This window comes from Oncorhynchus tshawytscha, linkage group LG25 (genome assembly GCF_018296145.1).
Source record: "Oncorhynchus tshawytscha isolate Ot180627B linkage group LG25, Otsh_v2.0, whole genome shotgun sequence".
NCBI classification, from domain to species: Eukaryota; Metazoa; Chordata; class Actinopteri; order Salmoniformes; family Salmonidae; genus Oncorhynchus; species Oncorhynchus tshawytscha.
Window position 1 is genome coordinate 9,933,793 of NC_056453.1, and position 144,179 is coordinate 10,077,971.

General features: G+C 42.7%; 8 protein-coding genes and 1 long non-coding RNA gene across 12 annotated transcripts in view; 5 read left to right on the forward strand and 4 right to left on the reverse strand.

Moving 5' to 3' along the window:
- Positions 1–28,719: 28,719 nt before the first annotated feature.
- Positions 28,720–31,184, reverse strand: LOC112224169 (ADP-ribosylation factor-like protein 4D). The gene is made up of 2 exons (XM_024387533.2): positions 30,992–31,184; positions 28,720–29,989 (listed from the first exon to the last, which is right to left on the reverse strand). The coding sequence occupies exon 2, from the start codon at positions 29,878–29,880 to the stop codon at positions 29,275–29,277; it is 606 nt and encodes a 201-aa protein (XP_024243301.1). The 5' UTR covers positions 29,881–29,989; positions 30,992–31,184; the 3' UTR covers positions 28,720–29,274.
- Positions 31,185–39,104: 7,920 nt separating this feature from the next.
- LOC112224171 (transmembrane protein 106B) lies at positions 39,105–54,698 on the reverse strand. The gene is made up of 8 exons (XM_024387534.2): positions 54,574–54,698; positions 50,247–50,452; positions 49,195–49,255; positions 42,594–42,747; positions 40,720–40,860; positions 40,535–40,578; positions 40,256–40,309; positions 39,105–39,633 (listed from the first exon to the last, which is right to left on the reverse strand). The coding sequence occupies exons 2-8, from the start codon at positions 50,431–50,433 to the stop codon at positions 39,507–39,509; spliced, it is 768 nt and encodes a 255-aa protein (XP_024243302.1). The 5' UTR covers positions 50,434–50,452; positions 54,574–54,698; the 3' UTR covers positions 39,105–39,506.
- A 1,675-nt stretch (positions 54,699–56,373) lies between these two features.
- LOC112224172 (next to BRCA1 gene 1 protein) lies at positions 56,374–65,896 on the reverse strand. Of its 3 annotated transcripts, none has more exons than XM_024387536.2 (21): positions 65,658–65,895; positions 65,396–65,458; positions 64,753–64,771; positions 64,615–64,637; positions 64,321–64,488; positions 63,981–64,058; positions 63,612–63,859; positions 63,311–63,430; positions 62,939–63,178; positions 62,474–62,633; positions 61,969–62,217; positions 61,576–61,713; positions 61,366–61,441; positions 61,107–61,217; positions 60,717–60,875; positions 60,234–60,398; positions 59,467–60,052; positions 59,157–59,242; positions 58,751–58,832; positions 57,809–57,908; positions 56,374–57,502 (listed from the first exon to the last, which is right to left on the reverse strand). In XM_024387536.2, exons 1-21 carry the CDS (start codon positions 65,757–65,759, stop codon positions 57,287–57,289), a joined length of 3,189 nt encoding a protein of 1,062 aa, XP_024243304.2. In that variant the 5' UTR covers positions 65,760–65,895; the 3' UTR covers positions 56,374–57,286. The 3 variants fall into 3 exon arrangements, with proteins under 3 accessions (XP_024243304.2, XP_024243303.2, XP_024243305.2); XM_024387535.2 differs by having other exon boundaries at positions 64,300–64,488; XM_024387537.2 differs by lacking the exon at positions 56,374–57,502 and adding an exon at positions 58,137–58,285 and having other exon boundaries at positions 64,300–64,488; positions 65,658–65,896.
- A 36-nt stretch (positions 65,897–65,932) lies between these two features.
- On the forward strand, positions 65,933–73,116 carry psme3 (proteasome activator subunit 3). Its single transcript, XM_024387538.2, has 11 exons — positions 65,933–66,095; positions 66,545–66,577; positions 66,689–66,751; positions 66,853–66,957; positions 67,053–67,101; positions 71,738–71,856; positions 71,967–72,035; positions 72,156–72,223; positions 72,315–72,369; positions 72,547–72,633; positions 72,739–73,116. The coding sequence occupies exons 1-11, from the start codon at positions 66,054–66,056 to the stop codon at positions 72,817–72,819; spliced, it is 771 nt and encodes a 256-aa protein (XP_024243306.1). The 5' UTR covers positions 65,933–66,053; the 3' UTR covers positions 72,820–73,116.
- A 5,400-nt stretch (positions 73,117–78,516) lies between these two features.
- LOC112224174 lies at positions 78,517–80,359 on the forward strand. Its single transcript, XR_002949433.2, has 2 exons — positions 78,517–78,623; positions 79,923–80,359. It is a non-coding gene; the product is annotated as an uncharacterized LOC112224174 (long non-coding RNA).
- A 2,931-nt stretch (positions 80,360–83,290) lies between these two features.
- On the reverse strand, positions 83,291–87,960 carry LOC112224175 (glucose-6-phosphatase catalytic subunit 1-like). 2 transcript variants are annotated; one of them, XM_042305923.1, is made up of 5 exons: positions 87,469–87,960; positions 87,175–87,284; positions 85,420–85,558; positions 85,014–85,129; positions 83,291–84,469 (listed from the first exon to the last, which is right to left on the reverse strand). In XM_042305923.1, exons 1-5 carry the CDS (start codon positions 87,684–87,686, stop codon positions 83,961–83,963), a joined length of 1,092 nt encoding a protein of 363 aa, XP_042161857.1. In that variant the 5' UTR covers positions 87,687–87,960; the 3' UTR covers positions 83,291–83,960. The 2 variants fall into 2 exon arrangements, with proteins under 2 accessions (XP_042161857.1, XP_024243307.1); XM_024387539.2 differs by having other exon boundaries at positions 85,453–85,558; positions 87,469–87,944.
- A 1,468-nt stretch (positions 87,961–89,428) lies between these two features.
- LOC112224176 (glucose-6-phosphatase catalytic subunit 1) lies at positions 89,429–93,425 on the forward strand. Its single transcript, XM_024387540.2, has 5 exons — positions 89,429–89,743; positions 90,005–90,114; positions 91,125–91,236; positions 91,658–91,773; positions 91,888–93,425. Exons 1-5 carry the CDS (start codon positions 89,514–89,516, stop codon positions 92,394–92,396), a joined length of 1,077 nt encoding a protein of 358 aa, XP_024243308.1. The 5' UTR covers positions 89,429–89,513; the 3' UTR covers positions 92,397–93,425.
- Positions 93,426–98,111: 4,686 nt separating this feature from the next.
- Positions 98,112–100,193, forward strand: LOC112223975 (putative protein PTGES3L). Its single transcript, XM_024387271.2, has 7 exons — positions 98,112–98,260; positions 98,365–98,478; positions 98,799–98,865; positions 99,070–99,171; positions 99,496–99,585; positions 99,677–99,739; positions 99,869–100,193. The coding sequence occupies exons 1-7, from the start codon at positions 98,220–98,222 to the stop codon at positions 99,875–99,877; spliced, it is 486 nt and encodes a 161-aa protein (XP_024243039.1). The 5' UTR covers positions 98,112–98,219; the 3' UTR covers positions 99,878–100,193.
- Positions 100,194–102,771: 2,578 nt separating this feature from the next.
- The window catches only part of LOC112224177 (formin-like protein 1), a 60,489-nt gene continuing 19,081 nt past the window's right edge, over positions 102,772–144,179 (forward strand). Inside the window, 13 exon segments of the mRNA XM_042305924.1 lie at positions 102,772–103,571; positions 125,198–125,281; positions 126,575–126,658; positions 126,880–126,953; positions 134,262–134,345; positions 136,646–136,771; positions 138,945–139,053; positions 139,374–139,450; positions 139,874–139,967; positions 141,697–141,771; positions 141,980–142,090; positions 143,721–143,870; positions 144,049–144,150. Of these exon segments, the coding sequence (XP_042161858.1) occupies positions 103,413–103,571; positions 125,198–125,281; positions 126,575–126,658; positions 126,880–126,953; positions 134,262–134,345; positions 136,646–136,771; positions 138,945–139,053; positions 139,374–139,450; positions 139,874–139,967; positions 141,697–141,771; positions 141,980–142,090; positions 143,721–143,870; positions 144,049–144,150 (1,329 nt within the window). The 5' untranslated portion in view covers positions 102,772–103,412.

Genomic DNA, 144,179 nt, shown 5'->3' on the forward strand with positions numbered 1-144,179 from the left:
TAGAGATATTGGTGTGCAAAAGAGCAGAAAAGTAAATAAATAAAAACAGTATGGGGATGAGGTAGGTGAAAATGGGTGGGCTATTTACCAATAGATTATGTACAGCTGCAGCGATCGGTTAGCTGCTCAGATAGCTGATGTTTGAAGTTGGTGAGGGAGATAAAAGTCTCCAACTTCAGCGATTTTTGCAATTCGTTCTGGGCTGTACTCACCACCCTCTAAGATACAAGAGTATCTGTTGTAAGGCATATAGTAAATGTGGTACAGGTGAGTCTAAAACTGTTTTTGTGTACACTCCAAACTAAATTCTCATCACTTCAGGCCCAGACATTTACGAACCAGTAGGGGTCACTCTCCCCTATGCAAAAGAACAAAAACAACAACCCAAACCACAGTACCACTTCATTCTGGAGACCATAGATACTGTCCAATCATCCAGACACTCGGTGCTGTACTCTATCATTATATGCATCCTCTTTATATGTTTATCCGGTTGTCATGCATATAAGTATGGGGTGATTGTTTTGCCTATCCCCCATTCATATCAAAATCAGTGCATCCCAATGAATAAGAAACCATTGCCTTTCCCTTCGTCACAGTGGTCCATCATTTCATCTTGCTTCTCAACAATACCTAATTCCATGATCCATGATTAATATACAACCATCAGCCTGTATAGGCAGCTTGATCACACATGACTATAGAATTAGCTTACTGCTATGAATGCTTTGAAACTATGTAAGGTTATGTATAATAGTACACATTTTGCAAAGCATGTGTAAAATGCATGATGAAAGTACCCCTCCTGTGTGTGTGTGTGTATGCTACTCTGTTTGAAGGGTCTGCTCACCATTTTGTTTTCTGCCCCCTGACCAACAGACCCATTGTGTCTGTCGTCTGTTGGTTAGGTGGCAAAAAACGATTGACCTTTTCTTGTTCAGACACAGGTGTACGTTTTTTTTATTCGGTCAAAGATTGGTTTACTCTTTCATTTTTTTTTATTGTTCAAGACATATCAAAGACTTTTACAGATAGGCCACCAGTCATTTCAAAAGAAAAAGTGGTTCCTTCATTGTAAGCCTTTGTAACGGCTGTCGTCGGTGGAAGAAGGTGAGGACCAAGGTGCAGCGTGGTAAGTGTTCATGGTTTTTAATAATACTCAAACTGAACAACAACAAAAAACGAAACAGTTCTGTCTGGTACAAACACACAAAGACTGAAAACAACCACCCACAAAACACAATTGAAAACAGGCTACCTAAATATGGTTCTCAATCAGGGACAACGATTGACAGCTGCCTCTGATTGAGAACCATACCAGGCCAAACACAGAAATAGAAAATCATAGAAAAACTAACATAGACAACCCGAACTAAGGTCAGAACGTGACAGCCTTATATAACGACCCACAAAAATAGAAAAAGAGGGGGAAAACGGTTGAATCAACACAGCATGTGTATCGTGTAAATAGGATGGGGACGATCAGAGAGTGACGTCACAGCAACGGGAGATGACGGTCTACTATTATTCAGACCATTCAAAATGTTGCATGCAGAAACCTGCTGGGACCTGCTTGTGCCTTTGCCAGTGGTTCATACCAGTTCACCACAAGTGACTCCTAGAATCATAAAGAGTCATCAATGGTGTGTTGTACTACATACGCAGGAAGGATATTGGCCTCCAGTTATTGACTTTCGTTTCTATAAGAGAGGAATTATTCTGGTTGTTAATGTCCACCCACACGACTGAGAGTCGAATGAGGATCATATTGCTCCTAGCCTTATTCCCTGCACTAAAGCTAAATTATTAACATTACAAGTCCAGGCAAAAAATGTTTTTATTTAATACCATCTATATTAGTCAGACATCGCATATTGAGTTAACTGCTTCTCTTTTATAGGGTAGATTTTCATTGTTTTATAATATGGAACACGGTTTTTGTGTCATATATAGGCTAATATCTAGCTAGTGCCTGAAAGGATAAGATGACTCAATTTGGGCATTTGACATTGACATTTGGATAGAGTTTACAGCATTCGCTAGGCAACAAAGTACATAAATGGCATCAGCAAACCGGCTTGTTTGTGGAAAGGGTTTCTAGCATTTTCTGCAATGCGATTTACTACCCCTTTGTCAACGTGGCTGAACAATGGCCCTGTTTTCCACCCCTGACTAGTTCTAATGTTATTTCAACCATCAGGTGATTATCACAGCAGCCCAGTGTTGCCAAGTAGTCTCTGTTTGTGAGTAATCAAATATTGACCCCAGCAAAAGTGAATGTGGGAGTGTGGGTAGTAACAAGGCAAACTCTTTATCTAAGCTGACAATGGGTTGCTGTCAACTCCTAGGATAGGGGAGTGGATTTAAATAATGTCATGCAGGCATACAGTCAAAAGTTTGGACACACATATTCATTCAAGGGTTTTTCTTTATTTTTACTATTTTCTACATTGTAGAATAATAATGAAGACATCAAAACTATGAAATAACACATATGGAATCATGTAGTAACCATAAAAGTGTTAAACAAATCAAAATTTGATTTTAGATTCTTCAAAGTAGCCACCCTTTGCCTTGATGACAACTTTTCACACTCTTGGCAGTCTCTCAACCAGCTTCACCTGGAATGCTTTTCCAACAGTCTTGAAGGAGTTCCCACATATGCTGAGCACTTGTTAGTTGCTTTTACTTCACTCTGCGGTCCAACTCATCCCAAACCATCTCAATTGGGTTGAGGTCGGGTGATTGTGGAGGCCAGGTCATCTGATGCAGCACTCCATCACTCTCCTTCTTGGTCAAATAGCCCTTACACAGCCTGGAGGTGTGTTGGGTCATTGTCCTGTAGAAAAACAAATGATAGTCCCACTAAGCGCAAACCAAATGGGATGGCGTATCACAGCAGAATGCTATGGTAGCCATGCTGGTTAAGTGTGCCTTGAATTCTAAATAAATCACAGACAGTTTCACCAGCAAAGCACCCTCACACATCACACCTCCTCCTCCATGCTTCACGGTGGTAACCACACATGGGGAGATCATCAATTCACCTATTCTGCGTCTTACAAAGACACGATGGTCTCAAATTTGGACTCTGGAATTTGGAATTTGTCCATTCCTTGTGCTTCTTGGCCCAAGCAAGTCTCTTCTTATTATTGGTGTCCTTTAGTAGCGGTTTCTTTTGAGATGTGTCTGTTACTTGAACTCTGTGAAGCATTTATTTGGGCTGTAATCTGAGGTTCAGTTGACTCTAATGAATTTATCCTCAAATGTCCATTGATTGAGAGGGGTTGGGTTAAATATGAAAGACACATTTCAATTGAAGGCATTCAGTTGTACAACTGACTAGGTATCCCCTTTTTCCTTTCCCTTTCCATCAACATTTTTATTTGCTTTTATAAGAGCCTAATGCTTGTTGTTCTATTTGTTGTATGTCTACTTGTGCAACAGAGTGGTGTAAAAGGCATTGCATGGTGTCCCCCTAGCTTTTCTAACTCCCATAGCATTTTATCTTGGACAAAGTGATTGTCACATCCAAAATAATTCATAGGATTTAATGACGTTTTCACTCTTTCCATGTAAGTTCCATTGCGATTGTCAGTCATTCTGAAAATAAGCCGGCCATGTTGCAAAGTTCTATGATCCACTGGACTTACATTTGAACACTGGACCGACTAGGAGCAAAGCTGCAATGCGTTGTTTTGTTTCCCTTTTTCATTCGTGATCTCCATCTGTGACCTCTAGGCATTCATTTCACAGTACCTCTGGTCTATGCAGTAGGATTGGGTGTGTTAAATATAGGCCATCACACCATCGCTGTGACTAAGAATAAGACTGGAGTGGGTCAAAGGGAAAGAGAGACAGCTAGACAGCTAGCTCAGACAAGGGTTCTGAGTGTGTGTGGCTTAATGGTTTTAAAGAAAGATTAGGCTACCTGGCCAAAACACCACACCACCACACACCTCAGAAGCACCCACATCATCAACAGCAGCCCCAGGGCCAGGCAGGCGTCTCAGACCGACTCAAGGAGGTTTACTACCATAGCCCTATTTTGGAATGGTTCAGTGCCAGTTCTATCTATAGCTCAGCAAGTTAATCACAATTAGGATTGGCAAGATGTATCAAAACGGGAGCCTGAACAGAAAGTGGATCACTGAGCCTGGTGTGATTTTCTGCTAATTCCGTCCATAACACTGTTTGATGGGGCTGTTGTGCGAAGTCTGACCATAACTATCAGTAGGTCTATCTGAAGCAGGGCTCTGGTGTGGTGACACATATTCAATGCTAACAGCCGCTCTTGGGCCAGAATCGACATGAATGGGTCACACTTTTGGCGGATTGGCGAAAATATTCATATAAACCCTCTCATCATAGGCAATTGGAAGAAAATACGCAAAAAAATTGGACTGAGGATTTGGTGTCTTGAGATTAAGGCTTAGTTCAGATTCAATTCTGTTTACCAGGGAAAGATCAGGAGACGAAATCTCAGGGCCTGTCATTTCCTGGAGGGTTGTAGCCACTGCATAGTAGTAAAGTACAAAGTAAATTACTACAAGACGTGCAATGTAGCCTATTCTTAGTTGAGAGAAAATAACCAATTAACCAAAGAAGCTGTCCTTCACTGCATAGAACAAATGATGAATGCATACTTCTATACTTAATTATGTAATATTCCTCATAGCCAATATCAGTCAACCATGTACATTCATTATGTGAAGCCTACTCTCAGCCCAGCAGTGGTTCTACACCAGCCATTCAATGAGGGCCCTCGTTCTGTAGAAACTCTGTTCTGTTTGCTCAGGTACCTGCTCCTCTCCCTCTGTGCCTTTGTGCCTCTGTGCCTGTGTGTACATGTGTGTGTGCATGTGTGTGCGTGCATGTATGTGTGTTTGTGTGTGCGTGTGTGCATGTGTGTGTGCGTGTGTGTGTGCATGTGTGTGCGTGCATGTATGTGTGTGTGTGTGTGTGTGTGTGTGTGTGTGTGCATGTGTGTGCGTGTGTGCATACTGTAACCTTGAGAGAACACATGCTCGGAGTGTCCGGGAGCGCATGTGCTATCTTTAGCTTTTGTAGATGGTTTTCTACTGGCCTCTTCCTCCTCTACTCCTCCTGCTCCATCTCTTCTCCCTTTAGCCCACATTACCCACTCACTGCAAACAAGACTGAACTGTTACCGGGCAGATTAGCAGAAAAAAAACACTTATGAGGGAAAACACGTGCCACATGTTTGTTTTTGATGCAGAGTGAAATAAACGTCACTCGCACTCGCACTCGCTGATTCCTGCCAGCCGGCATCTGTCAGGCCTGGGCAGAGGATATACTGTACGCTGAAGTATCCACTGGCTCTGCACATGCTGAATACATTTGTTTCACACGAGCAGTGGTGAGGGTGTGGAATGCAGAATGCTGGGACCTCTATATCTTCTGGCTGATAGTATGCTGTGTGATGCCAAAGGGATTGCCTGCAAGAGCTTTATCCTACAGCCTGAATATATTTGCTGTAACTATACATAGACTAGAATAATGCCTGTGATTTAGCTTACTGGCTCACTGTGGGCGACATGGTTACTTTGCCCTTTTGTGACTATTCCATTGGTTCTTGTATGCAAGACAAGTTGAATCAAGGTCTTTGAAGAACATTTTTGACCCTTGTCTAGTCCATGAATAGCTTGCTCACTCATATTGATCTGTGTAATACGTCTGTGCGGGTGTACCAACGGGGGATTGAGGGTATAACCGGGTCAGGCACTCCAGCCACGTTTTAGAGAGAGGTGTAACAGAGCCAGGGTTACACTGTTAGGTCAGATGCCATGAAGCCTTATCATTGGTAGGCTGCACCTAAGTGGCTTCCTTTCAGGCATCTATTGAGGTCTCTGGGGCACGTGATGCAAGAATAATCTGAGGTGCAGATGTACAATCTTAATTTGATCACTCCTGCACGGCATGAAATCCAAACATGTAGTGTGTTCAAAGTTTTTTTTAAAGCTTCTAAAGTTGGTCATTTTAACTTTAAAATGTCCGTCTTGATTTGCCCTAACTAAAACAAAATGTTCATGAATTAAATCAAATCAAATCAAATCAAATCAAATTTTATTTGTCACATACACATGGTTAGCAGATGTTAATGCGAGTGTAGCGAAATGCTTGTGCTTCTAGTTCCGACAATGCAGTAATAACGAGCAAGTAATCTAACTAACAATTCCAAAAAAAACTACTGTCATACACAGTGTAAGGGGATAAAGAATATGTACATAAGGATATATGAATGAGTGATGGTACAGAGCAGCATAGGCAAGATACAGTAGATGATATCGAGTACAGTATATACATATGAGATAAGTATGTAAACCAAGTGGCATAGTTAAAGTGGCTAGTGATACATGTATTACATAAGGATGCAGTCGATGATATAGAGTACAGTATCAACGTATGCATATGAGATGAACAATGTAGGGTAAGTAACATTATATAAGGTAGCATTGTTTAAAGTGGCTAGTGATATATTTACATCATTTCCCATCAATTCCCATGATTAAAGTGGCTGGAGTAGAGTCAGTGTCATTGACAGTGTGTTGGCAGTAGCCACTCAATGTTAGTGGTGGCTGTTTAACAGTCTGATGGCCTTGAGATAGAAGCTGTTTTTCAGTCTCTCGGTCCCAGCTTTGATGCACCTGTACTGACCTCGCCTTCTGGATGGCAGCGGGGTGAACAGGCAGTGGCTCGGGTGGTTGATGTCCTTGATGATCTTTATGGCCTTCCTGTAGCATCGGGTGGTGTAGGTGTCCTGGAGGGCAGGTAGTTTGCCCCCGGTGATGCGTTGTGCAGACCTCACTACCCTCTGGAGAGCCTTACGGTTGAGGGCGGTGCAGTTGCCATACCAGGCGGTGATACAGCCCGCCAGGATGCTCTCGATTGTGCATCTGTAGAAGTTTGTGAGTGCTTTTGGTGACAAGCCGAATTTCTTCAGCCTCCTGAGGTTGAAGAGGCGCTGCTGCGCCTTCCTCACGATGCTGTCTGTGTGAGTGGACCAATTCAGTTTGTCTGTGATGTGTATGCCGAGGAACTTAAAACTTGCTACCCTCTCCACTACTGTTCCATCGATGTGGATGGGGGGTGTTCCCTCTGCTGTTTCCTGAAGTCCACAATCATCTCCTTAGTTTTGTTGACGTTGAGTGTGAGGTTATTTTCCTGACACCACACTCCGAGGGCCCTCACCTCCTCCCTGTAGGCCGTCTCGTCGTTGTTGGTAATCAAGCCTACCACTGTTGTGTCGTCCGCAAACTTGATGATTGAGTTGGAGGCGTGCATGGCCACGCAGTCGTGGGTGAACAGGGAGTACAGGAGAGGGCTCAGAACGCACCCTTGTGGGGCCCCAGTGTTGAGGATCAGCGGGGAGGAGATGATGTTGCCTACCCTCACCACCTGGGGGCGGCCCGTCAGGAAGTCCAGTACCCAGTTGCACAGGGCGGGGTCGAGACCCAGGGTCTCGAGCTTGATGACGAGCTTGGAGGGTACTATGGTGTTGAATGCCGAGCTGTAGTCGATGAACAGCATTCTCACATAGGTATTCCTCTTGTCCAGATGGGTTAGGGCAGTGTGCAGTGTGGTTGAGATTGCATCGTCTGTGGACCTATTTGGGCGGTAAGCAAATTGGAGTGGGTCAAGGGTGTCAGGTAGGGTGGAGGTGATATGGTCCTTGACTAGTCTCTCAAAGCACTTCATGATGACGGATGTGAGTGCTACGGGCGGTAGTCGTTTAGCTCAGTTACCTTAGCTTTCTTGGGAACAGGAACAATGGTGGCCCTCTTGAAGCATGTGGGAACAGCAGACTGGTATAGGGATTGATTGAATATGTCCGTAAACACACCGGCCAGCTGGTCTGCGCATGCTCTGAGGGCGCGGCTGGGGATGCCGTCTGGGCCTGCAGCCTTGCGAGGGTTAACACGTTTAAATGTCTTACTCACTTCGGCTGCAGTGAAGGAGAGACCGCATGTTTCCGTTGCAGGCCGTGTCAGTGGCACTGTATTGTCCTCAAAGCGGGCAAAAAGTTATTTAGTCTGCCTGGGAGCAAGACATCCTGGTCCGTGACTGGGCTGGGTTTCTTCCTGTAGTCCGTGATTGACTGTAGACCCTGCCACATACCTCTTGTGTCTGAGCCGTTGAATTGAGATTCTACTTTGTCTCTGTACTGGCGCTTAGCTTGTTTGATAGCCTTGCGGAGGGAATAGCTGCACTGTTTGTATTCAGCCATGTTACCAGACACCTTGCCCTGATTAAAAGCAGTGGTTCGTGCCTTCAGTTTCACACGAATGCTGCCATCAATCCACGGTTTCTGGTTAGGGAATGTTTTAATCGTTGCTATGGGAACGACATCTTCAACGCAAGTTCTAATGAACTCGCACACCGTATCAGCGTATTCGTCAATGTTGTTGTCTGACGCAATACGAAACATCTCCCAGTCCACGTGATGGAAGCAGTCTTGGAGTGTGGAGTCAGCTTGGTCGGACCAGCGTTGGACAGACCTCAGCGTGGGAGCTTCTTGTTTTAGTTTCTGTCTGTAGGCAGGGATCAACAAAATGGAGTCGTGGTCAGCGTTTCCGAAAGGGGGCGGGGCAGGGCCTTATATGCGTCGCGGAAGTTAGAGTAACAATGATCCAGGGTCTTTCCACCCCTGGTTGCGCAATCGATATGCTGATAAAATTTAGGGAGTCTTGTTTTCAGATTAGCCTTGTTAAAATCCCCAGCTACAATGAATGCAGCCTCCGGATAAATCGTTTCCAGTTTGCAGAGAGTTAAATAAAGTTCGTTCAGAGCCATCGATGTGTCTGCTTGGGGGGGATATATACGGCTGTGATTATAATCGAAGAGAATTCTCTTGGTAGATAATGCGGTCTACATTTGATTGTGAGGAATTCTAAATCAGGTGAACAGAAGGATTTGAGTTCCTGTATGTTTCTTTCATCACACCATGTCACGTTGGCCATAAGACATACGCCCCCGCCCCTCTTCTTACCAGAAAGATGTTTGTTTCTGTCGGCGCGATGCGTGGAGAAACCCGCTGGCTGCACCGCTTCGGATTGCGTCTCTCCAGTTAGCCATGTTTCCGTGAAGCAGAGAACGTTACAGTCTCTGATGTCCCTCTGGAATGCTACCCTTGCTCGGATTTCATCAACCTTGTTGTCAAGAGACTGGACATTGGCAAGAAGAATGCTAGGGAGTGGTGCACGATGTGCCCGTCTCCGGAGTCTGACCAGAAGACCGCTTCGTTTCCCTCTTTTTCTGAGTCGTTTTTTTTTTTGGTCGCTGCATGTGATCCACTCGGTTACACTGGTTGTAAGGCAGAACACAGGGTCCGCGTCGCGAAAAACATATTCTTGGTCGTACTGATGGTGAGTTGACGCTGATCTTATATTCAGTAGTTCTTGTCGGCTGTATGTAAAGAAACCTAAGATGACCTGGGGTACTAGTGTAAGAAATAACACGTAAAAAAACAAAAAACTGCATAGTTTCCTAGGAACGCGAAGCGAGGCGGCCATCTCTGTCGGCGCCGGAAATCAAAATTATAATCCACATAACAATTCATATTTCCTGTTGCTGCAGGATTATGTTCCTGCTGTAGCAAGCTGGTTCAAATTACGATACAGCATCTGTATATGGGTAAGCTGATTCATTTCCCATGTCCCCCTTTCTCGGTTCAGACCTGACTGTATGATATACAGTAAGTACAGTATTTCAGATGGTTATCAGAATGTGTGTTACGAGAGTTACAAGAGTTTACGAGAGTTTACCCACTGGGCACAGATGTCAGTTCAACATCTATTTTTTATTTACATTGAATTATTTACATGTTGAATTGTAAACTAATGTGAATTCAACATGAAATCAACTAAAACATTCACCATGTCATTGGATTTAGGTTATAAATTTCCCTACGTTGATGACATTTTGCAAATTCAATCAGTTTCCCACGTTGATTCAACGTCATGACATAGATTTTTTTTTTTTTAAATGATGTGGAAGCAACGTTGATTCAACCATTTTTTCCCCAGTGGGTAGCATCACTTTCCCCTGAGCTACATAACTTTTTTTTCATGTAATGTATAGACTTTGACATCCATTTGGATATAACTATTCACAAAGAGCAAAGCACGATATCCATTCTTGATGTGAGAATGACCCAATAACTATTTAGTCCCTTGTTTAAAGGTCCCGCACAGTCACCCTATTTCCTAAGTAAAAATAGCCATTGAATGACCAAAACATCCCTCGTGGTATTTTTACGCTATTAAAATGCTCAGACTTGAAGAAATGTTCCCTTTTCTCTCATCTCTAACTATCAGGAAGCATAAAAGAACAGGCTAAGTGGGCGGGGAGCTTATATTCATGAGCTCGCCTTGACTGACAGCTCTTTGAAACACCTTGTGGTCATTGCCAGGTAACAAGGTAAACAATGGTCATGGACCGTTGGAAGAGCAGCAATACACATTTGATTATCTATTGTTTTGTAACTAATTACAGAATACAGTTCACTGACACACTTCTTCACACTAATTAGTCAAGCCTGAGTTACCTTGGAAGCTTAGACATTTATTTTATTGAACCTTTATTTAACTAGGCAAGTCAGTTAAGAACAAATTCCTATTTACAATGAAGGCCTAACCCGGCCAAACCCTAACCCGGACGTCACTGGGCCAATTGTATGCCGCCCTATGGGACTCCCAATCACAGCCAGTTGTAATACAGCCTGGAATCGAACCAGGGTCTGTAGTGACACCTCTAGCACTGAGATGCAGTGCCTTAGACCCGCTGTGCCACTCGGGAGCCCACAAAATATATATAGCTTCCCCGCATAAGGGAATGTACATGAAAACAGCATGCAATAAGTGTACTGGACAATGTATTGGTGCCTCTGCATTAGCATTGTAAATGACAGTATGATCTGAATTTGATGTATCGATCAACATGAACATTCATGTTAAATAAAGGTGAGAAATAATGGGGAGACATCATTTGACATAATAATTAGATCCATAAGCCTAATCTAGGCCGGACCCACTGATTCGTACAATTTGTAACACTCATCTCCCATCCGAATGCTTGAATAAAACGATACAAAGTAACAAAATGTGATATCATATCACGTAAAAGTGAATTGCTTAGGCTTTAGGAAATGCAACCAACTACAAAGATTGATGGGGAGGGGAGCGAGAGAGGAGCGGGACCCGTGTAACCCGGTTCAATCAAGTAGGCTTCAGTCACCCACTTGGCTTCAGTCATCTCCAAGATTGAAGTGGGAGACAAATCCAGCTATGGCCTCCTCCTTGTCAGGCCTCTCACACCGGGCAGACAGGGGTCCTGGGAAGGACCGCGCACACAGCTTCCCCACATACAGCCGTGGCTCAAGGGGGACCTCGTTGAAGAGGAGATCCAGGACCCTGTCTACGTAGCATGTAATGTTTTTGAAAAAGGAAATGTTTGTTAAAGGGGTAGAACATTTTATTTCATTTGATTTACTGTTCTGAGTTATGATGCTAACAATTCTTAGTGATCTACAATGTGTTTTTCTGGTGTTTCATAAGTACTCAATTTGAAATATGCAATATTTGGTTGTGTACTTGTTTGTATGTGAAACTCCCCAATGTTTGTACTTGACATTTTTGTGTACTTGAAATGCTCACTTGATGCATATTTGAAATGAATAACTATGACTTCATTTTGTATCGCCTCATTCCTGCTGCGGTGGTTGCTTGCCTGCGGTTGGTGTGTCATTGAAACGCATAGATGCTAGGTGTAGCCTAAAATTCTAAGGGTTTGTTTAGGGAAAATTATACTACTGTAGTCACTGCGCATTACAGATTATGAAAAACACGTTTTTGCGACGTAATAAACCTGCACAGCATTCCAAAGCAGGAAAAAAAAAAAACTTTCTTGGGCGTAAACCTAAGAATAAGGCTGTGGAAGCTTTCCAGGGCAGAAGTCTGGTGTACAGGGCTCAGTTTGGCAACATCCTTCAGTAAATGCTTGTTGAGCAGCTGCTTCTCCAGCTTGAACACTGGTTTGGTTGCTAGAATAGAAGTGAGAAGTATTAAATATCTGAAAAAGTCACGCAGAGTTGATGATCATTTCTTATATTACGGTACATACTATATCAGCCATTTGTTGGTGCTTCTGGTGCCTGGAGGCACTCCGGGAAGAGAGGATTGTCACGTGTGTGGACATTCTGCAGGTGACTGAAAAGCGATGTCCACCTGGCCAACCTCTCTTCCTCACTTGCTCCAGGACTCGCCGACCAGTAGAGGTGGTTGGTGATGCTCTGCACCCGTTTTTTCCACCTTCAGACATTCCTTGTCCTTGGCTGCGACCTCCACTTTCCCTGAGCTACCTGATAATGTAGAATTCACAATAAAAATACAAAGGAAGTATTGATTTGATCAAATATAAAATCATGTTTCTTTTATGTTTTTGGGGTAGGCTTGCTTAAGTTCGATGGGTGAGCAGACTTGGCACTTTTGGAATGATTGCCATTGTACCAGTCTAGCTAAATCAATCTTTTATATGACTTCTTACCTTTTGTTGCATACAAGGGATCATAGAAGTGGATGATCCCAGGGTACAATTTCTGGATCTGGGGATACCGATCCATGATCATAGTTGCGATCCTCCCATTGGACAATCTTATTGCTCTTTTTAAAAGGGAAATTCAAGTGAGTGTTTGTGATAAAGAACACCTGGTCAGATAACAAATACCTGTGACAGGGGTGGGCAACTTCACTATATTAGGATGGGTGTTGTCAACGCAAGGCATTTGTTCCAGACCATCAGCCACCAGACAAATTATCAAACCGATCATCAACACATGATATTATGGAATAAAGACTAACTTGTACAAGCTGGACATCCACAATCTTGGAAGTTTCAAGGTCCATCACAGAGTATGACCCAAACTTTGGTTATGTTTTCACAACCACCACCAGACACACCTACTTGTTGAAACATTGCTAGCCACAGTAAATCACCATAAGAAGAAGAGCAATCTTGGGGTTATGCATACCCTACCCGAACGCACTGGGGATTCCGCCCTCATGTCTACTTCAGTGGCAACTCCTCCCTCCCTCTGTGGCATGGACCGAATCAGCTATGCCTGCTCTGTGTGATAAATACAAATGATGGTAGCTGCAAATCATCCTCATGCCCACAGCTGTCAGCATCTGTAAAGACATTATGGTTGAGTACATGGTTTTGAAACGAATTGGCAATTGAACAGCAGAATATATCCCAGTATGTGCCTTTAACTTGCCTTCTTTGTCTGGATAAAAGATGACCCAGTGAGGTATATGGCAGCAGAGAGGTGGAAGTTTCCTGCTGGGATGCTATGACTCAATAAATCTCCCAACACTCAAAAAGTATCCAGACTCAAAATCCATTTCAAATTATGATCATATTTAGGCTACTTTATCCCAGTTATCAATCATTGAAATAATATTCTGTGGATGAATCTACATTCTGACAGTATGAGTTCAGAAAACAGCCCCGCAGAAAAAGGTCATATCAGAAATTATTAGAGTAACTCTCTCCCGTCACTGTGGTCCCTTTTATGGACAACCTCTCCAAGCATGATGGAGGAGAGGATCAAAGGTCTATCCACTTAGATCTTCTCCTCCAAGGAGCAATGATATTGAGATGAGGAGTTGAGGACACATCGATGGGAGTAAGTAAGTATTTTATATCTAGTGAAGTGAGGTGTAGAGACATTCAGAGCAGTGTCACAACCAGTCCCAATTCACTCCCTAACACTTCCACTTAGCCCTTAACAACAAGTTGATAGAAGCTCCACTAGTACTTATAACTATACACACAATTGACATCTGTAAACATTGAAGGGGAGGGATTGGGACTGGCAGTTCACCTTCTAATACCAAGGCCATGGTAGAGTATAATGGAGAAGATCTATAGATCCATAAAGATCTAGAGTAGCTTACAGTTTAATTGGAGATTCATCCAAGCCTGAGACACTTGGATGGTGTGAGGGATCCTCATCTTCAACCTCAGGGCATGTGTTTGCAGTGTCACTTTCATCCAAACAGGACGCCATCCGTGACTGTTTTGCAGGTGCAGGTTGGGATGTTCTGTCTTTGACGGGTGACTCGAACATGGTGGTGCCGACACCAACAGTTTTGGTGGATGTGGTTGCCTGGGAAGCTGTGCAGACAGAGTGTTGAATTTTCAAAAATGTCTATCATTACAGCTTGACGATAGTGGAAAGAAACATCTGAAAAAGTAATACCCCCCCCCCTAATCATGATGATTAACCCCAATGACACAAGCTACATCAACTGTAAGACAACAATCCTCACAATGGAATGGCAAAATGTGATTTTCAGGGGTAAATTACAAATACTGAACACACAGCGACTTGGGGACAACATTACTAGTTGTCAGACTCCTATGGGGAGGATTTGTCTGGCAAGCAACATAATTTGTTGGTAATACTCACTGGTAAGCAACATCATTTGTTGGTAATATTGACTGGTAAGCAACATCATTTGTCTGTAATACTGACTGGTAAGTAGTAACATCATTTGTTGGTAATACTGACTGGCAAGCAACATCATTTGTCTGTAATACTGACTGGTAAGCAACATCATTTGTTGGTAATACTGACTGGTAAGCAACATCATTTGTTGGTAATACAGACTGGTAAGCAACATCATTTGTTGGTAATACTGACTGGTAAGCAACATCATTTGTTGGTAATACAGACTGGTAAGCAACATCATTTGTTGGTAAGACTGACTGGTAAGCAACATCATTTGTCTGTAATACTGACTGGTAAGCAACATCATTTGTTGGTAAGACTGACTGGTAAGCAACATCATTTGTCTGTAATACTGACTGGTAAGCAACATAATTTGTTGGTAAGACTGACTGGCAAGCAACATCATTTGTCTGTAATACTGACTGGTAAGCAACATCATTTGTTGGTAATACTGACTGGTAGGCAACATCATTTGTTGGTAATACTGACTGGTAAGCAACATCATTTGTTGGTAAGACTGACTGGTAAGCAACATCATTTGTTGGTAATACTGACTGGTAAGCAACAACATTTGTTGGTAATCCTGACTGGTAAGCAACATCATTTGTTGGTAATACTGACTGGTAAGCAACAACATTTGTTGTTAAGTCGGACTGGTAAGCAACAACATTTGTTGGTAATACTGACTGGTAAGCAACATCATTTGTTGGTAAGACTGACTGGTAAGCAACATCATTTGTTGGTAATACTGACTGGTAAGCAACAACATTTGTTGGTAATCCTGACTGGTAAGCAACATCATTTGTTGGTAATACTGACTGGTAAGCAACAACATTTGTTGTTAATACTGACTGGTACGCAACATCATTTGTTGGTAAGACTGACTGGTAAGTAACATCATTTGTTGGTAATACTGACTGGTAAGCAACAACATTTGTTAGTAAGACTGACTGGTAAGCAACAAGATTTGTTGGTATTACTGACTGGTAAGCAACATCATTTGTTGGTAATACTGAATGGTAAGCAACAACATTTGTTGGTAATACTGACTGGTAAAAGCAACATCATTTGTTGGTAAGACTGACTGGTAAGCAACATCATTTGTTGGTAAGACTAACTGGTAATCAACAACATTTGTTGGTAAGACTGACTGGTAAGCAACATCATTCATTGGTAAGACTGACTGGTAATCAGCAACATTTGTTGGTAAGACTGACTGGTAAAGCAACATCATTTGTTGGTAAGACTGACTGGTAAATCAACATCATTTGTTGGTAAGACTGACTGGTAAATCAACAACATTTGTTGGTAAGACTGACTGGTAAAGCAACATCATTTGTTGGTAAGACTGACTGGTAAATCAACAACATTTGTTGGTAATACTGACTGGTAAAGCAACATCATTTGTTGGTAATACTGACTGGTAAGCAACAACATTTGTTGGTAATACTGACTGGTAAGCAACAACATTTGTCCGTATTACTGACTGGTAAGCAACATCATTTGTTGGTAATACTGACTGGTAAGCAACATCATTTGTTGGTAATACTGACTGGTAAGTAACATCATTTGTTGATATTACTGACTGGTAAGCAACATCACTTGTTGGTAATACTGACTGGTAAAGCAACATCATTTGTTGATAATACTGACTGGTAAGCAACATCATTTGTTGATAATACTGACTGGTAAGCAACATCACTTGTTGGTAATACTGACTGGTAAGTAACATCATTTGTTGATAATACTGACTGGTAAGTAACATCATTTGTTGGTAATACTGACTGGTAAAGCAACATCACTTGTTGGTAATACTGACTGGTAAGCAACATCATTTGTTGATAATACTGACTGGTAAGCAACATCATTTGTTGATAATACTGACTGGTAAGCAACATCATTTGTTGATAATACTGACTGGTAAGCAACATCACTTGTTGGTAATACTGACTGGTAAGCAACATCATTTGTTGGTAATGGGAGCTTACATTGACACCCAATCTACCTTGTTGGTGTGCTGCCACCCAATGTAGGGGTCTTGGATGGAATATCAAAAACTATATAGTGACTATCAGGTGTGTTACAGAAAATAAACCGTTCACAAGTCAAAGCAGCCACAGTTGCATTATCTAACATTTGCCCCCCTGATCCTCCAAAAAATGTTGGCTACCAAACTTCTGATACTTACATTAAGGTCATCGCTTGCAAGATCCATTGTCAATGTTGGTACAGCATCCATATTGAGGATTAGCATCCTGACAAGAACCTTTGCATGCTCTCCTCAGTTGATAGAGCTACTTTGCTCGAAATGTGATACTGCACATGTGTGACATAATCATTATTTTCGTGCAGCCTGTCCACCCAAAATGAAATGCAGCCACTGCTGTCAAGCTTTTCATTCTACGTAAAATAGTGTACCGTTAAATTTACTTGATGGCATCTCGTCACACCACAATGTGCTTCTGCCGGCATGCTGCTAAGTCGCTTGTTAGCCAACAGTCACACCACAGATGAAAGGTTACCAGTATCTTTGGTCTTATGTTCTGCTTGAGCTAGCTAGTTTACGGTTTATAAACATGTGAGGATAGTTTTAGGCGGTAGATATTTAAATTAGTTCAGCTGATAAGACTACACTAAAGGTAAATCCTTGGTAATGCCTGCTCCCTGAATCCAAGTGTTTCACACAGGGGGAGAGAGGACCAGTAACTTTATGATCAAACTTTATCAATGTACCAGCTACAGTTATTTGTCATAATTGGATCACTCTACATTGAAATGGTTTCATCCAAATATCATCCAATTTGAAGGAAAACATGATTTTCACTGTTGGGACCTTTTAAGTTTCAGTCATGTAGGTGTAGAATTGTCTATCAGAGCTCACAGGAAAGAGTGCGATACAGATGTAGGATCTTCATTTATTGTTGAGAATTCTTCCTGCACTGCATGAATATGCCGCTGAGCATGGTGATTGACATAAATTCACTGAAAACCCACACTGACACATGGTTATATAACAGTGTTGCACTTTTAATGTAGCCTACTTTTGGCCAGCTAATAGCTTAACCACCGATCAAGCGACATGGACAACATTTTCAAATGTTGTCGCTGCAGGGTTATTTTTGTTTTGACGATATAAAGTGAGCCCCAAAAGTATTGGGACAGTGACACATTCTTGTTGTTTTGGCTCTGTAATCCAGCACTTTGGATTTTGAAATGACGCAATGACTATGAGGTTTTAAAGTGCAGACTGTCAGCTTTAATATGAGGGTATTTCTATCAATAGCACTTTTTGTACATAGCCCCCCTCATTTTAAGGGGACCAAAGGTATGGGGACAAATGGTACTTTACAGTGGTGTAAAGTACTTTAGTAAAAATACTTTTAGGTACTACTTAAGTCATTTTTTGAGGTATCTACGTCTCATTCCGACGACAGACGTAACACAAGATCCCACCAAAAACGGACCAAGTAGCGTGGCCAGGAGGAGTGGGCATGGGAGGACATCCTGGATGGAGAAGGACCCTGGACACAAGCCGGAGAGTATCACCGTTCAAGGGAGCAGATGGAGGCAACGAGAGAGGAACTGTGACGATACGAGGAGTTAAGTCAACAAGGCAAGCATGAGAGGCAGCCCAAAAATATATATTTTTGGGGTGGGCACACGGAGTGGGCGGAGGCGAGGGGTGAACCAGAGCCAGTCAGGGAGTCGAGTGAGGAGCTCGACGCAAGATTCCGGAGAGAGGTGCTGGCTTTGAGAGCGCTGCAGAGCAGGCGTGCTGAGGAGCGTGACACCAGTCCGGTGTCATTCACGCATCTGGCCTTCGGTGCGCCTCCCCAGTCCGGTGCGTCCCGTGTCTCCTCCACGCACTCATGGAGTATGTGTCACCGTTCAGGCACCATGTTATGCGGTTCTATGCACCGTGTCTCCAGTGAGCCTTCACAGCCCAGTGCGTCCTGTGCCAGCGCCCCACACTTGCCGGGCTAAAGTGAGCATCCAGCAAGGACGGGTTGTGCCAGCTCTACGCTCCAGGCCTCCAGTGCGCCTCCACAGTCCAGTACGTCCTATTCCTCCTCCCCACACTCGCCCTGAGGTGCATGTCATCATCCCGGTGCCACCTGTACCGGTCTCACGCATCAGGCCTCCAGTGCGCCTCCACAGTCCAGAGCTTCCGGCGACAGTACCCAGTCCAGAGTCTCCAGCAACGGTCTGCAGTCCGGAGTCCCCAGCAACGGTCTGCAGTCCAGAGCCTCCAGCGATGGTCTGCAGTCCAGAGCCTCCGGCGACGGTCGGCAGTCCAGAGCCTCCGGCAACGGTCGGCGGTCCAGAGCCTCTGGCGACAATCCATGGTCCGGAGCCTCTGGCGACGATCCACGTTCCTGTTCCTGCGGTGACGATCCACGGTCCGGTTCCACGGAAGTGCTGTCACGCCCTGACCTTAGAGAGCCTGTTTATTTCTCTATTTGGTTAGGTCAGGGTGTGATTTGGGTGTGCATTCTAGTTTTCTATTTCTTTGTTGGCCGGGTATGGTTCCCAATCAGAGGCAGCTGTCTATTGTTGTCTCTGATTGGGAATCATACTTAGGCAGCCTGTTTTCCACCTGAGTTTGTGGGATCTTGTTTTTGCACAGTAGCTGTATAGCCCTGCAGAACTTTACGTTCGTATATCTTTTGTTGTTTTTTTGGTGTTCATTTTAAATAAAGAAAGATGTACACTTTCCACGCTGCGCTTTGGTCTCATTCCGACGACGGACGTAACAATGGTCCATTTCACGCACTTGTCAAGAGGACATCACTTGTTATCTCTACTGTCTCTGATCTGGAGGACTCACTAAACACACATGCTTCGTATGTAATGATGTCTGAGTGTTGGAGTGTGCCCCTGGCTATCCAGAAATAAATAAAATATATATATAAGAAAATGGTGCTATCTGGTTTGTTTAATATAAGGAATTTGAAATTATGTATACTTTTAATTTCACTTTTGATACTTAAGTATATTTAAATCTTTCACTTTTACTTGAGTCATTTTCTATTAAGGTATCTTTACTTTTACTCAAGTATGAAAATTGGGTACTTTTTCCACCACTAATTAAAGTTTAATATTTGGTCCCATATTCCTAGCACACAATTATTACATCAAGCTTGTGACTCTACACATGTGTTGGATGCATTTGCTGTTTGTTTTAGTTGTGTTTCAGATTATTTTGAAATGAATTGAATGGTAAATAATGTATTGTGTCATTTTGGATTCACTTATTCTAAAAAGGTTTGAATGTGTTTCTAAACACTTCTACGTTAATGTGGATGCTACCATGATTACGGATAGTCCTGAATGAATCGTGGAATAATGATGAGTGAGACAGACGCATAAATCTCATACCCCCCCCCAAAAAAACCTCCCCTGTTATTGTAATGGTAAGAGGTTAGAATGTCCTGGGAGTGTAATATTTGTGCTTCGGAGTACAGAGCCAAAACAACAAACGTGTCACTGTCCCAATACTTTTGGAGCTCACTGTAGGCTACATTAAGATGCTCCAACAGTAGGGGTTCTGTATCAATTCGTTACCTGTGATAGCGTGGTCCACTTCCTCTGCGTTGCAGTGTGGAGTATGGAGCTGTCAAGAGTGCGTAAGTGCCACCGGTATCTGTGGCCTCTGCCTGTCAGCTCTGCCCTAGCCACAGACAGCACATCAGTAATATCATACACTCTGTCCTTTGTCCTTTGACTTCACATTTTGAGCAGTGCTCCCCTGGCACGTACTGAACTGAATTGTGAGCAGTACTGGCCACAGTCGAGAAGAGAAAAGAGAGTCTTGCTTTGTGTTTTGTTGTTCAGCCATCCAGCTGCTGCGTATGACTGTAGTATAGGCAATTTTCGGGTGATTTCAATGTTTTTTGAAGTCATGTTTTTTTCCTCTGTTATCATGGTGAAAGGTACAGTGTAGACCCTATTTAAGCTATAGCCACAGTGCTATTATTCCTGCTACGTTGAATGTAGCGAAAATGTGTTCTTGTCATGGCAAAGCAGGCCATGTATTTCAGAACACTCCACACCAGTGATTTACACAGCTGCGGTCTGCCCTTGACAGTGTGTCTGGGTACTCACTGACTTTCAATGGTTGCGATTGGGGACTATTTGATTTATTTGATATATTCCACCCAGGTCTGTAATGAGCTCCTAATGAGAAAGAGAAGGGAAAAGTTCAGACTGACCTTGTCATTAACGGTGACAGATCATTGGGCCTTTACACGTGAGGTCATTTAGAAGTGTGCAGAAGGACATGTTCGGATCATTTACTCAGAATGTCCAGATGGTTTCTGGTCATTTTTCTTTCCTATCCTGTAATTAGGGAAATGGCTGCAGTAGACAATATTTCTGTATTTCTTCTCAGGAAATTGCATAATTGTAGTGATCTTAACCCGACACCTAGCAACACTGTTGACAATTGCTGGATTGGGCTTCAAGTCCCAGTTGGGTCTACCATTTGAATTCACTACAATATGATTAATGTCTACAAATGGCTGTTCCTGCATCATTCAATACCAACAACAAATACACCCATGAAATTGGATCCCATTTGTCTTGTACTACCGTATCTTTCTGATCTTGGCCAGAGCTTTGGACTGCCTGGCACAGTCTTAGAGAGGTCACAATCCATTGGCGCCCATGTCTGATTCATGATAATTTTTGACCCCTGACTCTCTGCTCTTACATCAGTGATGCCTGGCAACACTCCTCTGTGTAGTATAACAGGGATAAAGGTGGATGAGAGTGCTTTGGACATGTCACACATGGACACAGAGGTCAAATGCCAATCATACTCAGAATGCTTAATGTGTAGTGTAACCATGTAACGACAAGACAAAGGAGACCATAGTAATAGCCTAATGGGAGATTTTTATAATACATTTGGCCCATCATACATTTACAGAGTCCATGTCTCCTTTGGCCTATCTTTATGTGTTTGTATGATACCTTTGGCCTGTGTTCTTGTGGGCTTATATTATATTAGCATTTTAGCCTTACTTATGTTCTTACATGTAGTGGACTACATGGTTAGCAAGCCACAGTCAAAGCACTGTACCAGCAGTGGCTCTGACACGATGTCAAATGGAGTCAACTCAAAATAATTGAAGATGCACACAGTCTACGTTTTCATTATCAAGTGTCCCAGCCAGACGATTAGGTCGTGGGATCTGCCTCCGCTATTTTATTTGTGCCTGGCCGTTCTTCAGAATAATTAGACAATGAGTTTGGTTGATCATCATTTGTGTTATATCCATACTGATGGTGTGGTTTGTTCTGAAGTTCGTGTTCACTGAAGCGGCAGTGTCTAGGAATAGCTGTGCTAAGCTAACTCCGTGGTCTAACCATTGAACTCCATTGGCATGGGTCACAGGCAACAGGAGCCTGAAAAACAGAAGAGTTTGGTCCTTCTCCGGTCTAGGGGTAAAACGTGATGTCCAGTCTCTGAACCGAACCAGCTCGCCTGACAGACCTGGCAGTCTGATCCAAAAGCCAACTATTGATTGAACAATCAAAAAGAGGGACAAAACAGAGTGTAATGGCCTATAAAAGACTTTAACTTAAGTGTGATGAACCAAATAAGCACCGTAGATGTCTCTTCAAGGGCCTAGATAGCAGATCTTCTCCACGTGGATTCCCCTTTACAGTCTGGGCCAGGAACCCTAGCTCTTTCTCCCAAAGTCAAATCCAGTCCTGACACGCTACACTCCCACGATGTAGAGCTACTGTACCTGAACGGTTGGTTCGTCACCTGACTCAAAAACTCAAGAGTTACTCGAGGATGTTGATGAGCAGTGTTGGTGTCAAATGATGAAAAGCTCATTTCAAAGAGGATAAAACAGGACAACATTATTGTTTGCCTATCGGGATGTTTAAAAAAGTGTTAATAATTCTAACATGCTTCTACCAAAAGTTCTGCACCATCTCCTGTTTGCACTTGGATCTATTTGAGTAAATCGCAACATATGCGTAAGGCTAGTATCCCCCATGTCACTGCCCAATGATTTCCCATAGAGCTTGTAACAGCCACTTAGTTTCAGTAAGTGTAAAAACAAAAAAGCAATACGTACCGTAAAACTTTTTGACATATTAAAAATGTATCTCGATATGTAATACCCCTCCCTGTCTGTTAGGTTTATGTACTCTTGTTTGTATATTTCTGTTTTTGTATTTGATTTGTTCATAACAAGAGCAAAAAAATAACACGCCCCCAAGCTCTACAGCTAGTACTGCATTTAGCACAGCTGGAGGAGAGTGAAGGTCAGAAATATATCTTGCCCTGGGCCGTAGGAGGTTTGAGTATGTCTTTACTCTACCCAGGGAAAAGTTGCTGACAGCCAGAGTTGCCCCGCGAGCTCCTCGGCTCACGTGGTCGCTCCTTCACATGTGCGCTCCCTACCTCAACAAGGTTTTCACAGCTGGTGGAGCATGCAGAGGCGGCGTGTGCGCTAGTACTACAGTCTGCATAGCTAGCAAGGCTATAGCACTACTTGGAGGGACAGGCTCCCAGGGGAGGGGAATGGTCACATATTCCTTTAGTCTGGAACGGTAGACACAATACAGTCGGAGGAAGGGAGGGATCTAACACGTGATGCTGTGGTGAGCCTGAACTCTCGTACAGAGAGCAGTGAAATCAAACACCACATGGACAGACACTGGGCAGTCCAAGGCAGGTGCAGTCTGCAGTGGATTACAGTACATTCATTTATCTCGCTGCAATGTCATCATGTGACTGACTTAATTCATCAGTTTAATGCTCATACAGTACACTGAAATAGAATATTACATGAGTATAATATAGTATATGTACAGTATGTATACTACATGTAAACTACATTCTACATTAATATATGATGTGACTCACCTCATTTATAATTTATATCAAATGTTAGGTGTATATCATGCAACTACATACATTATGTAAGATATGACATGGGCTGCATTAAATACATTAAATAATCTGTTTCTCTCATATTCAGCACACTTCCAAACCTTTCCATGCCAACAACACAGCAACAACAACAAGCTAAAAATAGCAACAGATCACATGCATTCCAGAGCAATCAGCTTGTGGATCAGAACCTACAGCTCTTCCAGGCAGGGCAGACGGGCACGCTCCAGATGGGTTTGTGGGTAATACAGCCGTGGGGAGATAAGGAGACCTCTGGTGGGTCTCAGCTGGATATGGATCAAAGCTGAAAAACATCATAAGCCCCCAAAACCTCCCAAAAACCTTAATCTGGGCAGCCTCACCCAGACAAAAATAAGACCCACGTTAACATTGTCTGAGTAAGAAAGCTAAATGAGAAGGGCTCATTATTACAGTGAAGGGGAACGTTCCACCATGATTCAAATCATATACTGTATTTCTAGAATGTAGGATATATATATTTTTACTCCTAAAAAGTCTTGTTAGTGATCTAATGCATTTGCATTGATCACCAAGTCTACCCTGCTTGTTTTAGAGAAGTGAAGTGGAGCCTCGTCTCAGTGGCATGCTGATTGAATCCTTCCACTGGACTCCATTTGGCAGGGTTCTGCATGTAAACATTATTAATTAAATAATGTTAAGTCCCTCTGTAGCTGGGAAAACTTTGGGCATGAATGTTTAAATGTCTGTAAATATGCCAGCAATTATCCCTCAAACCTCCCCTGAGCGATGCATCACACCCAGCCAACAGTCTGCAGAGAAGCACGTTGTATTTATGAATATGAATATCTCTGCTTTGACTCCCAGTAATAATATCAGTTATTCATATGAAAATAATTAGTGTCTGTAGCCTGTGGCCAAGGACATGGAGAAAGAGACAATTTAATCCATATGTTGTGGCTCTGGGTCACCTATTTTCTTCTGCCGCAGGCAAAGGCAATGGTTTGATGCAAACACATCAAATCTCTCGTGAAACATTGAAATTCCAGTCCCGTGTTAAAGCTCCCTTTTCAAGACCAAGAAATATGGGCTTGGTTGCTTTCTCTTGCCTTCCTCTATAGACACTGAGGCAAAACAAGCCACACAGAACGTATAGTGAATACACTCAAAGTGAATTTATGACCCAAGATCCTATTCGCGTTTGTGACTTTATTTTGTTTTATTATCACTCCTTCCAAACTCACAATAGTCTACCGGCTTTAGTCTCTACTCTCATTGAGGCCAGGGTGGCTCTTTTATAGGTATTTGGGGGGGGGGGATAGATGGACTAATCCAGCCTTCTAACGTCACCCATAAGTGAGAGCGTCCCCCTCTCAACCCTGAAAATACCTTCACTACACACAAGCAAGACCCCGTCTTACCACCAGTTCTCGATAGCTTGACCCTGGACACATTGCGAAGTCAGCATGCTTTCTCCAAATCACAACATCAGTGAAATCTGAGGTATTTAGGCCAATGTTATCCCAAGCTGAAGGAGTATGGGTCTAAAGTATTGATTGGAGCTTCTTTGAAATCCTGTTGGCCCCTTGGTAACCACAGCCGAAATTGACAATTTGGACTTCCAACCACAAAAGCAATTTAAACCCCCGCCTCTGCTCTCTCAGGTCACCGATCAATTGGTAAGTACCTCACGGTTGCCGTGGTGATAAATACTTATGTCTGGGCCAGTTGTAGTTTCTTGCCATTCCAAAGAGGGGCTCCTCTGCACTTCAGCAGTCTTTGTCTGATACAACACCCTGGATAATATACTGCATACCATTGAGGTGCTCAAGCTTACGTGATATTGTCTCCAAACACATACTGCTGTCTGGAAACTGCGCTTAGAAGCAGGACTTGTTGCGCTGAGTAATTCTGCATATCCTTGTGCTTGAAAATATATTTGTTTATTCGTTATTTACCCAGGGGAGTCCCATTGAGATACTGATACTTCTACAACCCTGTCCATATGCAGTATCAAAATACAATACAATGACGAGTGAACCTGAGGGGAGACTACAGTAAGGCCGAGGTGGGCGATAAAAGGGGAATACCACGGGCAACCCTCTGGTTATTGAATAAGCTGGTCTTCGAAGCGCGTGACATGATTTCAGGGATGCACCTGTCAGTTTAGGATCCCCCTGCTTAATCTCCCATAATCCCGCAAGCTCCCGCTCTTGTGTTTCTCCTGTCAATGAACCAGCATTGGCCAACGAAGGTAGAAGGATAGAAAACATATTTATATCCAGCGCAGGATCCAGCGCAGGATATGCCATCCCATCTGGTTTGCACTTAATGGTACTATTATTTGTTTTTCAACAGGACAATGACACAACACACCTCCAGGCTGTGTAAGGGCTATTTGATCAAGAAGGAGAGTGATGGAGTGCTGCATCAGATGATCTGGCCTCCACAATCACCCGACCTCAACCCAATTGAGTTGGACCGCAGAGTGAAGGAAAAATCAGCCAACAAGTGTTCAGCATATGTGGTAACACCTTCAAGACTGTTGGAAAAGTATTCCAGGTGAAGCTGGTTGAAAGAATGCCAAGAGTGTGCAAAGCTGTCACCAAGGCAAAGGGTGGCTACTTTGAAGAATCTAACATCTAAAATACATTTTGACTTGTTTAACACTTTTTTGGTTACTACATGATTCCATATGTGTTATTTCATAGTTTTGATATCTTCACTATTATCTACAAATAGTAAAAATAAATAAAAACCCTTGAATGAGTTGATGTGTCCAAACTTTTGACTGGTACTATATATATATATATATATTATTATTATATTATATATATCCTAATTTTTTACAGTCCAAAACCAAATTTATACATACAAACAACAACTTACAGACACATGCAAATAATGACGACATCATCTCATGATGCTACCTTTTTGAAGAGGCATGCATTTCTCCTATTTCTCAATTTCTCCTGTTCATGTCTATGCATTCAACGTTGAAATATTTGCCATTTGAAGTCATTGGAGTTCCCATAGACAAGGAATATACTGTTATGTCAGTTTAGCAACTTCCTTTCCGAGGATAGGCTAATGAATTCCAGTTACCAGCTGCTGTGTCAGGAATCCACAAATGCCTCTCAGAATGTTTCATGAACAGATTGTAGTGAATAACTTGGTGTGTAAGATCATGCCGGTTACAGTTATGGTTTGTGTCAACGTGAAGAGGCCCGGACTGTTTGGCAGCCAAATGGCGTGTCCCTCTGCGTCGCAAAACATGATCAGCTAAGGTTGTTACAAGGTTGTTGTATCCTACTGTATATCAATGGATGGTTCATAATGGAACACCTTATCAGTCATCTCATTAGAGACTAATGTACAGTGTTCTATAGAAGCTGGAACAAGCTGGAACACTGGCGCAATGGGACGCTCTAGTCACTGCATAACTTAGTATCTGGATTTTTTTTTTAAACACAAATGGATTAAAAAAAATAAAATTAAAGTGTAAATTTAGGAGAGGACGGTGATAGAAATGTCCCAAAATAGCAGTGAGGACTGAATAATATGAAATGCTGTAGTTGTTTTTTCATCAAGGACTTATTCCAAAATTGTAGTTGGATTAAAAATAAATTTATTTGGCAGTCAGTATGTATCTGTACCTACTACAATCTCTACTGTATAGTAGGGGAAAGAGTGTTTATGTTTGTTTGCTCTAGGTCTTAGGGACAGTAGTTTCTCTTCTTAATTGGACTTCTCAGACAGGGGTCTTGGGTCTTATCCACTATGAGAAAACATTCAAGTAGCTGGTCAGTTTCATTCTACCTAAATGCCATCCCTGTCTGGACTGCTACAGCAACATGGCTTTGTCTCATATCATCCTTAAAGTCCTCCCAATAATTAATTTTCACTATTCTGTTTATAATTGAGAATACACTAAATCCAAATGTTTCACAATAGTGTACACTTTAGCACTAGTAATATCATTTATATTCCTGGTGCTAAAGTGAACACCTTATGTCTGATCAAATCCTTGAATATTCAATACTTGAAGTATGCAATCTTGCCTACTATGCATATTGGTGAGCCAGATCTATAGAATGACCAATCACATTCATTACTGACTCAAGAGGTGTCCTAAAGCTCTGCCATAGTCACCAAAGCCCACGGCTATCCCATCTTTATTATTCCCTGAAGCTGTTTGTTTCTGCCCACAACCACACTACTAATTGATTGACTTACAATTGCAAGCAAGCTGGCAGCCTAGCTGAGGTGGAAATCAAAGTACATGGATTTGGTGGCTGGGGGCCGAGGCTGCTCTCCATAGCCAATGTGCTGACTCAGCCATGAATAGAGTGGAAGAGGTACTATGAATATAACTCAAAATGTGGCGAACGTACTGGAGAGCGCTGCCATTCCACATGAATGTATCACATCCAGACCTGCTCTGTACAGCTAGCACATGTAGGTTGTTTCATCACTCAAACACTGGACTAATATTCAGTACTATCTGTACGTGTTGTTTTTAATTGTCTTCTTTGAAAGCATAGGTCAACTTAAACAACGGTAACTCTTGTTCTCTTATGTAATACTAGGTCATCTTTCTATGGGATTATGGTGAACGTTGCTCTTTCAGTGGTGGCTGATTTGCAGTAGGACATTCTTTTTGCCCAGGCACTGGCAGTGAGACTCTCATTAGCAGAAGCTGTGTTGTGTCTATCTATAGTACAGAAGGGAAAGCTAGTCAAGTTCAGTACATCACCTCAGGGCAGGATTTGCGTTTTGAATAACCTATCCATCATACACTGTAGCTCTCTGCCTTGTGCATGAATCAAATTAGATTCATGGCTGAAAGGGTATCTTTGCCGCAGCGTACGACACCCATTCCAATGTCTAGGGCCTACAGATCTGCTGTCTTCATTTGAACAGTTTGACCACAACAGGAAAATAATCCTGGAGTAACAGGACATGTGAATTAGTATGTGGATTTTAATTCATGGACATTTTGTGTGGGTTGGTCAATTTTTTTGTTATGATAAATGAAGTCTTACATTTTAAAGTGGAAAGTGCAAACTTTAGAAGCCTTTTAAAACCTTGAATACACTACAATTTTCATTTCCTGCTGAGGGAACAAATGAGGATACTTTATGCTGTTAAAGGATGGCAAAAGAAAGCCAAATAATAATTTAAAAAAACATCTTCTTTAAACTCTTTCTATGTCTAAGACCCCTTTAAAATGCACAATGTGTTAACTTTACACTTTGATAGTGTCTCAAAAGAAAGCAACATATTTAATACAGTGGGTTGATTTATTCATTCTTCAGTGTTACAAAAATTGTACAACTTGTAAAAACAGCCTGCGAATCCAACTGAAACTCTGTGGCATAAGGGGAATGTACTTGGAATTGTTCTTTCAAAAGTGACCAAAATAATACTGTAATCGCCATGGTATTCCATTTGATATCAATACGATTTAGCATCATATCATATAAAATGTGTGTCTTTGTTCATATCCAACAGGAGTTCAGAGTTCAAAGTTCGGTATCACATTTCTACTGTGTTGTAGGGTAAAACAAGTGAGTCCAACTTTGTGGGACAAAATATGTCATAGGCAGCTACAGCCTCTCGTGGCTATCACATATTCATTGCATACAAAGGGCAGCTGTGTGGCTAATACAAGGTATGAAAGACGGTGTATCAATACTGCATGTCACATAAAGGCCAAATCCATTTCTCCTGTGCCATCTGGAATTGGTCCTTTGTTGGCAAAAAACCTTCCCTTTTATTTAAAGGGACAGGACCGCCGCTCAAAGAGTCACAAATGGCCCTTTAAATCAGGACAATCCAAGGCTCATCTCTTTCTATGTTTGTTGTGTTTCACCATCTTCTTCCTCTTCAGGATCATCTCGTAGAGTTTCTCTAGGCCTGGTTGTAGGCCTTGTCCATCCACGGCGCTGCAGCTCTGTACGTGGTGCAGGGTGGAGGCATTCAGTTCATGGACGGCCAGGACCTTCTCCACCTCGCTCACAGACAGAGCTGAGGCCAGGTCCTGCTTGTTGGCCAGCACCAGGACGGGCACCCCCTGGTTCTCCGAGGTACGGGTGATCTTGTGAAGCTCCACCTTGGCCTCCTCCATACGTTCGGTTTCGGTGGAGTCCACCACAAACACCATGCCATCGGTCCGCCTCGTGTACGACTTCCACAGGGGCCGCAGCTTCTCCTGGCCCCCTACATCCCACACCTGGAAGGTGATGGCCCGCGAGCTGCCCACCGCTACCTTGATCTTCTCTGTGTTAAAGCCCTTGGTCGGGATGGTCTTGACAAACTCCTTGAGCTTCAATCTGTAGAGCAGAGAGGTTTTGCCAGCCGCGTCCAGGCCAATCACTACCACGTGCAAGGACTGGAAGTTTTGCAGGAACGGGGTGTTGGGGGCTATCTCGGTCAGCTGGTTCCCCATGGTGATGGGATGTTCTCACCTCCTTGGGTGAGGTGGCAGATGCTCAGTAATCCTTTCTAATAGGTGTGCATTGGCACCCTCTTCACTGGACGGTTGCAGGACTGGGGACCTTATCAAAAAGCAAAAACAATGAGGTACTATTTAAAGACTAGACAATGAGATTGTAAGGTATCACTACAACTTGAGGTGCTTTTACACAATAATAAACGAATGACACAGATAAGAAATGTGATCAGACACTTGGATACAACACATTAATGATTGCTACTACGGTGACACGATTGCTTTACTAATCAGACTGATCAATAAATTACTGCAATTTCTAATGAACTTCCATTGCAAATAGTAAAGCCACAATTGAGACCAATTGGTTGTTCCTTGTTGGAATAAATCCACAACCATAACAGTCATAGCCTAAGGCGAGGCAATTTAATTGTCAGTCATAGAAAATGTCCAGACAGCACAATTCAATTTTGAATTTAATAAGATCAGTTATGGTTTGGGTTTAAATCTTTATGAAGCGGTATGCCTGACAACATGTAATTGGTGGTTGGCTGTTCTCGTTGTCTTTTGCCAAGTCTTTTCTAATCCTCTTAGGACAGTTAAACCCCAATGGCTGTCTTGGGGCACATTGATCCAAGTTGAATATAAATGACAGAATATCTATTCATTTGCGCATTGAATGCAGTTTAAGCCCGGGATAGGATTGCGATTCATTATAATCCAATTGTTTTAGTGAGGCTTTTGTAAAAAATAAAATAAAAAATGTTAAAAAAGACAACTATAAACACAACCCATATTTTCCCCATGGGCTGTTAAAAAACGATGAGTGTCACCCCAACTATGTAATTATGAGAACACCCGATATAACAATATAGCCTATGTAGTGTAGTTCTGGCATCCTTCTGAGGAATTAAATATGTGATCAAACTGCAGATTTGCACAAAAATAAAATGCATAACCATCTATGAGTGAGACATCTTACTGGAATGACACTGCTATATAATAACCAGCCTTGTGCATAGCATTACAACGCAGATTTCATTGCAGTAAAATACCATACCATCTGTGCAAAATCTTAAACCTGAAAAAGCTATTGTGCTATATTTACCTTCTAGACCACTTGAATGAACATAAATGGCATCATCCTAGCGCAGCAAATACATCCATATATCCATACATCCAAATATTGCTTCTCTGCGTGCTAATATCTGTCTGTCTGCTCCGTGCACCGATGGATGGAGCAATGAGCAGCAGAGTGGAATGGAATAGCATGCACAAGACCTCCTCTCTAGAACAACAACCCGAGGTGACGTCACTCAATAATATACTCCCCCTGCTGGTCTAGTTGGTCAATGGTTCCGTGTGCAGAAAGTGAGATGCTGGCATGCAGCTACAATGTAGCAGGAGTCAGGATACGCAGCCTTATTGTCGCAGGATAGAACAAATGTGAACTACAGTATTTCTAAAATCGTGCTCTCCCTCCCATAGTAGTACAGTACACAACTGCTTGGAAAGACAAATAGTGATCCCTATAAACCGTGTTGAATTGTAAGCCTGCATATTAGATTGCATGAGAAAATTCAAGTATGTTCTTTAGACATTCCCACTGAGAGGGGCTCCAACAATTCGTGACTGAGGTATAGACAGTTTCCGGTTGGATGTTGGAAGGATATTCAGCTTTCAAACCACTTGAGCCACAGACTCCAAATAAGTGTTATGATGTTGGAAACATTGCACACAACATTTGCACAATCATTTGCTTTGCAAAGCTAATAAACATGTGGAGATGTGAGCAGCATTTTGTATTCCTAGTTGAATTAGTTAGGGAGAATAAACAAAGTACAAACTTTTTTTACATTCGAATTTCAATAGCTCCTTGGTCATGTGACCTACTGGCCTCAAACAAGGTTCAGAATGTACACTCAGTGGGTCTACACATTGCACACCCTTTTGTTTGTCCATTTCCTTCTCACACACCTGTCACTCACACACCTACATGTATTCACTTGGGCCTTATCCCTGGGGCATTCCTGACCTCCAGGCAGGCCCCCATTGACCTCGTGACCTCTGACTCCTGGCATCTAGGCCTACACTCCCTGCCCGCCCTCTCCCTGGGCCTGAGAGTTTATAGCTTACTCCCTGGAACTACAGACCTCCAGGCCTCCACACCTACTCTCCCTACCCAGTCAACACCCCTCTCCCTTGGCCTTAGAGTATAGCTTACTCCCTGGAACTACAGACCTCCAGGCCTCCACACCTACTCTCCCTACCCAGTCAACACCCCTCTCCCTTGGCCTTAGAGTATAGCTTACTCCCTGGAACTACAGACCTCCAGGCCTCCACACCTACTCTCCCTACCCAGTCAACACCCCTCTCCCTTGGCCTTAGAGTATAGCTTACTCCCTGGAATTACTAAGACTATCAAGGCACAAGGCGAGACACAGACGCAGACACAGGAGGCAGATGGTTGGAGTCTTACAATGTTGAATAATCCAAAGGGGTAGACAAGAGAATGGTCGTGGACAGGCAAAAAGGTCAAAACCAGATCAGTCCAGGAGGTACAGAGTGGCAGACAGGCTCGTGGTCAAGGCAGGCAGGTACAAAGTCCAGAAACAGGCAAGGGTCAAAACCGGGAAAACTAGAAACTAGAAAAAGGAGAATAGCAAAAGGAGTACAGGAAAAACACGCTGGTTGACTTGACTAAACATACAAGACGAACCGGCACAGAGAGACAGGAAACACAGGGATAAATACACTGGGGGAAATAAGCAACACTTGGAGGGGCTGGAGACAATCACAGAAACAGGTGAAACAGATCAGAGCGTGACAAAGATGTCTATAATCCCGCTGTCAGGAACCACGTGCACCTGGTAACCCGAAACAAGCTCTGTGCCCCAAGTAATTCGAAACCGACTCTGTGCACCTGGTAACCCGAGACAGGCTCTGTGCTCCTGGTGGCCCACCTGTTTTTTTCTGCTCACAGACTGAATCCCCACTCCAACCTCCGTGGCCTGAGTGCTGGCCCCAGCCCTCGAGTCCGGCCGCCCCTGCTCGAACTCTGAGTGCCCCCCGCCTTGGGGGAGGCCTCCTCGTGTACCTGGTGACCTTTTTACTTCCACAGCGAGTCCCAACCTGGCTCACAGTCCCACCAGAGTACGGCCCAGGCGGATGGGCGACCACCACCTAGCCCCCTATCTATCCAGAGCCAATGTCAATGTCTTATGCCTTCTACCCGCCTGCCTGGGCTCTCTCACACTCCGTGTCTGGCCTCTGGCCCTTCTGCGTGCACCTGGTAACCCGTAAGTAAAGAAGGAGGATGGAGGAGGAAGACGCCTTATGTCCCCAACAAAAGCTTGGATCGAGGGTTGACTTTCAATAGACCGCAGTGAGTAAGCTGCGCTGCTACGTACGAAACCCTGACCCAGAATCAGGTCGTCTACGAGGGATTTAGCACCTGGTTCCCCACAAACATGCAGTGCACATCAGGAGAGGGGCGGCAACTCATCTGGCCACACCCCAACCCAGTCACGAAATGGCTCTACTCAGCTGCCAGAAGAGGCAGTCTATCCCAGGTCAACCCGAAGATCCTCAGCGCTACAGTATCCTTACGTTTAGGGGAGATTCTGAGTTAGAGGCATTCAGTCATAATACCACAGATGGTAGCTTCGCACCATTGGCTCCTCAGCCAATCAAATACACCAAATGTTTGAACCTGTGGTTCCTTTCGTTCTGAGCAGGATTACTATTGCAACAACACATCATCAGTAGGGTAAAACTAACCTGTCTCACGATGGTCTAAACCCAGCTCACTATTAGTGTGTGAACAATCCAACGCTTGGTGAATTCTGCTTCGCAATGATAGGAAGAGCCGACGTCGCTAGGAACGCGTGGCAGCCACAAGCCAGTTATCCTTGTGGTAACTTTTGACACCTCCTGCTTAAAAGCCCAAAATTCAGAAGGATCATGAGGCCCCGCTTTCACGGGTCTGTATTCATACTGAAAATCAAGATCAAGCGAGCCTTTGCCCTTCTGCTCCACGGGAGGTTTCTGTCCTTCCTGAGCTCGCCTTAGGACACCTGCATTACCGTTTGACAGGTGAACTGCCCCAGTCAAACTCCCCACCTGCCACGGTCCCCTGAGCACCTCCCCGCCTCACTGGGTAAGTAAAAAAACAATAAGAGTAGTATTATTTCACCATTGACCGAGGTCTCCCACTTATTCTACACCTCTCATATCTCTTCAAATGCCAGACTAGAGTCAAGCTCAACAGGGTCTTCAATCCCCGCTGATTCCGTCAAGCCCGTTCCCTTGGCTGTGGTTTCGCTAGATAATAGGTAGGGATAGTGGGAATCTCGTTCATCCATTCATGCGTGTCACTAATTAGATGACGAGGTATTGGGCTACCTCAAGAGACTCTTAATTATGTCCCGCCGTTTACCCCCGCTTCATCGAATTTCCTCACTTTGACATGAGGGGTTCACACCTCTCCCCGAAGGTGGTTTGAGTGCGACCGTAAAGGGTAGCATGTGACGGTCAGATATCAAATTGGCATCCATTAGAGTAACGTCCGGTGGTATTATCAGAGGCTTTTCTGTCTTACAAACTGGACATCTGTTTCCGCTACTAACCTCCAGCGGGCTTTAACTGGGTTTTTACACCCAATCGACATCAAGCGCCAGCGCAATACGTATAGGCTTGAGAACCAAATACCCATTGCAGTATCTAGCGGCAACATCGACCGGGTGTCGGGAAGAAGTAACAGAAAATAATCATTCCCTTTCAAACATTTGCTTGCCCAGTCAGCCCTCTGGGACAGAGGCATAGGAACCACCTTTTCCAGCGCTTCATCGATATTCCTCACTTTGACATGAGGGGGTCACAGTCACCCAACGGGGTGATTTAAGTGTGACCGCGACAGGTGGGTACGCTCCTTTCAATTTCATCAAGTTGATCCGTGCCCAGTGGGAACCTAGGCTTCTTCCCTCCGTTTTATGGTTCCGCAGCAAATCAATGGGCGTGGATGGTACTACCCACATCCGATGTACGCCTCCCTCCCCAGACAAGCTGGAGATACCTCTCCCCACTTTGTAGGGCATGAGCCAGATCCATGCAATGCCCAATCACTGCGGGGCCAATGGGTTTAGTCTCCACCTGAAGTCTAGCGAGCATAGAATAGACCTCCCCACCTACAACGTGTGGGGCCAGCGAGCGCCGTAGCTGGGGAGTTCTGCGAGAGGGTCACATGACCAAGGAGCTATTGAATGTTTGAAAAATTCATGTAAAATCGTGTGAGATGAAAATGGACAAACTAAAGGGTGTACAATGTGTAGGCAGGAGTCAGAGGTCACCAGGTCAATGGGGGCCTGCCTGGAGGTCAGGAATGCCCCAGGGATAAGGCCCAAGTGAATACATGTAGGTGTGTGAGTGACAGGTGTGTGAGAAGGAAATGGACAAACAAAAGGGTGTGCAATGTGTAGACCCACTGAGTGTACAGTCTGAACCTTGTTTGAGGTCAGTAGGTCACATGACCAAGGAGCTATTGAAATTAGAAACCTTGAAATAAATAATTGAAAATAGTGTGAGGTGTAAATCGACAAAAAAAAATGTGTGCAATATGTGTCTATGCCATCAGCTTAGCTAGAACCAGTTTTGAAAGTTTTAGGAGTAATGGTTAAAGAGCTATTGAAATTAGATTTTTTTTTTTGTCACTATGTTGACGGTCCCTAACTGCTGTTGGTGGACGTAAGGAAAACTACAGGAGAATATCCGTCGAATTTCCAACCTGAATCTGTCTTTACCTCGGTCAATTACGAGACATGCACTTATAAAAATGAAATAAATTGCACTTTTTGTGCTAGAGTAACATGACAGCCGGTGAAAGGAAACCTCTAGGTATACACGGTGTATGGACAGACTTTGGCGCCACCCTGTGTCAAAACCAACCACGACAGACACGCTGCAATAATGGAATGGAATTCTTTGAACAAGATAGTTTTGTTTCATCATTGCATTGTCATTATCATCATATGATGTCACAATCAAAGTTGCCAAGCAACATATCATCTGCCCAGATGTGGTTGTGGTTGCAGTCAGAGCTGTATTCAGTAAGGGCTGTTGCTGCTGTCCTGTTGTTGCTGTCTTGCAGAGCTCATTGGCAAGTGCATTATTTTTTACTTAGGAAAGTCAATATTACAGTTGTGTCTCTGTTTTGAAAGGTTAAAAATGTTACTACAAACATCATCAGTGCAGATGACTTTATGTGTTATTACACAAACAGTTAATCAATCGATTAAACTCGTTTTTATTTTGGGATGAGATGTAGATTTTTTTTTTTTCCTCTGCAAGGGATTGCATTATAGGGTAATGAGTACTCATACAGTAGGTCAGGGTAATGGGCCTACCCAGATCAGACCGACTCCTTCCCCACAGGGTGGTGTACTGTAACATGGCAGCTATGCACTGGGAAGCGCGGCGCAGGCAGAACGTGGCTGATCACCGCTTGACTATCACTCATAAGGTAGGGCCATGGTTCGTTTAATCATTAGCCATGACAGCATAGTAGGACATTAATGTTGATGCAGTGGCTATTTCTGTCAAGGTCACAATGTTACTGCAGTGGTAGACTAAATCCCAGAGCCCTGACTTGCTTGACATGGGGATGATTTCTGGCCAAACAAGCAAACAAATTAAACATGACTAGCGATGCATATGAAGAGATGCTAATTTCTCTCTTGGACATACAGAATGTGAAGGGACCTGCTCCTACGGTAGAGAGCCAACCTGAGGCGCCAACCATGCCAGTCCTTCCCCCTGAGCCCAAAGTGCTGGACGTGCCACTGGGTAGGGTATCTCATCCCTTGGTAGAGGTTATGAACGTCCATGCAATGAACTGAATCTAACTTCTTTATAACCCTCTGCATTATGTTATCTTCATAGCAGGTAAAAGTGTGCACTGCAAGTGTGTGCGCACAAACAAAGACAACTACAGTGGCAAGATTGACAACAGATACTCAGTGAGTTCAGTTCTTGCGTCGCACACGGTTGAGCTATGCGGACAACCTTAGCCTAACATGTCCATTGTACTGCATGTCCACTGTACCTCATGACCTCAGCTTTCAATCTAAGAAACTGAGAGTAGAGCACGGCTCATTTATTTGACTAATCATGTTATGATGGCTGACAGTGAAATTGGACAACATCACGTAACCTCCAGTGAAAATGGATTTATTCCAAAAGGACAAAGCCAAAACTTTACGTCAATGACTTTGGATTAATGAAGATGGCTGTTTGATGTGTTTCAGTCCGTACAGTACTCCCAGCAGTGGTAGCTGCAACCACTCCTAGATTACATCTAGATTAGTAGCTGTAACCATCATGCACTGGAGCAGAGAGAACAGCCCTCACATTGGAACGCAATTAACAGCAACAAGGGCAATAAACCCCTAACAAAACAAACATCACACGTCAGTGTCTTCAAAGAGACTTTTTTTAAAAGCTGGTAATGATCTAGGTATTTCAGCCATGTCCCTATTAACTCAAATGTTCTAAGTGTGCAAATAGTCATCAGTCCACACCCAGTCCAGGAAAGATGTCACTTCACTGCAAAATGACTCACAGTCAAATCATGGCAACTCTTAGGAAATGTTATTTACCCTCTTGTATAAGGTTAATGGATTTACAAGGCAATTGCATATTGAACATCAATGGAGGACACCTTCAAATACACATAACATACAGTACATGGCCAAAGGTATGTGGACACGTTCGACGAGCAGATGTTTGACATCTCATTCCAAATCATGGACATTAATATGGAGTTGGTCCCCCCTTTGCTGATGTAACAGCCTCCAGTGGAAGGCTTTCCACTAGATGTTGGAACATTGCTGCGGGGACTTACGTTCAGCCACAAGAGCTTTGGTGAGGTCGGGCACTGATGTTGGGCGATTAGGCCTGGCTCGCAATCTGCATTCCAATTCATCCCAAAGGTCCGAACCATGAAAAACAGCCTCAGAACATTATTCCTCCTCCACCAAACTTTACAGATGGCATTATGCATTCGGGCAGGTGTGCTGAAATCCGCCAAACCCAGATTTGTCCGTCGGACTGGCAGATGGTGAAATGTGATTCATCACGCCAGAGAACACATTTCCACTGCTCTAGAGTCCAATGGCGGCGAGCTTTACACCACTCCAGCCAACGCTTGGCATTGCGCATGGTGATCTTAGGCTTGTGTTCGGCTGCTCGGCCATGGATATCCACTTCATGAAGTTCCCAACAAACAGTTATTTTGTTGACGTTGCTTCCAGAGTCAGTTTTGAACCCGGTAGTGAGTATTGCAACTGAGGACAGACGATTCTTACGTACCATGCGCTTCAGCACTTGCCGGTCCCGTTCTGTGAGCTTGTGCGGCCTACCACTTCGCAGCTGAGCCGTTGTTGCATCGAGACATTTCCACTTCACAATAACAGCACTTACAGTTGACCGTGTCAACTCTAGTAGGGCAGAAATTTGACAAACTGACTTGTTGGAAAGGTGGCATCCTATGACAGTGCCACGTTGAAAGTTACTGAGCCATATGGGCCATTCTACTGCCAATGTTTGTCTATAAAGATTGCATGGCTGTGTGTTCAATTTTATATACCTGTCAGCAACGGTGTGGCTGAAATATCCTAATCCACTCATTTGTAGGGTTGTCCACATACTTATGGACATGTAGCGTAGCTTGACGGATTTAATTTGTATTAGAAATCATGATCATATATCATATATATACACTGATTGACTTTTAATGATGAAAACTACACTGAGTGTAAAAAACATTAGGAACACCCGCTCTTTCCTTGACATAGACTGACCAGGTGAATCCAGGTGAAAGCGCTGATCTGTTATTGATGTCGCTTGTTCAATCCACTTCAATCAGTGTAGATGAAGGGGAGGAGACAGGTTAAAGAAGGATTATTAAGCTTTGAGACAATTGAGACATGGATTGAGTATGTGTGCCTTTCAGAGTGTGAATGGGAAAGACACATTTATGTGCCTTTGAACGGGGTATGGTAGTAGGGGCCAGGAGCATCAGTTTGAGTGTGTCAAGAACTGTAACGCTTCTGGGTTTTTCACACGCAACAGTTTCCTGTGTGTATCAAGAATGGTCCACCACCCAAAGCACATCCAGCCAACTTGGCACAACTGTGGGAAGCACTGGAGTCAACATGGGCCGACACCTTGTAGAGTCTATGCCCCGACAAATTGAGGCTGTTCTGAGGGAAAAGGGGGGTGCAAGTCAATATTAGGAAGGGGTTCCTAATGGTTTGTACACTCAGTGTATGTTTTAAATCCCTACAATTATGTTAAAACCACCAACATGTACTTTCACAGTTCATAAATCATTCAAAAAACTACCTCAGAAGAATATTGCAAAGAAAATCATGTGAACAGAGCATAGGACAATACTATAGTCTACTACAATACTATATGTATACATTTCCCTTTGACAACGAAAAATGTATCAATATATTTTTTAGGACCTCTGGACATAAGATAGAATGGAAGAGGTCCCTATTCCGTAGAGTCTATCTTGTTCATAATAAACCTTTTCACTTTGGGGATCCCTCATTGACAGGCTTTCATCTTTCAAAAAGAATTTGCCCGATAGGGTGGGGGATGGTGGTGTTGGCTCCACAGTCAATGTACTCAAAGGTGTCTTCGGACAGCTGCTCCGAGTGAGCCAAGTAGGAAATGTTCATTGTCATTCTGTGGAAGACAAAAAGGGATATTAAGGTAGACATTTTGAAATCTTCCTCCGGAAGTGCACAGTCTCGTGTTTCAAAATGTCACTTTTACAGAATGGCCAAGTTCAAACGTTTGTTTTTCTGTTGTTCCTGACTACCTTTTTCCCATGATAAAAAAAGCAACTTTAAATTGGGTTGGTATATGACCTAAAAGCAAATACTATAGTTACACTGTTACTAGTGTTAAGGCATGATTCATCTCAAATGGACATGAAACAAAATGTGTGAGATTTTTGAACATGTGGCTTGAAAGGGGCAGTTCGGCCGCGTTTTAAAAAGGCTAAAAACGTTCCTATTTTGGCTCCAGTAATCATAGTGCTTGGTCTTGAAAAGCAAAATTCTGATTTGGTCTTCAAGAACACTGACAACAAGATTGGTCAGCAAAACTACCATGTACATCATTCTTAGAAGCATAAGATCTGTGCGTTTGAGTGGTTCCAAACAAGAGATGTTACAATGGGAAGTCAATGGGCATACTACAGCCTGGCAGGCAGAGGCTTAAGTGCCTTGAAGTGTTTGTGGTGCAACAGATGTGTTTGTGGTTGGCCTCTTTAACATATCTTGGAATAGAGTGCGAAACTCACTGCAAACGCAAGAACAAGGTGTGAATCCTTATGGTGTCTGACTTGCAGTAATTACTGAAACAGAGGAGATATAAAAGACATTTATCAGCCTACACATTTATCACATAAGGAAAATAATATATTTTGAAAGCAAAACTAAGAGCGTACTGTAACTTTAATTCATACTGTAGGTCCTACCCAAGAGTTCATACTGTAATGTACACGTATGCAGATAACACTGTATTTCCTTCCTATTTTAGAAGCCGTGATGACGGTAATGATAATAAATGTCATGCTTACTTCAGGCCTGGGTCCTCAATTGTTATGGGTATGACAACAGTATACTGTAGGAGATTGGAAAACTTCATTTGACTGGGAATTAAAGGTCCAATTGTTTCATACGGAACCATAAACAAAGTCTCTTTGCATTACACAGTATTACAATTGTGTAATTGATTTAGATGAAACAACAAAATCAAACCCACCGCTTTCTCTGAACGTGATTTGACCGCCGTCATATTAGATATCTTGATCCTGCCAATCACTGTTTCAGCAATCAGCACTTGTATATCAAATTCCAAGAATTGAATGTCCGCAAAGTTCTCATTGGTGACGTTAAAGACATTCTGGAAGAGGAAAAACAAAGTTTGGTCACACTGACCTCATACAATAAACCAAACAATAAGTGATCACATATTGTCTTTGATATATATATATATATATATATACACACACATAGTATATAGTTGAAGTCGGAAGTTTACATACACCTTAGCCAAATACATTTACACTCAGTTTTTCACAATTCCTGACATTTAATCATAGTAAAAAATCCCCGTCTTAGGTCAGTTAGGATCACCACTTTATTTTAAGAATGTGAAGTGTCAGAATAATAGTAGAGAGGAGGCAAGGCTTTGTGATGGACACTCCAATACCTTGACTTTGTTGTCCTTAAGCCATTTTGCCACAACTTTGGAAGTATGCTTGGGGCCATTGTCCATTTGGAAGATCCATTTGCGATCAAGCTTTAATCTTCCTGGCTGATGTCTTGAGATGTTGCTTCAATATATCCACATAATTTTCCTTCCTCATGAAGCCATCTATTTTGTGAAGTGCACCAGTCCCTCCTGCAGCAAAGCACTCCCACAACATGATGCTGCCACCCCCGTACTTCAAGATTGGGATGGTGTTCTTCGGCTTGCAATCCTACTCCTTTTTCCTCCAAACATAACAATGGTCTTTATGGCCAAGCAGTTCTGTTTTTGTTTCATCAGACCAGAGGACATTTCGCCAAAAAGTACGATCTTTGTCCCCATGTGCAGTTGCAAACCGTAGTCTGCCATTTTTATGGCAGTTTTGGAGCAGTGGCTTCTTCCTTGCTGAGCAGCCTTTCAGGTTATGTCGATATAGGACTCGTTTCACTGTGGATATAGATACTTTTGTACCCGTTTCCTCCAAAATCTTCACAAGGTCCTTTGCTGTTGTTCCGGGATTGATTTGCACTTTTCGCACCAAAGTACGTTCATCTCGAGGAGACAGAACCAGTCTCCTTCCAGAGCGGTATGACGGCTGCATGGTCCCATGGTGTTTATACTTGCGTACTATTGTTTGTACAGATGATCGTGGTACCTTCAGGCGTTTGGAAATTGCTTCCAAGGATGAACCAAACTTGTGGTGGTTTACAATTTGTTTTCTGAGGTCTTGATTTCTCGCATCATGAGGAAGGAAAATTATGTGGGTATATTGAATCTCAAGACATCAGTCAGGAAGTTAAAGCTTGGTCGCAAATGGGTCTTCCAAATGGACAATGACCCCAAGCATACTTCCATAGTTGTGGCAAAATGGCTTATGGACAACAAAGTCAAGGTATTGGAGTGGCCATGACAAAGCCCTGACCTCAATCCTATAGAAAATCTGTTGGAAGAACTGAAAAAGTGTGTGCTAGCAAGGAGGCCTACAAACCTGACTCAGTTACACAGTTACATTACTCTCTGTCAGGAGTAATGGGCCAAAATTCACCCAACTTATTGTGGGAAGCTCGGGGAAGGCTACCCGAAACATTTGACCCAAGTTAAACAATTTAAAAGCAATGCTCCCGAATACTAGTTGAGTGTATGTAAACTTCTGACCCACTGGGAATGTGATGAAAGAAATAAAAGCTGAAATAAATCATTCTCTCCTATTATTCTGACATTTCACATTCTTAAAATAAAGTGGTGATCCTAACAGACCGAAGACAGGGAATTTTTACTAGGATTAATTGTGAAAAACTGAGTTGAAATGTATTTGGATAAGGTGTATGTAAACTTCTGACTTCATCTGTATATGGGAGCGCGGCACGCATATATCTCGTATTTACCGTGATTTGCATTTCAACTGTTTGTGGGGTGAAGAAGACCATCACTGATTTGACGGTGACAAGGGACAGTGAGATACTCCGTGGGAAGAGGAAGAAGAGGATCAGACAGCAGATCAGGAGACACACCACCACCGAAATACACACATAGAGTTTCCTGGAAAAGAAGAATGCAGTTAAAGGTTAAAGGTCCCGAACAATCTTTATGATTCCCATGTAAAATAGCCTTTTGAATGACTAAAATATAACGTTAATATTTGTTTTGGATAGAAATGCTAAACATTTTACAAAAAGTAATTGTTCTCTAATGGCTAACTACCAGGAAGTTTGAAAAGGCTGGGTGAGTGGGCGAGTGGGCGGGAAGCTTATATTCATGAGCTCGCCTTGACTGACAGCTCTTTGAAACACCTATGTTGAGCAACTTGGATGCAGTGAGCAGTGTTGCAGTCAAATTATCTCAAGAAAATATAGTGATACACAAAGCAACTCGAGCAAAATTGCACCAATGATGTAAAAAAAATCTACATCTCCCATTTGTCTCTTATGATGCCTTCTGAATCAACATGTTTGACACAGGGGGAGAGGACCAGTAACTTTATGATCAAACTTTATCAATGTAAAGCAACAGTCATTTTTCATACTTTTGTCATCATACTGTACTTTGATCTGGTTTCATCCAAATATCATCCAATTTCATGAGAAAGTGATTGACTGTTTGTGACTAGGGTTGCACATTTTGGGGAATATTCAGAGGTGGAAACTTTCCATGTGAATTAACAGGAATATATGGGAATTAACAAATATATGCAAATTAATATTAATACCATTTAAATATAGATGTTTTTTTGCATTGGATATACAGTGGGGCAAAAAAGTATTTAGTCAGCCACCAATTGTGCAAGTTCTCCCACTTAAAAATATGAGAGGCCTGTAATTTTCATCATAGGTACACTTCAACTATGACAGACAAAATGAGGGGGAAAAAATCCAGAAAATCACATTGTAGGATTTTTAATGAATTTATTTGCAAATTATGGTGGAAAATAAATAGTTGGTCACCTACAAACAAGCAAGATTTCTGGCTCTCACAGACCTGTAACAACTTCTTTAAGAGGCTCCTCTGTCCTCCACTCGTTACCTGTATTAATGGCACCTGTTTGAACTTATCAGTATAAAAGACACCTGTCCACAACCTCAAACAGTCACACTCCAAACTCCACTATGGCCAAGACCAAAGAGCTGTCAAAGGACACCAGAAACAAAATTGTAGACCTGCACCAGGCTGGGAAGACTAAATCTGCAATAGGTAAGCAGCTTGGTTTGAAGAAATCAACTGTGGGAGCAATTATTAGGAAATGGAAGACATACAAGACCACTGATAATCTCCCTCGATCTGGGGCTCCACGCAAGATCTCACCCCGGGTGGTCAAAATGATCACAAGAACGGTGAGCAAAAATCCCAGAACCACACAGGGGGACCTAGTGAATGACCTGCAGAGAGCTGGGACCAAAGTAACAAAGCCTACCATCAGTAACACACTACGCCGCCAGGGACTCAAATCCTGCAGTGCCAGACGTGTCCCCCTGCTTAAGCCAGTACATGTCCAGGCCCATCTGAAGTTTGGTAGAGAGCATTTGGATGATCCAGAAGAAGATTGGGAGAATGTCATATGGTCAGATGAAACCAAAATAGAACTTTTTGGTAAAAACTCAACTCGTCGTGTTTGGAGGACAAAGAATGCTGAGTTGCATCCAAAGAACACCAACACCATACTGTGAAGCATGGGGGTGGAAACATCATGCTTTGGGGCTATTTTTCTGCAAAGGGACCAGGATGAATGATCCGTGTAAAGGAAAGAATGAATGGGGCCATGTATCGTGAGATTTTGAGTGAAAACCTCCTTCCATCAGCAAGGGCATTGAAGATGAAACGTGGCTGGGTCTTTCAGCATGACAATGATCCCAAACATACCGCCCGGGCAACGAAGGAGTGGCTTCGTAAGAAGCATTTCAGGGTCCTGGAGTGGCCTAGCCAGTCTCCAGATTTCAACACCATAGAAAATCTTTGGAGGGAGTTGAAAGTCCGTGTTGCCCAGCAAAAGCCCCAAAACATCACTGCTCTAGCGGAGATATGAATGGAGGAATGGGCCAAAATACCAGCAACAGTGAAAATCTTGTGAAGACTTCCAGAAAACGTTTGACCTCTGTCATTGCCAACAAAGGGTGTATAACAAAGTATAGAGAGAAACTTTTGTTATTGACCAAAAACTTATTTTCCACCATAATTTGCAAATAAATTCATTAAAAATCAATGTGATTTTCTGGATTTTTTTTCTTATTTTGTCTGTCATAGTTGAAGTGTACCTATGATGAAAATTACAGGCCTCTCATCTTTTTAAGTTGGAGAACTTGCACAATTGGTGGCTGACTAAATACTTTTTTGCCCCACTGTATCTACCATATCATATGGAGACAGAAACATAAACATTTTACCTTATCATAAGTAGACATAATTGCAAATTATTAAATCATTCCAATAGAAAAAAAGAAAAAAAACTATTTAGTTACGAATTGAACTTTAATTAAATTAATTGACTCTTCACATGGGATGATTTCACTGAACAACAAAAGGGAATATTGAATGATCCCCAAATGATCCATCGCATCTCCCAAAAATGTTTTCAACATACATCTGTAAAATGATAGTCTAGAAACTAAAGCTTGGTTGTCTTCCTCTCAGGCTTCCATGTCTTCTCCACCTCTTGAACATTAGACTCTGAGGCCTCATCTTCACTGTCACTTTCCAATCTTGAGGATAGCTCGTTGTCAGGCTCAAAAAGCCTAAAATTTGCCCGGATGGCCACCAATTTTTCAACCCTTGTATTGGTCAGCCTGTTGTGTGCTTTGGTGTGTGTGTGTGTTCCCAAACAAGGACCAGTTGCACTCTGAGGCGGCTTATGTTGGTGGGAGTTGGAGGATGATGGAGGCAACAGGGGAAAGAGCCTCAGATCCACAAAGTCCCTTCCACCAGGTGGCTGATGAGATATGTTGGCACGAGTGCCATAATGCATCTCCATCCCAAAGCCCTTGCTTTGAAGTATACTTCGCCAGACTGCCAATAACCTTGCCCTCATCCAAATCAAGGTGGCGAGACACGGTAGTGATGACACCATAGGCCTTGTTGATCTCTACACCAGACAGGATGCTCTTGCCAGCATACTTGGGGTCCAACATGTACGCTGCGGCGTGTATGGGCTTCAGGCAGAAGTCTTTACACTTTTTGATGTATTACAGAACTGCAGTTTCCTCTGTTTGGAGCAACAGTGAAGTGGGCAGGGCAGTATGGATTTCTTCTCTTACATCTGCAAGCAGAGTCTGAACATCAGACAGGATGGCATTGTCTCCCTCAATCCGCGCAAAGGCTACTGCTATAGGTTTCAGGAGTTTCAGGATGCTTACCACTCTCTCCCAAAATACATCATCCATGAGGATCCTCTTGATGCGGTTGTCCATATCGGAAGACTGTGATATGGTCATTTCTTGGAGAGAGTCCTTCCCCTCCAGGAGACTGTCAAACATGATGACATCACCACCCCAACGGGTGTTGCTGGGCAGCTTCAATGTGGTGCTCTTATTCTTCTCACTTTGCTTGGTGAGGTAGATTGCTGCTATAACTTGATGACCCTTCACATACCTAACCATTTCCTTGGCTCTCTTGTAGAGTGCATCCATTGTTTTCAGTGCCATGATGTCCTTGAGGAGCAGATTCAATGCATGAGCAGCACCGCCAATGGGTGTGATGTGAGGGTAGGACTCCTCCACTTTAGACCAAGCAGCCTTCATGTTCGCAGCATTGTCTGTCACCATTGCAAATACCTTCTGTGGTCCAAGGTCATTGATGACTGCCTTCAGCTCATCTGCAATGTAGAGAATGGTGTGTCCGTTGTCCCTTGTGTCTGTGCTCTTGTAGAATACTTGTTGAGGGGTGGAGATGATGTAGTTAATTATTCCTTGCCCACGAACATTCAACCACCCATCAGAGATGATTGCAATACAGTCTGCTTTCTCTATGATTTGCTTGACCTTCACTTGAATTCTGTTGAACTCTGCATCCAGCAAATGAGTAGATAAAGCATGTCTGGTTGGAGGGGTGTAGGCTGGGCTAAGAACATTCAGAAATCTCTTCCAATACACATTGCCTGTGAGCATCAAAGGTGAACCAATTCCATACACAGCTCGAGCAAGACATTCATCAGCATTTCTCTGACTAGGTTCCTCCATTGAGTCAAAAAAAACCTTCTGATTCCAGGAGGACCATGAACTGTTGCTATCGATAATGTGTCCGAATCAAAATTTTCACCTTGAATAGCAGTAGAGGGACTTTTGTCAGAGGTTGCTTGTTGTGAGCGCTGAGGGAACTTGATGCATTTGGCCAGATGATTCTGCATCTTTGTTGCATTCTTCACATATGATTTTGGCACAGTATCTGCAAAATGAACACAGCTTTTCCTTCTACATTAGCTGCAGTGAAATGTCTCCACACATCAGATAGTGCCTGTGGCATTTTCCTGTAAAGATTAGAAAAAAATGTGTATTTAAAAAAAAATACAGTTCCATGTCCAGATAAATAGTTAAGCATTTAGATATAACAACTCCTTTGTAAGATACATGTTTTAAAATGAAACATGTATGGAAACTGGTGAATTAACACTCCTCAGTTAGCAGGCTCAAGCAAGCTAAAACCCACATGGTAGCAAAAACTAACTAACAGAAATTGTTAACAAGTTAGAAATTACTTAAACACTTTGCTGTAGGCTACTATTACTAGTTAACAAAAAATGATGTATGTCATATAAAATATATTCACCCCCACCCAGTATTGTAATCAAAACTTACCATAAAGCATGCAGTCCTTGGCTGAGACAGTGAAGTAGTGTAGGCTCAATATCATCTCATTAGTGTGCAAGATCTTGAGAATCCGCTGTACATGTGATGGAAGTGTGCACTGCACATGTGATGTAAGAATGTACTGTGCATGTAGAGGGTAGCAATTCCATTGGAATTGGGGATAGTTTAACCAAAATATGCCACAAGACCTAGAATTGCCTTTTGTGTATCCCACAAAAAAAGGTTCACTGTTATAAGATAACTTTTTTGATGAATTTAAGCAAAATTCCCCAAATTCCAGGGCTTAACTTCCCATGGAACATTTCCGGAAAACTTCCTGAAATTTACCGGAAAGTTTCCAACCCTTTGCAACCCTATTTGTGACCTTTAATAACCATGAAGCGTAACACAATATGTTGATTAAACACACCAAGAATCTTACTGTATACAGTTTCGTATGGGTAAAGCTCAAAAATCATATCAATCTAATTTTATTCAGAATAAAATGCTTACTTACGAGCCCGTTAGTAACAATGCAGAGTTAAGCGATTATAAAAAGAATAAAATGAGGAAAAATTGTTTATATACAGGGAGTAACACTACCATATCAATTTGCAGGGGTGCGAGGTAATTGAGATAGATATGTACATAAAGGCAGAAGATCTAATAATAAGATTAAAAAAGGAACAGAGTAGCAGTGGCGTATGATGATTGTGAAAGTATGGGTGTCTCAGAGGAGGCTAGTGGGAAGAGCTACAGATGGTCGGGCTCATTGTAATGGCTGGAATGGAATATAATGGAATGGTATCAAACACATCAAACATATGGAAACAACATGTTTGACTCCGTTCCATTGGTGTGTATGTGTGTGTGGCGTCAGTATGCGTTGTGTGTGTGTCTGTGTATGTGTGTGTGCTTTTTGTTGTTGTTGTGAGAGTGTCAAGTGTAGTGTGAGGGTAGAGACTTGTGAGTGTGCATAGGGTCAGTGGAAAATAAGGTCAAACTCAATACAGATAGTCTGGGTAACCATTTGATTAACTATTTAGCAGTCTTATGGCTTGGGGATAGAAGCTGTCTCGGAGCCTGATGCTCCAGTACCATTTGCCGGACACTACGTCACTGGGGCCTCGCTCCCTGCCATCCAGGACCTCTATATCAAGCCGTGTCAGAGGAAGGCCCGAAAAATCTATATCAGGCAGTGTCAGAGGAAGGACCGTCATGCATTCTTCACGACTGTGCGGGTGTGTGTGGACATTGTTAAGTCCTTAATCATGTCGACCCACTCCACTACAGCACTGTCGATGTGGATGTGGGAGTGCTCACCCCCCTGTTTACTGTAGTCCACGATCAGCTCTTTGGTCTTACTGAGATTGAAGGAGAAGTTGTTGTCCTGGCACTACACTGCCAGGTCTCTGACCTCATCCCTGTAGGCTTTCTCATCGCCGTCGGTGATCAGGCCTATCAACGTTGCGTCTTCAGCAAACTTGATGATGGTGTCGTGCATGGCCACGCAGTCGTGGTTTAACAGGGAGTACAGGAGGGGACTAAGCACTCACCCATGAGGGGCCCCCATGTTGAGGGTCAGCGTGGTGTGTTGCCTACCCTCACCACCTAGGGGAGGCCCGTCAGGGTCCAGTTGCAGAGGGGGGTGTTCAACACAGTTATGCACGCACACACAAACACAATTAGACACTCAAAAACAGACACACACACTTACGTCCGGCTGGGCCTCAGTCTAATGTCTGAACATGGGATGACTGCCACTAGCTGATCATGTCCTATACAGAGAAGAACAAGTTATTATTTCACAGTTAGAGATACTGCTGTATTGGCATGTCAGCCTTGCTGCACAGAACACAACAGCAATTTATTTAATTTCACAGAGAACTGAAAGGGACTCTCCCTTCTTCTGAAACAAATGTGGGTTATGACTGCCACAAGCTGATCACGTCCTATACAGAGAACAGTAAGGTGAGTTATTACTTCACAGTTAGACATACTGCTGCATTCAAATCCAATCCAAGTTTATTGGTCGCGTACACAGTTTAGCAGATGTTATAGCGGGTGCTGCGAAATGCTTAAGTTACTAGCTCCTAACAATGCAGTAAAATATCAAACAAGTGCACAAATAATACAACATTTAAATAAAGAAATGTCAACATCCCAAATAGCACTGTAACAGTAATCCAAATGCAATCTATGTGTATATACAGTACACCAGATTAATTGACACAAGATATACTAAGAATTATATGTACAGCAGTAGATACTGTATATTAGAGTGAGCTATGTCAAGAATCCAGTATATTAATAAATATGTGGTGTGTATAAATAGTGTAACTAAAATGTAATGTACAGTAGTATAAATATTAGAATGAGCTACTGTATGTCAAAAATACAGTATTTAAATACACAGTACAAAGCCCCATGGCAAAATTGAAAGAACTGCAGGAAATGAGCTAACAGACCAGTCCGCAATATAAATATATAGTATATGTATGTGAATTAAGTGTAAAGACAGTTGGACAGTATGTGAAGAGAAAAGTATGTTTACAGAAGTAGTTGGGAGTGGCATGTCAGCCTTGCTACACAGAACACAACAGTATTTTGAGAACTGAAAGTGACTCACTTCTCTGAAAACAAATGTAGGCTATTAAATACAAATCTCAACAAGCCTTGAATAACAACATGGAAATAATCACAACATCAACATGTAAGTACATCACAGGCACAACTAAGTAGTTAGTCTGGCTGAAGTGGACCACCTACCTCTTGGAATACGCCCTACTCCCCAACAAGTCGGGCAGGTATCTCCTAGGTTGCCTGTACTGTTCCCGGTGATGGCTCCATATAGTTGGGAATGGGACTGAAGTCTTCTCTTCTCCGGTTCTTGTTCCTGAGGCATGATGGCCTCTGTATCATCCTTGGAGCCACTGGAGTGTTCTAACGTAACCATAGTCGAAACACCATCCGATCTAATGGGAGAAATGCAAACACAACCCCCACCCCACTCTGCTCTTACAAGGTGGAATTTCCCTCTTGAAGATCAGCCATGCATTCCCTCACTTCTCACACAAACAAGTACGATTGATATTGTCTAGTTCGGTATTACTCCATCTATAAGCACCTTGGTGACGCCGTTGGTCCTCTTTGTGAAACCTGAAATAATGTTGAGTTGCACTTTACGGTGTGAGGGCACCATAAACCTTCAACCTGCCTCTATAAAATAATTGTCCTGAATTAAATCTAGAGACATAGGAGGAGACAAAGACATAGGATGCCCAAGTCCTCAACATTGCTGTGAAGACAAGATGGTTAGCATCACTGTATAGTATCGCTGACTGATTGCAGATCTATAATCGACTGCTACTGGGTTAGAGAAGTTGTCAAGGTGAGATGTTGAAAGGAATATTTTTTGGGGGGCCACAATATTGTTACGATGTAGGCCCCAGCTATTCAACTGATCTGACCCAAGGGCCACATTTGTCCAATTTATGAATTTAGAATGTCCCTTTGATAGTGGCGTGTATTCATGGATGCCAAGGGATGCCAGGCTCCCCCCCAAAAAAGTATCTTTCGTCTTTCGGTATGTCATAATTGTTTCCCTCCGGTGGCTAGCTAGCCAGCTAGTTAAAATTGGCCCTTTCCTAAATCAGCCTTGGTTGGATTTAGGAATTTGGACTTGTGGTTTTACTTAATTCTCCATACTGGCCAATGATTATAAAGGTGATTCTTATCCAACCATTACCATTAATTCATACATTGTTGTGCCCCTGGCCTGAGAGGATGGAAGTTCAATATGTAGCTACATGTAGAAGGCTAATGTTAACTAGCTAATGTTGCCCATGAATGGGTTAGGCTAGAGAGCAAGCATTTTAGCCAGGTAGCCTAGGACAACAAAAAATACAAGTGTGTACTGTATATGACAGGGGGATAGACTGTTTCGTCAACGTGAAAGAGAGGAGGATGACATTGGCGCTTCTCGACAAGTAGTGAGTCAACATGTTTTTCTACTTGCACGAACACACAGACACGCACACATAAATCAGAACCTTGGACAGCCATCATATTTAGCTTATGGTGATTGGACTAAATTGTTTTGGTATCTTTTAGTTGTCACTGTATTAGACTAAGCAGAGGTGATTTGATGGTGTTCAAATGTTGAAGTTGAAATGGTGCTGGAATAGTAGAGGCAGCTCCTGTTTTCTTTGCAACTTGCGGTCACCCTCTGTGGTTCTAAATCCATAGTTGTTTAGTGGTCCGAAAATGTCTGAAACTGGAACTTGCTTGACCATGCTGTAGGTCATGTAACTTTCTGTTACTATAAATGGAATATGCTTTGTGGACTTCACTGGATTGAGGTTGCTATCCTTGCCTTCCCCAGGGATTTTACCCATGCACCACTACTGCCCTTTGATCAATTCTGAAAATAACTTCTTTTTTAAAGCAAAAAGGTGCCCTCTTCAAAATGTTCCAATGGGAGAACCTGCTTTCCTGTAGTCTCGCCCATTAGCTGCTGTCACTCAATATCACTAAACATACCAGTTACAGTATCACCATCTACTTTTATATAATGTTGTTCGTTTGCTAAGCAAGGGTAATAATTCTCTCAAGAGAGCAACCTATGTGAGCTTAGTTGCTTTTCTCAAGAAAGCCAACAGATATCTAGCGAAAATGCTTGATGAGAAGTTCGTATTAGATGCAGTTCGTTTTTTTGTGACATCTTCAATCAATTTAATTGACTATATTGATATGATTTGAAAAACACTGCTTTTCAAAAATGTGTTATTTTTCTCCTCTGATATGAGCACAAACAAAACACTACGCTGTGCAACGAGATTTGATGAGTTTTGCACCTGGATCAGATCGACAGCGCCATTGCATTTTGGTACACCAGAATTACATTAATTTCCAATGAAACGCTGCGTTTGCCTTACAGCATTGCGTTGCAGAGGCAGTTGCACTGCATACCTAGGTTTTTATCGAATATATGCGTCAACCTGTATGCATTGACAGCTTGACAGAAATGGTAGCAGAAGGTGAATGTTGAACTTTTGTTGCAAACATCCAGATGATGCTGCATACTATTTTGCGCATTCGCTGTCGGTGTGTTTGAAGCATAAAACACGGTGTTTGTCTCGCTCTGTGTAGTGCATATGTTGGATTTATCGAACAAATGCATCTAACAGTATGTGCAGAGGCTTGACAGAAATGGTAGCAGAAGGTGAATGTTCGGGATCAGCTGGATATGTGTGCAACAAAAAGTCTGCTACCATTTCTGTTAAACTGTCTACAGCATACATTTTGATGCATACGTTCGATAAAACCTAGCTCTGCACCACACCGAACGCACTGCACCTGCCTCTGCAACGCAATGCTGCAAGGCAAACGCGGAATGTAATTCTGGAGTACCAAAATGCACCGAACGCACTGCCTCTGCAATGCAATGCTGCAAGGCAAACCCAGAACGTAATTATGGTGTACCAAAATGCAATGACACTGTAGTCCCCACAGAGGTGGTGCACAGTTTGTTTATAAAGATCCGTTCTCTACTGATGTGGGGGGAGAAAAACAACTCTGCGAAAGCTAGTCAACTGAAACATGCCATTCACACAGTGGCAGTCGGTGCCAGGGAGGACGATGTTTATTTATTTATTTTATTTTTTGACCAATGCCTTATTTCTATTACAGGGTATTGGATGACTGTCATTCATATTCCATTCACCCAGCTCAATGTAACAACGATAGGTTTAGGCTACTACATGATACTCTAAAGTTGTCCTATACCCAGCATGAGGTTGCTAAAACCCAGCCTATGAATGAAAGTTTACGACATAGGTTGAGAGACATTTGAGTAATCAAGGTGATCATCTGGATGTGTGCAACAAAAGTTCTGCTACCATTTCTGTGACATGTTCAATAGCACCTTGCGTACTCTTGCCCGCATCTAGCTGATCTAGTGTGTAATTATTAGTCTAACAGTTACAAACGAGAGTTTCAGTTGAACAAATTCAAGTGGCGCAGTGTTCTAAGACACTGCATCTCTGTGCTGGAGGCGTCACTACAGACAACCTGGTTCGAATTGGGAGTCCCATAGGGCGGATCACAATTGGCCCAGCGTTGGCTGTCATTGTAAATAAGAATTTGTTCTTAATGGACTTGCCTAGTTAAGTGTTTATCCCTGTTCCGTTTGCTTCCATTTAAGAAAAAAAAAATCAACAGAATCAGCAGAATTAATACACCCCTGATCACTTGCAAACACAGTTCACTTTCATGGCAGCCACAAACAAACAGCATGATCACTTTGATCCTTGTATAATTACTTTTAGCATCTAGGTGCTCTCCTTCTCTCACCTTTTCCCTTTGCTTGTGGACTTCAGTCCACAAAACATCAGCTGTCTGATCTGGCAAAAAATATCTTACCAAGCCAAACCTTCATATCATAACCGCTACACACAGCCTACATCATTGTCACCATATTAATGTCATAAAAACTGATTTTATATCAGAGCTGTGCATGTTGTTCACACGCGTACCTGCCCTCATTGGCTAGAATGGTTCCACCTGATCTCACCTCTACTTTAGGCTGAATGGTAGAACAGCTATTACCATGTTAAAATGTTATGGAATGCATTTTTTTGTGGTAGGCCACTCTGGTAGACCTAAATTATTATCAAATAGCCAGAGTAGCCTACTTGACCACTCTAGAAACTGTAACTTGAATCTGGTACAGCTGCAGTGCTCACAGTAAACTTGGGGCTCCTGAGTGGCGCAGAGGTGGAAGGCACTGCATCTCAGTACAAGATACCCTGGTTCAAATCCAGGTTTTTAACGGACTTGCCTAGTTAAATAAAGATAAAAAATATATATATTTTTTAATGTGCTGGAAGTTCACCAGAATTTTTACAACATTCAAGCATGCGCTGCAGACCTGAAATGTGCTCAGAGAACATTGCTGGTGGTATGTCTGCCCTATACATTATTTACGCTTAAAAACATTGATTTTAGTTTTCAATTTGAATCTAGGGAAAATTACAATGCATTAGTTCAGCTGACAGTGTAGAAAGTTGATATGCTTTTGCCTCTAAGCACTTACCGTATAAAATTATGTCCTGCTAATTGTTGATTAGGTAAATACTCTCAGCCTAGCATGTTTTATATCAGTCAAGGATTAACGAATGTTGGACACTTCTCCTACATCCTTTATATAAATTTGCGAAGTGAAGTAATCACTTCCTACTTGAGGCATTTGACAGGAGGGATGTCGTTTCTGAATGTTGTATGTTGCCACTTGGTGGTAAATTACAAGCATTAACCACGACAATGTTTATCATATGCGCCTACAATTTGATTAAGACTTTGATTAAGAAATATATGGAAAGCAATGTATGGAAGTCGGTAGGCCAATGTCAAATTTCTAAAACAACACTGAGTATAACTTATTTTAAGTTGCAAACAAGTTTGTAATACCTTAATGGCAATGTAATGCCCAGCAATTCAATGCACATCCCGTTTTTAGAAGGTAGAACATACGTTGTAAAAGCCATTTTCAATATCATCTTTATGTATTACACTAACCACAGCTACAGACGCCTATAGAAAGGAACTTCGAAAGAAAAGGCCTTGGCCAATTGCAACCAAGGGATAGTTAACCCATAAAGAAATGCCATATTGCGTTCCTTGCCCTGCAAGCAGTCTATGGACAAGGTATGGCAGCAATCCATGCTTTGGTTTTGTTAACCTGGACTCTTTCAAATGCTAACTTTATTTGCATTTGTGGCAGACATCCATTGCAGTCAATGGTACCCATACTTGCATTGTATCTAAAATGGATTATTTAGCTCAACGAAGTCATATAAATGATGTGGACATGAAAGCGCACAAATGCTAATATAGGAGTGTTGGATTGGAGTGTTTGTAATCATGTAGACAAGTTATTCATGGATTACATAAAATTGTAAGTAGCCAACACGAGTAAATTGCCACAGTGGATTTGCTGTGGTAAACAAGGGAATACTTAATTTCAGTTGCAGGAAATTGTCATATTTCAATCTGTGCAGTCTTCTCAATGAGTAGGTTTAATTAATACAAATATAATAGCCCGTAGTGAACAGGACAAACATGTCTTGAAAAACTTTGAGAAAGCAGAACTAAAACTTAACACTGACAGCTTAATGCTTCTTGATGGTTTAGCTGAAAAATTGTGCTTAAATACCATCAAGCATGACAATTACCCTCTGTTCTTTACATTTCAACTATTTTGTGCCGTGCACATTACTTAAAGTTAACCTATAAGTTCAACAAGTCATCAGACACAAAATGTACAGAAACCCATACAATAAATCAGTGCCATTCAAGCAGGTGCCATTCAACAGGTGTAAAGTTCTTAAGTAAAAATACTTTAAAGTAGTATTTAAGTCTTTTTTTTGTATCTACTTTACTATTTATATTTTTGACAACTTTTACTTCACTACATTTCTAAAGGAAATAATGTACTTTTTACTCCATACAGTTTGCCTGTCACCCTAAAGTACTCATTACATTTTGAATGCTTAGCAGGACAGGAACATTGTCAAATTCACAGACTTATCAAGAGAACATCCCTAGTGAATCTGGCAGATTCTGAGTGTTGGTGTGTGCCCCTGGCTATCTGTAAATAAAATGATTTAAATTTTTACTTTTGATACATATGTACATTTTAGCAATTCAATTTACTTTTGGTACTTAAGTATATTTAAAAACAAATACTTTTAAACTTTTACTCAAGTAGTATTTTACTGGGTGACTTTCACTTTTACTTGAGTAATTTTCTAAAGGTATCTTTACTTTGACAATTGGGTACTTTTGCCATCACTGCCATTCAAACAACCTTGAAAATACATTTCAGCCCCTAAAATAGAATTGTGCAATTTGTTTATTGGCTGATTGACAATTGCAGTGTACTTACTTACGTGCTGATTGAAAGGAGACCCCTTTAGCAAGCACAGTTAATATTTTCAGCATTTCTTTCGAAAACATGATCTTTAAACTGTTAGTATTTGAACATATCACAACCACGTGTCCAGTTACAAACCTATTTTTTTCTGAAAGGAAAAGTACACACAGAGATAGGCCGAACTGTCAAACATAGTATAGGCCTACAACGTTTGAAACCTATGCACTCAAATCACCATGACTCGGTCACTGATTACCATTCATAAAAACAACCTATGAGAAACTTGGTTCCATGAACAAACTTAGGAATGTTATGGTTGGATATACATAGTGTTGTATGATAGAAATATAAGAAAGGGGATGATTCTTACAATGTGAAAGAGGAAAATTAGTACAAGTGTGATTCAGACAACATTTATAGATGCGAGTCCTATAGTACCACAATTATGACTCGTGTGCTTAAAACTGACATGCAGGTGTCTCCTAAAAAGAAACAGCTTATTTCCTTAGTCTGCAGTGTCTGTTCCTTATACAATCCACAGGTGAAATGTTGCTTGTAGCCAGACATTTAGAATAACAGTACTTTTGATACATACATACAATATTGCATTGTTTAGGCCAATTCACTACTATATCTAAAAGAAATCTGACATCTCAGTTCTTTAGCATTCCTATGTAATTGAATCCCCCTGTGACTCAACCATGTAAGTCCTTCAAAACAACAAGAATAGTCTCAATACCCAACACAATGGAGAAGATTGGAATTCTGATTACATTCACAACCTCCATTCTCTTTGGGACAGAGAACCTACCCTGGCCCTGTCAATAGGTAAAGCCCATGACCTGACATCAGTGGCAAAATGAACCCCCCCCTCTCATTGGGTGTCAGGGGTCGTGTAGCGGCCTGGCTGATTGGCCGACCGGCCCGTCAGTAGTGTGTTGTCGGCCATGGCGACCAGCTCGTTGACAGTGTGCAGAAGGTTGTGCCTGTGCTTCATCAGCAGCCACTGGTTGAACCGCTGGTCCCTGAAGCCCATCTCCAGCAGCACGGCCATCATGGAGGCGTCCTGGCTGGCCGGGTCCACACCACGCTGCAGTGAAGGGGGTGGGGGAGCCAGGTCAAATGGTTAGTTCTCGTTTGTCATGTTAAAGTGCACCGGGGTTATACAATAATACTGTACATTCAACACTGTAAAAAAAGACATGCATCACCTTGGTCTTTTGAGCCAAAAACGCTTTAAAATAGATAAGCAACTTTTTTCACAGTTGTATGAAATAATCACTCATCTTTATAACGTTATAACCATTCATCATAGAGCATATTAAAAAGTTATGTCAAGTTTTATCTCATGGCAGTGTGTGACGAGGTGACGTAGTGTGCTGTACGTGGGACCTACCTGTGTGGAGCAGCTCTGTCCAGTGAAGAGAGCCTTATAGGCAGACGCTGCAACTGACAGAACGCCTTTTACTAGTCCCTCCGTGATACCGCCTTGGCCCCTACAGAACAGGAAGGATGTTGTTTGTCAGCCACTATGGGGAACAATTTGTTCCAGGGCCAGTGGTTTGGAGCTAGCAATGCTTTCACAAGACCCAAAATGCCACAAAGCGTGTCAAAAAAAAGCTGTGTCACAGTTATATCACCAATGACATCACACCATGAATGTCTTTAAATATCTTCTCTTTATTGCGGTTTTATCATTTACAGTTGTATCTTCTGATATATACCTGTAGGCAGGTAGCGTAGTGGTTAAGGGCATTGGGCCAGTAACTGAAAGGTTTCTGGTTCGAATCCCGAGCCGATGAGGTGAAATGGGTTGACGTGCCCTTGAGCAAGGCACTTAACCCTAATCTGGATGAGATCTTCTGCTAAATGACTAAGATGTAAATGTCATGTGTCAAAAATACTGTGCCTATCAACAATTAATGATTAGTAGACATTGAAATGTTTCACATTCAAATATTAATTTGTTGGCAGAAACCAAGTGTTTCAACCAAGACAAATGAGGACAAACATTTTTGGGGGTAACTTTTACCATTGAAAAGCGATATTACAAGTACAAACACTAAAATGTTTGAAGCAAAATAGCATTGTTTTTTTAATGACAATTGCTAAATTCAAGGAGTTGGTCTGATGGGTGCAGTCTCATGACATCGGCCCCCCCCTTGCTTGCGGGAACAATGGAGAAGCAATAGAGGACTAAAGAGGAAAGGCCCACCTGCCATATCATGAGGAGACCCGGACCACCTATTGAGATGTGACTTTTGTTAAGTAAATCAGGTGATAAATGACGTACTAGGGAGGCTGGAGTCTGTCTTTTAATATTGTGTAGGTGTTTCACCTTGGGCGCAGGGAGCTGCAGGGTCTGGAGTTGGTCGTCTCCAAGGCACTGGCTAAGCCCGATGGTCTGGTTGTACTAGATACTGAAATATAGATGGGGGGGGGCGACACATGCTGGATGAGAGAGCTATTACAGAACAGTTGAGATGTTTTCCTGTTCCCGTCTCTTCGAAAGACACATATGTTTCCTTTCTGGTCAGTGGCTGCAGACGGCGAAGTGAACACATCCTCAAAAAGACATGACGGAACAAACACAAGACAAGCAAGTCACATTAGTTAAATTGCATATTTTTTTGGGCTGTGTGATCAGAGCTTCCAAAAAAAACACGTTGCGTCTGCTTCATGCAGTGAAAAGGCTGTATTTTGTAGACACTTTCCCGACCGTCTGTGTGTGTCTTAACACTCACCATTTAAATGGACCACTGGTTGGCATGGTTCTACTGGTCCAGACGCTCGTTGACTTGTTGGCTCTGCAACGTGGACTGCTTCAGACCTGGAAAACACACCAAAAATAATGATATACTGATCGGAGAGAGAACGGACAGTGGGGCAAGAGTATAAAATCAGTCTGATAGTCCTCCCGCAGAAGATACTGAACAATTTGCACACTTTACTTCAATAAAACACACTGTGATTGAACAGTAACATATCGTGATATCATTGTCCCCTGTAATAGCGGAGCTGATGGCTCTCTGAGGCAATAGTAGGCTTTCTCACCTGTGTGTGTACAGGGCCTGTGGGGGCAGGAGAGAGACCGGCGGTGGCACCACCTCAGGGGCAAGGGGGACAGCATCCAGCGTCTGGGAGGCACACAGCATCTGGTTGACACTGCTGTGGATGGTGGTCTCTGTGACTGTGGGTGCAGCCTCGCCCCTCTCTTGCCTCTCCCCCTCTGGGGTGGCTCTATCCAGCTCCTCAGGCTCAGAGTCTGGCGCCGCCTCCTGCTCCACGGCTGCGGTAGTGACAGGCTCCGAGAGGGCGGAGCTGTGCGTGGACTCGTCCAGCGGCCGACTGGTGTCGAAGCAGTCCGGCAGGACTATGACGTAGTCCTCGCAGGAGGATGAGGACAAGGTGGAGATTTGGCTGCTCACCTCGTCCCAGTCCGCTCGTTCTTCTTCTTCTTCCTCCTCATCATGTTCTTTCTCCTCTTCAATCTCCACGTAGTTGTCATCCTTTTCATCTTCTTTATCCTCGGCTTTCTGGTCCTTCACATCCTTTCTGCCTTTGTTGTCTTCCTCGTCCTCCTCCTTCATTGCATACAGCTCCATGTACACATTCTCAACCTCTGGGGCCAGAAGCACCTCTGAGGACAATGCATTGAGAACAAACCAACCGTTTTCTGATTTTGTCTCGTAATCATGTCTTCTGCTAATTTACAATTGCCAATGTGTAAAAAGGTGAGAGCATTACTTGGTGCATTTTGACTTGAGTTACTAGAGTCTGTAAACAGAAGCAGACAGGCTGCAGTGAGAGCGGTTCCTTACCTGTGACAGTCTCCTCTGAAAGTGTGATCTGGGGAAGGCCTGGAGGTGAACCTTGATCTCTCATAACACCCATCATCAGCAAATCTGGTCCTGTCACTCTTAATGCGGTGTCAAATACTTTCCTCTCATAGCCGAAGACAGGGCCCGAGGCTACAGCTCCAAAAACTGAAACAACTTTAGTTTTTAACTTCAATTTAGACTATTTAGTTATTTAGCAGACGCGCTTATACAGAGCGACTTACAGTAATGAGTGCATACATTTTCATACTGGTCCACCGTGGGAATCGAACCCACAACCCTGGCATTACAGGGTTGTGGGTTCAATACTGTCACAGTATTGCATGACAGTCAAAACAAATACCACAGATAGTGAGTGGACAGAACAACCATACTCAGTTGAATGATAAAGTCTCATATCATTTTCACTTAGTGAGGTTTACATGTTTTCACATTTTGTTGGGAAATTCAACCAAACAAAATCACCTTTGGGCTTGCAGTAGCTGGGCTGATGTCTGCGAGGGGGCTTGTGGTCGGGAGCCTCCTCGAGGGCGAGGGAGCGGATCACCGTCTCACACACAAACTGAGTCCCGCTGATGTCTTCCTCCTCGTGGCCAGGTGGGTCAGAGTTCTCACCATTCACTCCTGACCACAACACCCAATACAAAGATTAGGGTCGTGCCCGATTCAGGGTCATCACTGAGATCAAAACTTCTTTCACTCAAGCCGACACGTCCCCCTAGTTAACATAATGCCTCAATTCTAGCCTACATTCATAAGCAACACAACATCTCACAATTTGATATGTAATTGTTTTCACTTATTTACTGTACAACTCAGTATGGTGAAAGTCCACGACATTCGCTTCTGCCTTACCTAGCAGATTGTTGACCCGGTTCATCTCCGTGTTGTTTTCAACCTGGTCGGTGTCTGGGTGCTCCAGTAGAGGGCCATTGTGGGGCAGAGGGGACACACAGGGGGTCAGATCTACCAATGGAACAAAAACAAACTCATCTCGGTCATCACAAGTCTGACAAGCATTAGGTCTTGAAACTCTCTGAATATCAGGGAAGAAAATGCCCCACCCCCCAAAATAACTTGACATGGACTGTGGTGGCGTCGTATTATTTCTTACCGACTGGAGTGTTGTTCGGAACTTTCTCCAACTCTTGCACAACGTTAATATCCAGCAATTCACAGGACAAAAGATCCTAATTTTTTGAAACAAAAAATACAAAGCACAAATATTGTTGAGTCATTGAATAAAGCATGACTTTGCCCCGTGGTGTACTCTACCTTTATGGCAAAGCCAACACCCTCTGCCTTGACCTAAGCCTTTCCTCACCTGTGCAGTGAGCAGGTCTACAGAGGGGAAGTGGTAGTCTCTGTGGCAGTAGTCTACAGACACGGCCAGACCACTGTCCCTGGAGCTGTTACTCGACATCCCCTCCACCTTCACCACCACAGGCCCGGGCTCCACCTCCTGAAGCAGTGTGGGAGAATGTCTGAACATGAGCAAGGCTTGGAATGATATAACGATACTAATAGTGGTGGAAATAGGCTGGATTTTGAGGTTTTATTACTGAATATAAGTCCAGCCCTATAGAAGTGTCTGCATTAGCTAAGTAAATATTATTGCTTTGTACCTGGTGTCAAATTTGCTTAGTAAATCCATCCCTGCACTAGTGTATGTACTAGGTAAAGAAATGTGAATGGGACACAGAGGTGGTTGACTTGCCAGGTATTTGTTCTGTGGATACTTGGCGTGTGGGCTGGTGCTGGGGGCCACCACAATGCTGCACCACACGCGAGGGCCAAACTGCTCTCCGCAGTGTGCAAGGCGCCAGTGGGAGGTGTAGGTGCCCTCCATCACCGGGGCGATGAAGGCCACACTGACCACGCCCACCTGGCCCGGCTGCAGGAGGGGCACGGCCACCTCACGGTTCTCCTCCAATGCCAGTGCCAGGTTACCCCACATGCACTTCAGCTAAAGACACAGGCATGCAAAGAAGACACAGACATTTACACAAACCCAAGGAACCAGACGCAAACACTTAAACAGAGAGCTTACACTGAATCCACAAAAGGCTGTAGCACTGGTCTGGTTAATCAGACAGGGTAAGTACTAATTACAAATAATCAATAGTTACAATTAGGTGGGGTTAGTTCTAGTATTCGGGTTAGAGATTGAGATTGTTTTAGTATGCAGGTTAGGGACTTAGATCGTTCCTCTTGGGTGGTACCTTGGTCTCGGAGGTCCAGGTGATGATGCCTGAGTTCTTCATCTTCCAATACTTGATGAACTTGGTGCCGGGCTCTCGGCGGGTCCCGTCAGGCAGATTTTCATCCAGAAACAAGGCAGCCATAGTGGGCACCAAGGTGGTGTAGGAGACCTCGGGACCCCTAGTATTTCAAGTGTACAGAGCATTGTTGAAAACAGCCCCGGCTTCAGACCCATCCCTGTTTTTTTTATGAATCATCGAAAAAAGCAGGATCCTTTTTTGCAGCTCAAAGCAATTTTTTTGTTTAGAGATATATGAAGCAGCAGCAGCAGATTCACACGTGAGGTAGTTCCATCATCCACCAGCGATAAACTCTATTACAACTATTACAAAGATGGCCTATTTCTTGGGAAAATATTTGATTTTTGCTCCATGCTGGGCCTAGAGACAACCAGCACTCTGACGCCCTCCCGGGGTGGCGCTTACTCTGGACTGGAAGCCTGGGGGTCTGGGGCAGGGCCTGGTGCTGGGGCAGCAGCAGGGGCCTGGGTGGTGGCCACGTTGGATCTGGCGGAGGTTGAAGCAGGGCCGCTCCATTGCAGGCCCCTCTTCTCCAGCCTCAGCTTCTTCTTAATCTCCTTCACCTCGGCCTTGAGCTGCCTCCGCTCGGCTTTGAGGCGCTGACGCTCAGCCTTGCGCACGGTCCGGTCTCCTCGCCTTGGAAACCTGGGCACAAACAAAATGTAGAGAGAGGTGTGAAGGCTAAGCATCTTCTGACAATGCAAGAAAGTAAGATAGGTAAAGTAATGCATAGCCAACATCACAGTAAAGGCAGGCTTCTACATCCAGCGAACTAACCTTAATTCTCCTGACATCCCATGCTCAGGGATGGAGAGGGGAGTCTTGGTTCTCACCAGGTTGTGACTGGGGTCGTGGCTGTGTCGACACAGCTCACATAAGATACAGGACGGACACACTCTGTCGAAAAACAGGACACCAAAAAGAATGCACGGGCAAGGTTATATACATATATTACTCAATGGAAGTGACATATTTCATGAGGAATAAGTCAAATAAACATTTTATACTATTTCAACTCCTGAGTTAATCATTAACAACATAATAGCACTTGATCTGTTATTGTTGCGATGCGGTTTACCTGCACTGATAAGCTCCATCGGTGGCTGGTCTCTTGCATTTGCTGCATTCCGGAGTGTAGCCCAATGAGGAGTAGGCGGGGGGGCCGGTGGAGGAGGAGTTCACCTTTGGGCCTTTGATATTGACTCCGCCCACTGCTCCAAGGGCCTCGAGAGGCCCATCACAGTTGGGGGTCTTGTGGGTGCAACACTGGCCAGAGAAGTCACTGCACATCCTCTCCACTACCTCCTTCACCACCTCATCCTTGAACTGACAGGAGAGAGATCCCGTTAAAAGAGGTTCCCACATTTTTTTTTCTAAGTTGATTTTTAGGGACGTTTTCCTTTATATTTCTGAAAGAGTAAAGAATATCATTTCAATATGGACTTACTTTTTCCATGTAAGATCTAAACCAAGCTGGAGGAAGTTTATCCTCTGGCTTAGTTACTTTGTTGTCCTTCACAACCACCTATAAAATCAAATGATTGACATTAAACTCATTATGATTGGTCAAATTCACAAATTCATATTATGACACCAAAGTGTGTGTTCATCAAATCTTAGCTCTACTTTTATTATTACATTGGCCCAACATTTCATGAAGACAACAATTATATTGCTCATGCCAAAATATACCACCCTGACACAACACTTTTCCTACATTCAGACAACATTACATCAACATTGAAAGCCGTGAGTGGTGCTCTTACAGCATCTCTCTCGGGAGTGACCTGTGTGCCTTTGTCCACAGTTTTGACCCTGGAGGGGTACGGCGGGGCTGGCCGGAGTTCCCCCTTCAGCTCCTTCACTTCTTGGGTCTTGCCCGGCCCAGTGCCAGCCTGCCCCTGCTTCGCCTTGTAAACGTTCATGTGCAACTGGTTCCCCTGCTTCTCTGCACTCTGGAGGAAATACATACAACACATGCCACGTTCAGTAATTACATACAGCATTCTACACACTGGAAGAAAAAGTTTTACAAATTTTTTGCTATTGAAAGCCATGAAAGAACATGTAAGTTTGAATACCTTCACACCCTCCTCATATTCCTCTGAAACACAATTAAAAGAGATCAGAGAATACATTTGTATTGGTGAAGATTATGAACGGTAAAGCTTTAATAACAGACACAAAAAAAGCCTATTAAATTAACACTATTTAAATACCTTGGCTATTGATGGAAACCTGGATCAAAGAAAAAGGAGATGCAGAAACAGAAAGAGTTACACAATATCTTCAGTTTACTGTATTCAGTATACTGAATAATCAACCATTATTAATATTGGGGCGTCAGGTTGTCTGGTTCGAATACCGGAGCCGAGTTAATAGTGGACAAAACCTCAATTGCCTCGACTAACATTGACTCTGTACCGGTACCCCCTTTATATAGTCTCGCTATTGTTAACTTACTGCTGCTCTTTAATTATTTGTTACTTTTATTTCTTAATCTTTTTTTTAAACTGCATTGTTGGTTAGGGTCCTGTAAGTAAGCATTTCACTGTAAGGTCTACCTGTTGTATTCGGCGCATGTGACTAATAAAATGCGATTTGATTTGACAAGGTGAAAAAAAATCCGTTCGCTGTGCACTTGGCAAGGCTCTTAACCCTAATTGCTCCATCGGCGCTGTACAACGTCGTGACCTTACTCTCTGGGGGAGTTACACGTGTGTAAGAGGATAAATATAAGAACACCCCCCCTGCTAATGTATCTCTTGTGTTTTATTATTACTACTGTTGTTGTACATCAGAAATGTTGGCACTGCATTCGTTGAAATAATACACAGTAGCACAAAATACATTTGAACTCACCTCCTCGTTGTCCTCATCAAAATATTTCACTTGAAAATGGCTTATTCCAAATGATGCTTTTATCTGCAGATTCAATTTAAAAAGCATGATGATTGAGAATCAGCTTAACAAGATAACATCACATATAATCATCATTTGTGTTGTTAGAAAAATAATTTGCAGACAAATGTAATTCGTGTGGTGTAATGTTGTGCTAGCTAGGCCTGCTAGGCAAGGGGCCTCGAAGAATCCAGGCTAGCTAAACTGCGCCAGCGCTACTTACCCAGGCTTCCACCGACTCCCATTCCGACTTGTCCAAATCTGGAGCAACAAATCTCTTTACATTTCCCCTGAAATTCACTTTAATAGTAACAGGGAGACCCATTGCTGATTTTTGCGATTAAATAAGGACAATCATGAAAGGTAATAGTGGACAAAACGAGCTTTCGCACTCGCCAATCCTCTTGTTTACATCTTCAGCTGCGTTCGGGAAAACACGATGACGCGTTCAGCACATACCTAATATGCATGCGTATTCGTTTGTAGTGTTGTCGCATGTTGAATACGTCATTTTTAAGCTCACAAGTGTGGCTGACGGGAGTGGGAAAACCACACGTTTAGCCCCGAATTGAATGAATTGAGGACAATCGTACTTTTACCCGGTTTGTGGTTAAAGAAGATGAATTCTCTCCTCAAGGTGGACAATGAACTCAAAACTAAGGTAAAACGTGATTTATCAACGCCACATGTCACGAGACATCATGGGGGAAAGTTGCTAGCTAGCTAATGTAATGCTAACGTGACTTAGCTTGCAATTATATGAATCAGAATGAGGCCAAGTGTTTAAGGTAATTTACTTTATCTTCTGCGCCCGTCATAACGGACAAGGCAAACTGTCTAACAGGGTGCACCTCCCTGAACAAAAGGGTTGCTGTGCCGCATATTTCGGTGCGAGCTAACGGTGTCGAGGTACCGTTAACTCAATTCGGCACAATTTTTTTTTTTTTAGGCCTAGTCAGTAGAGTAAGCATGTTGAAATGACGTTGATGAACTGATGACTGGTATCATATTGCAGACAGTCTAGTCTACTCACTTGTTGTATTTAAACAGACTTGCTGATTTATTGAATTGTTTTCCTGTGATATGACAGTTGTTTGGTTATTTGTTCAGGTCGATGCTTTCAGAGAACGAATTACTGGGGAGGTGAGTTTCCTTTCAGTGGTTTATTCATTGAGGGACAAAAGCAAGTATTTTAGCTAGCTACCTGTATCTAGATCTGAATGTAATTTTCCAACTCAACTCTTTGTTTCACAGGCGGAGGAGTTAGTTGCAAGTTTTTTCCCAAATAAGTTATTGGAACTCGACCATTTCCTCAAGGTAAACATATTTATGTCATCAAAATGAAATGATTAGTCAAATGTCCTCTTGACTTCCCTTTATAGTGTGTGTATGTATGTGTTGTTGGTCATCCTTTGCAGGATCCTGGCTTAAACATCTGTGAACTGAAGGAAATACACTCAGAAATCAACTTGACTGTGCCAGACCCCATTATACTCTCGAACCTCCATGATGGACTTGAAGCGGTGAGACTTGGAATGGAATTTAACACCCTGTAATTACCAAATGCCATCTGTGATTGCATGTGTTCATTGTAAACAACTTGATATCCTCTTCAAAGCAAAATGCCAAAAAGAGGAAGATGGAAGATGGCTCTGGGGAGGACAAGGGTGAGTAATTCACACACATTTTTACCTCTGAGTTTTCTGGTGTTTAGTTTTTTTTTTTAACCACGGGCCTAGTATGGGTGCCTGGCTTTGTCTGAAAGTGGGGGGTGGAAAGCTTTGGTTTAATGGCTGCTCCTGAGTGGCCCAGCAGTCTAAAACACTATGTCTGTGCTAGAGGTGGCACTACAGACACTGGTTCAATCCTGGGCTGTGTCACAACCGGCTGTGATCGGGGGTCCTATAGGGCGGCGCACAATTGGCCCAGCGTTGTCCGGGTTAGGGGAGTGTTTGGCCGGGGGAGGGCCGTCATTGTAAAATAAGAATTTGTTCTCAACTGACTTGTCTAGTCAAATAAAATACTTATCAAGTAATGCAAACAGACCCTGCGCAAGGATAAAGTGACTAAGGGGGCAATTGAAATCGGTTAGAGGGCACATTTTTGGGGGGGGTTCTTGGAATTTATATTGAATTCTGCTTATATCACGCTATACCACAAACATAAAGTTCAAATGCAGAGACTCGGACTATTGAGTGCTTTTGGTTGGCAGGAAATATGTAGTCCTCACATTTTATTGGTCACATACATGTTTAGCAGATGTTAATGCTTGTGTTTCAAGTTCCAACAGTGCAGTAATATCTAACAAGGAGTATTGAACAATTTCACAACAATACACACACACATCTAAAGGAATGGAATTAAGAATATATAACTATTTGGACAAGCAATGTCAGAGCGGCATAGACAAATACAGTAGAATAGAATACAGTATACATGAGTTGAGTAATGCAAATTATGACAACATTATTAACAATGACTAGTGTTCCATTATTAAAGTGGCCAGGCATTTCAAGTCTATGTATATAGGGCAGCATCCTCTAATGTGCTAGTGATGGCTATTTAACAGTATGATGGCCTTGAGATTGAAAAACAGCTTCTATCTCTCTGTCCTAGCTTTGATGCACCTGTACTGACCTCGCCTTCTGGATGATAGCGGGGTGAACAGGCAGTGGCTCGGCTGGTTGTTGTCCTTGATGATCTTTTTGGCCTTCCTGTGACATCGGGTGCTGTAGGTGTCCTGGAGGGCAGGTAGTTTGCCCCCGGTGATGCGTTGAGTAGACTGCACCACCCCCTGAAGAGCCCTGCGGTTGTGTGCGGTGCAGTTGCTGTACCAGGTGGGGATATAGCCCAACAGGATGCTCTGGATGCATCTGTAGAAGTTTGAAGGTTTTAGGTGCCAAGGCGCTGTTGCGCCGCCTTCACCACACTGTCTGTGGGTGGACCATTTCAGTTTGCCAGTGATGTGTACGCCGAGGAACTTGAAGCTTTCCACCTTCTCCACTCTGATCCTGTCGATGTGGACAGGTGGGTGCTGCCTCTGCTGTATCCTGACGTCCACGATCAGCTTTTTTGTTGACGTTGAGTGAGAGGTTGTTTTCCAGGCACCACACTCCCAGGGCCTTCACCTCCTCCCTGTAGGCTCGTCATTGTTGGTAATCAGGCATACTGTTGTGTCGTCTGCAAACTTGATGATTGAGTTGGAGGCGTGCGTGGCCACGCAGTCGTGGGCACAGGAGGTGGCTTAGCACGTACCATTGTGGGGCCCCTGTGTTGAGGGTCAGCGAAGTGGAGGTGTTTCCTACCTTCCCCATCTGGGGGCGGACGGTCAGGGAGTCCAGGACTCAGTTGCACAGGGCGGGGTTCAGACCCAGGGTCCCAAACTTAATGATGAGAATGGAGGGTACTATGTGGTTGAACGCTGAGCTGTAGTCAATGAACAGCATTCTTACATAGGTATTCTTCTTGTCCAGGTGGGATAGGGCAGTGTGATGGCAACTGCATCGTCTGTGGATCTATTGGGGCAGTAAGCAAATTTGAAGTGGGTCTCGGGTGTCAGCTAAGGTAGAGGTGATATGATCCTTGACTAGTCTCAAAGCACTTCATAATGACAGAAGTGAGTGCTATGGGGCGATAGTCATTTTGTTCAGTTAAACAGCCTATGTGAATGCAACCATACACACGGGTGTCTTAACACAATAATGCGAACTAAATGCCGAAAGTAGTACCCTAGTTATTCATGCAAACTAAGATACTAAATAGCAGTTTGTCTTAGATTACCGACACAACTGCGAATATGAACGAACACAATGCCGGCATACATTAAAAACAGTTTCAATACTTGCAGTTCCATTTAAACGCATGAAAAGCTATAGGCTACCAAGATAACCATAGCAATAATATGTAGGCTATCCATTTCTATGATGAAACATACCAATATGTAGCTATACCCAGGAGAGTCATTTGGTTTCTTGCATCGGAATGATATTGATTTCTGCTTATATCACACCAAAACACAAACCTAAAACTTAAAATGCAGAGACCATTGAGTGCTTTTGACCAAATGGTGACAGGTTGGCATGATATCTGTTTCGCTCTATCAGCACCATGGACAGCACCCTACACACTTAGCAAGGCTGTTTTGGCAATGGAAATATAGGCTAGCTAAAGAAGTCATTTTGCCGTTGCATAGCCTAGGTGTTTGCTGAAAATGAAGCCACTGGCTATACTACCAAGATTTTGATGTAAAACCAACCAATTAAACTGAACAACATTATAAACGCATCATGCAACAATTAACGATTTTACTGAGTTACAGTTCATAAGGAAATCGGTCAATTGAAGTAAATGTATTAATCTCTAATCTATGGATTTCACATAACTGGACAGGGGCACCATGGTTAGCCCCCGCCCCGCCAGGCAGAAATACTCCTCAGTTTCATTAGCTGTCAGGATGGCTGGTCTCAGACAATCCCCCAGGTGAAGAAGCCAGATGTGGAGGTCCTGGGCTGGTGTAGTTACACGGGGTCATGCTCCTTCAACTTTAGACATCTGTGGCATTGTGTTGTGACAAAACGGTACATTTTAGAGTGGTCTTTTATTGTCCCCTGCAAGATGCACTTGTGTAATGATCATGCTGTTTAATCAGATTCTTGATACACCATACCTGTCAGGTGGATGGGTTATCTTGGCAAATGAGAAATGCTCACCAACAGATGTAAAGACATTTGTGCACAACATTTGAGAGAAATAAGCTTTTTGTGCATTTGAAACATTTCAGGGATTTTTTTTTTTACTTCAGTTAATGAAACATGTGACCAACACTTTACATGTTGCGTTTTATATTTTAGTTGAGCATACGTTTGTTTCTTACCTTTCCAGAAGAGTTGCAGTCTTCTTGATGCTCTGTTGAACTTCACGAGTAATTGATCATTTCATTCTTCCTGAAATCGTCTTTTAAGATGCCCCTCAAATGCCAGTTGGATTAGTTGAGCTTTCGTTGGATGTAGCATGCTTCATCTGTGCTGACTTAACACATTTGTCAGTGGAAAATAAGTTATTGCCAGCTGCCTATCATTTAACAAGTGTTGACACCTCAGTTCCCATTGCACACCAAACGTGTTTTTATTTCTGCAGTGCATTTTAAATGCTCCCTGTTTGATGCGTGCCTAGTGAATCCTTTAGTTCTATCAATAGCATGCTTCCAGTTAGAATACCTGCCTTGGACCCAATACAGAACTTTGTTACTTTGGTTCCCCTGTCAATCTGCAGAAACTCAGTATTCCAGCCACTCTTTTCCTATGAACCGGTTGCTATTAAATGGACGTTTTTCAACAGAAACCCTGCGGCTAGGTTAAGATTCTAACCTGGTCCGCCTCCTCTGTTCCAAGATTTGTCAGGAACAGTCGGAACGGGCTGTGGAGCCATTATCCCGGTGGCAGTTGTTGACGGGTGCGTCTGCTCTTCACGCGGAAGTAGTTGAAGCTCGGCAGCAGCATCTTCTGCAGGGCTTGCCAGCGGCCTCAAGTGGTTTGACTTCTGGTATCCATTATGGCTGGTTAGAGCTAAATAAGCTAATAGCACTAATGACTTTTTACAGCTAGCATGGAAGCTAACTGAACTCTAGTGGTGGAGCAGGGAAGCAGCTTAAACTGTAAACTTGACCCTGTCCTTAAATCGTGCAGTTCTCTACTAAGGTGTAACCTTTTGTAGGCTGGTGGAAGGCTACTCAGTTCTACTGCGCTCCAGTGAAATTGGGACATGCCTGTGCTCGTCATGGCTCTAACAGGCAAAGTGAAACCCTACAATCAATTTGTTTGTGGTGAATGGAGCTCAAATGATGTGACAATACCATTGGACCAACGCCATCGGATATGAAACAACAATACAGATGTAAGAGCACAACAAAATGGATAAAGAAATGTATTATTGCAGGTGCCTTTTCATTGTAAGCATCAGTGGTACAACTAGTGCTTTCTAACTGCACTGAACCAACACAGTGTGCGTGGGAGCGACGCAAAACTTGTGGTCAAAACCATTCGTCTTGAGGCGATGGGGAGTGGGTGCAAAATGCAATCTGTTTTATTATATATATACAGTGGCCATATCTATTTTAATACCTAGCTCTAATTATTGAAAATGATAGATTACCCAATGTATCATGATATTGTTCTAGTAAAGTGGGGATGCAAAAACATGTTTGCACCCCTATTTTGAAAGTGGGGTTGCAGCTGCTCCGTTTGCTCCTATGGTCAAGTCCAGTTGTAAAAACTCTCTTGTTCATCTTCTCTTCCCCTTCTACAGTGGCTGGCACTAAGGTTTTTGTCATGCCTGGTGGGATGATGAAGAGCAATGCTAAGCTGGTGGACCTGATCGAGAAGGTCAAGCCAGAGATCAGGACACTGATAGAGAAATGTAACACGGTACGTAGCTTTATCCCACACAGTTTCTTCCTTAATCTATTTGGGCGGGTGCTCATATCACTCATTACTTATCACCGATGATCTAATATTCAGTCCTTCTTGTTCTTCAGGTCAAAATGTGGGTTCAGTTGCTTATCCCAAGAATAGAAGATGGCAACAACTTTGGAGTTTCAATTCAGGTGCCATGTTTACTTTAAATGTATTAAAAGGGCAAATGTTATTGCAGTCTGTACCTAAGGTCTCATTTAAGTGTATAGCTACATTGAACCATTACTCAATTACTGATTGGGCATCTGCAGGAGGAGACAGTTGCTGAACTCCGAACAGTGGAGGGAGAGGCAGCATCTTACCTCGACCAGATATCCAGGTACTAACTAAAGTCAACCCAGTCTTTACTTTGTTTACGCTGAGCACTCTTACTGCAGTAGACTGTTATCTTATTTCCTATCTGCCCATAGATACTACATCACAAGAGCAAAGCTGGTGTCCAAAATAGCAAAATACCCACATGTGGTAAGTGTGATTTGCTAACTGCAGGTCTGGTTGGCAAGCTTCTTCCAGGCAGAAACCTATCTAGTGTGTGCATTTACTGAGGGCAAAACGATGGTATGGACATTTGGATATCGTTCCAACCCTAATATGCATATTTTACCTGCACCTACATTTACTATTTACCTTGTCGCTAAATAGGAGGACTACCGGCGCACAGTGACGGAGATTGATGAGAAAGAATACATTAGCCTCAAGATCATAGTTTCAGAGCTGAGAAATCAATACGTGAGTCAAATGTCCTGTTATACACAGGAATAGTTTTCCTCACCATCCATTTCTACCTGCAAGTTAACATGTTGCGTTCTAATCCTGAACTCTGCTCTGCTACAGGTAACGTTACACGACATGATCTTGAAGAACATTGACAAGATAAAGAAGCCTAGGAGCAGTAATGCCGAGGCGTTGTACTAAGACTGACCCAACCACCCTTCCCCTGCCATGTTGTCAAGTTTTACGGTACCCCCAAGCCTGGGTTTGGGTCGTCTGACCGTCTAGAGCTAGACCATCACACCCAGATCAGTACAATCCAGAAACCATAGCCCCAGTAGAGACAACCACACGCATATTTTTGTTTTTGATTTGTAAAATATCGTCATTGTTTTAAAACCCTTTCAAGAATACGTTATGAGATTGCTCGACGAACAGAGAGGTCTAGAAAAAGTGCTATGTATTTTTAAAAATGTAATTAAAAAACATTTTGTCCATGCATCTCCCACTGTCTTTTGTTGAACTTATTTACACCCAGCTGTTTTGGATTGGTCCAAGATAGCATTGACCATTTTGATATCTGTCTACTGCTTTACCGAATGTCTTCTATGGCTGCGATAGGAGACAAGTCCAATGTAGGTCACTGAAGAAGTGCTTTTAGCAGCTGTGTGTTCAATTACCCTGGTGGTAATGGCTGGCTGCCTCTATGCTGGATATTATGGACTCAAAGCAGAACAATTATTTCAGAATGTAAGATTGTTTAGATTTTTTTAAAGTTGTATTTCTTTAAATACATTTTAAGACATGTTCCGGAACTTTGGCGACTACGAAGCGGGCGTTTTCCCCACATGGGCCAGCCACCTAGCAATATGAGTTCAAGCCAATGAGCTTTAGCTCCTCGCCATTTGAGTGACGGCTAGCAAGAGGCGCAAACACAGCAGAGTAAGTGAGAGCAATGACGTGGTGGATATGTGATGTAGAATGCAATTTTCTGGGACTAATTTCGGTTCATGGGTGTTCCGTTCAGAACTACTGGTTAAGTATACAGAAGTATATCTTTAAACTGCGAAATCCCATTGAGACCAAGGCCTCTTTTTTTTTTTTTTACAAGGGCATCCCGCACACAATCATACAAATTTACAATTCCAACACAAAAAATACTTACAAGCAAATGAAGATAAGTAACTTACAAAACATGATCATGAAAAAACAAACCTGTTCCTAAGTGAAAGTCAGAGACATTGGAAGGGCCCTTGTTAGATGAACTACAATGCGTTTAACTTCAGAAAGGTGTTTAACTAATTTTACTGATTAGAATATTGTAAGAAGGCATTTGGAATAGTTTCATTTTTAAACAGTATGTTTCATCATGCTTGATGTTCTTCAGGGGTGAAAAGGATCATGCAATATTAGACATCGATACACTCACTTCTGCTCACATATACCATTGACGTAACCCATGTTTTAGCAATGCACTTGTCACCCAGTAGATGGCGCTAAATAGTACATGTAAGGGCTGGTGTTAAATGAACATCCCCAGCAGTGCAAAAGTCAATCATGATTTACATTTAGAATAACACACATCTGATTCGACCGAACTGCATCTTGATCACTTACGTAACGGACCTTATGTTTTGATTATTTTATTGGAAAAGGTCTCTTTACCGTACATCAGATCAAAGAACAAATGTGTCTGGCATTAGTTCACATGGGTTTTACAGACAATGTTTTCTTCAGGTAATTTTCTTCAAGAGGAAATTAAATCCACCTTTCAAACAATGTATATTAATGATGAGGCCATCTGCGCTCTTTTAAGGTCCTTACTACTGAATAGTGTCTGTTCCAGGTGCATAGGAGTCAAAATAAGAATACTGGAAAAGATCGCGACTGCACACTGTCGAAAAAAGGAATACATTCCAAACGGAAGCTTACATACAAAATATAAATGTTTCTTAAAAAAAACTGTAGTGCAAAAATCGAAGTTGAAAATAAAGTTTCAGCCTCATGCCATCATCATTGTAAATTCGCACACACACCTGGCTTCTATTTCAAGAATAATATGTCACATGATCAGGTGTCCTTAATGTTTTGTATACTCAGTGTTTATGTTTTACATGCCTTTTATTTATTTTTGCATGTCAAAATGCCTTTGTTGTAAATGTTTTCGCGCCACATTGGTGGCAGTTGTGAAAAAAAGTAAATAATTAGAAGTGTTGCAAAGTTAATTGAAGTTAATGCCACTGTTGATTTATATAATTATTTCATTGAAAACTCGTTGGAACCCATCGAGCCATCAACGGCCTTTCTTTAAATTGCTATTGCGGCCGCGAACGGCCACGTTTTTCTAAAATTATCAGTGTCGGAAAATGTACTTTCTAACAAACTGTTGTGTATTCGCGTGGCTGTTGTCATCAACCAGAAACCGGAAAGGTATGCTGTCATTTTACTTTTTAAAATAAATAAAAATCACTTAGTCAGGTCCATAAGTATTTGGACAGGGACACAGTTTTGCATCATTTTGGCTCTGCACACCACCACAATGGAAACAATCCAGATGTGCTTTACTTTTAGACTTTCATCTTTACTTTAAGGGTTTTGTGAAAATTATTGTATGAACCGTATAGGAATTACAACCATTTTTATACATAGCTCCCCAATTTTAGGGGCTAAAAGTAAATTGGACAAATGGATTAAATAGATTTTTTCCGATTCAATGTACACACAATACCCCATGATGACAAAGCAGAGACAGGTTTTTAGAAATTTTTGCAAATGTATAAAAATAAATAAACTGATATGTAAATGTTATAAGTAAGACCCTTTACTGAAGCACCTTTTGGCAGTGATTACAGCCTCGAGTCTTAGGTAAGACAGTATAAGCTTGGCACACCTGCATTTGGGGAGTTTCTCCCGTTCTCCACAGGTCCTCTCAAGCTCTATCAGGTTGGATGTGGAGCGTCGCTACGCTGCTATTTTTAGGTCTCTTAAGAGTTGTTCGATCGGGTTCAAGTCCGGGCTCTAGCTAGGCCACTCAAAGACATTCAGAGACTTGTTCCCAAAGACACTCCTACGTTGTCTTGACTGTGGGCTTAGGGTCGTTGTGAACCTTCGCCCCCAGTCTGAGGTCCTGAGTGTTCTGGAGCAGGTTTTCATCAAGGACCTCTCTGTACTTTGCTACGTTCATCTTTCCCTCCACCCTGACTAATCTCCCAGTCCCTGCCACTGAAAAACACCCCCACAGCATGATGCTGCCACCATGCTTCACCGTAGGGATGGTGCCAGGTTTTCTCCAGAGAGTTCAATCTTGGTTTCATCAGACCAAAGAATCTTGTTTCTCATGGTCTGAGAGTCCTTTAGGTACCTTTTGGCAAACTCCAAACGGGCTGTCATGTGCCTTTTACTGAGGAGTGGCTTTCCGTCTGGCCACTACCATAAAGGCCTGATTGGTGGAGTGCTGCAGAGATAGTTGTCCTTCTGGAATGTTCTCCCATCTCCATAAAGGAACTCTGGAGCTCTGTCAGAGTGACCATCAGGTTCTTGGTCACCTCTCTGATCAAGGCCCTTCTCCCCCGATTTCTCAGTTTGGCCGGGCTCTAGGAAAAGTCTTGGTGGTTCCAAACATCTTCCATTTAATAATGATGGAGGCCACTGTGTTCTTGGAACTTCAATGCTCCAGAAGTATTTTGGTACCCTTCACCAGATCTGTGCCTCGACACAATCCTGTCTCGGAGCCCTATGGACAATTCCACAAAAGTATGTGGACACCCTTCAAATTAGTGGATTTGGCTATTTCATGCCACACCCGTTGGGGACAGGTGTATAAAATTGAGCACACAAAATCGAGCACACAGGCAAACATTTGCAGTAGGATGACCTTACTGAAGAGCTCAGTGACTTTCAACGTGCCACCTTTGCAACAAGTCAGTTCATCAAATTTCTGCCCTGCTAGAGCTGCCCCGGTCAGCTGTAAGTACTGGTATTGTTAAGTGGAAACGTCTAGGAGCAACAACGGCTTAGCCGCGAAGTGGTAGGCCACACAAGCTTCCAGAACAGGACCTCTGAGTGCTGAAGAGCGTAGCAAGTAAAAATCATATTTAACACTTACTACCAAGGTCCAAACTGCCTTTAGATGCAACGTACAAGAACTGTTCGTCGAAAGCTTCATTAAATTGGTTTCCATGGCAGAGCAGTCGCACGCAAAACTAAGATCACCATGTGCAATGCCTATAATCGTCTGGAGTGGTGTAAAGCTCGCAGCCATTGGACTGGAGCAGTAGAAACACGTTCTCTGGAGTGATGAATCACACTTCAACCATCAACCACCCGAGCCACTGCCTGTTCACCCCGCTGCCATCCAGAAGGCGAGGTCAGTACAGGTGCATCAAAGCTGGGACCGAGAGACTGAAAAACAGCTTCTATCTCAAGGCCATCAGACTGTTAAACAGCCACCACTAACATTGAGTGGCTACTGCCAACACACTGTCAATGACACTGACTCTACTCCAGCCACTTTAATCATGGGAATTGATGGGAAATGATGTAAATATATCACTAGCCACTTTAAACAATGCTACCTTATATAATGTTACTTACCCTACATTGTTCATCTCATATGCATACGTTGATACTGTACTCTATATCATCGACTGCATCCTTATGTAATACATGTATCACTAGCCACTTTAACTATGCCACTTGGTTTACATACTTATCTCATATGTATATACTGTACTCGATATCATCTACTGTATCTTGCCTATGCTGCTCTGTACCATCACTCATTCATATATCCTTATGTACATATTCTTTATCCCCTTACACTGTGTATGACAGTAGTTTTTTTTGGAATTGTTAGTTAGATTACTTGCTCGTTATTACTGCATTGTCGGAACTAGAAGCACAAGCATTTCGCTACACTCGCATTAACATCTGCTAACCATGTGTATGTGACAAATAAAATTTGATTTGATTTGATATGGTATTGAGTTGTAGTGATATGTGTTTACATAACCAGCGACAAGCTGCTTGTTTTGTCCTGTTTCTACCGATGGAAACTGTCCCAGCTTCGTGACTAATTAGCTAACATTGGCAGACTGTAACGTAAACTCACCCCATTCCGTACAAATGTGCGCAACCGCAACATTCAAACGAAGCTGCAAAGAAAACTAATGGGACTGTAGCAACCAGTGTTGCCAACACATTTTCAGGGTATGTTGCTGGAGGCAGGTTGATTTGTTGCTAAAAGTTGCTAAATTACGTTGTGATGTCATTGCGCGATAGCGTAAAACTGCGTCATTACGTAGAATACACAACAACGTTACTCAAATTGACTGGCCATCTCAGCGAAAAATATGATTTGACATTTGTTCAGGTACAGACGCCCACTCTTCTGTTCTTCTGGTTGTATAATTTTTATTGAGACATGTTGATTGATGTAAGTTTTGTTCAAGATCAAACATTCGCGATCAACTGTATTCATTGGGTTTGGCTTGTCAAACCCCTACTACTGCAGCTGCAGTCATGCGTGCATTTTAGCATTTGAGTCACTTTTCAAAAGTTGCTAAAAGTAATTTAAAAAAAAAATATTAAGTAACTAAATGTGTTGCTAGGTGTGCTGTTTGAAAAATAAGTTGCCAGAGTAGTCTGAAAAGTTGCTAAATCTAGCAACAAAACTGTGTTGACGTCAAAATCTGGGGTGTGAACTACATTTCTATTCAAGCGTTGATCGACATGGTAATGACTCTATGGTATTGGAGAAAAAACGGACCCTCGGTTACATCGTGACGTGTCATGCCGTAACGTAAAGCAACTATTTCTGTTTTACAATCTCTCTCCACCAGATGTAGCACTTATCTCATTGTTTAAAAACAAGAAATGGACAGTGCCTAGTCATTTTTTTCGTCATCACAGCCAGCGATCATCATTCTCAAAGCCAATGTTTACTTCTGAAGATCACTTTAGCACCGCCCTAAAAACCCAATTCATATTCGACACAAACCTTCAAATAGGTATGTATTGACACTTTATATAAACTCTTTATAGTGTTTTATTTTCATTTTAGAGGCGATAAGTTGGACAGATCGAGTGAAAAAAAAAGCAATTTTCCCACACAACATCTCTCCTCACTATCACGCATTAGTTTCGCTTCCCCACCCGCCATTTTTAAAAAGACCGGACGGGGCTCATTGCCTTCTTGAATTATGCAGAAACGGGAAGCGTTTAGGTCATGTAATTGATTCTGTGGGAAAGGGTAGAAATTGTGCTTTACAATGTTTTTGACATTACAGTTGATCTGGAAGTATTATGTTTTTGGGGCGCTAAAATAAGGTCAATTGTACGGACCAAGGCGATGTACAAAAGTGAGTGAGTTTACGTTAGTAGTCTGTCAGGCAACAAAACGAGAGTTGGAAGCAACATTGTACTGTCGAGACGTTTGTACCAAATTAACTCAAATATCGATCAGAATATCTAAATATCATAGCCGTCATCCATCAATCATTTGCTAATTGTTACCTTAAATCTCATTCTGAATGTCGCAAAATTCATAAATAGCCGTCATCGCATTAAGGATAGTTACGACATGACAGTGCTTCGTTCGCGATGCTGTCACTTGATCGTCTCCCTCCCTCCCTACAAAGACAATCAGCTAACTATGCCCATCGAAGTAGATGAAGAATTATTCTAAACATGTTTGGCTAAATTGCAGTGTCATCTTTTACTTTCAACATCCTAAATAAATAAACAATAGTTGATGTGTTGAATCTGTAAACTGTTGTGCCACATATTTTGACTTCTTACAATCTATGAAAAGTAATCTGACCATGGGGTTTGAAGTGTGTACCCTGTATAGCCTTTATGGTTATAATCTGACCTGTCTATGAACATATTCATGAGTGTATTTTTGTGTACTCTATCATGTTGAATTATCCATCAATCTGACATGCATATGCACACCATGATCTGAGAAATAATCTGTCCACTAAGTACTTCATAAAATTATTTGGATTGATTGAAAGTGCTGTGTAGCGTCATGATGATACTGTATAAGGTTTACTGTGTGTGTGTGTGTGTGTGTGTGTGTGTGTGTGTGTGTGTGTGTGTGTGTGTGTGTGGATTAGGAGACATGTTACTGCATAACACAATTTATTATAGAAACCCCTAATAGGTGATTATTAGGAAGAGAGTATGTGTATGGTTGAGAAAAAGAGATGAAGGAAGAGAGAGAGATTATGTTCCTAACCACAATTGTATCCTATTTGTTACTCTGCCCCCACTCCCCTCCCTTTCTCTCCTTCTACCTCTGTCAGTGATAGCGAGGGAAGTGATGTGGAGAGTCAGGGGTCAGCAGCAGAAGGCAAGGAGGAAGAGAAGTTAGAGATGAGGAGTGGACGGAGAGCGGAAAAGTAGGGGGAGAGGAACATGTACAGGAGGAAGCAGAGGGGGAGGGGGAGGAAGAGCACACCTGAGAGAGGACCCTACGTTTCCATGGACTGCATCTGCCCGAAGTCCCATCGGTCACCCTTGTACTACACAGACTGGGCCTAAAGTGACAGTAGCAGGGGTTTTGGAGTTGTTTTTAAAAGTGGTAGGAGTTATTTTTCTTCAGACCTGGTGTTTAATACCAACCTGTCTGCCACCACATCCAATTCACTGAGTTGTTGTCAAAGTAGGCTGTTATTTCTACATTTTGTGTCAGGCTGTAATAAATCTTATTGAGGGAGGCTATCAACATTTTGAAATAGTCTCTGAATAGTTGTTTGCATTTTTTATTTGTTACAGAAGTAATAATCTTTGTCAATCAAATAGCCTACTTTCTGGTAATATAATATTTAGAAGTATAATATATTATACTTAGTACATTTTGAGTAATTTATTCAAATGTACTAAAATGTAAAAGATGGTGCCGAAGAACACGTTTTACATTCTCCCAACCAATTGTGCAATTTTGTTATTTTTTTGGCATTTTGTAATTGTAATTGTAATTTATTTTTTGAACTTATTGTGTACATATTGTTGCTGCTACCATCTCTTATGACCCAAAATAACTTCTGGACATCAGAAAAGCTATTACTCACCGTGGACTGGAAGAAACGTTTTAATTTAACGAGTCCGACGAGAAGGATATCCTGCTTTCACTGGAACAGGCCCAGATCCATACCTTTCGTGTGAAGAAAAGATGCCGGAACAGTGGACGCAGATCAGGGATCCTTCTGAGAATCCGGAGGCGAGCGAGTAAACTCCCAATGCCTTCCATTCTTCTTACTAACATGCAATCAATGGAAAATAAAGTTGATGACCTACTATTAAGATTATCCTACCAAGGGGACATTAAAAACTGTAACATCTTATGTTTCACCGAGACGTGGCTGAACGAAGATACGGACAACATAGAGCTAGAGGGATTTTCCATGCACCAGCAAAACAGAGACGCTACCTCCGGTAATAACAGCTGCTGTGCAATGTCTAATATTAAAGAAGTCTCGCGGTATTGCTCGCCTGAGCTAGAGTACCTTTATGATAAGATACAGACCACATTATCTACCAAAAGAGTTCTCATCTGTATTACTTGTAGCCGTCTATTTACCACCACAAAATTAAGCTGGCACGAAGACCGCTTATGACCACATTTTTACCAGCATATCACATGTGCAACCAGGGGGGGGAAAAAATCATAGACCACCTTTACTCCACACAGAGAGATGCATACACCGCTCTCCCCCGTCTTCCATTTGGCAAATCTGACCATAATTATATCCTCCTGCTTACAAGCAAAAACTAAAGCAGGAAGTACCAGTGACTCGCTCAAAACGGAAGTGGTCAGATGACGCGGATGCTACACTACAGGACTGTTTTGCTAGCAAAGACTGAAATATGTTCCGGGATTCATCCAATGGCATTGAGAAATACACATCGATGACATCATCCCCACAGTGACTGTACATGCATATCCCAACCAGAAGCCATGGATTACAGGCAACATCCGCATCAAGCTGAAGGCTAGAGCTGCCACTTTCAAGGAGCGGGAAACTAATCCGGACGCTTATAAGAAATCCCGCTATGCCCTCAGACGAATCATCAAACAACCAAAACGTCTACAGAATTAAGACTACAAAGCGAAACCCAGATGTGAGCCTACTAGATGAGCTAAATGCCTTTTATGCTCGCTTCGATACAAGCAACACTGAAGCATGCACGAGAGCATCCACTATAACTCATGGATACTATGGCGACAGATATAAACAATAAGGTATGAATATATATTTTTTTTTAAAGTTATTAATGTATAAATGACCAGTTACCATAGAATTACAGAATATTCCAGTAACTTTGCAACCCTAGGATGGATGGATGGATGTACAGTATTATGTCACCATAGGAAATATGCATGTCCGCCACAATACTAGTCTCTGAGGCTGGATTGTCACCGACTTGATACTGGGGTCAAGTTAAGGTGATTTTGTGTGACATAGTAAAGCATAGTAATGCATAGTAAAGTCCTGTCTTTATTGATTATTGCTGGTATGTTTGTTTGAAACAGTATAATGGGTATGTACCACTAATACACAGATGCACGTGGTGCACACAAAAAAGTACTGCTCTTTGAACCGCCATGCCCAAAACACCCAACATCAGTGGCCATGAGGTACAGAGAACAAGTGTTGCTTTGCATTGAGCTGAGGAATGATGGCCTAGTAGTTAATGTTTAATGTCTGTCTCTGGTGAAAATTAATCAGCATTGGCATTTTGGAAAAACAAGACACAGAGAAGAAAAGCTGGACCAAATCTTTCTCGGAAGAACAATCAAACTCAAAAGTATAAACACCTCTGTCTGATTTTACTCACTAATTCATCTCTGCAAACTTGTTCACAATATCTAGTAAATACAAAACACAAAAATTGTCAAACACTTTAACTTCTTCAAATCAACCAGGTTACCTGCCATATTACAAACTTTTTAGATGCATGATCATATTCACCACCTGTGCATAACCATATCCATCTATAAGTCTTGAATGTATAGGATTCCATCAGAAGTTACACTGCAGCATCTACAGGGATAGGCAACTGGTGGCCCGCGGGATGCATACGGCCCGTGGACCAATTTAAAATCAGGGTGGGGGGGGGACTCGGTCAGTGTCTCAACTAAGAGTTAGAATAATACAATACAAGGTTCAATTTTGGAATTTAGTTGTGCATCAGCAGTTTCTTAATTAGCTCATGTCATTGGTAAATTAGTCTAGCTAAATTAGTCTAGCTATCTGAACTTGTAGTAAGCAATTACCGACCAGGGTGAGGCCCATTGATCATAAGTCATCAAATTAAAAACTGCAAACATTTGCCTCCACCCTATGGCAAAATGTTTAGAATTGCTTGAAATGCGCTCTACAACTGCAAAATCTTCTCTCCGCCACAGTGTGGATGTGTGGGTACGCAGACCCACGAGCCACTGCAGCCCCTCATAATGACTCCAGACCCCCATCATAGTTGCACATCCCTGACATGCAGTGCCTTCGGGAAGTACTCACACCCCTTGACATTTTTCCCAAAACATTTTGTGAAAGACTGAATTTAAAATGGATTAAATTGAGATTTTTGGTCACTAGCCTACACACAATACCACATGGTCTTGAGGTCAACCCCTTTGTTATGGCAAGCCTAAATATACATTGGCAAACATTTACAAAAAATATGTTTTCACTTTGTCATTATGAGGTATTGTGTGTTAGAAAAATAAATACATGTAATCCATTTTCAATTTAGGCTGAAACAACAATATGTGGAAGAAATCAAGGTGTATGAATACTGTCTGAAAGCACTGTACCTCTGTACTATCTACCTCTGTACTAAATGTGGTGCTGTTATCTCAAAACAGTCCTTCTGCATTGTAAAACAATTTTACAATATGTTGCGATTTTGTAAAATGACTGACATGGCCCCGTAGAGGCCCCCAGGGGCCAAATCTGTGGGGTTTCCATTTCTTAATCCTTTCGGGGTACATCAATGTACCTATGTAGCATATTTGGTGCTGTTATCACAAAACAGTCATTCCGAATTGTTAAACAGTATTACAATATGTTGGCATTTGGTAAAATGTCTGCTGTGGCCCCAGGGGCCAAATCTGTGGGGGCTCCATATATACTGTAATTATTTTCAGGGTACATACATCTACCTCTGTAACACATTTGGTGCAGTTATATCAAAACACTACTTCTGAATTGTAAAATGTTGTTACTTTCAGTGGCCATTTTGTAAGATGGCTGCCATGGCCTGATATGTAAATAATTTCAGGGTACATAAATCTACCTCTGCAAAATTTGGTGCTTTTATCATAAAGTGAACTGTTGTTATGAAAATTTCAGCTTAGCCGCCCCACTACCTGGGAAGATCCAGGAGAGTCCTCCGGGAACCAGAGCTGTGGGAATGAAGAGAGCAGCAGCACTCTTACTAAATGACAACACATAGAACACTGCCTGGTCTTTCGAGGAGAACGTCAAGCCATCCAAAATCTGTAGCAACAATAAAGAGACAGTGATACACCCCACCCTGAAGGGGATGCTGCTGTTCTTGTTCTCGGTGTAGAGGGGTGAGTGCAGGCCCAGGCCCAGGCCAAACAGGGTGCCCATATTGCGCAGGAGGCTGGCGAAAGGAGTGGAGTCCATGTAGACCCACTCGGCTCTCACACACCACTTCTGGGCTTTCTCCAGGGACCACAGCAGGTCCACGCCTATAGCTTTCAGTAGCTCGTAGAAGCCCACAGCAAAGGTGAGCAGAAAGAGGGTGGTGTAGAAGTACTTCTTCAGACTGGCTCCATAGATCCACTGCACTCTGGAGAAGGCCTCAGCCACCATGATACCTGCCATGGATATAGACAAGAACATTTTAGAACAAAATCAAAACCCGATACCCCTCTTACACTGTAAAGAAAAATCTAGTTGTTTTATGGTAATTTACTGGTAGCCAGTAACTGTAAAATACAAGTTTTAGTATTTTACCATGAATCCGGAAGAAACTTTGGTTTAATAGCACATTGCTGTAAAGGTATTGTAAAATATTTACTGTAAAAGTTACAGTATGTTACTGTAAATTTCAAAGAAACTTGGGTTTAACAGTACATTTCTGTAATTTCCAAAGAAACTTGGGTTTAACAGTACATTACTGTAAAGTTTACAGTCTGTCAGTAAAAACAACAGGATTATTTTACAGTGTACTTGCTGATCCAAACCAAGCCAATCCGAGCTGTACTGTGCCGGCCTGGTTGCGCATTCACCACAGTTCCTGGAAAGGACGACAACGTGAAAGGAAAATAACCAAGCCTGCACAGTACGATTCAGGTTAGCACAACCTGCTAGGGGTACAAGCTGCATCTTGAAATCTCGGTCAAGCCCTGGTTCTCTGACCTGTGATGACCCCACTGATGACCTGGTGCGGGAAGTGGGCAGCCATGTAGACTCTGGACATGCACACCAGCAGCTCTACTGTACACAGCAGCATCCAGAGCCCCACCTGCAAGAACCTGGGGAAGAACAAGACACTAAGGCCCTGCTCCAAAACAACAATAGATCCTACCCCCTAACCAAGTTTTTGTTTACAGATTTGTCCTCCAAAAAATCTATTTGAGGTCCAGAAAAAGGGCAGTTAATTGAAAATATATAAGTCCAACATTTCTACATACTTTCTATCTACAGTAGTTTCAGATGTTTGACGCATAACATCGGCTAGCAGGCCATAGTTTTCCCAACTCTGTCCTAACCCCTAGGCAATTTGTGTGGATCTGAAAGCACTGCATTGGGTATAAGCAGTAACAACACCATTGACTCCACTTCTCTTTTGACCCACCTGTACAGGAGAGGTGGGAACCATCTTTCTGTTGCCACTGAGAAGACAGCTGTTATCATCACGTACCACACCCCAGACGAGCCCATGGCATGACCCGAAGGGCTTCCTATTAAAAACAGCACACTTTGGCTTCATGAACCATTTTGGATATAAGCATTGGCTAAAGCACACACATATCTGGCTACCAGGGATATGATGAACATCTGGGCAAAGTCCCTTTGTTCAGCAGCTATTGTCTGCATTATTTTCCCATCATCACATTACACCTCTTTCCCATCCCTGTTTGGTTGTCTTATTTAGACAGTGGACACACACCATGAAGATGCAATTAGCTAAACAACAATTACACACTACACTACCCACTGAATTCCTTTCCAGATAAGATTATTCTCTTATGTATTTACCCTGCGGAATGGGAATCGATAAGTGCAAAGGCGTTATGGCCCTATAGTACTGGTATCAGTCATTTATGACATACAGGCCAAGCAAATAATGCCTTGTAAGAATTCGCAGATGAGTAGGTAAACCACCACTTCCCTCCGGATTATTGGCCAACGTGCAATCATTGATAAACAAACTGGACGATCTACGATTGAGACCATCCTACCAACGGGACACTAAAAACTGTAATATCTAATGTTTCACGAGACGTGGCTGAACAACGACACTGGTAATATAGAGCTGGCTGGCTTCTCTGTGCATCGGCAGGACAGAGCATCTACGTTTGGTAAGACGAGGGGCAGGGGTGTGACTCTATTTGTCACTAACTGCTGGTGCGTGATGTCTAATAATTGAAGAAGTCTCGAGGTATTGATCGCCAAAGGTAGAAACCTCATGATAAGCTGTAGACCACACTATCTACCAAGAGAGTTCTCATCTATATTATTCATAGCCGTCTATTTACCACCACAATCCGATGCTGGCACTAAGACCGCACTCAACGAGCTGTATACTGCCATAAGCAAACAAGAAAATGCTCATCCAGAAGCAGCGCTTCTGGATCCTGGACTTCCTGATGGGCCTTCCCCAGGTGGTAAGAGTAGGCAACAACACATCTGCCACGCTGATCCTCCACACTAGGGCCCCTCAGGGGTGCATGCTTAGTCCCCTCCTGTATTCCCTGTTCACCCACAACTACGTGGCCAAACACGACTCCAAAACCATCATTAAGTTTGCTGACGACACAACAGTGTTAGGCTTGATCACCAACAATGATGAGACAGCCTAAAGGGAGGAGGTTAGAGACCTGTAAGTGTGATGCCATGACAACATTGTCAGCAAGACAATGGAGCTGATTGTGGACTATAGGAAAAGCAGGGCCGAACAGGCCCTCATTAACATCGACGAGGCTGAAGTGGAGTGGGTCGAGAGTTTCAAGTTCCTTGGTGTCCACATCACTAACGAACTATCACGGTCCAAACACACCAAGACAGTTGTGAAGAGGGCATAAAAACACCTTTTCCCCCTCAGGAGACTGAAAAGATTCTACATTGGTCCTCAGATCCTCAAAAAGTTCTACATCTGCACCTTCGAGATCATCCTGACCGGTTGCATCACCGCCTGGTATGGCAACTGCTCGGCGTCTGACCATAAGGGTAGGGCATACCCCCCCCCATTTGATTTGAATAATGCTTCCACTTGCCAAAACTGCTAATATCTTGAGGTGTATTGAGTGATAATCATGCTAGACTCTGGCACACATCTATCTATGGCATTGCCTACCTGGTCCAGTTTCACAGGTGATGGGGAATTGTTTTAAGGCAGGGGCTGGATCTGTCCCATAGAAGCGGGTATCATGGACCCACCAATAGGGTCTCTCTCCAAATAGAACCCTGCCATGGAGAGGGAACATCATTCAACTCTTTGAAATTCCCGACTTTGTAATATATAATGACAATTTCAGTTTTAAATTATGTTCAAGTCAGAGTACATTTTTGTTAATGTGTACTAAATCGCAATGTGTACCAAAATCCATGAAAAACAAATGACAGAAAACCAATTTAATCCGTTCCTTACCACTTCATGACCAGGTTGAGCCAGTCCCCAATGACAGCCACCCAGATGAGCTTTACACCCACGTCCCTGCGCAGATGGAACCAGACTGGGAAGAAACAAAAGAAGGTGGTATGCAGGTCAGCCACTGTAGAGGCTAGGCTAAACCAGCCCTCATAATGCCCATACTGGGTCTGCAGATGGATGGCCACTTCCACCCCCCAGCTGTGGAAAAGATCCATGACTGTGGTGTGGATCCAGATCAGTCCCAAGGGAAGGTACACCAAAGCTGGGCGAGGATTGGAGAATGGTCAGGAGTGGTCCTCTTGAGCTCCAGGACTGTCATGCAGTCTGTTGTTCCCACTGGACTTTATTCAAGGTTAGGGCATTTGTTTGCTTCCAGGAGGTTGTTGCAGACACACTCTGTAACCTTTAGCCTACACATGGGCAGACTTGGTGATTTGGAGGCCAGTCTGAGGCCCCTGGCCTAAGTGATATTTGGTTAACCCTACCCCACCTTGTGGGCAAAACATTTGACTGGCTGTGGAGATTTAAAGAAAATATATATAATTTTAAAGTACATTTCCAGCAATTCTACACATTTTGCTATGAGTAGAGAAAATGTTGCAGTTTTAAAGCTAATTTCCCAGATATTCTACACATTTTGCCTTGACTTATGCCATGTTCATGCTATATATGGTTGCCTAATGGTAAGTCCGCCACTGAGCCTACACCCCTCCATGGAGCTCCTGCTCCCAAAAGCGGTAAACAGAGGTGGTCTGCTCTGGAGTGATACGCATTGATATGCATTCAAAACAGTAAGTCAACATTATTAAAAGTGGCCAGTGTTCCATGTCTATGTACATAGGACAGCAGCAATGGAGAGCTACTTTATTACTGACTGTGCAATGGTGAGTGAACGTTTTTCCACTTCAGGACTATACGTCTCTTGGTGAGGATTGTAGCAAGAACACTTCAAGTAGTCCAATGAAAATTGATTGACCTATCTATGTCTCACTACTTCAACCACATCCATCATTGGCATGTGAAATGAATGGAACTCAATCCATTGAAAATTCACTATTGACTTTGTGACCTGCTATAATGATGTCAGTTCATTGGCTATTTCCTTCCCAGATAAAACCCTGGCTTGGGGGTTGCCTTATCGGACTTATTTACAGTACAGTGAGTACCATATCTAGGACCTAGTGTTATTGGTAAGTTATCTTCTCAGCATCTCCTGAGTAAGTCCAAAACCATTTAATGATTGATTCCTTTATGTAACCGACCAGATGGGCTAGCTGCAGGATTCTGGCCAGACTCAAATTTCACAAAGTCGTCAGAAATGTATTATATAACAGACAGATTATGGTCTGCAAGTTGTCGAAGGATGGGCGTATTTAGCGTATTGTGTGTGTGTGTGTGTATATATATATATATATTTGCCTTTTTGTAATTCAAATGTTTTGTTTCTTATTTTTTTAAATGTGTTGTTTAAAACTGGCCAAAAAGTGGGCTTAGGGAAGTCTGTGCATTTGTGTGACTGTTTTAGTCCCTATCTTATCCATTACATGGTCTTACAAGGACATCTTACTGTATTACACATAAAGCAGACTGTAGTGTAGTAAAACATTGGGTTTTAATTTCAATAGAGAAAAGTGAATGCAATGCATGTTTTCCACGCATCCCCTTGCTTGGCTTGTTTTGCCACAAATTGTATTGTGGAGGCTATTTGTTGGGTTTTTAATTCTACCGGTCAATCATAAATGAAGTATTTTTGGCTCCATTTCAGGGTGAGAGACACAGAGACACTGATTGACTATTGTTTTGACCTGTCCTTTGTACTTATTTGTATGGCCTCTATCCTTAGTACAACCCTCCCAAACACCCCTGCCCCGCTGTGTTTTATTACACGTGCAAGGTCCAAAGATCAGGCAGGTACATGCCTGTGGGTGGTGGGACCCTCGGGTATAAAAACAACAGGCAGACTCATGCATACAGTGCTCTCATACCCCATCACATCTCACATTGGCTTTCTAGACTGACAATTCACTAGGGACAGTTCGAAAATGGAGGCAGTCATGGATGCCATGCAGGGCTATGGGGTGAGCACCACTAATTACCTTCAGACCAACTATAAGGACGCCCAGGGTTTGTTCCTGTGGGTGTCCTGGGCTGCTGACCTCAGGAACACCTTCTTCATCTTCTTCCCCCTCTGGTTCCACCTGCGGGAGTCAGTGGGCATCAAGCTCATCTGGGTGGCAGTGATCGGCGACTGGCTCAACCTGGTCTTCAAGTGGTGAGTCGTACTGCCTATGAATGTGTTCTGTGTGGTTTATGCATGTGTTATGAAGTCATTTACATTGGTACCCATCAAATAAACGGTTACTGGGATACCAATTCAGAACTTGATCAAATGTGTCCCTTCGGCTACATCTGGCACATTGACATGTCGATAAATGTGCACAGTCCCTGTCAATTTAATTGAAAGAAAATGCAACCGACTGAAATTCCCCACATTCATCTTAATTCTAAGTGGCTTGTGCTTTCCTTCCTTAAGGATTCTGTTTGGCGAGAGGCCGTATTGGTGGGTCCATGAAACACCTTACTACAGCAATACCACTGCACCTCACATTGAACAGTATCCAATGACCTGTGAAACTGGCCCAGGTAAGAAGCATCACTTTACTTTCATATTCTTCTAGCGTAGTGCCTTATGACATGAAATATACACTCCCCTATGTATTTATTTGGAAAGTGAAGCTACAACTTTTCATTTGGCTTTATACTCCAGCATTTTGGATTTGAGATTAGATTTTTCATATGAGGTGACAGTACAGAATGTCACCTTTTATTTGAGGGTATTTTCATACATATCTGTTTTACCATTTAGAAATGAAAGCACTTTATGTATCTAGTCCCCCCCAATTTGAAAGTGTCATAAGTATTTGGACAAATTCACTGTTAAGAGTATTTTCATACATAGCTGTTTTAGCATTTGGAAATGAAACCACTTTATTGAAAGCACTTCACAAACATTTTTACGCAAAATGACACAATACATTATTTACCATTCATTTCTATTGGGCACAACATAATCCGAAACGCAACCAAAACAAACTGCAAATGCATCCAACAAGTATCTAATCAAAGGTTTTGTATTTGGTCGCTTATTTCTAGCTCACAATGACTACATCAAGCTTGTGACTGCAATTTCTTTGGATGCATTTGCAGTTTTTGGTTGTGTTTTAGATTATGTTGTGCCCAATAGAAATGAATGGTAATTAATGTATTGCGTAATTTAGGAGTCACTCAACAAAATGCTTTAATTTCTAAACGGTAAAACAAATATGTATGAAAATACCCTCATATTAAAGTTCACATTCTGTGCTGTTGCCTCATATGACGCCTCATAGGCAACATTTTCCTCAACATTTGATCTAAAATCCAAAATGCTGGAGTATAGAGCCAAATTAAAAGTTTTCGCTTCACTGTCGAAATAAGTTTATGGGAGTGATATGCTATGATTCAGTGAAAATAGCCAATGTTTTATAAGTAATGATGTTGAGAATATTCATGGTTTACGATATTGTACAGAATTGTGTTGGATTTTAATTTTACTTGAATAAAGTGCTATGGCCATTGACTGAAGTATGCCTTTCTGTCTGCGTGCCTGGTAGGCAGTCCTTCTGGCCACGCTATGGGAGCTGCAGGCGTCTACTACACACTGGTTACCTCCATTCTAGCCATCATGCTGACCAAGAATAAGATGGGATCTTCCTCCAAGGGCCTGTAAGTTCCAGAGCATTCAACCCCTCTTGTCCTCAATGATCTTGTTCTTGTTTGCCATTTTTCGTTCAGAGCTTGTCAGTTTTATGCTATTTGTCTGTGCAGCACTGTAGTTGATGATTTACCCTGAAAACTAACTTCAGTTAGTCGAAGGGAAGGGGATGTGCAAAAGATTCCGTTCGAGTGGTTTTGTTGTCAAATCAAAGGAAGCAACAGTCAATTAAAATGATTACATGTATCAGTAGAAGCCTATTCACCTCTAGTGACACAGGAAAAACAAATTCCCCTGCTGTGAATAATATTTATTTGCACATTTACTGGTATTCACGATTTATTATGCAGTCTCTTAGCAGCCAGGCAGATTTCAAAATGCCTAAAGATGCATTTGCTGATGGTTCCTCTCCCTCTCCCCTTGTCTGGGCAGGTATCTACGGGGCACTCTGTGGGCGTTCTTCTGGGCGGTCCAGGTCTGTGTGTGTCTCTCCAGAGTCTTCATTGCTGCCCACTTCCCCCACCAAGTCATCTGTGGAGTAATCACAGGTCAGTATGAAGCCCTTATACCAGCCCTTATAACAACCCTCACAAATATGGCACAAAATGTGCAGATTGTTCAACTACATGATGTTAATATTACATTTTCTATTTGATTTCCAGGTATGGTTGTGGCCGAGGCGTTCAACAGAACCCAGTGGATCTACGGAGCCAGTCTGAAGAAGTACTTCTACACCACCCTCTTTCTGCTCTCCATCGCTGTGGGCTTCTACGTGCTGCTGAAGGCTCTAGGCGTGGACCTGCTATGGACCCTGGAGAAAGCCCAGAAGTGGTGTGTGAGAGCCGAGTGGGTCCACATGGACTCCACTCCCTTCGCCAGCCTCCTGCGTAACATGGGCACACTGTTTGGCCTGGGCCTGGGCCTGCACTCGCCCCTCTACACCGAGAGCAAGAACATCAGCGGCACCACCCTCTTTAGGACGGGATGTATCGTCACCTCGCTGCTCCTGCTGCACCTCTTTGACTCCTTCAAGCCCCCCACGCATACTGCCGCTGTCTTCTACCTGCTGTCTTTCTGTAAGAGCGCCACTGTCCCCCTGGCAACCGTCAGCATCATCCCCTACTGCGTGTCTGGAGCTCTGAGCAGCGTACAGAGCAAGAAGTATTTGTGAGGTCGTTGGCGGCCGACATGCACATAGTCTCGTGTATTCGGATATGACTCCAGAATTGAACCGTGCTGTAATCCTTAATCATTCCATGCATTGACTTTCTTCCCAAACTGCCCAAGCGATCAACAAGCCATTGTGGTCTTTGTCTAACCTACTTTCATCCAGTCACCCACTGTAAAGGTCTTATTTTCTTATCTACACACAGTGTGAACACTATAATGAAAGGATTATCCAGTGAATTACTCAGTGGCACTTTAGACACTGTGGTTTGATTGTATCAAAACTGATCATTTATAATTAGTTCAGTTGCGAACTCAGGAGTCCAGAAAGTTAATGTTCCTGTTTTGAAACGAGATAAAGCCAAATCAAATCCAGGAGAAAGAGCCCATAAGCTCTCTCAGGGACTTTAGTGGCCTGCTTTACAGTGCGTTCTAAGAATATGTTATACATGAATAACTTTGTTAATATTTTTTTTGTAACTGTATTTTTCCTGTTTTAATATATTTTTAGAAATTCTGTCATATTTATAATAAAAATCTTTAAAATATATCACTGACTATGTTCTAACACTAGTATGCATATATTTAGGGATTGGTTCAGACACATGGTTCTACATTCAGTTTTTAAATGTTGCCTATCATTAATGACATGTTACTGATAAACTATCAGCAAGTCCACAACACTTTGAAACTGCAGCAGTGGTAAAACTAAAATCATCACACTATCAGTGACATGCGTCTACAAAACAAGTACACATTGTAAAAAAATATACTATTTGTACAGTACATATAAACAGAGCCAAACCAGTGGTCATCAACCCTATATGGAGCCCTGGACTTTAGCCTCATGCTCACTGATAATCACTGATGACATAGGTCCACACGTCACACAGCCGTCACTCCCTGCAAGTACTTAGAACAGACGGCCTTGGCTGAACCATCAATATTTGACTGCCGGGTTTTTAATCTATAGAGTCTGGCCTGCTTTTTGTTATGCATTTGGTTATGTATTTGCTAGCCTCAAAGCAGACACAATAAAAATGAATGTCCAAACTTATTTCATTAAATACACTGGCTCGCAGTTGGCATTTCATTTCTGTAAGGACCTCGCTTTGTGCACGGGGGACTTGTCATGCTGAATTAAGAAAGGGCCTTTCCCAAACTGTTGCCACAAAGTTGGAAGCACAGAATCGCATAGAATGTTACTGTATGCTGTGGCATTAAAATTTCCCTTCACTGTAACTAAAGGGACTAACCCAAACCATCATCATCCACCAAACTTTACAGTTGGCAAAAACTGGGGGGGACAAAAACACAATTTCAAAATGTGGTGGAACATGTCCCCCCGTCCCCAGTGAAAGTTGCGCCCCTGCCAACATGTAATGGTTTCTGAGAAGCTGAATTATATGGTTCTGCACTACACATAAGGTAAGCCTGTCCCTGCTCATACCTAAGTGTTGCTGCATGTGGTCAAACCTCCGCTCCCAGTCCATCTTCAGTTGCACCTCCTGGCCCACCTTTAGGACTGAACCCACAAAGTGCAAAGCCTCAGCCCCCTGCCATGTCACCTGAAGCACCGGCACATCCCAATCAGCCCGTGGTCATCTGGCTGGAGATGGAAGATACTAGGTGTTAGCCTGTGTCTGACCACTTCCAGCCCACCACAACAATGGTCCCAGCTCACCAGAAAGAGAGGGGTAGTTCAGTGACTTCAAAGATGATAGAGTTGATGTATTCTGGCCTTCTGTATTTACCTGACCACCTCCCTCAGGACACAATATGGTGTGTTGGAGCTCGACATTGACATTTCTTTCTTCCAGTTCACCAGGTGAGCAGGGTGACAAACTGAGGTGACAAACTGCAGAGAGAAAGACAATTTGCCAACATCAAAATTATGATGACGTTCAGTTGAAAACACCTAATTTATGCCAAGGACTCTCGCCTTTGTAAACATTTAGCAGTGGTAGCCACAGAACCGACAATACGTTCAGATTCTTCAGCTGCCAGTAGTAGCTACAGATGTAGGATATTAATTTGACCACTCTGTTGCATGATAACTTTACTGCAATGAAGGTAATGTCAATCTTGAAGTGTATTTAAGGTCTAAAAAGGTTTCTGAAGCTTGTAATTTCCACGTAAAAATTTCAGACTTGATTTTCCTTACGAAAAATGTGTCAAAACTTACAAAAATGTCCATTAATTATAGTTCACATATTAATGAACATTTCTTGTTGCTGCTCGATTACTTTCCTGCCGTAGCAAACGGTCTCAAATTAATATCCTACATCTGTTTCATACATCAAAAAGACAGATATGAATGAACCAGCGCCCTCTTGTGGCTGTTCGGCAACAAAACATTACCAGGACTAGGCTTGAAGCAGAAAAACAGAGCAAATGCACACATCTAACTGCGATTAGGCTACTGCATGCATAAAGTTGTCAATGAAAAATCAGACATATTCTTAATTTCAATGTGCAGTCACTACTCACAAAAAGTCATTTGGATGAGCATGTGCGTTGGGACGTTAAACACAACTAGACCCATGTCTGTTCGGTCTGGCTGGCTTGATTTATTGTGCGGCTAACGTGCTTTTTGATTGACATTTCTTCATGGCATTGGCAGACTAGACATTGTGTAAGAAATGTCACACTGTCTGTCAACAACTAGCTAGCTAACTAAAGTAGGCTACACACAAAAAGAGGACAAGTTACTGTAAGAACGTTAGCTAGCTAACTAGCTCATGCTAACTGTAGTCTAATGTTGGCTTGTTACTTTTCAGCTAGCACCTTTTCAGCTAGCAAGCTCCTGACTGTGCCAAAAGTCTTAAAAAAGCACAAGGCAAACAAACATTATGTTACTCTCTCTCAAACCTCTTACATGTAAAAGTCCTTTTGACACTGAAATGCCATATTTAAAGCTGCAATATGTAACTTTTTGGGCGACCCGACTAAATTGACATAGAAGTGTCAGTTATAGATCTGCCATTCTCATTGAAAGCAAGTCTAAGAAGTGGTAGATCTGTGCTATGTGTACTATTTATATTCTTCCTGCGCTTATTAAGTAGAATTTCAGCATTTTTACTTTCGGTTTTGTACACAAGCTTCAAACAACTGAAAATACAATATTTTTTTGTTATGGAAAATATATTGTTTAGACGGTACATGATTCTCTACACTATACTTGCTTGTTTTGTCACATAAACTGAAATTAGGCGAACTATTAGAAATTTAGCAACATGGAAATGGCGGAGCGATTTCTGCGTATTGCACCTTTTTAAAGAAATATGTCATAAATCCAAGGTACACTCAGTAGCTCTATTTTAGATCCTTGTAATATGGATGCGTTTACTAAATTAACTGGTCTATGCAGTAGCTCAATAGCCAGAACTGTCTGCGTTCTTTCGGCAGCAAAATAACAAAAGCAACAGTCGCTAGTATTTCCGATTTCAGGTTCTGGCTTCTAAATAAAAGCCTCTGAAAAGACTTTTCAAGCGAGAATGGGTTATACAAGGAATATGAGATTTTACTTTTGAAGATAGCCGACACCTACAGGTTAAACTCAAATAAAGCATACAACCTAAACATTTCGGTCCTTTCTAATGTTTTCTGCAAGCGGTTCAATTGCCATTGCAAACAGGAGGGAGGAGAGAGGACATCCCTATCTTGTGTCCTGTTCTAAAGTCATTTAATTCAATAGTGTATTATATGTGTATATTTTTGCTTTAAGATATTTTATAATATTTTTATTAGATGTATTATTTCAGCTGGAAAGTTTTGAATAGAAAAGGCCATTTAAGACAGTCAAACGTATTTTCGGCAACATCAGCCATTCAATCTATATCTTGTTTTTTAGCTTTATTGTATTCAACTGAATCATGTTCTTGTATTTGTTTGTAAGTGTATATTTGTAATACACCCTGTTTGATTGATATGTATCAAGTCTGGTAAAACCTTTGCCATTTTGTTGCTTTGGAGCTTTATTATTTTATTGTCACAATTTATTAAACGTATGGGTCTGTAATACGTAGGGGACTCTACAGCTTTTCCTTGTTTTAATATAACTGAAATAGCTGTTTGATACATGGACCTAGGAACCACTGAATTGAGTGACATGTGTGTTGTCATTTGTGTAAATAGGTGTGCTACTTTTTCCCAAAATATGAAATAGAATTCTATAAGAAAGCTGTCCAGTCCTGGTGCCTTTCTAATATTTAGTATTAGTGTCTATTTTGGGGTGATCTCTGTTTTTAGTGATACTTTTCTGTCTGCTGATAATTGCTGCACGGTTGTTGAGTCTAAGAAGACTATAGGATCAGTCCCACTGTTTAATTCTGATTGATATAGATTTTCAAATAAGCTTGAAACATTTCCATGAATCACATTGTTCCTAATGAACACATCTGTACCCTTATCTTTTAACATTACAACTGGTTTGGCATGTTTTGTGAGTGCTGTGAGATGTTTACCAGGTTTATTTGGCATTAGAATGTAACAGGTATTGGTATACATGAATACAAACTAAAATTATTTGCAGATGATCTCCTGATACACCTGACCAATTTTGAAAACTCAATGCCCCCGCTTGCTAAAGTATATTTTCAGAATACTCTACAATCTCAGGATGTAAAATTAATGTTGAAAAAGAACAACTCATGATCTACAGCAATCCTTTAAATGGACCACAAAAAAATACCAAATACTTAGGATGCTTGATAAGTGACAACAAACAAATATATAAAGATAACTCTTTAGCCCATTACTCAACATTATGAAAGCAGACCTAATTAAATGGAACAATCGTACCATACATTTGACAGGTAGAGTAGACCTCTTCAGAATGGCATGGCTCCGAAGGTTGTTATGCTTATTCTCAGTCATACCAACTACTCCACCAAATAAATAATTTTAAAAAGTATACTCAGTCATAAGACTTTATATGGGCAAATGAAACTCACAGAATAAAAAAGGAACGTTTTACATCTTCCTAGGTCTGAGGGTGGTTTTAACCTTCCAGACTTGGAGTTGTATCAACTCTCCACCCAGGGCTTTTACTTTCTACATGTAGTTAAATACACTGAAGAGGAACAACGGGTACATATTGAAGATGCATGCGGATGTTCATCCCCAGAATCTTTTCACGTGTCTATTTTCAAAGGATAAAACTACGAACATTTACAACTTCATAGTTGAGAACACTATATGGAAGAAAATGTAACTTATTCTACAAAAACTAGTATCACAATATCACAGATATAAAATGGTGCAGTGATGATGCAGGCGTCAGAGATGTGTGTGTGAGCATGTGGGCCTGGGCAGGGGTAATGTAGTTGATTTTTGTGGGATGTCGTTTGTCTGTTGTATTGTATTGTATTGTATTGTTGACAAAAATAAAATATTGAAAACCAGAGATTAAGCAGCTTTCAGTTTCTGTCTTTCTTCTGGCAAGCTTTTCATCTCCCTCCCCCATCAATCAATCACATGTATTTATAAAGCCCTTTTTTTTTACATCAGCAGATGTCACAAAGTGCTATACAGAAACCCAGTCTAAAACCCCAAACAGCAAGCAATGCAGATGAGTTCACAGATGGTGGGATGGTCCTGGAGTGAAAACTGAAAATGCCCCTTCTTTCCAGAGAGTTCCATTACAGCCTATAGGGAAAGGGGGGAAAGATATGTAGCCCGAGCAGCTGATAACAACTGATCTAAAAATAGTGCAGGGCCTAACAGATGGGCTGCTAACTATTCTGAGTAGGCTACTTGTTCTGTCAGTCAACCACAAAAGAACTATAAATGTCCAAGAGCATATTATCTCCCTAGAATCAACAAGATGGCTATGCTACCGAAAAACCTTCCCAGGCCAGAGGACTGGTATGTACTGTATTGCTGTGAAGCTTTTTTCTCATTTGACAGATTACATCTACAAATGCAATATAACAAAATGTTCATTATGTTTTCTCTGCTTCTAACAATAGTCAAGGAGCACAGGCTCTATGGTATGACCGGAAAAAATATGTCATCATTAATTTCATGGTGCAAAACCCCAAGGATGTTGAGGTTGATATTCAGGATACCTTTATAGTTTTAAGGTGAGTTTGATTCATTTGTAACCCTGAAGTGTGCATGATCTAGAAAATTCTTAGTCTAAATAAATAGTGTACAAATAGTGTGTGCGAGAGAGAGAGAGAGAGAGAGAGAGAGAGAGAGAGAGAGAGCATTTGTGTATGTGAGGTTGGGGGGAGGGGGAGCGTTGGGCAACTATTCTAATGTGCATTGATTTACTAAGCAGGCCTGTATTACCACTCTATAATGGCTGCTCTGACGCATAGGATATGTTGTTATTGCCAAATGTTTCATTATAACCTACGTTTTATAACGTTGTTTGTGTCTGGATTTGTGTCCATGACAGTTGTAAAGATGTCGATGACAACAGCGTCTACAATCACATTTATTTCTATGACAAAGTCATCAAATTTGTAAGTATTCATATTTCTCTGTCATATCAAAGTTAATTTTATTCTCACAATTAACATAGATAACAGCTGTAAAGATGTATAAATATGCAGCATGCTTGAATGTTCAGCACGGTAATGTATTCAAAAAATGGATCCACATTACAGAGCATTATGGATACTGCAGAACATCATGCTAAAAGTAAGCTTTGTATATTTATCTAACAGGACTCCCAAGTGAAGGTCCATGACCGCAGCATCCACATCTTGATTAGGAAGGCTAAAGAAAATGTAGCATGGCCTCGTCTTCAGAAAGAGGCCGATCTCAAGGTACTGGAACATTTGATCTTCCACTTAGAAGAGTGAAGAGCAGTGTAAGGGTAGACTAATGCTTCATGTGTTAAAGGTAGACTCAGCAATATGACGTCATCGAGAACAGTGGGGCGACGAAGGCAATTTGTGCCCTCCCCTTGGGCCATGCTCACACTGGAAAGAGCCAATAGACTTGGTTGATTCGAAGGTTGTTACTGTTGACTACTGAAAGCAGAAAGTCATCATGCTACACTGTGGTAGTCATATTGCAGGGTCTACCTTCTAACTGACAATATGCGCATCAACATGCTCTCTCTCCCAACATTATTCTGTCCCTTGTAGCCAAATTGGATGGCTGTAGACTTTGATAACTGGAGAGACTGGGAGAATGAAGAGGACGAGGGAATGGCGGAGTACGAGCAATATTTTGACGTACGTGAAACTGCCAAATGGGCTTATCCAATGTCTATGTTTGAAGGTTGGCACATCAGTGTGGCTTTAATGAATGGTTTTCCATTTTTAGATGATTCAGGATATGGGGAACAAGAAAGAAGGGCCACCTGCGATGGATGATCTGGATGATCTGGTTAGTACAGCAAGAATCCACCTCCAATTCGCATTTCACAACAATCATTAGAGACATATTACCCCTGACTTGTCAGCATGTAAAGTAAGTGAGGAAGTTTATCGAATGAGTTGTTTTCTCTCTCCACAGAGTGATTGAATACTTTTCTGAAGAGAGCTTTCCTCTGCATTGGAAAGCTTGATGTGCATTGAAAATCGCTGATGAAGACTCATCAAAGACCATGCCATGTTGATGGATTTGTGTATTTGTTGATGATTGCTGTGAATGCGATGTGGATTAATATATTGAATTGCTAGGTATTTTTCCTGGTACTGTTGTCTGTGTCATTTGCAGTACGACCTATTGAATGTTATTTATTAAATCAACTGAAGTCTTGTTTCTACTTTTCTGATATGTAACCTCTTAAATATACTGAATAAAAATATAAAACGCCACATGTAAAATGTTGGGACCATGTTTCATGAGCTGAAATAAAAGATCCCAGAAATGTTCCATTAACACAAAAAGCGAATTTCTCTCAAATGTTGTTCACAAATTTGTTTAAATCCCTGTTAGTGAGCATTTCTCCTTTACCAAGATAATCCAGCCACCTCACAGGTGTGGCATATCAAGAAGCTGATTAAACAGCATGATCATTTCACAGGTGCACCTTGTGCTGGGGACAATAAAAGGCAACTCTAAAATGTGCAGTTGTGTCACACAACACAATACCATAGATTTGTCAAGTTTTGAGGGAGCTTGCAATTGACATGCTGACTGCAGGAATATCCACCAGAGCTGCTTCCAGAGAATTTCATGTTAATTTCTCAATCATAAGCCACCTCCAATGTCGTTTTAGAGAATTTGGCAGTACATTCAACTGGCCTCACAACTGCAGACCATGTGTAACCACGCCAACCCACACATGCAAGATGGTCTGTGACAACCCATCCGGACAGCTGATGAAACTGTGGGTCAGCACAACAGAAGAATTTCGGCACCAACTGTCAGAAACCGTCTCAGGGAAGCTCATCTGCGTGCTCGTCGTCCTCACCAGGGTCTTGACCTGACTGCTGTTCGGCGTCGTAATCGACTTCAGTGTGCAAATGTTCACCATTTGATGGCCACTGGCATGCTAAAGAAGTGTGCTCTTCACAGATGAATCCTGGTTACAACTGTGCCGGGTAGATGGCAGACAAGCGTGTATGGCGTCGTGTGGTTGAGCGGTTTGCTGATGTCAACGTTGTGAACAGAGTGCCCCATGGTGGCGGTGGGGTTATGGTATGAACACAATTGCATTTTATCGATGGCAATTTGAATGCACAGAGATACTGTGATGAGATCCTGAGGCCCATTGTCGTGCCATTCTTCTACAGCCATCACCTCATGTTTCAGCATGATAATGCATGGCCCCATGTTGCAAGGATCTGTACACAATTCCTGGAAGCTCAAAATGACCCAATTCTTCCATGGCCTACATACTCACCAGACCTGTCACCCATTGAGCATGTTTGGGATACTCTTTTTTTCTCTTTGCATCCTCGTATTGAGGTTCAAATCATACAGATATCTACACATTTACAGTTAAAAACAGAAACTCAGTCACATTTTCAGACCCAGATGTCAGTGTAATTGCAAGAAAATATAGGACCGTTAAGTAGCAGCGTGATGTAAACGGTTTAAATGATCTACTTGAAAATGTTTAGAAAGTACGAGTGCAATTAGAACACTCTTGTCTTTGACATGACCATTCTATGGTTGGTTTGATCATGTGACAATGTATCCCGTCACAATGTAGTGTCTTGCCAATACCAGTAGGTGGCACCCTTACAGTGTGAATGCTAAAGTGTTTTTTTTATTTTTATGGCCCTTTTCATATACAAGCACAACCCATCAAGGGCTTATAACACCACCATGGCTTATTGGTATTAGCCAGACATTGTTGTATTGTTCATAAGTAAGTAACAATACATGGGCAACCAGCTGTTTTGCACTTTTAAAGCAGTCTGAAAACTCTTAACAAGGAATTATTTTTTATAATTCATCCTGTTGCCCAAAATTATTCTATTACTTACTATTCATAATATCATTGTTTCCTTATGTACTAGGGTGCAATACTACATTATATGGCCTTGGTTTTATGTAGATCTCCTGTGCTGATCCGGTGTGGTAAGGCCTACAGGTATCAACATTACCCTCATTACTTATTAAATCCTTGCTTCCAGGTAATGCACCTTTCAGGAAAACACCATTCGCTATATTGGTAAGTCAGGTCCAAATGTCTGGATTATTAACTGCCCTATGCCCTACTCTGAGCAGTGCCTAGTACAGTTATGTCACTGCTATAGAACTTTTGAGTCTGATTAAATCCCTGATCCTGTTTTGCAGCCCTCTTTAGTTCACCTCTCAACGTGGGGTTGTTTTTGTAGACTTTGGGCATTATGAGATTTCCAATGATGTAATGAACTAGTTTGAATAAGACTTTGATCCACGTTAGATGTGGTTCAACAAGCTGTAGAAGTTATGCCGTACCTCCACTCTACCTCTGGCAAGGCAGGCTTCAATTTATTACTGCGACAGAACATTCCCGTATTGCCATGTTATTCAGCTCGCACGTAAACAAACATTTCATATGCAATTTAATATAATTTTATACAGGACTGTAACCATTTGGTAATGTTAAACAATCAATGATGGACTTGTAGCACCCACCGTTAGACATCTGCATTGAAGACATGTTTGTCATCCAATTGAACAATGGTTTCTCTCCATCTCTTCCTCTGCCTCCTTCCCTCTGTCTTTGTCATAAAACACACTACCCACTGGGCACAGACGTCCATTCAATGTTGATTCAACATAATTTAATTGAAATGACGTGGAAACAACGTTGATTCAACCAGTGTGTGCCCAGTGGGTTGTCTGGTTTTGAGAAGTTGACCAGAACAGAAAGGCACTAGGACCCAGGAAACCCCATAACTTCTCCACTCCTTCCCTCTCTCTGGAGAGCTGCATATGCTGATGTTGCCTCCCCTCTCTGTCTGTCCCTGTTTCAGATTATAGAGAAGTTGGCTGTGGACTTATGCCTCCTCTCTCCTCCTCCGATATGGTTGCCAGGAGACCGGTTAGCCCCAGCATCGTGTGTGGACACCAGTCAGAAGAGAGTGGCCCCCACCTCCTATCTTTAAGTCCCCCATCTCTCTTGGCCAGCTACTGCTGTCACTAAGGAACTAGGCTACTCTCTGCATAGTAGGAGTTTTTGCACCTCTCCTTCACAGGACGACACAGGAGCTCTACCTTTTGAATTTGAGTCTTCTCTGTCTCACGCTCATACTCTCCTGTCGCCTTCTATTTCTCTCTCCATCTCTTGAGGTTGTTCATGTCGCACGGGGACCTTGCTTACAGGTCTGACACTTTTTCGTTGTTGCTTTAGAGTAATTTTGTATCATCACTTCCCCTGTCTGAGAGGATGAAGGAGCAGGAACATTGGAGAAGATGATTCTTTGGGCTGGCCTGCTCCCCTGGGGTTAAGGAAATTGTCAATGGTCGCCACTCAATGCCACATAGAGCCTCAACTCAACGGGAGAAGTAGTGGAAGAATACGTTTGGTTCACCACAACATTTGAGTTCCAGTGCTGTCTTAGCCCGTGGAAGTAGCTGTGGAGTACCTGGGTCTGTGCATCTGGGAAAGATAATCATGGGCAATGCCGCTGGGAGCATGGATGTGCCACCGGGGAAGGAGGTGAAGACGGTGTCGGCCCCCCCAGGCTCAGGGGCCCCCCAGAAACAGGCGGCAAGCCCCAAACTCCCCATGCCTGCCGAGGAGGAGTTAGAGGAGCGCTTCAATGCAGTGCTGGTGAGTCTGATTGCGGATGACACACACAGGGCCCAGAATAAGGAGCCTGTGATGGCACACATACAATTTTACACACTCCCATACAGAAGCAAGCAAAACAATACAAAGAAACAAAGAACACTAAACATTTTGAAAACGTGCACATCCCCAGGACAGGCTTATCAAAGAGCAGGGTACATAATGTGACTGTGGAAGGACAAATAAGTCCTTTATTATCTGGTTTACAATAGTATTGAGTTCATTGTATGGTCATTTGGGGATGGATAAAGGGGAAGTTCTGATCCATATTTGCAGTGGGTAAGGTATAATAAAAGTTAAACAAATATAACCCCACCTGGACTGTGACACACGGTTCATTTTTTTTGTTCAAGTTTGTAGATCAAAGATATTCATGATTCCCCTAATCCCAATGACTTGTACAATGTCACTTTTATAACTTCAGTTGTTTGATCTACAGTAGTGTTAAAACGTTTGGCAAGCCACATTTTAACAGACGGCATTCACTGTAGTAACATTAACAGAAAACCCATCCATTCACTTCCTAACACAAATATTTCCTTGTACTCGATGACAAATCCTCAACAGAACCGATCGCAAGTTGGGAATTCCTCGACTCCATAACTTAATGTTCCTGTGACTCCCTTTACTGGGCCCATTTGTCCTCGGTCTGCGAAAACCTATTATAGGCTAAACAACTCGTGGTCATGTTGACAGCCAAAAACCAATTGAGAAACAGTGGCTCAGCTACATTTGATGTTGCTCAGGGGTATCAGTGCCATGGTATACCATTAAATGCATTCTTGTTTTTAGTCTCGCACAACTCTCTTTATCTCCTTGGTCCATACCTATTTGTTTGCCCTGTAGAGTTGTATCATAGATATAGAAACAAATAGATGGTGAAAGAGAAGAGAGCTACCTGACTATGTGTCCTTCGAGAAGCTTTCTATGTCACTTTAAAACACTTAAAGGCTAACTTGACTTTTTCCATAGAAATTACATTAGTGAGATGTGCACAAACAAACTACTCTGCTGTGTCAATGTGCAATTGCAGCTGCCAGATGACACTTACATGCATACTATGATGTTAATTCATGTCAGTCTCATGGCTCATTTTACTCAGTCAAAAACAATGTGTACTCCTGTAATTGAAAGCAATCTAGAATGTGGACTTGATTGCAGATAACTTACTGTACAAAAACGATATCTGAAAATGGTGTTATTGTGAGGAAGGTGTTACATACACAGGAAGTCAGGAAGTCAGGAAACAGGTGCAGAAGGTGGAGTTTAATAAAGAACAGATACAAACATAAGTGTACAGAACCTGAGAGAAAAACAGTAACACCTAGTGACTGAAAACTGAGGGCTAAATAAAGGGGGAGTAATCAAAGAGGGAATGACAACCAGGTATGCATAATGATGGGGAACAGGTGTGCATAATAATGAAGCCAGGACCACTGTTTAGTAGATTGGTGACTAAGAGCACCGGAAGGAGTGAGCAGGAGTTTGAGACGATAGGTTACCTCATTGACCCTGTGGAGGACCTTGAAGGGCCCCACAAACCGGGGGCTCAGCTTCCGGCAGGACAGGCGGAGCGGGAGGTTCCTGGTGGGGAGCCATACGCGATCACCAGGATGGAACACTGGGGCCTCACTGCAGTGGCAGTCCGCCAGATCCTTCTGATGGTGGACGACACACTGGAGCCTCACGTGGACGGTGTGCCACACCTCCACTGTGCACCTGAACCACTCATCCACTGCAGGGGCCTTGGTCTGGCTCGGAGTCCATGGAGCCAGGGCCGGTTGATATCCCAGGACGCACTGGAAGGGAGTCAGCCTGGTGGAGTGTCGAAGTGAGTTCTGGTCATATTCCACCCAGGGAAGAACAAGGCCCACTCACCTTTCCGGTCCTGGCAGTGACTTCTTATGAACCTCCCCAGCTCCTGGTTGGTCCGATGCTGGTACCCGAAGGTGAGGGTGACCGTGACCCCTAGCTTTTCCATAAAGGCTTTCCAGTTCCTCGAAAGGCCATAGTCCCGGAAGACCTGCTGGTATAGTGCCTCAGCGACCTGGAGAGCTGTGGGGAGACCAGAGAGGAATAAACCAGCATGATTTAGAAAATCTCTCCACAACCACCAGAATGGTGGTGGAACTGTCAGAGGGGAGATCGGTAACAAAGTCAATGGACAGATGAGACCAGGGATGCTGAGGCACGGGAAGGGGAAGGAGCTTCCCTGCTGGAGCGTGCCGGGGGACTTAGTTTAAGCACACACAGAACAGTTGATGTAACGAATAACATCCTGCGCCAAGGTGGGCCACCAATAATTCTCAGAGAGATTGAATGGTACGGGTGATCCCAGGATGTCCAGTGACAACAGCTGTGTGTGCACAGGTCAACAGCCGCTCCCTTATCCCTGTGGGAACGTAGATCCATTCAGGAGGACAGGTAGTGGGTAACAGGTTCCCAGGTTCATGGAAGATCACATGACTGTCCCTCTGCTCTCGTGGATCCCAAGATAGCAGTGTCTGGTACGTCCTGAAGCCCTCCTTGACCACAATAGGGACAGAGCCCCAGCTGTTTCAGTCTACGTCGTTCAGCTGCAGGGAGGCGTGTGACCCTTTCCTCCATAGGCTCAGGCTCTGATACAGAGTGGTCACTGAGGGAGGTAGAGAAGTGATGAGGGTACCGACACTCCCGAAGTAGGTTATCCAGACGGATGGCCATCACAATGAGTGCGTCCAAGGAGAGGTTGTCATCTCGACAAGCCAGTTCCGTCTGGACCTCCTCGCGCAGTCCTCTTCTGAATAGTGTACGGAGTGCCGGCTCATTCCATACACTGGATGCTGCTACAGTCCGGAAGGTGAGCGCGTACTCGGCAGCGGTCTGGTCATCCTGTCGTAATTGGAATAAATCAAATCAAAGTTTGTATTCGGCTCACGTGACAACAGGTGTAGTAAAGTGAAGTTAAAGGCTACTTACAGGCTCTAACCTATAGTGCAAAAAAGGATGTTAGGTGAACAATAGGCAAGTAAAGAAATAAAACCGTAAAAAGACAGGCGATATACAGTAGCGAGGCCACATAGACACCGGTTAGTCAGGCTGATTGAGGTAGTATGTACATGTAGATATGGTTAAAGTAGCGTAAAAGAGGGGTACGCAGTAGCATAAAAGAGGGGTTGGCGGGACACAATGCAGATAGCCCGGTTAGCCAATGTGCAGGAGAACTGGTTGGTCGTATGTACATGAATGTATAGTTAAAGTGACTATGCATATATGATAAACAGAGTAGCAGCAGCATAAGAGGGCACACAATAAGGGCACACAATGCAAATAGTCCGGGTAGCCGCTTGATTACCTGTTCAGGAGTCTTATGGCTTGGGAATAAAACTGTTGAGAACCCTTTTTGTCCTAGACTTGGCACTCCGGTACCACTTGCCATGCGGTAGTAGAGAGAACAGTCTATAACTGGGGTGGCTTGGGGTCTTTGACCATTTTTAGGGCCTTCCTCCGACACCGCCTGGTGTAGAGTTCCTGGATGGCAGGCAGCTTAGCCCCAGTGATGTACTGGGCCGCACGCACTACCCTCTGTAGTGCCTTGCAGTCAGAGGCCGAACAATTGCCATATCAGGCAGTGACGCAACCATGCTCTCGATGTTGCAGCTGTAGAACATTTGAGGATTTCAGGACCCATGCCAAATCTTTTTAGTTTCCTGAGGGGGAAATAGGCTTTGTCGTGCCCTCAATAGGCGCTATAACCCCCCTCCAGTGGATGATCGAAAATGGCTCTGATCAGAGCCATGAATCCCTCATTCACATACAGCTCCTCCTCTCTCCCAGATGGCCGTAGCCCACTCCAATCCTGCCCAGTCAGCAGAGAAATAAGCGTGGCAACCTTGGACCTCTCAGTGGTGGGAGCACCCATCTGGTGCACAAAAGAGGGACCACTGGACAGGTAACACTGACCTGGGTGGACTGCTGAGTAGACTGGTGGCAGGGTATCCTCCGCTAGATCAAGGCAACGCCTCTTGGGCATGTTCGAGATGTTGAAGACTGCGAAGAACCTCTTCCATTGCCTTTCCCAGTTGCGCCAGCTGGTCGTGGTATTGACGAAGTAGCTATCCCTGTTCATCAACCATCTGGGGCCCGATTACCTGCTGCTTCCATTTGTTGAGGCTGAATTCTGTAACGTACACACTGGGAGTCAGAAAGCAAGTGGTGAGTTTAATAAGAAACAGACCATAGCCCACTATACCAACCACAAGTAGCATATATACATGAAACACTTAGTCAATTCTGCCTGGGGAATGGAACTAAGGGAGTGACATATATAGGGGAGGTAATCAGTGAAGTGATGGAGTCCAGGTGTGCCTAAAGATGAAGCTCAGGTGCGCGTGATGATGAATGCCAGGTGCGCGTAATGATGAATGCCAGGACCGGTGGTTAGTAAACCAGCATGTTGAACGCCGGAGGGGAGGAGCTGGAGTAGATGTGACAATAGCTCGGTATGTTTCAGCATTACATTTACATTTAGACTGACTGTAGATACATTCTATTATGGTTCTGTTGGAAGCCTATTGGTTTTCGTGGTTGTAAATGGAACTATCTATTGGAAACCTGTTAATGCTAGGCTGGCATTGCTTAAATGATTACGTGGGTCGACTTTTATTCCCAGAAGTAGATTGTGCCATATAACAACGTGTTGTGGAACTCATGATTTGGCAAGACAGCTGTATCTCACTGTAGTAGGCTATGCTGTGGTTGTTTGGATATCCATTCCCCTTTTTTTCACTGCGTTGGTTTACTGTTAATGGAACTAGCTTACATGTAAGTAACCTAGTGGTTAGAGCGTTGGACTTGTAACCGAAAGGTTGCAAGATCGAATCCCCGAGCTGACAAGGTAAACATCTGTTGTTCTACCCCTGAACAAGGCAGTTAACCCACTGTTCCTAAGCCATCATTGAAAATAAGAATTTGTTCTTAACTGACTTTCCTAGTTAAATAAAGGTATATATAAAAATATATATTTAGATTGTCTTTATTGATCTGATATTTTGTTTACTAGGCCTTCTACTTGATACCTCTATTTTGTTCTGTTTGCATTCACTTGTTCGCAGGTTTTGTCTGTATTCTAAGACAAATTGCTATTCAGTATTTTTGTCTGCATGCAAGAATAACTAGGCTAATACTTTCAGCATTTAGTTTGCATTATTTTGGTGTTGACATCTGTGTGTACGGCTGCATTCACATAGGCTGTTTAATAGATTAATTACCCTATCATTCTTGTAGCCTATATTCATTACCAAAACTGACTTGCTTTAGTGTAAGGCGCTGTCCATTGTGCTGATACAGTGGAGATGGGCTACAGACTTTGCACCAACCGGACTGTCACTTCAAAAGTACTGAGTGATCTCGGAGTCTCAGCATTTGAACTATAAGGGGGTATAGTGTGATATAAGCAGAATTCAATATAATTCCAAAACAAGAAACAGCCAAAATTGTGCCCCCTCTCCGATTTCAACTGCCCCCTTAGTCACTTTATCCTTGTGTCAGGTCTGATTAGTTGGAAATAGCAGCCAAGTATGCTCGCTATCTTATTTATGCTTATTAGATACAAGTGTCAAGTGTCAAGGCCAACAGTTTCCACATGACTTATACTATAGCTAGCTTCCTTTGTATGTAGCTTGCCTCTTATGACTGGTAGTTAGCTACTAGCACTGTTGATGCGCAACCCAAGTGCTTTGGTCAGGTTTTAGAACTCTCAGATTTGGCTGAAAATATGCTAGCATTGTCAGAAATGCTACAAAAATGTAGCACATAGTTGGTTCTTAATGGACGGAAATGTGAGAGTGATAAATTATACATTTTATAAAAACTGTTGCACCTACAAACGCATTAAGTCTAAATGGATCCAAGTCTAATGGTCACTTTATGGACGCTGTTGCCTCGTTTTAATCCGACGACTGGAATTTGACCTAGGTTTGGGCAAAAAATTGTCTGACGACCCTAATGCTAACGACCCTGTCAAAAATCCGGTATATTGGTTCTCAGTAATGGATGGACCATGATGAGAGAGTGTGTTGTGTAACTCCATTCAACTTTATTTGCGAATTTTCATAGACATTTGTGTCATATTAGCTTAGATATGATGGTAGGGAAATCAGAATTTAACATTGAGCTTCAACCAATGCCACCACATCAGGATGAGATGCCAAGTGACTCACCATGTGGGAGACATGCCTACACTGCTTACTATCTGAATTAAAATATAACTTTTTTCTTTCTTTAGTTATTTTTGGGGGTTTGTTGTAACAACATTCACAATATTGCTGAGCCTACTTCTATCCAATCCTCTTCGAACTCCACAAGTGTATTAGGCTTTGGAGAGAGGTACAGTGGGGAGAACAAGTATTTGATACACTGCCGATTTTGCAGGTTTTCCTACTTACAAAGCATGTAGAGGTCTGTAATTTGTATCATAGGTACACTATATCATAGGTACACGACACAAAACAAAAATCCAGACAATCACATTGTATGATTTTTAAGTAATTAATTAGCATTTTATTGCATGACATAAGTATTTGATCACCTACCAACCAGTAAGAATTCCGGCTCTCACAGACCTGTTGGTTTTTCTTTAAGACACCCTCCTGTTCTCCACTCATTACCTGTATTAACTGCACCTGTTTGAACTCGTTACCTGTATAAAAGACACCTGTCCACACACTCAATCAAACAGACTCCAACCTCTCCACAATGGCCAAGACCAGAGAGCTGTGTAAGGACATCAGGGTTAAATTGTAGACCTGCACAAGGCTGGGATGGGCTACAGGACAATAGGCAAGCAGCTTGGTGAGAAGGCAACAACTGTTGGAGCAATTATTTGAAAATTGAAGAAGTTCAAGATGATGGTCAATCACTCTCGGTTTGGGGCTCCATGCAAGATCTCACCTCGTGGGGCATCAATGATCATGAGGAAGGTGAGGGATCAGCCCAGAACTACATGGCAGGACCTGGTCAATAACCTGAAGAGAGCTGGGACCACAGTCTCAAAAAAAAACATTAGTAACACACTACGCCGTCATGGATTAAAATCCTGCAGCGCACGCAAGGTCCCCCTGCTCAAGCCAGCGCATGTCCAGACCCGTCTGAAGTTTGCCAATGACCATCTGGATGATCCAGAGGAGCAATGGGAGAAGGTCATGTGTCTGATGAGACTAAAAGAGAGCTTTTTGGTCTAAACTCCACTCGCCATGTTTGGAGGAAGAAGAAGGATGAGTACAACCCCAACAACACCATCCCAACCGTGAAGCATGGAGGTGGAAACATCATTCTTTGGGGATGCTTTTCTCCAAAGGGGACAGCGACAGCCCCGAAACATGAAGGATCTGGAGAAGGTCTGTATGGAGGAGTGGACCAAAATCCCTGCTGCCGTGTGTGCAAACCTGGTCAAGAACTACAGGAAACGTATGATCTCTGTAATTGCAAAGAAAGGTTTCTGTACCAAATATTAAGTTCTGCTTTTCTGATGTATCAAATACTTATGTCATGCAATAAAATGCTAATTAATGACTTACAAATCATACAATGTGATTTTCTGGATTTTTGTTTTAGATTCCATCTCTCACAGTTGACATGTACCTATGATAAACATTACAGTCCTCTACATGCTTTGTAAGTAGGAAAACCTGCAAAATCGGCAGTGCATCAAATACTTGTTCTCCCCACTGTAGATACCTTGACAGAAGCTCAGAACTATGTACGTGGAACTAGACTATACTCTTAATTACAGATGTAGGATCTTACTTTGAGCCAGTTTGCTACAGCATGAAATAATCCTGCAGCAACAGGAAATGTGAATTATTATGTGGATTATAATTAATTAACATTTTTGTAGGGATTGATACATTTTTCCGAAGAGAAAATCATGTCTGAAATTTCATAGTGGAAATTACAAACTTCAGAAGACTTTTTAACCTCAAATACACAACATGTTTCCATTGCAGGAAAGTTCTCCTTAAAACAGGGCGATCAAAGGAAAATCATATGCAGTGGTGTAAAGTACTTAAAATAAGGAATTTAAAATTATTTATACTTCTACTTTAACTTTTGACACCTAAGTATATTTGAGCAATTACATTTACTTTTGATACTTAAGTATATTTAGAACCAAATACTTTTGGACTTTTACTCAGTAGTATTTTACTAGGTGACTTTTATTTTTACTTGAGTAACTTTCTATTAAGGTATCTACTGTATACATTTACTCAAGTATTACAATTTGGTACTTTTTCCACTACTGATCGTATGTGGTTCTTGCCCATTGGTCTCTGTCAACCTTGTTTGATTTGCTAGGGTAAAGCTATTTGATCGCTCAGTTGGATTAATTTACATGTATGCCTAACACATCTATCTTCTACACTTAGTTCCAATGACTATTTGTAGGCTACACTGAGAACTCATCCATAAACCTAGCTTGTGCACAGACAACTCCCAAACCCACTTTGCTCTGTAATTGAATATGACTCCAATCAAATGAAAGAGTCGACGTTATAGAACACCGTTGTCTGGTCATTAATAAAAGTCCATCATTTACATAAGTTGCTACATAGGCAGTTGAATAAATGCATTGTATTGCTCCATAACTCATACCTTAGATATAAACAGATTTCTACTAAAGTTTGAATCATGTGGTGAGTATAGTCAATGTTATCGCTCCATACATGATTGAATTGCTACTGTATATGATTTTCGGACAGTGTACTCTATCCCTACACTTCATGTCTAATGAATTTGTTTCCATGGTTCAGGAAAAGGGAGGAATAAGGGGGCCAGCTACTGTAGGGCAGTAGCAGGACGCGTGCGTGTTTTTGAGAAATCGAACACGGGTCTGGAGTGAGATCTGGAGTTCAGACTTGTTGTTGTAAAGAATCAACTTGGCAGTGGTCAAGGCTTAAGGGCTTGGGCATACATCCGGTGCCAGCTGCTGTGCTGTCAAATCACGCTGGACCTCCCTGTGTCTCTGTCTTTGTATGTGTCTGTGTTTGTGTGTGTACAGAAAATGTGAGTACTAAGTATACGGTATGTTTTGCATCTAACATACATGTATCAACATGCCTGCTTGTGTTCGTAAATTCATGTTTGTACATAAGGTGCACATGATCACATTCTGCTGTGGTATGGGACTGTTCCTTTTTTTGCTACATCACTCTATCGTAGGGAGCAGTAAAGATAGATCATCCCTACCACACACACCCTTACCAAATGCCCCCGGACCCACCCCCATCTTCAATCTAATGCTCAGTGTGCATAGCAAATCTCAGATGGGCCAGACGTCCTACTCCGACTGTCTAGCAAGCAGGCTGGTTGGTGTGCAGGGATCCCTCTACAGTGGGTGATCTCTGCTACAGAGAAAGACATTAAATGGAAATGCCACCGGCGCTCGATTTCACTGCATATGCCCATTAATATGTTATTCATTTATCATACACTACTGTTCAAAAGTTTGGGGTCACTTAGAAATGTCCTTGTTTTTGAAAGAAAAACACTTTTTTTGTCCATTAAAATAACATCAAATTGATCAGAAATACAGTGTAGACATGCTGTGCTGTGAAGGGAGTAGTATACAGCTTTGTACCAGATTTTCAGTTTCTTGGCAGTTGCTCTCATGGAATAGCCTTAATTTCTCAGAACAAGAATAGACTGATGAGTTTCAGAAGAAAGGTCTTTGTGATGCTCCAGATACTCAACTAGTCTAAAGAAGGCCAGTTTTATTGCTTCTTTAATCAGAAAAAGGTTTCAGCTCTACTAACATATTTGCAAAAGGGTTTTCTAATGATCAATTAGCCAATTAAAATGATAAACTTGGATTAGCTAACACATCGTGCCATTGGAACACGGGTGTGATGGTTGCTGATAATGGGCCTCTTTACGCCTATGTAGATATTCCATTAAAAATCTGCCGTTTCCAGCTACAATAGTAATTTACAACATTAATGTCAACACTGTATTTTATGTTATTTTAATGGACAATTAAAAAAAAATATATATATTTCAAAAACAAGGACATTTCAAAGTGACCCCAAACTTTTGAACAGTAGTGTATGTGTCATAAAAATCCAGAATTTTCTCACCACATGCAAATACGAGTGTTTCTGCATCTCGCCTTTAGAAACGGGCCATCTACATTTCCACGGGACATCTACATTTACCACGATATCCAGAATTCATAACGATTTCAGGACGTAGTACCGCATCAGTTGATGTGGGGAAATATCAAAATGTCTGTGTTTGTAGCCAGCACTTCCATCCAGAAGATTTTGAAACTGGTTGCCAGGTCAACGAATGTTAAAGTGATGCTATTCCATACATTTTCCACTTCACTTCCAAGAGGAAGGCATCCAATCAGCCAATCAAGCTGAGGTAACGTGGCTAATAAGGTTACCTAGCTAACTAGGTAGAGAACTACATTTGTTTATCTAAATCAAAATCTAGCTAGCTAGCTAGCTTTCATAATACGCTGTCTAGACATTCGAAAGCAAGTCAACGTAATTAGCCAGCTGCTATGTGATTTGATTTACAACTTTGCAAGCTAATGTTCGCTTCATTAGGTTTTGTTATCTACAGCCTACCGGACTGTATCTAAACGCTAGCTAGCTAACCAACTACCACAGAGGCTAACGTGCTCTATTTAGAGTCCGATCCCATCAACATCTGCAGCGGCGTCGGCATCAGGCTCAGCACCAGGAACTCACCTTTGCTAAATATTTCCATAACTCCATGATGCGCAAATAAATATACTGGAGCTAGGCATACATATGGTCTGTGTCTGGTTGTCATAGTTGGTGTGTTTACAAGTAACGTTATGCTTCAACTTGTACTGTAGTTTTCAATGTATTGTGGAGGCTTAGTTGAAGTCTAAATAGGAGAATAGGAGCTGTTAAGTATGGGTGGCTGACTGGTGTTTGTTAGGGATGGGTATTGTGTGTGTGTGTGTGTGTGTGTGTGTATGAAGATTAGTATGCATGATCTATTGACACGAGGAGGCTGGGTGGATGTCGTACCTCGTTGAGTGTGTATTAATGGTGACAAAGCAGTCAAATTTGGCCAATCACGGACTACTGTGTGTCCTACAGACTAATCTTGCTGCTCATAACAAGGACCGTGACACCCAGCTTTGGTAGTACAGAGCCTGCACTATTTGGATGAAAGCTTTCAGCCGGGAACAAGCTCAAGCTCAACGTCGTCTGACTCTGAAACAAGCCAGGACAGCCAAAAGGTATTTATAAAAGCCCAATACCCTCTTGAGAAAACAGAATCACAAACACACTAAACTGTCTACAAGTCAAGTGATCCTTGCAGACAGTTCTTTGGCATGGGGAATAAGGGATGTTTGTATACTTTTCTAGCCTATTCACTCTATTGTTGGCAGTGCTTGTCTACTCAACAGCACAACTGTAGGTGCTCATACACAACAATACAACTAGAAGTCTACAAGTCAAGCCCTCTCAAACTTTTCACATCTTTGTTAACTGTCCATCTCAACCACACTGCACACTGCCCTAACCCATCTGGACAAGAGGAATACCTATGTGAGAATGCTGTTCATCGACTACAGCTCGGCATTCAACACCATAGTACCCTCCAAGCTCGTCATCAAGCTCGAGACCCTGGGTCTCGACCCCGCCCTGTGCAACTGGGTACTGGACTTCCTGACGGGCCGCCCCCAGGTGGTGAGGGTAGGCAACAACATCTCCTCCCCGCTGATCCTCAACACTGGGGCCCCACAAGGGTGCGTTCTGAGCCCTCTCCTGTACTCCCTGTTCACCCACGACTGCGTGGCCACGCACGCCTCCAACTCAATCATCAAGTTTGCGGACGACACAACAGTGGTAGGCTTGATTACCAACAACGACGAGACGGCCTACAGGGAGGAGGTGAGGGCCCTCGGAGTGTGGTGTCAGGAAAATAACCTCACACTCAACGTCAACAAAACTAAGGAGATGATCGTGGACTTCAGGAAACAGCAGAGGGAACACCCCCCTATCCACATCGATGGAACAGTAGTGGAGAGGGTAGCAAGTTTTAAGTTCCTCGGCATACACATCACAGACAAACTGAATTGGTCCACTCACACAGACAGCATCGTGAAGAAGGCGCAGCAGCGCCTCTTCAACCTCAGGAGGTTGAAGAAATTCGGCTTGTCACCAAAAGCACTCACAAACTTCTACAGATGCACAATCGAGAGCATCCTGGCGGGCTGTATCACCGCCTGGTACGGCAACAGCTCCGCCCTCAACCGTAAGGCTCTCCAGAGGGTAGTGAGGTCTGCACAACGCATCACCGGGGGCAAACTACCTGCCCTCCAGGACACCTACACCACCCGATGTTACAGGAAGGACATAAAGATCATCAAGGACATCAACCACCCGAGCCACTGCCTGTTCACCCCGCTATCATCCAGAAGGCGAGGTCAGTACAGGTGCATCAAAGCTGGGACCGAGAGACTGAAAAACAGCTTCTATCTCAAGGCCATCAGACTGTTAAACAGCCACCACTAACATTGAGTGGCTGCTGCCAACACACTGACACTGACTCAACTCCAGCCACTTTAATAATGGGAATTGATGGGAAATGATGTAAATATATCACTAGCCACTTTAAACAATGCTACCTTATATAATGTTTACATACCCTACATTATTCATCTCATATGCATACGTATATACTGTACTCTATATCATCGACTGCATCCTTATGTAATACATGTATCACTAGCCACTTTAACTATGCCACTTTGTTTACATACTCATCTCATATGTATATACAGTACTCGATATCAGCTACTGTATCTTGCCTATGCTGCTCTGTACAATCACTCATTCATATATCCTTATGTACATATTCTTTATCCCATTACACTGTGTATAAGACAGTAGTTTTGGAATTATTAGTTAGATTACTTGTTGGTTATTACTGCATTGTCGGAACTAGAAGCACAAGCATTTCGCTACACTTGCATTAACATCTGCTAACCATGTGTATGTGACAAATAAAATTTGATTTGATTTGATTTCAATGACCCAAATTGACTCTGAGTGTAACAAAACACATACCAGTACACAGGACCTTTTTTTTTGTTTTAACATCTTTGTCTTTCCAGGAGACTTGCAGTACAAACAAATCTTCTGCAAGAGGTCAAAACAGTGGGTGGTGAAGAAGGTGTACAAGCCTAGAACCCACCTCTTCATTCAGGGAGAGGCTTGTCCACCTGGCTGTGGCGTGCAGAAAGGACCAGACGGTTGTCTACAAGGAGCCAGAGTCACAGCGCCCTAAACCTAACATTTCTGCCAACATCACCACAGCACCAAAGCCTGCTAAACCAGCTGCCATTATCCAACACAAGAAGAGGTGCACCAGCTGAAGAGCATTCTGGAACCTGCCTGGAACATTCAGTCCGAGTTGTTGTAGAATAATATAGAATACCTAGTATGCTCACAACTGCATTGTGGTATAGATATGGCTAGTTCCAATGGTGTTTTATATCATATGTTTTACAAGTGTACTGACAAGTGATCAAATGATCCCAGCTGCATCAGAAACCAATAAAGTGTCGACTTCAACCTCTGGATCATTTCATTGTGATATTCATGCCTTTGCATGTTGATAAACTAGCTACAATCCTACTGCCAAAACAATACAGGGAGTTGGGTGTATCATTTAAACTTGAATTTGTTGGCAAGTAAACATGTTTCAATAAAAACGGTAGATTAGTCTGTCACTATAGCAACTAAGTATACATGGCTTGTGTTAAAAACTATTTTATTTGCTCTGGAGACCAAGGTGAGTTTACACCGCAGTATGCAGGAACAGTCATGGCAATGTATGACATATACACAGTAGAATAAAAAATATACTACTAGCGCCAATGATAAATACTACAGTTTTTTTTAAAGGAAATACTTGCATGTGGTGTGTTTGGGTGGCGCAGTCACGTGTTCGCAGTCACGTTGATATAAGTGGAGGTTGTTGTTATGGGACCCTTCATATCTATATATTTTTTGTTTGTATCCAAGTAGTTTTGTCTGTGAAAGAAAGATACAAAATGCTATTAGACATTCATGGACAATCGTGATGTTTAATATGAGACATTAACAGTCACATGTTAGCTAGCTACAACACACGGGTATAGTTACTCCAAGACTAATATGAGTCATAAAGCCAAAGTCCTTCCTTTACTCTTTATCATCATCTAAACATTTCAACAGTTGTGCTCCTGATGCCATGGACTGAGGTTAGCTAGGCTAGTTAGCTCAAATGTTAAGACTACAGTACATTTTAGGTATTGCAAACATAGCTAGCTTAACAAAATTGTACTGTACTAAACAGCACCGCTTTGTGTTAAAATATAGCTTATTTTGCGAGCTAGATAAACAGCTAACTCGTTTGTCATTTGCCTTCCTGAGTCCTGGTCTTCCTGGTCTAGGATGCCACCACAGCTTGCTGGTCCCGCAATTATTTTCCTCTAGGCATGCGTCCTCCGAAACATGACCCGCCAGACCACACTTCTTGACACCTGCCTGCCCGCTTAACCCGGAAGCCAGCCGCACCAATGGGTCAGAGGAAACACTGTTCAACTGATGACCGAGGTCAGCCTGCAGGTGCCCGGCTTGCAACAAGAAGTTGCTAGAGCACAATAAGCCAAGTAAAGCCCTCCCCTAACCCGGACGATGTTGGGCCAATTGTGCGCCGCCCTATGGGACTCCCAATCACTGCCAGTTGTGACACAGCCCGGGATCGAACCCGGGTCTGTAGAATTGCATCTAGCACTGCGATGCAGTACCTTAGACTGCTGCAACACTCGGGAGGCCCACGCTGCAGCTATTCTACAATTACTGCATCCAAAATACCACAGTCCACTGTACTTTTACAGCAGTTTTAAAACTGAAATCTTTTTTTGTAAGGGTACGGAGGGAGACTGGAAAAACACCCCAAATAGTGTCTAGCGCTGAAGTTTCCCTTTAAGTACAGCTGTTAAAACCCTGCACCAGGGGCCAGACTGTCCCAATGTTAATAGACTAGAGACTCAGACTACTAAATTATACCAGAGTGTCAGATGTCAATCCCCCACAAGGGTGGCATTGTGTGTGTGTGTGTGTGTGTGTGTGTGTGTGTGTGTGTGTGTGTGTGTGTGTGTGTGTGTGTGTGTGTGTGTGTGTGTGTGTGCACGCCGTGTCTGACCCACTATGCTCCCTCTGGGTTCATATTCCATGAACAATCTGTTTGTCACATAATGACGGGCTGATGGTGTTAAGTGCTGAATCAGATTAGCATCTATACCGCAGACATCAGCATTATATAGGTGGTGATAATAACAAGGTGCTCAAAGGGAGGCCTTGGCTCAACCCTCCTCCCTCTCCCTATTCACATTTATATTGAGCGTCTTTCCTCTGTACTTTGCATACCACTGCATATTTCCCACTGTGCAATGCGGTTGGCTGTGTAAATGTGCATCTGGGGATTTGCGTACTGTTGATACGCGTGTGTACGTGTGCTCCTGTATATGCATGCCGGTCTTTGTATGAGAGCATAAAAACATTAGGATGCAGCTTACATGTGGGTTTGGATTTGATCAAAAGGGTGTGCGTTTACTTTGAACATGTTTGTGTACACGTGCTTGCATGAAATGATAGAGTACCTCTGTGACGGCCATGTTGTTTTCTGCTCCACTGAGGCCGGAGAGCCAAGGTGGCTCCACAGACCCCACATTGGTGGGAGCCAACCCAGGTATCAATTACAGAACCTCATACAAATGACCTTTGTCACTAAAGCCCCTAAAGGTTGTTTGGTAGCCAGGTACAGCACAACAAGACTGAGTAGAGACCGTAATGATGACATTGTCTCAACTCCACCTGAATTCACCCTCGGAAATATTTTGACAGCTTATTAATTTCCATGCCCTAAAGACTGTACATACTCTATGTCAAAATAATGTTCTATTAGTTTAGCAAATAGCACGCAATGCAGGTATTCTCACTGTCACCTTTTCCACCCTCTTTGTGGTACTGTTTACCCATTTGGCGGAATTTAGCCTCTCACATACTGACTGTTAGCCTTTCCCCAACTCCCAAAGTTAATCAGGGACGGATAGGAGCTAACTGCCCTACCTCCTGAGTGGGCCTCTGTTAAACATGGCAGCTTAATTAAAACAGAAGGAAGCGACATGCTCCCAGGCTACTTGACATGGCAGCCTCAACCACACTTCTTGAGGCCTCCTGATAGCCGAGACAGACAGTGTCCCTGGAGAGTTACGGATCTAGAGCTGAGAAGCCTTTTTAAAGTGAATGACGGGATTGGAAGTGAAGCCTAATGTCTGAGTGCCACATTTACTTTGTTATGACAATGAGAGCAGTTTGATACTATGCCGTATGCTCTCCCACAAGTCTGCATGAATGCAGGCTGCGCTTGTTCCCCTGCACGCCACCCATATGCACGTTAAAAACAAAAACAGACCAACTGTAACATTCAATCTGCTTTATCACACAGCAAAGAGGGTGTGTCACTGGCGGTGGTACCTTATGAGGCATGGCTGTGTATGTTTCTGTGTATCCTTGTGTAGGAGTATGTGTCCTGTATATGTGAGGGAAGAGAGCAAGGGGGAGGTCTAATCAATATACCTCAAGGGGGAGGGCTAATCTGAAATGGGATGTGCAATTTGTCTTGTCGCCACTGTCTTTGAAGATAGAGCTCCTAAAGAGACAGGTGGCCCAATTTAACGGTAACAAATGGACCTACAGTATTAAGTACCGGTATGCACCATTTAAAACATTGTGTTTTTTTTACAGAGAATTAACAGGGTATTTTCCAGATTTTGAAATGCACATCTCTCATATGTAACTCTAGCTTCATGATATCAATGAGAAGAAAACAGGTGACTTTGACGCCATATTGCCCCTACTGTGCGAATTACATGACCGTACAACTCCAGTAGGTTTCTCCTCTGTGAATGTATACTACCGTAAAACTCCAGTAGGTTTCTCCTCTATGCATGTACACTACCGTAAAACTCCAATAGGTTTCTCCTCTGTGCATGTACACTACCATTAAACTCCAGGAGGTTTCTCCTCTGTGCATGTACACTACCATCAAACTCCAATAGGTTTCTCCTCTGTGCATGTACACTAGCATAAAACTCCAATAGGTTTCTCCTCTGTGCATGTACACTACCATTAAACTCCAATAGGTTTCTCCTCTGTGCATGTACACTACCGTAAAACTCCAGTAGATTTCTCCTCTGTGCATGTACACTACCATCAAACTCCAATAGGTTTCTCCTCTGTGCATGTACACTACCATTAAACTCCAGTAGATTTCTCCTCTGTGCATGTACACTACCATTAAACTCCAGTAGATTTCTCCTCTGTGCATGTACACTAGCATTAAACTCCAGTAGATTTCTCCTCTGTGCATGTACACTACCATTAAACTCCAGTAGATTTCTCCTCTGTGCATGTACACTACCATTAAACTCCAGTAGATTTCTCCTCTGTGCATGTACACTAGCATTAAACTCCAGTAGATTTCTCCTCTGTGCATGTACACTACCATGAAACTCCAGCAGGTTTCTCCTCTGTGCATGTACACTAGCATTAAACTCCAGTAGATTTCTCCACTGTGCATGTACACTACCATTAAACTCCAGTAGGTTTCTCCTCTGTGCTTGTACACTACCATCAAACTCCAATAGGTTTCTCCTCTGTGCATGTACACTAGCATACAACTCCAGGAAGTTTCTCATCTGCGTGTCCCTGTACAGGACTAGCCACCAGCCAACTCTAATCCCAGTTTATTGATCCAACATCATTTATCAAGTCTGATTTATCAGAGCACTGGCTGTACCATTGATTTAGGATGCTGTACGCTATTAGTTGTGCATCAGTTTTCACACCCCTGTGCGTGACACAAGTAACTTTTAACTGACTGACCTGACGTGGTTACAAAAAATATTTGTTGGGATGCATCAAAACCAAAAGGCCATTAGCCTCCTTCAGCATTAACTTATGTCTGACTGGTCATGTGAGTTGTTCCACTAAGATTGCATTTACAAAGTATCCACAGACCATAGACTTTCCTGAGAAGCCCTTGTCTGGGCATATCTAGCAATTCGCTGTATCTAAACAAAACAAGTAGCAATTCTGAGAGAGAAAAATGTGTTGCTTTGGAGGCTTACCCAAAAATTTAACTGTGAGTGACCTTGTGAAGAACCTCTCTACTGGTTACAGAAACGTACAGAGACAACAGGAGGAGGAGAAGAGGGGGAGGAAGAAGAGGGGAAGGAGGAGGAGTGGGGGAGGAAGAGGATGGTAAGGAGGAGGAGTGGTGGAGGAAGAAGAGGGGAAGGAGGAGAAGAGGGGGAGGAAGAGGAGGGGAAGGAGGAGGAGTGGGTTGGCGAGGTAAAAAGATAAATATGTTTTGTCCTTGAGTGGGAGTCTCCTGTTGTCTAGCCCAGTTTCACCGGGTGGCAGGGCTGTGTTGGGCTATAATTATTACAGAAGGATGTCCTGCATGTGTTCAGAAGGATGTCCTGCACCAAATTTCTATCAACATGTTAAATGTGCAACCAGAGGGAAAAGAAACTCAAGACCACCTTTACTCCACACACAGAGACACGTACAAAGCTCTCCCTCGCCCTCCATTTGGTAAATCTGACCATAACTCTATCCTCCTGATTCCTGCTTACAAGCAAAAACTAAAGCAGGAAGCACCAGTGACTCGGTCTATAACAAAGTGGTCAGATGAAGCGGATGCTAAACTACAGGACTGTTTTGCTAGCACAGACTGGAATATGTTCCGCGATTCTTCCGATGGCATTGAAGAGTACAGTACACCACATCAGTCACTGGCTTTATCAATAACTGCATCGAGGACGTCGTCACCACAGTGACTGTACGTACATACCCCAACCAGAAGCCACGGATTACAGGCAACATTCACACTGAGCTAAAAGGTAGAGCTGCCGCTTTCAAGGAGCGGGACTCTAACCCGGAAGCTTTTAAGAAATCCCGCTATGCCCCCCGACGAACCATCAAACAGGCAAAGCGTCAATACAGACTAAGATCGAATTGTACTACACCGGCTCCGACGCTCGTCAGATGTGGCAGGGCTTGCAAACTATTACAGACTACAAAGGGAAGCACAGCCGAGAGCTGCCCAGAGTGACACGAGCCTACCAGACGACCAAAATAACTTCTATGCTCGCTTCAAGGCAAGTAACACTGAAACATGCATGAGAGCACCAACTGTTCTGGATGACTGTGTGATCAGGCTCTCCGCAGCCGATGTGAGTAAGACCTTTCAACAGGTCAACATTCACAAGGCCGCAGGGCCAGACGGATTACCAGGACGTGTAGTCTGAGCATGCGCTGACCAACTGGCAAGTGTCTTCACTGACATTTTCAATTTCTCCCTGTCTGAGTCTGTCATACCAACATGTTTCAAGCAGACCACCATAGTCCCTGTGCCCAAGAACACTAAGGTAATCTACCTAAATGACTACCGACCCATAGCACTTAGTACGTCTGTAGCCATGAAATGCTTTGAAAGGCTGGTCATGACTCACATCAACACCATTATCCCAGAAACCCTGGACACACTCCAATTTGCATACTGCAAATGATCCACAGATGATGCAACCTCTATTGCACTCCACACTGCCCTTTCCCACCTGGACAAAAGGGATACTCAAAACTGCATCGTTGGTTAAGTTAGCATTTCACTGTAAGGTCTACACCTGTTGTATTTGGCACATGTGACAAATACAATTGGATTTGATTTGATTTGTAGATCTCTACCAATCTTTCCAGCAACTTTTTTGAGAGTGTGTGAGTGAAAGAATTTTTGAGATTATGTCAGAATGATGTAAACTATTGTATCAGGGTAAAACTGTGGAACTGTCTCGAACGCACCTGTTAGTTCCCAGGTGTGCCTTATTGTAATTAAGGGCGTGGCCCAACGTATCAATGTATTTCCTTTTCATTCATTTAGGGGATCCTCTTACTCAGTGCCAATACCAAACGTACAATGTGCAGGGATACTGGAGTATTTATTTGAGGTAGATATGTACATATAGGTGGGGATTAGGATTGGAATATTACATGAAGATGAACGCTTTAAATCTGTATTGAAATAACCATATTTTTCTGAGAGCGCTTGATGTTGCTGAAACAAAGACATGTCCAAGGACGAGTTGCTGAGTAAATACCAAAACAAATCACATAATTTCTGGCCCGATCATTCCATTGATCCACTCCTTGATTCAAAGAACCAGAGTATTTCAGATTAGTCCCCCTACGTTACACTATACTCTGTCTCTCTCTTCCTGTTCCCTCTTTCTTTCCCCTTCCCCTGTCTCTCCATACCTTCCTCTTGAAACATGCAGTCAGACCAATAACAAAGTCTCTTTAGCAATACACTCTCTGGTGTTGTGGCAACAGCCCAAGGCGCCCAGCTGTCACAGGAATACTGTCTGTCAGCCTGTCGGTAGTGAAATTGACCTCTGAGTCATGGGGGCCATGAAGAAGGCGACTGTATAGGGACAGGATTGCTGTCGCTGAGTGACGCTTAATGAAATCATTGAGGTACTGATGCATTATTGACGAGTTTGTCATAGCAACTGGCTGCACTGTGCATTCAAGGGACATTGTGTGCCTGTCTGTTCACGTGGCCTATTCACGTGGTCTATTCACGTGGCCTATTCATATAGTTAGGAGCTTCACTGAGTGTACAAAACATTAGGAACACCTGCTCTTTTCATGACATAGACTGACCAGGTGAATCCCAGTGAAAGCATTGATCCCTTGTTGATGTTAAATCCACTTCAATCAGTGCAGAGGAAGGGGAGGAGACAGGTTAAAGAAGGATTTTTAAGTCTTGAGACAATTGAGACACGGAATGTGTGTGTGTGTGTGTGCGATTCAAAAGGTGACCAAAGATTTAAGTGCCTTTGAACCGGCTATGGTAGTAGGTGCCAGGTGCAGCGGTTTGAGTGTGTCAAGACCTGCAACGCTGCTGGGTTTTTCCACACTCAACAGTTTACCTTGTGTATCAAGAATGGTCCACTACCCAAAGGACATCCAGCAAACTTGGCAAAACTGTGGTAAGCATTGGAGTCAACATGGGCCAGCATGCTTGTGGAATGCTTTCGACACCTTATAGAGTCAAATTGAGGCTGTTCTGAGGGCAAAAGGGGGTCCAACTCAATATTAGGAAGGTCATGTTTTGTACACACAGTGTACAGTATATCTGCAGGCTAAATGTCACCCAGCAATTTGTGTTTATAGTTTTCAGTTGCAGTAAGAAAAGGTTTTAAGATAAACTCATACATTATGTTTTGAAGTGGATCTAAAGTTTGCACATCAAGTCAACTCATTAAAATTGCTCCAATGGAACCTGTTGCAACATAACAATCATTTGCCAACATTGCTTATCAAACTCCAGTCAAAATCATGACGGCCTAATGTTCTCATCAGCACCACATGGAATGGAACTGTTTTCAGACATATTGATAATGTTTCTCTATTTGTACCTATAACATCTCTTCCATCTCGCTCTCTCTCTCTCTCTGTGTTTAGAACTCCATGAATCTGCCTCCAGACAAGGTGACGATCCTGTGTCAGTATGACAACGAGAAGAAGTGGGAACTGGTCTGTGATCAGGTGGGACTCCAACTCCACTGCACAAGACAACAGTCTACTGTACCGTTAACGTTTCAATAACACCTAGTGGATAACGTTACAGTAACAGGATGTAATCATAGTTCTTAGGGGAACTTCAGGTAACATGATAACCATGTGAAACTTCTTTAGAGAATTCTACGTTGTGATGAATCAAGCCCTGATGATATGCACTGCATCCTTTAAGCTTGGCAGAACTTCGTATAGAGGCGTTGAGGTGTCAATTTTGTTGTTGTTGTGGTGTCCTGGTTTCTAGGAAAGCACCCCATTGACACACCATTGCAGTGAGAGTGGTTGTTCATACACACACTTGCGCACTCAAGAAACAACCACCCGCCACCACACATGTGCACACACGCACACACTTTGCATCCTGCTGGGAACCTCATCAAAATTGTACGTTGCTGTGGCAACATTGATGAGGCAGATAACTTCCTGTGGCTCAGGGGGGAGTGACACACAGGACACCTGTCACTGTCACTGTCGCACAGACCTGCAGTGGTTCAATGTTGTCCCTTCCGTTATCTAGCACAGCTAAAGCCATTGTTAACAAAGGCTGTCTATCTCTACTCTGACCTGGCATTGAATGATAGATTGATATTCTGACATGCAAAGCTCTGCCTCACCAACAGATATATCATTGGTTATACTTGTATAAATAAGCAGCGTAATCACCCCAATTGACTCATTCACCTTCCTCCCCTCCCTCCTCCTCTCCCATGTATCTTCTCTCCTCTGTAGCTATCGTTGCTGTAAATGAGAATGTGTTCTCAGTCAACTTACCTGGTAAAATAAGGGTTCAAATAAAAATCATCAAGGCTGTGAAGTCCCTGCTGTGTTCTGCCCTCTGGTCCCCTTCTCCCACAGTGCACCCATGTAATCAACATAATTAGATACGCTCTAACATCTCTGTCTGTCTGTCTGTCTGTCTGTCTGTCTGTCTGTCTGTCTGTCTGTCTGTCTGTCTGTCTGTCTGTCTGTCTGTCTGTCTGTCTGTCTGTCTGTCTGTCTGTCTGTCTGTCTGTCTGTCTGTCTGTCTGTCTGTCTGTCTGTCTGTCTGTCTGTCTGTCTGTCTGTCTGTCTGTCTGTCTGTCTGTCTGTCTGTCTGTCTGTCTGTCTGTCTGTCTGTCTGTCTGTCTGTCTGTCTGTCTGTCTGTCTGTCTGTCTGTCTGTCTGTCTGTCTGTCTGTCTGTCTGTCTGTCTGTCTGTCTGTCTGTCTGTCTGTCTGTCTGTCTGTCTGTCTGTCTGTCTGTTCGTTCGTTCTCCTTCCTACAGGAACGATTCCAAGTGAAGAATCCTCCCTCTGCTTACTTGCTGAAGCTCAAAAGTTATCTTGACCAGGGAGGGGTCAGTCGCAAGGTACTGTACCAATACAGTCCTGTAAGAGGTCCAGTCTGGGCTATGGCCCTGCTCAGATACTTTCAAAAACATAATTTATTGAAGTATTCACTTTTTGCAAAAGCTATGTTTAAAAAAAACACTGGTTTGGTCCATAGCTAAGTTACCACTTGTTTTGTTTACTATACACCATCAAACATTTCTCCACAACGATAATGACCTTGTTATGCGTGTTATGACAGTTCAAGAGGCGGGTCCAGGAGTCCACACAGGTCTTAAGAGAGCTGGAGATTTCCCTGAGGACCAATCATATCGGGTGAGACACGCCCCTTACCCAACTTTTCTGCTTTCATCAGCACTCCATCTATTGATCCTTACACAAGCTACATTTATTTGATTTATTTATACAGGTAGGTCAATTAAATGGCACTTCCGCCACTTTTCAACCTCATATTCATTATCACTAGCACCATACCAGTTTCTACATTCTATGATCTGTGTTTGAAAAGATAACACGAAAGGTCCTAAAAAAATGCATCATTAGGATTAAAAGCAAGAAAAAAAGTTTTTCAAAACCTGCAACGAGTTTCTTGCTAAAGGGAGGATATTTTCTTGTTCCCCACATGTCATCGGGTAGAACTTTTTAACATATTTTTTTTTCTTCTACAAAACAGAAATGCACAGTTTTCACACTGGTATTGTGCTGTAGATAATGAAAATTAGGTTGAAAAGGGATGGAATTGCCCTTTAAGAACAAATTCTTATTTACAATGACCTGTCAGGGTGCAGCAAGTATAACACACAAACAATACACAGGCAGTAAAACCATCAGTAAAGCATTCAGTAATAGACAGCATAAATAACTGATGATGATAAAACAGCTATGAACTCGACCAACAAAATACTAATACTGTAAAATGGCTTTTTTTTTTTAAAATAAATAAATATATATATATATATATTTAACATTTATTTTGACAGGGTCTCTTTTACAGATAAATCCAATCAAACACTATACAGAATTACTAAACATTAAAGAAAAAAATGACTTTAATCATCATAGAGGTCTCGTGATCATTACACTGAACTGACATAGGGGGACCAGAACATATATTTTCAGAAAGCTCTGAAAGTTGTTCCACATACAGGGTGCAAAAAATAACCAAAAAACATCTTTCCCCAACTCTGTGGAGACCGTAGGGTTCCTCCAGTGATATCCAAGCCTAAGACCGGGTTTGGTCATTTGTAAGACTACATTGAGTTTAGTCTTCCTATGATGATAGGAAGTTTGCATGAGTGCTTTGTAGATAAACACAAGAAAATGCTGCTCTCTCTTTACATACAAAGAGGCCCAACCCACTTTTTGATTCACAATGATGAATGTCACGACAATGGGCCTCAGGATCTCGTCACGGTATCTCTGTGCATTCAAATTGCCATTGATAAAATGCAATTGTGGTCATTGTCCGTAGCTTATGCCTGCCCATACCATAACCCCACCATCACCATGGGGCTCTCTGTTCACAACGTTGACATCAGCAAACCGCTTGCTCACACGACGCCATACACATGGTCTGCGGTTGTGAGGCCAGTTGGATGTACTAACAAATTCTCTAAAACGACGTTGGAGATGGCTTATGGTAGAGAAATTAACATTCAATTCTCTGGCAACAGCTCTGGTGGACATTCCTGCATTCACCATGCCAATTGCACGCTCCCTCCAAACTTGAGCCATCTATGACAAAACTGCACATTTTAGAGTGGCCTTTTATTGTCCCCAGTACAAGGTGCACCCATGTAATGATCATGTTGTTTCATCAGCTTCTTGATATGCCACACCTGTCAGGTAGATAGATTATTTTGGCAAAGAGGAAATGCTCACTAACAGGGACGTAAACAAATTTGTGCATAACATTTGAGCTAAAGAAAAATTGTGAAAATCTCATCTCATGAAACATGGGACCAACACTTTACACGTTGCTTTTATATTTTTGTTCAGTGTATATACAACATACAACATTACAAAACATATTAAGAAAAACAGACACATTTATCAACATATTGGTCTCTGATCATTTCACTGAACTGACATAGGGGGACCAGAACATCTCATTTCAGAGATCTCGGTGAGTTGTTCCACATGAAGGGCTCAAAAAAACTCAAATCAGCTTCACCCAATCCACTTTTTGATACAAAACACAATGATGAGTTCTATAAGCATCACCAGTAATAAACCTAAGTGAACAATGGAAAACAGCATCTAGGTGTTTAATTGTAGATTCTGCTGCATGCACATAGATAATATCCCCATAATCTAAAATCGACATAAGTGGCCTGGACAATTTTCTTCCTATTAACAAAAGTCAGACATGCTTTGTTTCTGTAAAATAAACCAACTTTGAACTTGAACTTCTTCACCAGCTCAGTGACATGTTTTTTAAATAACAGTTTGTCATCAAGACAGATACCAACATATTTGTAGGAAGGAACTCACGCAATTTCTGTACCGTTCAAACTAGTCATTACAAATTCATGCAAATCTAGGTTATGGGACCTAGAAAAAACCATGCCTTTTGTTTTGTTTGCATTCAGCACTACCTTTAGATCCAACAGTGACCTCTGCAACGCTTGAAAATCAGGCTGTATGTGGAAAAAACAATCAACTGACAGGCCAGGACCAGTATGACCACCAAGCTGAGATAAAATTTCTGAACCTTTTCAGTAATGATGCAGCAGTCTAAAACTGCTTGCTTAGGCAGGGAAGTAGAGGAAAGGGAATTGCCCCGCTTCAGCGGATTATTGTTTTTTCAGAATTTAGAGGGATCGCTAACAGAGTCTGTCATATCGCTAAAGGAAGTAGTTTGATGTGGCCTGTTTATCGGAGGCAGTGCACCCATTTCTTATTTCCCTAAATAGCTGCTAATCAGCTAACAAGCCAGTGTGTCTAGCCTTGGCCCAGGCTTGATGTCATATCAAGAGGAGGATTGAGAGTATAGTCGTGGCCAAAAGTTTTGACAATGACACAAATGTTAATTTTCAAAGTCTGCTGCCTCAGAATGTATGATGGCAATTTGCATATACTCCAGAATGTTATAAAGAGTGATCAGATGAATTTCAATTAATTGCAAAGTCCCTATTTGCCATGCACATGAACTGAATCCCCAAAAAACATTTCCACTGCATTTCAGCCCTGCCACAAAAAGACCAGCTGACATCATGTCAGTAATTCTCTCGTTAACACAGGTGTGAGTGTTGACTCACACCTGTGTTAAGGCTGGAGATCACTCTGTCATGCGGATTGAGTTCGAATAACAGACTGGAAGATTCAAAAGGAAGGTGGTGCTTGGAATCATTGTTCTTCCTTTGTCATCTATGGTTATCTGCAAGGAAACACGTCATTGCTTTGCCCAAAAAGGGCTTCACAGGCAAGGATATTGCTGTCAGTAATCAACTCAAATCAAATAAAATGTATTTATATAGCCCTTCGTACATCAGCTGATATCTCAAAGTGCTGTACAGAAACCCATTCTAAAACCCCAAACAGCAAGCAATGCGGGTGTAGAAGCACGGTGGCTAGGAAAAACTCCCTAGAAAGGCCAAAACCTAGGAAGAAACCTAGAGAGGAACCAGGCTATGTGGGGTGGCCAGTCCTCTTCTGGCTGTGCCGGGTAGGGATTATAACAGAACATGGCCAAGATGTTCAAATGTTCATAAATGACCAGCATGGTCAAATAATAATAATCACAGGCAGAACAGTTGAAACTGGAGCAGCAGCACGGCCAGGTGGACTGGGGACAGCAAGGAGTCATCATGTCAGGTTGTCCTGAAGCATGGTCCTTGGGCTCAGGTCCTCCGAGAGAGAAAAAGAAAGAGAGAAGGAGAGAATTAGAGAGAGCATACTTAAATGCACACAGGACACCGGATAGGACAGGAGAAGTACTCCAGATATAACAAACTGACCCTAGCCCCCCGACACAAACTACTGCAGCATAAATACTGGAGGCTGAGACAGGAGGGGTAAGATTGCGCCTAAATCAACCATTTATCGGATCATCAAGAACTTCAAGGTGAGCGGTTCAGTTGTTGTGAAGAAGGCTTCAGGGCGCCCAAGAAAGTTCAGCAAGCGCCAGGACCGTTGATTCAGCTGCGGGATCAGGGAATCACCAGTACAGAGCTTGCTCAGGAATGGCAGCAGGCAGGTGTGAGTGCATCTGCATGCATAGTGAGGTGAAGACTTTTGGAGGATGGCCTGGTGTCAAGAAGGGCAGCAAAGAAGCCACTTCTCTCCAGGAAAAACATCAGGGACAGACTGATATTCTGCAAAGGGTACAGGGATTGGACTGCTGAGGACTGGGGTAAAGTCATTTTCTCTGATGAATCCCCTTTCCGATTGTTTGGGGCATCTGGAAAAACCTTGTCTGGAGAAGACAAGGTGAGCGCTACCATCAGTCCTGTGTCACGCAAACAGTAAAGCATCCTGAGACCATTTATATGTGGGGTTGCTTCTCAGCCAAGGGAGTGGGCTCACTCACAATTTTGTCTAAGAACACAGCCATGAATAAATAATGGTACCAACACATCCTCTGAGAGCAACATCTCCCAACCATCCAGGAACAGTTTGGTGATGAACAATGCCTTTTCCAACATGATGGAGCACCTTGTCATAAGTAAAAAGTGATAACTCATTGGCTCGGGGAACAAAAAAAATCTATATTTTGGATCCATGGCCAGGAAACTCCCCAGACCTTAATCCCATTGAGAACTTGTGGTCAATCCTCAAGAGGCGGGTGAACAAACAAAACCCCAGAAAATCTGACAAACTCCAAGCATTGATTATGCAATAATGGGCTGCCATCAGTCAGGATGTGGCCCAGAAGTTAATTGACAGCATGCCAGGGCAGATTGTAGAGGTCTTGAAAAAGAAGGGTCACCACTGCAAATATTGACTCTTTGCATCAACTTCATGTAATTGTCAATAAAAGCCTTTGACACTTACGCAATGCTTGTAATTATACTTCAGTATTCCATAGTAACATCTGACAAAAATATCTAAAGACACTGAAGCAGCAAACGTTGTGGAAATTAATATTTGTGTCATTCTCAAAACTTTTGGCCACGACTGTACATGAAAGCATTTAAGATACTCTTTGAAGAGGTAGGGCTTCAGGTGCTTTTGGAAGATGGACAGGGACTCTGATGTCCTAGCTTCAGTGAGATGCTGGTTCCACCATTGGGGTGCTAGGACAGAGATGAGCTTTGACTGGGCTGCCCTTCCATATGGGTGGTATGGCCAAGATACCAGAGGTGGCAGAACGGAGTGCTCAGGTTGTGGTATAGGGTTTGAGCACAGCCTGAAGGTAGCGAGGGGCAGTTACTTTTGCTGCTCCGTAGGCAAGTACCAGGTTCTTGTAGTGGATGCAAGCTTCGACTGGAAGCCAGTGGAGTGTGTGGAGGAGCGGGGTGAAATGGGAGAACTTAGGAAGGTTGAAAACCAGGCGGGCTGCAGGGGTTTGATGGCACAAGCAGGTAGCCCAGCCAACAGAAAGTTGCAGTAGTCCAGACGGGAGATGACAAGTGCCTGGATTAGGTCCTGCACCTCTTCCTGTGTGAGGTAGGGTCGTACTCTACGGATGTTGTACTCTACGGAGTGAGTCACTACTTTGATGTTTGCAGAAAACAACAGGGTGTTGTCCAGGGTCACTCCAATGTTCCTTGCACTCTGGGAGGGTGACTCTGGAGTTGTCAACCGGGATGGAGATTTCTTTGAGCGGTCAGGCCTTCCCCGGGAGGAAGAGCAGCTCCGTCTTGTTGAGCTTGAGGTGGTGGGCCGACATCCGTATCACCACCTCAGTGTCAGAAGGGGGTAAGGAGAAAAGTAGTCAAGTGCCATCCGCATAGCAATGATAGGGGAGACCATGTGAAGATATGACGCAGCCGAGTGACTTGGTGTAAATAGAGAAGAGGAGAGGGCCTATAACCGAGCCCTGGGGGACACCAGTAGTGAGAGTATGTGGTGCAGACACAGATTCTCTCCATGTCACCTGGTAGGAGTGGCCTTCCGGGTACGATGCAATTCAAGAGTGTGCAGAGCCTGAGACACCCAGCACTGAGAGGGGGGAGAGGGGGATCTGTTTCACGGTGTCGAAGGCAAGGGATAGATCTAGGAGGATGAGAACAGAGGAGAGATAGAGTCAGCTTTGGCAGTGTGGAGAGCCTCCATGACACAGAAAAGAGCCGTCTCGACTGGGTGACCCATCTTGAAGCCTGAATGGTTAGGGTCAAGTAGATCGTTCTGAGAGAGATAACGAGAGAGTTGATCAGAGACAGTACACTCAAGTGTTTTGGAAAGGACATAAAGAAGGGATAGAGGTCTATAGTTTGACGTCAGATGAGTCGAGTGTTGGTTTCTTGAGGAGGGGAGCGATTTGAGTCGTTTTGAAGTCAGAGGGGATGCAGCCAATGGTCAGGGATGAGTTTATGAGGGTAGTGAGGAATGGGATGGCCTGGAGAAGGGAGGAGGGGATGGGTTCGGTTATTAATTGCTGATTGCCTAGGAGAGACATATTTTGGTTTATGGACACTTTTATAACCAACAGCTCATATATTTTGGAGACAGGGATGCTAAGAGAGCATGATGCCACAAGAGAAGATTTTACATAAATGGTCAGCCCTCCAACCTTTTTAGTCTATTACATCTATAACCCTCTGTGACATTTGAAAACAGCAGGAGTATCTATGGAGACAAAAGAGTCTATAGAACTGGATTAGCTAGCCACAATAGGCTTCCTGATTGGACTCAAAGTTGTAGAGCTATCAGTAGAATGAGGTAAATGTGCACAAGATTACTATTGACAATACCCATATGCTTATGAGCACATGTAGCCAAACGATAGCTTGATATGAAACTATAAATAGTATAGGTGGCACTAACAACAGTGGGTTCCTTTATGGTAGTTAACAGAGCTTTGGTGAGGACTGAAATACTGTACAATTATTGATATTAATTTGCAAACCATAAAATGCTGGATTTAGGGTTCCCACTAGTTAACACATCCACATAGTCAAAATTGTATACATCGTAGAAGTTCAGGAAAAAAAAACCCATTTAAGTTAGGAATAAGGTTAGGTTTAAAATCAGATCTTAATAAGATAAATGGTAGAAATAGAGATTTAGCCATAATTATGACATTTTGGCTGCGTTATCTAGCGATAACCTGGATTTAGGCTTGCATCAGGGTTAGATGCTATTGTGTAGCTACAGTCAGACGTAAGTATTTTTGTTGTCGTCGTGCTTGTGAGATTCTTTCACCGTTCGGTTGAGTGAGATTGTTGTTTTACTTGCGGTTCTAAAATCTTAGACCAACAATCCAGTTGTAACCTTATTAATACTGTTATGTTTGATTGTTGTAAATGTATGTTGCTTTAAAGTGTCACCGTATGTGCAGTTATTGTAATGTCTAGTCGTTGCTGTGGTCCAATCTGAGTATTATTATGTCTGGAAGTCTGTAATGTGTGTCAGATTGGGGTTGTAGTTACGTCTGACCGTTGAAAAATCGGATTCTTGTAGGGTGTGCCTGTCTTAGTCTTAGTCTTATTATAATATCCTGTTTCCCCTCCTCTCCAGCTGGGCTCAGGAGTTTCTCGGTGAGGAGAACAGAGGTCTGGACGTCCTGGTTGACTACCTGTCCTTCGCCCAATGTGCTGTCACGTAAGTACCAGTCCTTCACATCTACAGTGCCTTCAGAAAGTATTCCTACCCCTTGACTTGTTCCACATTTTGTTGTGTTACAGCCTGAATTCAACATGGATTAAATCATTGTTTTTTCACTCACCTGCACACAATACCCCATAGTGACAAAGTGAAATCAGGTTTTTTGATTTTGTTGTTGTTGTATTAATCGAAAATAAAACAGAAATCTCTAACTTACATAGGTATTCACACCCCTGAGTCAATACTTTGTAGAATCAACTCAATCAAATTGAGTCAAATGAAAAAAAAGTGACACAATAAAATAACAATAACGAGGCTATATGCAGGGGGTACCGGTACCGAGTTAATGGTCGGGGTTCAGGTTAGTCGAGGTAATATGTACATGTCGGGGTAAAGTGACTGTGCATAGATAATAAACCGAGAGTAAAAGCAGAGTAAAAAAGAGATTCAATGTAAATAGTCCGGTTAGCCATTTGATTAAATGTTTAGCAGTCTTATGGCTTGGGGGTAGGACTTGTTAAGGAGCCTTTTTTAGGACATTCCTCTGAAACCGCCTGGAGACTGTTGTCCTTCATGCAGGTTCTCCTATTTCAGCCAAGGAACTAGTTCTGTCAGAGTGGTCATTGGATGCTTTGTCACCCTCAGCAAGGTCTTTATTGTCCGGTTGTTCAGTTTCAATATACGTACCAATTATGGAGACCACGTTTCTCTTGGAAACTTTCAACACACTAGAAATGTATTCTTTATAAGGTCACAACGCGAGACCCAGACACGGGAGGCAGATGGTTTGAGTCTCTGATATTTATTATAATCCTAAAGGGTAGGCAAGCGAATGGTCGTGGACAGGCAAAAGATCAAAACCAGGTCAGAGTCCAGGAGGTACAAAGTGGCAGGCAGGCTCAAGGTCAAGGCAGGCAGAATGGTCAGGCAGGCGGGTTCAGAGTCCAGACAGGCAAGGGTCACACCTGGGAGGACTAGCAAAAACAGAGCGAAGGAAACAGCAGGAGAACGGGAAAAACAAGCTAGTTGACTTGACAAAAAAGACAAACTGGCAACAGACAAGCAGGGAACACAGGAATAAGTACCCAGGGACTAATGGGGGAAAACAGGTGACACCTGGAGGTGGGTGGAGACAATCACAAAGACAGGTGAAACAGGTCAGGGCGTGACATTCATACCCTTCCCCAGATATATGTCTCATCATAATCTCTGAGATTTACAGACAGTTCTTTGGACTTCAGGTTATAGTTTCTGCTCTGACATGCACTGTCAACTGTGGGACCATATATAGAAAAGTGTGTTTCTTTCTAAAAACATGTCCAAACAATTGAATTAGCCACAGGTGGACTCCAATGAAATTGTAGTGACATGTCAAGGAGGATCAAAAGGAAATTGGATGCACCTGATCTCAATTTGGAGTGCCATAGCAAAGGGGTTTGAATACTTATGGAAATGAGATATTGCTGTATTTTATTTCCAATAAATGTGCAAACATGTCCAAAAATGTTTTACCTTGTCATTATGGGGTATTGTGTGTAGATGGGAGAGACAAAAACATATACAGTGCCTTGCGAAAGTATTCGGCCCCCTTGAACTTTGCGACCTTTTGCCACATTTCAGGCTTCAAACATAAAGATATAAAACTGTATTTTTTTGTGAAGAATCAACAACAAGTGGGACACAATCATGAAGTGGAACGACATTTATTGGATATTTCAAACTTTTTTAACAAATCAAAAACTGAAAAATTGGGCGTGCAAAATTATTCAGCCCCCTTAAGTTAATACTTTGTAGCGCCACCTTTTGCTGCGATTACAGCTGTAAGTCGCTTGGGGTATGTCTCTATCAGTTTTGCACATCGAGAGACTGAAATTTTTTCCCATTCCTCCTTGCAAAACAGCTCGAGCTCAGTGAGGTTGGATGGAGAGCATTTGTGAACAGCAGTTTTCAGTTCTTTCCACAGATTCTCGATTGGATTCAGGTCTGGACTTTGACTTCAAGGGGGCCGAATACTTTCGCAAGGCACTGTATTTAATCAATTTTGAATTGAGGCTGTAACACAACAAAATGTGGAATAAGTCAAGGGCTATAAATACTTTCTGAAGGCACTTGTACGTGAATGGGACAATCTGAGAGGAAAATGTTTAGATTTTTAGGCTTCAACATGACATAGGTCTTTATGGTAGTTCTGGGTCTTTCCTTCTTTTTGGGACACTTTAGTAATGAAACATATCTGAGGGCTTTAGATTTAACATAACTTTAATATTCCAAATTGATAATATTGGGTCAACTCTCAGCTATGACATGGAAAGTTTGGACAATGGGACTTCCACACCAGAAAAATCGGTGGAGGACTTGACGAGGAGTGCCAGTAACTCTCCAACCCATGGCGGTTCTAAAGCTGCTCGTGTCCTTACTGTGAGGTGAGTGTTACCAGGAATTGGTGAGAAGAATGGACATGAGCTTCTGTCTGTTAGATGGGACAGAGGTTGGACTACACTTGTAGTTCTTGCATCCTAGATTCATGGGCATTAATTCTGAGGAAAGAACAATGACTCCCACTCGTCCCCACACACATTGTGACATACACACACACACCATTTCCCCTGCCATCAAACTAGAGTTGAAAAACAAATGGCCTAACAAATGTCAAAATTCTAATAAGGCCTACCAAATGTTGGAAATGATAAGCAAAAACTTAATTTAAATTATAGTATATTAATTAAAGTAAGCTAAATTATTCTGGAATTATTATGGTGGGTTGAATTTTGCAAGTAGCCTACTTTTTGAAGTGATTTTTTTGACAATCGGATAACATCACACAAGACCCATGGTATGCGAAACCATCTTAGCTCAGCATATCCCAGGCATCTTATCCGGGTTTCTCATAACCGGCATACAAGCTTTTTCCGGGTTATTGTAAACGGGATGTGACGTTTATATGTGTCAGCTCAAAAACAGAATACTTGAGTATCCCGCAAGTAAACGTGGTCAGTGTAACATTTCTTGCGATGGAACAAAGCTTATGCCATAAGCAAACCTTCGACAATGTTTCTTCTTATGTAACATAAATCCTTTGCACTGTGTTTCGAATTCCTGGAACAGTGTGATCTCAGTTTTGTTTGTTGAAAATGTTCTCAAAATTTCTTAGAAGGTTTTTGATTGGTCATAACATTATGAGAACCTTCGGTGCAACTGGTACAGTTGAGACACAGTGAGCACATACTGTAGAGTAACCTGTGGCGTCAAGCCATCCCAATCTGTCCCAAGCTGTCTCGCGCACACACACACACACACACACACACACACACACACACACACACACACACACACACACACACACACACACACACACACACACACACACACACACACACACACACACACACACACACACACACACACACACACACACACACACACACACACACACACACACACACGTCAACTGACAGGCGGACGGACGGACACACTCACACACCTCTATAATCCTTTTCATCTGGAGGAACCACATTGCTGTCACACTGTTTTGTAGGGTAAATGTTGGATGCAGCATGCCTCCCTCTCAACAATGTAGTCTGTCTAAATGTAAATGTGAGCAATATCTGACTAGGGGCAAACCATCAGACATTCCACCCATCAACAGACATCTTGAAGTCAATTTTGGGGCACTGTCTGTCATTGATACTTCCAAGAGGAGTGTGCGTGAGCGTCGCAAAATAAATTTAGAAATCCTTGTTATTCAATTTTTCACCCACACTGCACGCGCGCGCCAACGAGCGTGCCAACGAGCGTCTGCGACGCCAAGGGCTAAAACAGAACTCATTCCTATTTCTGACACAAATCGCGCTGCAAGTCCTGCCTCTCCCATCTCCTCATTGGTTTATAGAAGCAGGTACCCACGCGCCATCTCCTCATTGGTTATACCCACGTGGGTGAATGAAAAACGAACTGTTTTGCCTGCTAGCTAGCTAAATAGGACAAATTAACGTTAGTTACAGGTGCAAGCTAACTAGCTACATTGCCTTACATGTTTAATGCTTTTCGACCTGTCCCCAAATTAATGTCATTGGTTCAGAGTTTGTTTTCATATTTTAACCTGCAAGGGGGGCAAAATAAATGTATGCACGATGGTGCATGCGGGCAGCCGGTTTGGGTTCTGTGTAAGAACCATCGCCTCCTCTCTCTCATTTTGGATTGTCTTTGTTTCTCTAATATTTCTCTGTCCCTCTCTCACTTTTAACTAACTCGGATGTCATTTTAAAGGGTCTATTAACATGCACACCGCCACTCTGCCTCTCGTTGTGGTGTTGAGAATGTGAATAAAGGCACATTTCTTAGTTCATCCTTAACAAGAATGACACTGAACATGTAGGCGAGGGAGTAATTCTTAATCTATGAACAATTTTGAAGTATGTAATCATTCTAAACACAGAGAGTTTACATTGTGTAGCTATTTAAACATACCGCAAAGGCTTTGAATGAAAATGTGTTACTGCAGCTTTGGTGTTATGTAATAACCCCACATTTGCGTAATGCATAGCGCTATGCATGAGTAATAACATGTTAATAACAGCTACGTTTCTCACCTGGCAGATTCAACTCTCTCCACAACAGGAAAGCGCTGAGGAAGTCCCGCCTTGTCAGTCAGAAAGACGACGTTCACCTCTGCATCATGTGTCTACGTGCCATCATGAACTACCAGGTACATACCTCCCCATGGAAACCTTATTTAACCTTTATTCAACCTATAATATTTTGCCAAGTAGGCCTATTCACCTCTATGTCTACTGTTAAAACAGAGTGACTCAATAGAGTTAGCTAGGAATAACGTTTATTTTAGCCTCACGGTTTGTGGTTTTTCACACCGTAACTTGATGCCTCCCTCCTGTGCTGGGTGACGGTTTCCAGTGAAAAAAAGACAGTTGACGAGGCTTTGTGTCAGTAGGAATCAAGTCTACCCTGCAGTATATGTCATATGACTGACAATGGTGATGACGGACAACTGTGTGTATGTGTGTTTAGTCTGGGTTTAACCTGGTGATGACCCACCCATGCTGTGTGAACGAGATCACGCTCAGCCTCAACAACAGGAACCCCAGGTGAAGACCTGTATTATTAGTATGTGTGTGTGGAGTTTGTATTTCTGTCTGTTGTGTAAAATAACATTGTTGTTGAGTGTGTGTGTGTGTGTGCGTGTGTGTGTTTTTAGTTTTACTATCTTTGTGGGGACCAGAAGTGGGGACATTTCGCCAGTACACAGAAGAAAAAAGGCTATGTTAGGCTTAGCGGTTAGGTTTAGTGTCAGGGTTACAATAGAGTTAGGGTTTAGAGTAAGGAGTTAGGCTTATGGGTTTGGGGTTAAGGTTAGGTTAAGTTTAAGGGCTATGTAAAATAGGATTTTGAATGGGAACCAATTGTTTGGCCCCCACAAGAATAGTAAAACAAACGTGTGTGTGTGCATGCGTACGTGCACGTGTTTGTGTGTGTATGAGGGTATTATAATGTACACTTCTACCCATCAGGACCAAGGCCCTGGTGCTGGAGCTGCTGGCTGCCGTGTGTCTAGTGAGGGGGGGTCATGACATCATCCTCTCCGCCTTCGACAACTTCAAAGAGGTTTGAGGGTTATCCAAGATGACAGTCTCTTCGCCAACAAGCCCTACACCCCTCTCTCAATATCATATTACATGTCATAGAGGCTCCCAGTTTCCCAAATCTCCCATTGACGTCAGTGCACAATTTTACGCAATGCTTACATTAGTTACATGCAGAGATCTCTCCAAAAATTAGGACGTGGCCATCAGTCACCTGCGTGCTTTCCTTGACTCACACTGGCAGTGTGAACACAGCTCACTCCAAGTCAAACTCTCAACGCCCATCCAAAGACATCCTGTCTCAGTTTGAAACCCCACCACCCCCTTCACACATCGAACCCCATGGCAGCTGTCGGGCAGTTGTCCCCTATAAGCAGACACAAAGTAAAGAAGGGGCGGGAGGGGGTGGGAGCACAAACATTCGTAACATTTGTTGGCAACATGACAGTTGAACTTTTCTGTGGACCTTTCATCAGTGTCTGTCAAGGGAGCAACTGTTGCCAACAGAAAAAGACCTCCATGAATAGGGTTACCCAGACATTGTGATGTAGACCTGGGTATTATTAGCAGTGGGCAGCTCTTCGTACTTGAGGCCCCACTGCAACCTAGGGATAGTTGCCCCTAAGCACTGATCTGTGGTCAGTTTTGTCTTTTAAGTCCTGATTGGCATAAGTAGGAATGGGGTGAGTGAAGCTGATCCTAGACCAGTAGTTATGTGAAACCTCTCCCTAGTGCGGATAATTACATGGACATTGACCAGAGCAGACAACTCTCTATCAAAAGGTCTCACATTCGCTCGTTTCCTATGACGTATGTCTGGTGGCTTGAGGAAGTATCAGAACACATGATATATCAGTGTTGGTTACTTACAGTCCGCATTTTTAACGACCTATAATATGACACTCAGAGATAGGCATCGGTTAAACAACACACACAAAGTTGTGAAATATTTAAAGAGGGATTGAGTTTTTCTACCCTCTTTCAAATCAGCTCGATAAAAGTCATCAATAATTGCGGTATCCAGAGCTCTCGCCTTCTCATATCCAATCGCACACGTTGTTTACGCAATACCTTAGAGTAGTATCCTAGCATCCGTTACAGAGCTGGCATCAAAAGTGGCACAGTGAGTGGTCCTTGTTTCGGTACAGCGCAGAGAGACTGTGTGGGTGAGAGACTAATGGAGGGAGAGAGCGAGAGATGACAGATAGCACATTGTAGAGGAGTGAAGTAGCGGAGGCGGAAGTGCTGCGGGCCAGGCTGGCTCCTGTTGCCCACAGTGGCAGAGCGTGGGCATTGTTGGGGTACAGGCTGGCATGTTGAAGTGCAGGCCTGCATTATTTAGTGGACATGAGCGGGTAGAGGGGAAGGTGGCGTTAGTCCTTAAAGACATATCACACGTGATAATGGATATCACACAATAAGAGTTGTCCAACTGATATATTTCAGTTTCAAACACACTACTTACTCCTAGAGTGCAGAGTGTTCTGAACCCACTTCTGTATGTAGGAGAAATGCTGATGTTTTATCTTCCATTATTAAAGTCAGTTTACTTCTATTATTGAAGTCATTTGTGATGGCCTAGTGGTGGAGAGAGAGTGGGAGAGAGGCGAGGCATAACAAGTGAAAGATAGACCGCGTGGGGTACAGCTGGCTGTACCAGCTGTACCCCCCGTGCATATTTGTAGTGTTGCAGTGCAGAATTATGTGCCCAATCGAAAAACTTTTCGCCTTCCATCTATGTCGTTCGTAAGGTATGTGGAGAGATGAGCCGCTTTGAGAAGCTCATGGAGTATTTCTGCAATGAAGAAAGCAACATTGACTTTATGGTGAGTCTGGCTCCAAAGTGCGCAATTCGTGTTCATTAGGTGTTCCTTATGTCCATCTCCATCTGTACACAGAAGAGATATTGCTCAGACTTGAGAATCAAGTTATAGTAGATGTCAACTTGTCTCCATTGATGTAAACCATTGAAATTACTCGAGCATAGTTTTCCCAAGGTGTACCATGCTATCGCCTACTGTTTATGTCCACCAGGTGGCGTGCATGCAGTTCATCAACATTGTGGTCCACTCAGTGGAGAACATGAACTGTAGGGTCCATCTGCAGTATGAGTTTACCCACCATGGCCTGGATGACTATCTAGAGGTGAGTGATACAGAATCACAGAGAGAAGTTTCCCCTCAACCACTGATACGTGGTCAGATATTTTCAGAAAATATCGAAATATACCCCCAGTTTTTTTTTAAAGAATATGACTTATAATACCTTATAATTATAACTTATAACATTAGTACAGCTGTCTTTCCTTAACATTACCAAAAAATCTAAGGACGCATAATTCCAATGAGTATGTTTTGTTGTCATAGGAGACTTCATTTGAAGGTAAACCAATTATGCATTTGTGGGCACATCATTAAATAAAACAATAGTAATGTATGTTTGTCTCTATGTTTGTCTATATATACAGTGCATTCGGAAAGTATTCAGACCCCTTCACTTCTTCCACATTTTGTTACGTTACAGCCTTATTCTAAAATGGATTAAACAAATAACAATCCTCATCAATCTACACACAATACCCCATAACGACAAAGCGGTAACAGGTTTTAAGAAATGTTTGCATATGTATAAAAAATAAAATAAAAAATGAAATACCTTATTTACATAAATATTCAGACCATTCTGACCCTATGAGACTCAAAATTGAGCTCAGGTGCATCCTGTTTCCACCTGTGGTAAATTCAATTGATTGGAAATTATTTAGAAAAGCACACACCTGTGTATATAAGGTCCCACAGTTGACAGTGCATGTCAGATCAAAAACCAAGCCATGAGGTTGAAGGAATTGTCCGTAGAGCTCCAAGACAGGATTGTGCCGAGGCACAGGTCTAGGAAAGTGTACCCAAAAATGTCTGCAGCACTGAAGGTCCCCAAGTACACAGTGATCTCCACCATTCTTAAATGGAAGACGTTTGGAACCACCAAGGCTCTTCCTAGAGCTGGCCGCCAGGCTAAACTGAGCATTCGGGGGAGAAGGGCATTGGTCAGGGAGGTGACCAATAACCCAATGGTCACTCTGACAGAGCTCCAGATTTCTTCTGTGAAGATGGGAGAACTTTCCAGAAGGACAACCATCTCTGCAACACTCCACCAATCAGGCATTTATGGTAGAGTGGCCAAATGGAAGCCACTCCTCAGTAAGGCACATGACAGCCCACTTGGAGTTTGCCAAAAGGCACCTAATGGACTCAGACCATGAGAAACACGATTATCTGGTATTATTAGCAAAGTACAGAGCGATCCTTAATGAAAACCTGCTCCAGAGTGCTCAGGACCTCAGACTGGGGCAAAGATTCAACTTCCAACAGGACAACGACCCTAAGCACACAGCCAAGACAATGCAGGAGTGGCTTTGGGACAAGTCTCTGAATGTTCTTGAGTGGCCCAGGCAGAGCCTTGATTTCAACCCGATCGTACATCTTTGGAGAGAACTGAAAATAGCTGTGCAGCAATGCCCCCCAAATGGGAGAAACTCCCCAAATACAGGTGTGCCAAGCTTGTAGCGTCATATCCAAGAAGACTCGAGGCTGTAATCGCTGCCAAAGGTGCTTCAACAAAGTGCCGAGTAAAGGGTTTGAATACTTATGCAAATGTGATATTTCCTTTTTTTATTTAAGAACAAGGCTGTAACGTGACAACGTTTTGAAAAAGTGAAGGGGTCTCAATACTTTCCGAATGCACTGTATGTGTGTATGTGTCCCTCTGTCATGCACAGAGGTTAAAGTTCACGGAGAGTGACCGGCTGCTGGTGCAGATCCAGGCCTACCTGGACAACGTGTTTGATGTGGGGGCTCTGCTGGAGGATGCAGAGACCAAGAACGCCCTGTTGGAACACATGGAGGAGCTGCAGGAGCACAATGCACAGGTGACCATACCATAAAAGGACACACATCCTCTATGTAACCTCTATTCTGATGTGTTGCACCCGGGTGAACTTGACGCTTTGCTTGTACACACGTTGAAGGTTTAGAGTAAGTAGATGTGCTGTGCGCTTCTACATGTGTCTGTGCGGCTATATAAGTATGTACATGTGTGTGTTTTAGATAAGCAGCAGACTGGAAGAAAGCGAGAGGGAGGCGTTAGAGAAAGTGTCTGAGCTGGAGAAGCAACTCATCCAGACCACCAAAGAGGTGGAGCTCCTAAAGGTAGACCTATCATCTAACCACAGTCCATT

Coding starts and splice junctions, on each gene's coding strand:
- LOC112224171 (XM_024387534.2), bottom strand. CDS start 50,433: ATGGTTACGTTAGAACACTCCAGTGGCTCCAAGGATGATACAGAGGCC. Junction 42,748..49,194: donor AGACTGAGGCCCAGCCGGAC/GTAAGTGTGTGT, acceptor CTTCTTTTCCAG/GAAACTCTATGTGTGTATTT. Junction 40,310..40,534: donor ATTGAGGACCCAGGCCTGAA/GTAAGCATGACA, acceptor CCTCTGTTTCAG/TAATTACTGCAAGTCAGACA.
- LOC112224172 (XM_024387535.2), bottom strand. CDS start 65,759: ATGGGTCTCCCTGTTACTATTAAAGTGAATTTCAGGGGAAATGTAAAG. Junction 61,218..61,365: donor TCCGAACAACACTCCAGTCG/GTAAGAAATAAT, acceptor TTCCATTGGTAG/ATCTGACCCCCTGTGTGTCC. Junction 60,876..61,106: donor CCGGGTCAACAATCTGCTAG/GTAAGGCAGAAG, acceptor TGTTGTGGTCAG/GAGTGAATGGTGAGAACTCT.
- LOC112224169 (XM_024387533.2), bottom strand. CDS start 29,880: ATGGGGAACCAGCTGACCGAGATAGCCCCCAACACCCCGTTCCTGCAA.
- psme3 (XM_024387538.2), top strand. CDS start 66,054: ATGAATTCTCTCCTCAAGGTGGACAATGAACTCAAAACTAAG. Junction 66,958..67,052: donor TCCATGATGGACTTGAAGCG/GTGAGACTTGGA, acceptor TCCTCTTCAAAG/CAAAATGCCAAAAAGAGGAA. Junction 72,036..72,155: donor ACTTTGGAGTTTCAATTCAG/GTGCCATGTTTA, acceptor GGGCATCTGCAG/GAGGAGACAGTTGCTGAACT.
- LOC112223975 (XM_024387271.2), top strand. CDS start 98,220: ATGGCTATGCTACCGAAAAACCTTCCCAGGCCAGAGGACTG. Junction 99,172..99,495: donor AGAAAGAGGCCGATCTCAAG/GTACTGGAACAT, acceptor TGTCCCTTGTAG/CCAAATTGGATGGCTGTAGA. Junction 99,586..99,676: donor AGTACGAGCAATATTTTGAC/GTACGTGAAACT, acceptor TTCCATTTTTAG/ATGATTCAGGATATGGGGAA.
- LOC112224176 (XM_024387540.2), top strand. CDS start 89,514: ATGGAGGCAGTCATGGATGCCATGCAGGGCTATGGGGTGAGCACCACT. Junction 89,744..90,004: donor CTCAACCTGGTCTTCAAGTG/GTGAGTCGTACT, acceptor TCCTTCCTTAAG/GATTCTGTTTGGCGAGAGGC. Junction 90,115..91,124: donor GACCTGTGAAACTGGCCCAG/GTAAGAAGCATC, acceptor CGTGCCTGGTAG/GCAGTCCTTCTGGCCACGCT.
- LOC112224175 (XM_042305923.1), bottom strand. CDS start 87,686: ATGGATCTTTTCCACAGCTGGGGGGTGGAAGTGGCCATCCATCTGCAG. Junction 85,130..85,419: donor GAAGTGGAGTCAATGGTGTT/GTTACTGCTTAT, acceptor GTTCTTCCCCAG/GTTCTTGCAGGTGGGGCTCT. Junction 84,470..85,013: donor CATCAGTGGGGTCATCACAG/GTCAGAGAACCA, acceptor TATCCATGGCAG/GTATCATGGTGGCTGAGGCC.